Below are 121,896 nucleotides of genomic sequence, written 5' to 3'. Positions count from 1 at the left end.
CCGCACTCTCCCGCCAGGGCTGGCTCGCCCGCGGTGGGATGAGGCACCTCGTCTCCCCATCAATTCCCATGAGCAATGTGGTTACCTGTGCTGGCGTAGTTATTACAGAGCAGAAGGCCGTACCCATGCCTGAAGGCCTTGAACACTTGCCCAAATCCCCGGCCACCTTGTTCGTCTGGGCTTTATGGAGATCTCTTGCTTGCAAACCTGGCCTGTTCCCGCAAGTAAATGGCAGAAAAGCAATCTTCCCAGGGCTGTCCCTGATGTTTTGAATTAGTAACACCTTGTTGTCTCCCATCAGGCAGCGGCATGAGAAACCCTTCATTAGATGGAGGTTGTGTGTCCTGTGTCCTGCGTGGGCTGGGCGGTGTGTGTGTGCCCACGTAGGTTCAGCTGCTCGCGCCTGGTCCACGCGCCGTCTTCGCCTGTCGCTGGCCTCCCTGTGGCTTGGCAAGCATGATGCCCCGTCGTCGCTCCCCTCCCTCCCCAAAGCTCCCAGCGCTGCGGGGAAGAGGGGCTGTGATGTTTGCATCAGTTTCCTCATCTGCCTGCCACGTTTCATGTATTAGCACTTTATGATGATGTTCGTGTCCTGGTGGTGGCGTGAACCTGGCGTCGCTTTCCTGGGAAGGCTCAGGCATGGCGGAGACAAGGAGCTCACTCAGTCGGGGACCCGCAGCCCCGGCGCCCACCGCCCCCATTCCCCACTCACGCTTTTGGTTCTGCCATCACCGCCTGTGTGCTGGTGCTGCGTGTAGGGTGTTGGATGGGTGTATGCCACACGTTTGTCGCTTTGCTGAGCCAGGACTTGTCCCCCCACCATCCGTCCCCGAGCCACTTTGCGACTCTGTCCCTCTGCGATAGCGCCACGTATCAGTGTGTTTCTCTGAGACACGTGCCTGGCCCCATCCAGCTATTTGTTGTTGTAGCCATTTTCTCTTCGAGTATGCAATATCCCATACCATTGCTGCCACAACTAGATAATGTGCCATAATTGATACTGTGGAGCATCAACAGTGCAGCCGAAAGTGTTTTTATATGCAATATTATGAGCAGTGGAAGCTCACTGGGGCTTCTTATAGGTTTTTAATGAAGACTTTTATTAAAGGCTTTAAAAAAAAAAAAGGAAGAAAAACTTGGTCCTTGTATCCCTTCCTATGCATTTTGAATGATATGAAGATGAAATGCATTACTTAAATGTGTATTTTTATCCATATATTAGAGTGTATTCCTTGTAAAGTATTTTTATATGCTAATTTTCTTATGTATCTATGAAAGCACAATATTTAAAGTACAGCATTTCAAAGAATATTTTAGTCCTGTTTTGGACCTATTTGTAAATCTCTGTATTTAAATGGGATTGCAATGACTTTGACTTTTTTTTTTTAAATTAAATAAAAGCAAATGAAATGCATTTGTTTTGGTTTGTGTTTCTGCTGGAGGACGATAGTGAGGCAGCACTCTGCTTCCAGCTCTATTTTAACTTGCCATAGGATCCCCAGTTAAGAGACACCTCGAAGGACAAGGGGGAGGGCATGCAGGGGGTTTTGCTGGGGGGCCACTGCTTGTAGGGCTACTGGTGCGGGGCTGGGGTTGTCCGTTGCCACCGTCTGGCAGCAGCAACTGGGGCCAGTCGCTTCCCTCCCTGTGGACATGGAGGCACTTTGACTGTAGCTCTTCGTGGTAAGAGCTGGAGATGACTGCATGTGGTTACAGCATTGCTTGCAGCTTCACTTGGCCACACTGGAAATCTCATTGGGTTAAACCTTGGCTACTCCATGACAAAACGCCAGTGCAGTGTGGTGGCATGTGGCGACTGTGACGTGGCCGTGGCATTGTTTGCAAAGCTACAGTTAATCCCTGGAGATGGGTTAGGAAAACTGCTGGAGGACAATGTGTGGGCAGGAGGTGGGCCTGTCCGGTGCTCAGCACCCTGCAGCTGTAGTGGGGTGCCTTGGGGAGCCACACTGGGTAGCCAAGTCATCCCACCTCTGAAACCAGATGTCCAAAGAGACAATTGCCACGAACCCAGAACATAGTTCCTTGTGTCCCTTTGTTGAGGATTTCTTCCCTTTGCGCTTACAAAGGGGTTTGGGGCACCTCTGCACTCCCAGCGTGTGCAGTGCAGACTGGGATGCTCCCCAGGTAAGGCCATAGGGAATCTCTGCTCACTGGCAAGGAAAGGGTGAGCTGGGTTTTGCAACCCTTCATGGCCAAGTAGGTAATGCAGGAATTTTTGGAGGTCTGAGCATGGTATAGAAATGCTCCCGGTTAGACCTGGGGAATCATTGCCACATAAACAAGCCTTATCTGCCATCTCTGGCCGCCCTCCTGGGGCGCAGACTTCAGAACAAGGCCCTTCACATGTTTGGCAGCGGGGACTTGCCAAAGCCACGGGGAGCCAACTGAAGTGCTGGGGCGATGGCAGGTTTAATGAGAGCCTGTGCAACATGACTGATGGGGTTTTGGTGCATACACCAGATAAAAGGTTAGCATGGTGCCGCTCCTCTGGTACGCGCTGCCGGTCACCTCAGCGGGCAGCGCATCCTCCCACTAATGTCACCTTGCGTCCCATGGACCTCGGCTGAGGGAGCTGGCCGCAGCCATGGGCAGGTGACAGCCACCCATGGCAGGTACATGAAACCCTCTAGCAGCAGCTGTCATGGTTTTATCCCAGCCAGCAACTAAGCACCACACAGCCACTCACTCACTCCCCCGCAGTAGGATGGGGGAGAGAATCAGAAGAGTACAAGTGACAAAACTCGTGGGTTGAGATAAAGACAGTTTAACAGGTAAAGCAAAAGCCACACATGCAAGCAAAGCAAAACAAGGAATTCATTCACTACTTCCCATCGGCAGGCAGGTGTTCAGCCATCTCCAGGACAGCAGGGCTCCATCACTCATAACAGTCACTTGCGAAGACAAAACACCATCACTCTGAATGTGCCCCCCCTTCCTTCTTCTTCCCCCAGCTTTATATGCTGAGCATGACGCCATATGGTGTGGGATATCCCTTTGGTCAGGGGGGGTCAGCTGTCCCAGCTGTGTCCCCTCCCAACTTCTTGTGCACTCCCAGCCTGCTCGCTGGTGGGGTGGGGTATGAAGCAGAAAAGGCCTTGACTCTGTGTAAGCACTGCTCAGCAGGAACGAAAAACATCTCTCTATTATCAACACTGTTTTCAGCACAAATACTAAACATAGCTTCATACCAGCTACTGTGAAGAAAATTAACTCTATCCCAGCCAAAACCAGCACAGCAGCTCATGGTGCTTAGTGGCTTTCTTAATTATTGGTTTATTTATTTTATTTTAACCTGAGACATGTTGCAGTTGCTGTCTGTGCCGGTATCAGGCTGCTCACCCAGGCATTGCAGGCTTTGCTGACAGAAGGAGAAATCCTGCCAAAGTCCTCAAATCTCACCCAGCAAAATAACCAACCAAGCCAAAAAAACTCCAAATAAAGACAGCTGCGGGGCTAATCCTGGGCATGGGTTGCTGGAGCCTCAGCAGTGATGTACAAATGCTGAGCAACTCTACTTTTCACAAACAGTAGCCACATACATGCTCCCCCCCCCCCCCCCCCCAATCAGGATTTAAGGAAAGGTCTCTCTGGTTTAACCTTTGTCTGCTTGACTGAACAGACCATCAGCGGGCTTTAAATGACCAGTCCCATACACCAGGAAAATGAGTGCTGGTGGGCTTTTCTTTTCTTTTCTTTTCTTTTCTTTTCTTTTCTTTTCTTTTCTTTTCTTTTCTTTTCTTTTCTTTTCTTTTCTTTTCTTTTCTTTTCTTTTCTTTTCTTTTCTTTTCTTTTCTTTTTTCTTCTCTTTTCTTCTCTTTTCTTCTCTTTTTTCTTCTCTTTTTTCTTCTCTTTTCTTCTCTTTTCTTCTTCTCTTCTCTTCTCTCTCTTTTTTCTTTTCTTCTCTTCTCTTTTTCTTCTCTTCTCTTTTTCTTCTCTTTCTCTTCTCTTTCTCTTCCTCTTGTCTTCCTCTTGTCTTCCTCTTGTCTTCCTCTTGTCTTTCTTTTTTTCTTCTTTCTTTCTATTGGGCTTTTATAATGTATTTGAACCCCCACGGGAGTGGTGCCATGCTGCCAAGCTGGTACAGACAGCAGCGGGCAATGCCACGGGATGGGCTGAGCTGGGTGGCTCAGCCCAAGGGCAGGAGCTCCCCAGCAGTAACTCATAAAGCTGCACTCATCTCCCTGTGACGGGGCCAAGGAAAGCTGCCGTCTGCAGGGACCGTCTGTTGAGGACATCAGCGCTCTGTCTTCAAAGAAAGAAAAGAAAAAAAGAGGGAAAATGGAGCAGGGGGGAGGCCACTTTCTTATGGCCTTTTAAGACTCGACACATGCCCAGCTGCACTTGCTGAAGAGTTGGTCTGGGGAAACTAAAGCACCAGTGAAGCAAGGCCATAGGTTGGGCAAGACTGACCCAACATGGGCTGGGACCAGCACTGACCTGTCTTTATGCTCAGCCAAAGTCATTGCCGAGAGGAAAACAAGCCCAGCAAACGAAACCAGTGTTGATGACCCAGGGATGCTTTAGCTCTTGCTGAGCAGTGCTTACACAGCATCAAGGCCTTTCTGCTGCTCACACTGCCCCGCCAGCGAGTAGGCTGGGAATGTGCAAGAAGCTGGGAGGGGACACAGCTGGGACAGCTGACCCCCCTGACCAAAGGGATACCCCACATCCCTCTTGGGGACTGGCTGGGTGTTGGTTGGTCAGTGGTGAGAAATTGTTTTCTTTTGCATTACTTGTTTTTCTTGGGTTTGGTTTTTCCCCTCTTTGCTGTGTTTTTGGTGTTTTTTTCTTTCCTCCTTTTTTTTAATTATTAAACTGTCTGTGTCCCAACCCATGATTTTTTGCACTTTTACCCTGCCAATTCTCTCCCCATCCCACTGGGTGAGGGGGTGAGCAAGCAGCTGTGCAGGGCTGAGCTGCTCACAGCCACGGAGTCAGTGAGCTGGGCCAAGCAGCTTAGTGAGCTAGGCTTATACATGTATAATGGAGTATTTTATAAGGACAAAAAAACCCCAAACCAACAGCGCCACAACAAATAATAGTTTTAAAGGAAGAATTAAGCTACTCAAAGACCAAAAAACAGCATCCAAGAACATAGCTGGTTTATAAAGGAAGGTTTTATTTTCAGTTATAAGATAATTACAAACTCATCTAAAAAAGCAAAGATGACTTAAAAATATCCATATACATTTTATTTATCTAAAAAGCAAAACAGAAACTGCAAAATACAAACATTTACCATATACACAAAGGCTAGGGTTTTTAGGATTAAATTACACTCCAGGATTTTTTTCAAATACAAATATTCCGTTTTGGAACACACAAAAAATGTTTTAAAATGTTTTAAAAATATTTTTAAGTTTTTTTTTTTAAAAAAGTTCAGATGACATTTTTAAGGAGGCCATCATGGATGTCGCCTCCTCGCTGTATGTGCTACTCATCACATTACTGTAGTAACAGTTGCTAGGAATTCAAATAATAAAAAAACCACCACTGTTTTTTAGCCAAATACATCAAACAAGATGGACCACCTCTTATAACGTGAAGTCCCTGGCAATGTTATCAGGTAACAACCACAACATTACACTGGAGAAAAACAACATCCTACTGAACAACGAGCACTTCAGAACAGTACTGGGATGCTGCAACGCTGAGAGACTGTCGCTGGCTTCCAGAACAGGAGCAGATGACAAACTAACTCAACTTGCCCCCAAGGATTTTTTTTTTTTCTTCAGCCTCTCAACATGATTTTGCCACTGTTCTAATTTTTTTCTTTATATATTGAAAACAAAGTTCAAATCTTTTTAACATCTCAACTGCAGAAGCAGATTTAGAAACATGTATCATGCTAACATGTACTATGCTACGGGACTGAAGCCTCCCTGGCATATGCACGCACACAAAAGCACACATGCACAGCTCCTTAGCATAATCAAGTTTCACTTTTTTTTTTTTTTTAAACTGTATTTTTCCCCATTATTTCTTCTGATTTTTCAAGTTGGGCCATGTTTTCCCTGTGCTGCAAATGGGAAAGTGAGCAATACTGTCCCATTGTGCGCCACAGAGCCAAACCATGGGGAGGAAGCCTCCAGAAACTCGCTCCTTTTAAAAATGACTTTAATTTGCTTTACTCCTAAAGCTCAGGGCTGTGTAAAGCTTGTGGCGATTCAGTTCTGACACTGTTACTGATTATTTCAAATTAAGACACAGCAGCAATACAAAAAGGCCACGTCTGCACTGCCAGTCAATATTCCAGCAATACCAGCAGGGTCAGGCTCTTCTCCAGTTGCAAGCGCTGTCACTAACACTTCCCACCTTTGATGGGGATGGGGAAGTGATTAGTTTTCTTAATGTTTTCAATCTGCAAAATTTCGAGCTTGCCTCTTTTTTGGTCAAATGGTGTCTGAAGATTTTTCTGCTCTTGTTTTAGGACATGAGTAAATTGAAATCACCAATTACAATGACAATGGGAAAAAAACACACAAATAACTGTTTCTGTTTGGTTTTTTAATAGAAACAAACAAATTCAGACTTTTTTTTGTTTTAAAAAGCATACAAGCATTATCCATGTACAGGTTTACTTTGGGCTGGCAGAAAAGAGCCATGATCCAGTGGAGTGTGCAGGGCTGGAACAGGCAGTTTTCCAGCCGGGGCTAGTGCTAGTTATGCTCAACTCTTTCTTGATCAAGTTTTCTAGTAAACTCAAATTGACCATTGATACCAATAAAAAATTTTTGTGACCAAGTATGGCGCTCAGGGGGCCTCTTTTGCATTAGTTCATGGGTTTTTTTGGGTTTCAAGTGCCACTGAATTAACTGAATACTTTCTTTCTTAAGCTTATTTGTGATTACAAGAAATAAAATCAGCTACTAGGGTCTGACAGTTCCTGACCTTTGCTCATGCAGATACACAAATACACGACTACACATCAATCCTAACCACAAGGCTTTGGATGCTGATTTTTAGAGAAAACAAGTCCAAGGTAGCTGTCTGAACCTGCACCACACCCAACCTCCCATATCAGGAGCCATGTGGCGCTTACAAGGAACCAGAGAGTTTTCAAGTTCAACCTCGAGGCTTCCTTGGAGGGGCCACAGTCCAGGACTTTGTCATCACATTCCCTCTTTCACCACCCCCAACTTAGGAAAGGCCACTTGGGCACCCTGGCATGTTGGCTCTTTCCAGGCAAGTGGTGCCTAAACCTTCTCAGTCCTCACCCTGAACAGCTCTGCCAGACTTATGCACATGATTTTTGCAGCCTAGCAACAGAAGCAATGCCCCCACTTGTGTGCGTGCATATGAGGGTGAAAGATTTTATCCACTAGTCTACTTAAACACAGATTAATTTTTTTTTTTTTTTTTTTTTTTTTTTTTTACTGAAAGTGAGCAACTTCCATTCAATCTCCTGGAAATGATGTCAGGGTCATCTTTCTTCCAAGTGTACTTGAGCTGCTTAACTAACTTGTCCACTCCATTCAATACACAGCTTATTAACATTTTATATACATTACACCTCCATGAGTGATCTTGCAGTGACCACAAGACATGGAAGCTAATAATTAGTTATTAAAAAAAATGTTCAAATCCTTCTCCCACAGATGGAGACACAATTACCACTGTGTCAATTGTGTCGGCTGCCATTGACACAGGAAGTGGGAGCTTTGAACCCAAGTGTGACAAGCATGACCTCGCCAAAACTGTAAGTCTCCTGAGCAAATAAAAGCAGACTGGGAGGAGACTTGTAAAAGGCCTATGGAATGGAAATGTCCATGTGTCTTCAGATCTACTCAAATTTGTCTAACGCTGAGACAGAGAAGAGGAACCAGGAGTATCTGCAGTTGAGAAAGGAGGATTAACACAGGACTGAAGACAGCTGCAGAAGGTGCTGTCCTGATGGTGACATTAAAGGCTCTGCTGGTGGTTGCTGGGGTTTTTTTTTTGTGTTACAGCAACTGTAAGGCTGCACCTTTTTTTTTTGTTGTTGTTTTCCTCTTTTCCTCCTCTCCCAAAGAACAGCTGCAAAAATCAGTTTTGCTGAGCTGTTTCAGCAGACACTCCTAACTCCCCTCCACTCCAGGAGCTGCACTGCTGCTGCAGGGTGACCACCAGCGTTCTAGATGGCAAGCACAGCTGCTGGGACTTTGTATTTTCACTTCCAACACAAGAACAAATCCATTGTGGACCTACTATCTCACACTTTAAAGAGGACTTTTCTAAGCGTGTGGATCTGTTTGGACCAGATGAAAAGGAAAGCTACAGATGAGAAGGAAAATGAGGACAACAACAACAACAACCAACAACAACAACAACAACAACAACAACAAAAACCAGTTCTATTTTTGAAATCATACTATTTAAATACTGAAATACAGACTACTGGTAAAGTCCCTTACAATAGATGCCCATTCAGTGAGATCATAACTAGTGACAGGTGAACAAAAAAAGTTTGGAAAATTTAGACAAATAGGAAACAGGTTGGAAAATCTTGTGGGGTAAATTTTCCCCTTTACATTTCTACTATCTCTTGATTTCAGTTCAGCTGGAAGTAAATACTGCCGAAAATCTGCCATTTTCAAGCCCGGAAGAACCCATGAAGACAAAGGTACATGGAATATGAAAAGGTGTGGTTTTTTGTCTTGTTTTATTCTGGTTTTAAACTCAGGGATCTGGTTTTAAAGATCTCATGCAAAAACTGCACTAACTTTTCCCTGGATCCAAACCAGTTCAGCTATGACTAGTCATGATTTTTTAACATAGAGTTCCTCATTTACATAAAAAAGGTAAAATAGGTCACAAGTGTTTAAACAAGTAAATTAGGAAAAAAATTAGTTGTATTTGCAGTCAGAAATAGGTACAAAATACAGACTTTTTACAAATAATTCTTTAATAAATTTGGCAGAGGATCATGTTAAAATGCAAGTTTATTACCAAGAAAAGTTCATAAATCTGATAAAAGTGTTAGGAAAAAACCCAAAACTGTAAAAATGTGAGTGTGCTCATTGCAACTCAAACCCCAGATAAAACAAGAATAATTAACTTTTTTTTTTTTTGAAGGGAGAGAAGAGGGGAGAGGGGAACTGTTGTCCAGAAACAATAATTTCTTAGCTCTTCATGAGTCTCCCAGCCCTCCCTTGCAGTCATGCTAAAGAGCACAGCAGGGCCAGAGAAGCTGACATAAAGAACGCTTCAATGAGGTTGTTGCATATGTGCGAGACATTTTCACTTGGTACATGGAAGCGGCTGATTTGAATGGCACAGTTTATATCGAAATGGGGCTGGGTTCTAGTTCTCTAGTAGTTGTACTTTGAAAGGTGTAGTATTAGCCCTCTGGTTCTTGGCGCAAAGATGCTCTCCACAACGTGAGAGATGGCTAAATACCCAGCTGACTCGCTGGAGACATCTTTGATGTAGCCAAACCGTTCTTCCCTAACTAAAGCTTGTCTCAGCTCTATAGCACAAAAGTAATGTGCAAACTGTATCTCAAACGCAGTGGTATGAGAATGTATGTATTAAAAAAACCCCCAAGCATCAGTGTTTCATCTGCACTCACAGAAACCACTAATTTGGGACCCTCCCCCCGCCCTTCCTTGCTACTGCCTCTTCACCCAGGCAGGTGTGCCTGTTTACTGCAGGCACTAATTGCAACTCAGAAATGAGGGTCCAAGCTGAAGCCCACTAAGAGAGTTATCTTTGATTACAATTCCTTGCCGTTGATGGTTAAAGGATATATTAAAAAAATCATAGCTGTATGCATGTTTCTTTATTTTGGGCACATTTGATGACACCCACTGGCTCACAGAATTCCTCCAGTGATCTTTGGATGGCTATTGCCACTGGCCCAGCAGGTGAGATTAGGTATTTGCCATCTCCAGCTGTGGAAAAGTTTCATTTATAACTCTCATAATACAGCAACCAGAAAAAGAAAACAAAAACAATTCTGCCGTGTCTGGTTTTGTTGCTGCAACTCAGCTATCTGATGTAAAAATGTGTACAAATTCAAACTAGAAAGATTTTGAAAGTTACAGATGCAGCCACTTTTTCCTTTTTTTTTTTTTTTTTTTTAATTATTTTGGTCCATCTCTTAAGTTTTAAATCAACTCTTTTCTGTTACAAGAAAACCAACAAGCTAATCAACAAGTGTTTGTGCTGCTGCAGCCAGTTAGCCCACGGGACAAGAAAAAGCTACTGTGTAGGAATGTTAAGAACTGGATATGTTCCTGTTTAAATGACAAACTCTGCCCTGACAGACTAAGCTGACAGCAGAATAAGCAGATACAAACTCTGCTTTTATCAAGCATTTTCTCTAAGTACATTCGGATAGCCTAACTGTGGTATCATAAGAAGAAAAAAACCTGTCCTTCTAATACAATGCCCACAAGAAAAGGCTGACTTTCACCAGAGAACGTGTTCCCAGCAGAACCTGCTCAAGTTTTTTTTAAAAAAAAAAAAAAAAAAAAAGGCATTTTTGTCCATGTTTTGGCCAGTCTTCAGGAAGCAACTCCCCATGGAAACTTCCACCTGGCCCACACGAAGCAGAACCCCCATTCCTATACTCCTCGTAGTGGTTTCTCTTCACTCCCCAGTCTAACCTGGAACGGTACACAATTCCTTCTGACTAAATACCAAATATTTCAGTGTTGTATGTTCCCTTTGCTTTAACTTAAAATCCTGAAAGCCCTGTTTCTTCAGCAGATAAGATTCATAAACCTCATAAATATGTTTTCCACCCTCCAACCCCCCCCTAAAAAAACCATAAAATTACTGTTTAACCCAATGATGGGCAAGGAGACTGGGAGCCCTAGGTCCACTACCGCTATTTAGAAATATGGGACAAGTGACTTAGTCCTTTTGTCTGTTCCCCCAACAGTAACAAATGCCCCACCAAATAAATAAATACACCAAATCCTGGTTACCGAACTTGGCAAAGCATTTTTGAGATACATGGATGAAAAGCACCTGTTTGCTGAGTGATATTATTATCTTAATTTCTATTATTATTAACACAGTGTCTGTTATAAATACTGGTTACACCAGGTGTAGGTGAGCAGTTTTGTTCCTCCTGTCGGGGATGACCTGCTTTGTGTTCACCATTGGACGGTCAGAGTGCAGAAGGGATTCTTTTATTTTTCTGCCCGAAACCAAAGTCCAATAATTAACATGCAAACAAATGAGCAAGCGACCATCTGAAGCACCCAGAGGGCAGGTGCTGCTTTTCCCCTCTCAGCTGCTGCTTTTCCCCTCTCAGCTCCTGGGCACTCGGGCACTCGCCCCTGCTGCCCCAGGGACAGGCTGCCCCTCTCAGTTTGCAGAATTCAAGTTTACACCACTGCCACCATACTAAAATACGCTTTGCTAGAAAACTCAGGAGCAGGTACTCAACCTCCCTGCTCACACACAAACAGCAGGCATTTCATTTAAGTAAAAAAACAACCCAAAACCTAAGAAAAAGAAAAGGAAAAAAAAAAAAAAAGAGCAAACCATGCCAACTCCTGCAAACGCCTTCCTAAAGTCCTCCTCCTGTCTATGTGACAGGGTCCCAGCACCGTGCTTGGGAGGGACAGCCACAAGGCTTTTCACACCCAATTTCTCTGCCTCCCTCGCAAAGTGTCTGCTCCAGCTGCCCAGCTGTATCTTTATTCAGGTATTGTGCTAAACACAACTGTACTCTTCCCCTAACGCGACCCTGAAGCCTGTCGTTTACCACAATTGAACCAGAGGGTGGAAATACTACACCTTTGAAAGGTCTCTTGAAACAGTGTCTGTTTTTTAATCATATCTCCCAACAGAGCTCCTTTTGTGTGTTCTGTAGGTTACCCTGCTCCCAACCATACCAGCACCTAGAATTGCTTTCTGAGACTTGAATGTATTGCTGGCAAGACAATCAATTCAAGTGGTAAGGTGTATAATATTTAGAGATAAAGATACATATATTTAAAAAACCCCAGTAATAGTAAATTCCTGTAATATGTCTAGTCTGATATGAAAGTTCTCCCTCTATAGAGAGACATCTGCTGTGATTACCTTACAAAATATTAAAAAAAAAACACACACAAAAAATAACTTTCTCTGTGAGAAATAAAAATAAATCCTAGTGCAAATATAAAGCTCTGTAAACCTGGTCCTATGAGAATCTATGGTTAGTAAACGGCAGTTAAAGCAGGTTTATCCTCTCACAGAGAGAGCTCACATCATGGTTTCCACAATGATATGAGTTGGCTTGATCAATCCGCCATTCGAAGTTCCATTGGGGCAGAAGGGGGTGCCACTCTCCGTTTCTTTGGACCACCGATTCACTTCCTTGGGGGCAGCCACTGCTTTTATCCTCTGAAAGAAAGAAGAAAAGCAAAGGTGAGGAGACCAAGTGGCCCCTGCGTCTCCATGTGCAGGATGGAGGATGTGGCAATCCGAGGATGGGGATGGTGGCCAGAGAGATGCGTATGCCGTGTGGCTCTGCGAGGATGTGGGGACCTGGGCTGCAGAGCACGATGTTCAACTTGTTCTCAGCTGCAGAGCCTGATTTGACGCAGGCAAGTCAGACGTGAGAGGGCATTCACAGCGTTATCCAGCATCCTGCACGCTGGGATTTCAGTGCTGCAGCTGCTGCTCAAATTATCTGCGTTCTCCTTCCTCATTTAGAAACAGCTCTGCCTTTTAGCCAAGCCGTTCATGCCAAGTGGCAACTTCTCTCCTACATCTCAGTTCACAAAGGAAGAGCTAAATGGCATCTGACCAGTGCTAACTCTCTTTCCTTTCCTAACATGGTCTTTGAGGAGTGTTTTGGCTACTTTTAGACTTGTCTCTCAATAGATGGAGACAATGTAGGCAGGAAAATAAACACTCATGAAAATGCTCTGGCCACAACTGAAAAAGACCATTAGCACTTGGAGGAAAACAAATGCAAGCGTTTCTGCTCTGGGAAATGTTCTTTTTTAATTCTATTCTCTCTTTTTTCCTAATGCGAAGTGTCCCACTTTCTCCTCCAAGAATACCCTGGGCTGCATTTAAGACCATCTCATTAGGCAAAAACAAAACTAATCTGAAACCTTAGAATTGCTAAGTTTCGTGCTCACACAGTCTCTAAAAACTTTCCACTGGAAGAAAAACAAACCAGGGGAACCTGTGCTGAACTGCGAAGGGCAAGAGATTGCCTGCAAATCCAAACTTGAGAGAATCTGCACTGTCAAGTCTGAATCTGACCCAAAGTTTTCCAAAGATCAGGGCAATCTGGATCCAGTGTTTTGATTTGATTCATTAGGAATTTAAAAAAAAAATTTAAAAAGCTAAAAAGCAGAGCCCACTGGCAGGAGGGTTTGACTTTTATTCAGTCCCTCAGTGAAAGCCATGCCTGAGAGCCACACAATCCACAGGTGGATCCAAAATTCCCTGAAATTCAGTGAGCTCTAAGACAGCTAGGTTTGACCCAGGTCTCTCTCTCTCTCTCTCTCTCTCTCTCTCGTTTTCTCAGTAATTTGTAGGATGGTGCTTCCTTGTCCCCGTGGGCTGGAGAAGAGGGATCTGGCACTGGGAAGCACCCCAGTCCTTGAGTACCTGTCTGCACACAGAGGCAATGATTTGCCAAGCCAGAAATTGCAGAAGTGAGATGCAAGTAAAATCACCTGGTGTTTGTCTGAGGACAGAAGGCTTTGTGTTTGTTCTGTTTCTGCTGTTTGCCCAAAGGACAGCTGATCTTTAACACTCTTATTTACATTCACTGCAGGAGAGGCACCCAACTTTGCCCTACCTGGACAAGGTGGCAGTTTTCCAAGCATTGTGCTTATTCTGTATAAAACACAGCAAGTTAAAGCTCCCTTTCTCCTCTAGACAGACCACCAGTTGCTCTTACCTCAATGAGTGACCCATCTGACTGTATGATGCGGATGACCATCACCATAGGGATGCAGATCATGGAGGAAAGGGCAAGAACCCAGCCCAGGCCAATTGCCCAGTCTGGGTATGTGTAGACCTTGTTGTAGGTCAGTGGTTTGTACTTGGCCAAAGAAAAGATAAAGCACCCCTGTGGATGAGAAAGGAAAAACAAAGTGAGGCTCAAAAAATGCTGAAAGCAGTATGGCTCTGGTGCTACCACTGCCACCAGTGGTAGCACTTCCCTACGGAAGACAGGCAGTGACAGGCAGAGTTGATGGATACCATATATATTTTAAATGGATGGGGCAATTATTCTGCCATTTAAATTATTGAAAGAGCATCTGCTTATAGGTAAACTGTTGCTTGACAATACAGTGTTAAGCAATGGTGCTGAACAGCTGCAGTACATCGCCTGTTCTTTTTCAGGGCTCCAATACTTGCTGTACATTGCAAGGAGCTCACTGGGGTGCTCTTCCCAGCAAATTAAATACTTCAAGCTGAGTGTCTGCCTCAGACTGCTCAAGCCTTTTTGTCAAAATGGCCTAGTAGTCCTATCACTTGAAGTAGGGACTGCTCTTTGGAGAGTGAGTTTTCTGTAACATGAATGTAGTATTTTGCCAATCCTAAGAAAACAACCACTCAGATGTAGACAACTGCAATTTGCGCAGGCACAGCAGAGAGCTGTCACATTAACAGCTAACATCTGAGAAGATGATGTCTTTGAGGGGTATGTTCAAGCCTCCAGCAGCTCTTTGCAAATTGGTCTCTGAATGCAACAGCATTCACTTGAAGAGAAGCAGTAAGATGCGGCTCAGAGCTGCTACATGGAAGACGTGAAAGAGCGCAAGCCTGTACTCACCACGCAAAGAACTGGTGTTATCACAATCCAGCTCCATTTCATCCAGGGACCAGGTCTGTATCCGATCATATCCTCAATGGCATCATAAATATTATCAGCGCCTGCATCAGACAGTGAGTGCATTTATCAGAATCGAGCCTATAAAAGCCATGTAAGGACTGTAGGATTGTAGCTGCTTTCCTAGACCTCCACAAGGGGTATTTAAAGGGAAGATGAGGGGAACTGTTTTCCAGAAACAATATTGTAGTGTTCAAATGCTTCCCAGGGCTGTGAAGTTCAAGATGATTTTCTCCTTGAGAAGCTCAAAGGTTGGGGCACTCTCATCCTACACACCCCTCATTATTTCGATGCAGGAGCGAATGCTAATCCCTCCTACCCACTCCTCTCCCCAGACTCTCACTGATCTTGTCAGGGGATCACCATGGGAAGGACACAACAGCAAATGGTACACCCTGCTTCTACAGAGGTTTGACGGATTGAAAATGAAGGCTTTGTTTGTTTTGCTTTTCTAAGGAGATGAATCAAGGGAATGACCAGTCCTAAGCAGCAGACATCTGATCATTCCTCAGCTACTGTCTCAGGCACTGTCAGTGCTACTGACACAGGCTACTGTCAGACCTTGGTACTCAGCATCGCCTAAAAATAATGGGACAGAATACACCTTCTGTCAGCTTTCTTTTTGTATTTCCTATTTGGTTGGCTTGCTCCTTGCAGACATTGCAGCTTTGAAAGGAAATTCTCTGAGAGACAAACAGAAATTTTCACGGCTGGCCAAACTTTCAACTCTCATCTCTAAACTTAACACATGTAAATGCTTAATTGTGTCTTTATTAATTAGCACTGGAAAAATACTCATTTTTGTGTGGAAAAACACTGGAGGTTGGCTTCATCCCAGATGCAAATTTGTCTCCAAGAGGTCAGTGCAAATTTATATTAATGGCATATGTCTGTTGCTGGGAAGAAGATTCTGGGGGTGGCTGATGACTAAAGGTTTGGCTAGCAAAATTGTCACTGACTCATCAAAAGGTATCAGATTAAAGGATTCTCACTTACCATAAACCCAGGCTACAGCAATACATTCAAAGAATGCAACCCACAAAAGGCATACACCACTAGCTGCATAGTAGTCAAAGAGTTGAAAAACATACATGCCACCCTGTAAAAGAGAGACACAATGCATTAAGATCCAACAGGAAAAAACCTGAATACTTCAGGCTCAGCTCCCAGTAACATCTACCAACATATCTTAATGATTGCTGTCTAACAAGAAGAAATATCAAGCAAGTAGGTAAGGTAAATATTTGGCATTACCTTCCCCAGGGAACATGCATGTTTACTACATGCATCCAAACAAGTCAACGATTAAACAAAATTAAGCCACTTAGTATAATCTACTGAGACACTTAAATCTTTCCTTCTTAAAACTATTTTAGGATGGGCATTTATAGAAACAAATGATGTAAAGAAATAACAGGTTGTCTCCTAACATTAATGCCTCCAAAATACTAAAAATGGAAGTCAGTTCATCAGGAGGGCCTTCATTTATGAATTGAGTGGAAGGACTTTTTTAATGAGAACAGTTCATTTTTTCTTTCTAACTCTCTTTATTTATACTGTGCTGTTTGACTCTTTGCTCTCACTACACTGAACTGTATATACTTGCACTTTTACTTGAAAAACTGTTTGTTAGGCACCTCTGTTGCAGGTGCTATTTTAATTCCCACAGTCACGCTCTTCCAGTTGTTTTTAAAATCTGGCTTGGATTTTATTTTGGAGATAGGGATCACAACAGTGCAGCCGCTGGAAAATATTCCCATCTTGTTTATACTAGAATAAATCCAGGAGTATTTAATTGATTCAAATCTGTGTAACTAAGATAAAAATCTCTTTCCCTGCATGTACTGGATGGATTCTTAATCTGCTCTGCTGAAGGTTCCCAATGTGTTTCATCACTTGGAGCCAGATGTTAACATTCATACCCATGTTGATTAGTACCCGAGATCGGATTGAAAAGGGGGGAATATATAGCTCCCTTTCAAAATGCTTTCAGATCTAGGGATGAAAGATGCTCCTCTGAGTGGCTAATTCCATGCAGTCTCACTCATAGCTAAAATTGGTCTAAAAAATGGCTTAAAAAGGTGGCAATTTCCAGTACCACTGCTACTTACCTCAGTCACCATAGTTAGTCCCAGAAGATAGCTAAGGAAACATACTATAGCGATGAAGATTTCCCGTCGGTAACCCTTCCTTAGGAAGGATGGGTGCAGATCAACTAATGACGTGATCTGTCCTTCAACTTCAACAAACTAAAGCGGAAAAACAACAACAAAAAAAGGACTTGAAAATTACCCACCATGCATTTTATCCAGGCTCATACTTGAACAAAGGCTCCACAGCAACACCCTGACTGTAGTCTGTGGCAAAATACTGCTCTGAATAAATAAATTGGAAGCCATTCCTTTGTAACCCAGGGGCTGAAGTGTGGGGGTAGTTTTCAGGTTGGAACAAGCTTTCAGAATTGCCGTTCATTTCCTAGCAGCCTTATGAACTACCAAAGGGGCTCTGTAAATGCAAGCCGCAAGGATAAAGGAACTAATTTGATGACAGGAAGGCACTTATGTGGCTTTTATGTTGTAGCTGTTCCAGATGAATACAAGATGTATGCTAAAAAAGAGGCAGAGAGAGAAAACACTAGCCTAAGCTAGGAGAGTACCTCCCAACCTTTTTTTGATGTGCCAGAAAACCTCACGGATACTAGTTAGGTTAATTCCACAATTGGATATAATTCTACTTTTGGGTCTGCCAGTGAAAATCCAGCCAAGGGAAAGCAGACTTTGATGTGAAATAGCAGCACTCCTTGACTGAACTTGTCTTTTCCGAACTGTGAGCAGAGTACCTCTGACTGAGGCTCTGAGGTACTTCTGCAGCAATAATGGAGCTGTTGATACAGTCCCCATACAAAGATTCGGTAAACTGTTTGCATGTGTAAACCAAAAACGAAGCTCTGAATAGAAGAGCTAAAAATCTTACTTTATCTAGCTTCATAACTGTATTTGTACTTACTTGCCATGGAAAAACTACATACAAGATATGTAACTTGAGCTAACCAAATAACCCAAACTGGATTTGAATAGAAGTTTAAAGTTAATCAAAAACCGGATGCATTTCACCCACGGAGAAAAGCAACTACTGAACTGCACCCAAACAAATCCAAAGAAGGGCTCATTCAGCTGATCTGTGCTTTCAGCCTGGCAAAGTACAAAAGCGCAAAGATCACCGAAGACATGAGGATACCGTGGAGAACCAAGGCTGCCTCTGTAGAAAAGATCTTCACTTTAAGTGGATACATCATCTTGTAAACTAATGAGTTATCACAGGGAGTCTATGAAATAGCATTATTTCAGTAAAAGCTACCTTTTCCTATGCAGTATACATATTGCTCTTACAGTGCCCAGAAGTGCCCTACAACAACTCTACCCTCTTTGACCATGAGCTGAAGCTCCATTTTGGAAATACAGACCGTCCTGCAAACAGTCAACCAGATTTTGTTGCCTCCTGTCTTGTTACTTTGACTGCGGTAAAACTGGTTTTCTTCTTAAATGCAGCCCTTTCCTTTGGGCTGATTTGATCTTAAACTGCTCCAGCATTCCAGAAACCTACTTGACTGCACTCCAAAAAACCAGAAGGGTGGAGGAGAGAAATTAAGCGCTCCAATTAGTTTTAATCATTCTACACAGTGAGGAGCTTTTTAAAATTACTAGACAGCTTCCAATTTGCATAAGCACAGGGCTGTTGAACCATGGCATTGGGCACTTTTACATTTGCTTTGGAATGATTGAAAGTTGCTCACTAGAGTTCAAAGATTAAGCCGTAAAGAGCAATTTAGGGCAAATGGAATATAAAAAATGTAAGAGATTAAGTACACAACAACTGGGTAAAAATCCATTTACAGATCTCTCCTCATAGAAGAGAGCATTTAGGCTAAGTGAACGTTTCATCCTTACCAATTGGGTTTTATAATCTTATTGACTTTCCATTTGAGTGCAGAAAGCTGCCTGCTGCTGTGAAAACTTTGGCAATTTTGAATGTGTACATACTGCATAATCCCTGGTCACCCATGTTTCCTTGTAAGTGGACTATCTAGAAATGATTTATAGGTTCTTTGGCAGTATTTAGTCCAACATTCCTATAAGCAACCTCTGGGAAAAATAACCTAACTTCTTGGACTGAACTTTTTCATTTTTTCATGCTCACTAATTAATAGCAGTGTGTGCTATAAAATTAGTACAGCTGGAACCCGAGACGCTTTTTGGCCTGTTTGGAGGAACTGAATGTGCACTGGTGACGTGAAAGTCAGCAGAATCCCAAGCTGCTCAGCAGTTCCAAGCCTAAGGCCACCGAAAAAGGCTGTGGCTTTGTCCTCTGACTGTTTATGAAGCCACCCTGGATACATTGTACAAAACATTTTGTGCTTTTTGTGCCTCACAATGGCTTCACTTTTCTTTTTTGGCACTTGGCAACTATCAAAGCCTGTATTCCTAGTAGGTACTAATTCTTACAAAGTGTTTTAATGATGGTGTATACACACTGCAGGTGATCGCAATGGCACAAAGTACTCTGTGGAAGAGACTGCTGTAGTCTTTTACGTTTTAAAATGATTAAGCTCTTCTCCAAAGTAGGAAAATACTGCACCATGACCAAAACGGTGGTATTCTGTGGCCACACTGGGACTGATATTTAGGTTAGGGAGTACTGCCCTATTCTTGTGGACTCCATTAACTCCTGATGACAAAGACTTACTGAGCAACATCATACTGACTGTCAACCAAGAGATTCATCAAACTGACTGTCAACCAAGAGATTCATCAAACGCAGCCCCTGCACTAAAAAGCAACCCGGATGAATTCCTCTTAAGCAGCATTAGAGGTACTGTCTTCTTAACTCATGCCTGTAAAACCAGCTTTTCTCAGCCAGCAGCACTGAGACAATAAGCCACACCTCTCTTACCCATGGTACTAACCTGGCTATCCAGTCCAAGCAACAGAAGCATAATAAAAAAAAGGATTGCCCAAAAGGTGGGCAGTGGCATCATGGACACAGCTTTTGGGTAGGCAATGAAGGCCAGGCCTGGACCTAGAGAAAGAGAAAATAGGAAAGGGGGAAGGGAAGGGAAGAGAAATAGTAAGTACCAGCTTTTTGGTAAAGGTAGCCACACTCAAATGCAGGAATGCCTGGTTCCGTTCAGATAAATCCAAACGCGGCTGGAAATACCAGAAGTGAAACAGTTTGGCTCTTTTATCTGAAATCGAAGCACGCATGACTACAGCAGAAACCACAGGCAGACCCCCGAGGCCATTGCTAACAGATCACCAGTTTTAACATCTGTCTCAAACATGCCAATAATGGAGGTGGTCCTACACCTGCCCCGCTCGGACACAGAACAGTATGGGGGCTTGGGGGAGAAGGGGTGACCCAGGGGAATGACAGAATCCCACTGCTAGCCCACATGGTCACGATGAAGATGATGATGATGAAACTCTTTTGCATGCAGGGAAGGGACTCTGCTCCAAACAATCCCCAGGATCTTTTCTAATGCAACCACCGCCTCCCTCTGTATGCAACCTCCAAACCCAGCATGGCTTCTCTAGAGCGGGGTTTGCACTCCAGGAGTCTGCTCCTTTGCTTCTGCAAACCCTCACTGCTGCACTGAAATGATCAGGCTACTCCTAGTTATATCAGCTGTGGTCCCTGAAAAAAAAATGCTTCCTGCTGTTAGGAGTTGCTGGTGTGTAAAATCACCTCCCCACGCTGGCACATCACCTGTCCCTATCCAGCCAGCCTAGGCAGACCTGCCACAGTGACGCTAATATGACCAACATCAGCCCCAACTGCAGGATGGATTGCAACAGTCTGGGAGCACCAGGGGGGCTGGGACTAAGAGCCCGGCTTCTCTACTCTGGAAACCAAAGCCTTGTTTGCAAGGGCTCATCACTAGACTGGGTCTCGTCTACGCCGTGGATCAGACGGCATCTCACTCATACCCACACACCGAGCATACGTGCAGTGCCCTCGCATGCTGATCTCCAAAGGTGCTCTCACCTGGAGCCAGGTGCTATCAGCTATCGCTTATGAGAGCTTTTGTTGAGAGAGAAAGAGCCCTCTCCAAGTGGGAGACAGGAACACTGACAATCCAGCATTTACAGCAGGCTCTCAAAGTGGCCATAGAAATTTTGTGAAGCTGACAAAAAATTCTGAGGGCAGATTTAAATTCAGATTAAACCTGGGAATGCCTGGCTCATCTGCTTGTTTCTTTTTAAGGAGCCTCAAAAATCAGCATTTTCCAGGATTTTGAAGTGGATTCAAGTAATTTGCAATAGGAAAAGGATTTTTTTTTAAACTGCTGCAGTGCAGGGACAGAAATCTTATCTCTGATCTGTACAGAAAAATCTCTAACACTGCTCTTCCTACCTCCCACTTTTCCTTCCCAACAAGAAAGATGGAAAAAGAAGCAAGAGAAAGAGGTAAAAAAAGATTACTTTTTTCAAACTAAAGAAAACTTTAAGTCACTGAAAATATTTGAACACAAATAAATACAAATTAGCCAACAATTGAGCAACTAATTTTATTTAAAATGAAACACAACTAAGATTTTATATGACAAAGATACCAAAAAAATTGGTGAATGTCTCAAATTTTGGGGGGGCTTTGCTTTTTGCCCCCTAATTCAGCAGATATAGTAGAACCTCCCTGAGGGAGAACTGCTACCAGATGGCATTTGCAGCTGATCTGTGCAATTGATGAGACAGATGTAAAACTGCTCTCCTCAAAACTTGCTGCAATTCTGTAAGCTTTGGCTAGTGAAACTGTCCTTGCACTCTGATACAGTCTAATACCAAGTGCCCTAAGCCCTGTGCTAGCTTTGATTTCCCTTTGAAACTAAGTGTTGAAATATAAAGAGAAAAGCCCACGTGGAAGAAAATGTTCCTGGCATACCCTCAGCTGAACATAAATAATCTAAAATCGTATTTAATTTGAAACTCTGTTGCTCTGAAGGGTGTTTTGCAAAAGTGAAGCACTTGTGGCTGCTACTAAGAGCTAATTAGGACTGCCACAATCCCAGCCCACTCGCTGGCCGCTTGCCGGCGAAGTGCTGTGGCGTGGCTGGAGATGTGCCCCGGGAGCAGAGCACTGCTGAGGCAGAGGCCGGGCAGGCATTAGGAAGGACAAGGCACTATAGTCAGGCCTGCTTAATCTGAATTTGTTTGCAATTGGACTTAAAAAAAAAAGGCAGATCTTGTGCTGTTTTAACACTGCTACAAATTGCACAGGCGGTCATGTATTTCTTCCAGCCAGAGATGCAGCACAGATTAGACAGGACTCACTATGGCTTTGTTGAGCCTCCACTGCTTTCCTCTCTCCCTTTAAAAGTATTTCTGAAAAAAAATCAAGTGCCATTTATTAAAAGTCTCCTTTCACTGGGAAGTCAAAGGGGTCTAATGTAACTGCTGCGTAAGTCTAAGCCAGTGAAGGCCGGCAGCGGTGACCAGTGCTCGAAGCGGGAGCCACCCCTCGCTGACAAGGATGTCCCAGGAACACTGCACCACGGCTGAATTTGGCACAGGTAAAAAAATGTGGCCATGACATTCTGCTGTCAGCAAATTTGTTGACGTCCCCCTGGCCTTCACGAGGGCAAACAAGGAAACAAATGGTGTCACGCATAGGTCAGGAGGGACTTAACGCGCTGGGCAGAGACGGGGGGGGGAGCAGGAGGTCTTGGCCCTGTGGACAACATCCTCTCCCTGGTGCTACGGCCAAGCAGCAGCGCCTCTGTCCACCTTCTTCCTGCGCCAGGGGAGCTGTTCTGACCTTGCGTCATAAGGAACCAAAAAAGGCAAGGCCAAAAAAAAAAAAAGGCTCAAGCACCTGCTGAATGCCTCTGTGCTGAGAAGGCAGCAGCAGGGCAGCGGTGGCATCGAGAGCCTCCCCCATGGCTTCATGGGGGTCCTGGGACGCTCATCCCAGGGGGACCAAGCGGTCTCCAGTGGCTCTGTGCTTGATCTCTGCTGAGAAAGGCAGTGAGGAAACCCATGGGAAGTGGTTTGGGTAATTTTAGATAATTTTTGGTAATGTTTACTGTCATGTAAAAATGTCCCTTCGGACGTACCCAAAGACCAGCCAGTGATGACGGGCAACCCACTGAACAGTGAGATGGTTGCAATCTCTGGCCGTTAGTGACTAGGGCTGAATTTAAATAATGTAGGAAACCTGAAGGAATCGACAACAAAATATGCAAGAAACCCAAAAAAACAAGTTTGGAAGCCAATCAGTGCCCTCGTTGTCCCTATAATAAGCTATAAAATTCCTCCTTTAAAAAAATGCTTTTTGAGCTGTTGATGAAAAAATGCTACGTAAACATTAAGCCTGTTAGTTAATTTGTATTTAAACATTACTTAACAATCCAGTGTTACTATAAAATTGTTTAATTCTAAAAAGGTCAAGCAACAGGAATATAGCTGCCTGTTTATCAGAGATTTAATAATAAAAATTAGAATAAATATTGCTAAGATAAAAACCTAATGTGGAAATTCTTAAAAATACTACTCTTGGAACTGATCCACCTACATATTAAAAAAAAAGGGGGCTATTTATGATTCATTCAATGGATTATTCCCTTGCTTCCTGTTTTCAAAGCAAGCAATCAACCTCTGACCAAAACAAGCATTATGGCCAAGACTGTTAACTAATTACACTTGCGACAGACATGCCAATCGCAGCCACCTAAGAATCCCAGTGGTGCCACCAAAGTTGTTAGTTTTTCATTAGCCCTTGTGAAGTGAGAAATTTTTCTTAAAGACTTAACTCCCAGAGCCATGTGATCAGAATATTGACTTTTTCTTTTAATAGCACGTTTGCAGAGGAAAGCTTTCAAATATTGTGCAGCTGAATTAGAATTGCTCAAAAAAATCAAAAAGAAATGCCAAAAGTGCACTCAGGTGACACTGTTATTACTTGAATCTGATCAGCTTTAAGCCTCATGGCTGTTGAGGCCTGACTCATTATTTTTGAATGGTAATTCCCATCTAATCTGTCTGTTCTACGTGAAAACACATGGTTACACCTGTCCTCATGGACAAGACATGCACAGAGGAAAAAAAGGTCATCTGTTTTGTCTGAGATACATTCACATGCTATGAGGATTTAGCCTTCTTCAGCTGCAAGTGCGTAGCTGAACGTTAATGGGAAGAACGTTTCTGAAACAAGGGAGGAACCTAAGTGTATATCCAGTTTCAAAATGGACTTCTCGCAGTTCTGTCAACCTCACCCTGAAGCTACAGAGGACTAACGCAGGACTGCAACACCTACAGTTTCTGTGGATGAAATGGTGCACAGAACCCAGGAGATGGAGTTCTCCAACTCCAACTTGCCTTTCAGTGAGACTTGGGAATATATGCATGTATGTCCCTTCAAAGGCCAAGGTAATATTCCCACTGCAGCACTCCACTGTGAGCAAGCAAAACTAAGCTATGAAAAATACATAAATACTGGCTATTTGCATTTGAATGAAAATAAAGGTAGTCTGAAAAGAAGGATGGAATAAATTTTTGAATCAATGACATTCTGGACCCTAGATAATGGAGTGGTTATCTTAACTCTAATCTCAACTCAAATGGACCAGCACACTCTAGGAAATGTGTTCGCTGCCATGTTAATCAAGACAGAGTAAACAACACAACCCCGGCTAACCCTCACTGCTCTAGATGAAAGCCCAAATCAACAATGTGCTTATTTTTCTGGAGATTATGGGAAATCTTGTTCTGTTTGTATTGCTTAGATGTTAGCTGATTGAGTCTGCAGAACTTTGCTCACACGCTAGGCGGCAGTGCCCACCACCACTGCCACCAATACCATCGTACCTGACTCTGCCACATCAGCAATGTTCACCCCTTGCTCTTGTGCCATGAAGCCCAGGACGGAAAAAATTGCGAAGCCAGACACAAAACTGGTACCACTGTTCAGGCATCCCAGCAGCAAACAGTCCCTAAGTCACACATATGTCATGGAGCAAGTTAATTAAAAAAAAATTAACCCATTGTCCCTACTTTATTTACATCATTTAGCTAAAACACTAAACCCCCTTGGATGGAAACTTGCCTATAGCAGTTGTATTTGTACTTGTTGTAGCTCCCCAGGGAAGTCATTGCTCCTAAGCAGATTGCATATGAGAAGAAGATTTGTGTTCCTGCATCTATCCAGACCTAAAGGGAAAGACAGAAAGACTGTTATTACCGGCATCGTTGCATTGCAACACTCAATGCAAACACACAGTTCAAACTATGCAAAATCAACAAAATAATTGCTTCCATTGAGGGTGATAGCTAAAGGATCTGGGAAGGAGGGAAAGAGTACATCACATTTGCAAGTCTGGGTTTTATAGGGAAAAGAAAATTGTTAGCGACAGAGCCTACAAGAACATCATCTCTTCAACAGTTCCTGTATCCTCTCCTCAGAGATGCTCAATATTTCTAGTTTCTTAGTCATTCAGCTGATCCTTCCTGTTGGCGCAACAATAAATGTGTTTCAGTGCAGTAGGAGATGCAGAAATATTTATAACATTGCTCATTTCTGTTGTAACTCATTTCAGGTAGATTCAGCCTACAGAGCCGCTAAACTGAGGATGTGAAAAGCTTGAGAAACAGGTTTGTGTATTTGGTTTGCTTATTTTTCTAGCTTTCTGGTTGTTTTTGTATCTGTTCAAATGCAAGATAAAAAGCCATAAGGGTGGGGGGAAAACAAGCAAAATACAATGCACTTTTTAAGATATGGATCTGATCTCGGTCTCGTGATTCTTTCTCCTGATTACATTAAAAAAACGTATACAGAGTGAAATAACAGTACGCTATCAACTTCTCAGTTAGTAAATACATAGCAATCTATCAAAATGCATCCATTGAGTCCCACCTGTTCACTTCTTTCTGCTAATGCAAGTCTGCTAACACCAGCAGAAACCACCAAGGAGTCTGAGTGAGAAGTAAGACTGTAGACTGGTTACCTCCTCCCTCCCACCATCGTTTTCCAGCACCTTGCTGACGGGTGTCTCCTTGGAGATGACGCTTTTGCTAGACCATGGGAGGGGGCCTGCCAGCTTGCATGAATCTCTTCTACATTACTGGCTGATGCTCTGGGCTTAGGGCTAATAGTAGATCATAAAAATGATAAGACTCCCATTAAAGAAGATTAATTCATAAAATATAATGTCTCCTGTCAAGAGGGTGTCTTGGATAAAGAGGGCAAAACTAGAGAATGAACCAAATTTCCAAAATGTTTCTTTCAATTACACCTTTCCTACTTCAGTTATTTAGCTATCATTGGAGGGTTTTTTTTAACCGAATACTCATTAGAAAGAAATAGCAAAGACAGACATTATTCCCTTTCACTGTGACCAACATGTTGCTATTTTCAAAGATTCCTTGTTTTATTTTTTCTGGGGGGGTATTGCATTTTTTTTGCATTTCTCACGTGATCACTATTGACTGAAACGATGCTGGTCTGCTCAAGTGTCACATATTTGCACTCTGTGAGCACAGGCAGGAATCTTTGTCTAATCACAGCCTATACAGAAAGAGCAAGCCTAGCTCCCCTAGCCACGGCTAAGTGAATGGTAGTTCCTGGGCTTCAGAAAGCATTTTTCTCCACCTTTGCATTGGGTTTTCATTCTTCTATTATTTCATTCACCTCTCTCCCAATCGCCTCCTATTGAGCAGTGGGAGCTTAGTGACACTGGTACTCACAGTTGTCGCTTGTTGTTCCATCTGTGAAGCTCACGTGTCTCTCCTTTGAAACTAAAGACTATCCTCATAAAAAAAATGCATCTCCCTTACCTTACCAACAAGAAAGCTGAGATTCTATAACGGGACAGAGTCTACAGCCTCAGAGTCCTTTGACACAAAAAAAATACACACGCATACACGCACATACATACACATGGAAAGATGCATTAACACATGTAACAGTGACCTTCTCAAGCAGATCTCTGGAAAATATAACCCAGTATTAATGTTCATACTACATTTGGACCTCTAAAGACCATGGGAAAAAAATCTATTGCCATTACATCACCACCATCACCCTCCACCATCCCCCTTTGTGTAGGAAACCGTCCCGCTCCCCACTCTGTTCTGTACCTGTGGGTCAGCTAACCGTGAGATATCAGGATAAAGATAAAACTTGATGCCTTCTGCAGCTCCAGGCAGGGTCACACCACGGATGAGCAGAACAAGGAGCATGATGAATGGGAATGTGGCAGTGATGTACACTACCTGGCAACAAAAAAAAAAAAAAAAAAAAAAGTACGTCAAGAGAAATCTAACGAATTCAAAGCCCCCTCATACCTAAAAAGGACCCGACTGCAGTTTCTGTGTCTACTTGTAGCTTAACGGTCTTTACCACCTTATTGCTTTAGGCCTGGAGGCAATGCAGGTTCATTAAGCCCTCCAGAGCGCCCAGACAGTGGTCACGTCACTCAGGCAGAGAACACGCAGGATTTTACACAGCTCATGACTTTTGTTAGAAATTCTGCCTTTGCCCTGTTTATCCTCATCACATGACAAGCACACCTTCGCCAGGGAAGCCGAAAAGATTCCCTTGCTGAGGGCGCCTAAAGCATTACCTCATTCTTTATTTGAACTTAAAACTGCAAACTGTTTTGCAAGCTGTGCTACTACCTCTAACTTCGCTGTGCAGCCTCACTACTGCTCCTACAGGCAATTTCACAAGGCACTTTTTTCAGAGATTAAGATAATTTGGTCCATGCTCCTGTGTCTCCCTTCCCATCACCTTGAACGCATGAAGCCCTTCAGGTTGGCATCAGCCTCAACAGTGGTCATTTCCAGTCCCATAACTTCATTCTTGCCCTTGCTGCCTATTCAGCAACATCATTATTGGAAACTAAGGCTCTATTCAACCATTTCTGAGAATACGTCTTCATTATCTTTAACCTCTATTCCCAGTCTCTTTGAATAACAGCCCACTTCTTCTCGTTATCTTCTCATTCATTTGATGAAAGAGCCCTTTGCTTTAATCTCCAGCACGAGGGTTAATTGAGCTTGCATTTGGACAGTTCTATCTTTAGACCCACACTTTTTGACCTCTAATATTTTGTTTTCTTTGCTCATCAGTGCTTTCTCTCATTTTTTATATAACTGCTGTGTTACAGTCAAGAATCACTACTGTCCAAGTGTCCTGGTTTCGGCTGGGATAGAGTTAATTTTCTTCCTAGTAGCAGGCATAGTGCTGTGTTTTGGATTTAGTAGGAGAAGAATGTTGATAACACACTGATGTTTTTAGTTGTTGCTGAGTACTGCTTATGCTAGTCAAGGACTTCTCAGCTTCCCATGCTCTGCCAGGTGCACAAGAAGCTGGGAGGGGGCACAGCCAGAATAGTTGATCCAAACTGACCAAAGGGCTATTCCATACCATATGATGTCATGCTCAGTATATAAACTGGGGGGGTTGGCCGGGGAGCAGCGATTGCTGCTCGGGAACTGTCTGGGTATCGGTCAGCGGGTGGTGAGCAATTGCATTGTGCATCACTTGCTTTGTATATTATTATTGTTATTCTCATTATTATATTGTTATTTATCATTACTATTTTACTTTATTTCAATTATTAAACTGTTCTTATCTCAACCCAGGAGTGTTTCTCACTCTTACTCCTCTGATTCTCTCCCCCATCCCATCGGGGTAGGGGGAGTGAGCGAGCAGCTGCGTGGTGCTTAGTTGCTGGCTGGGGCTAAACCACACCACCAAGAAAGGGCGTTTTTCATGGAGTCACATGATCCCCCCCAGGTAATTACAGTTTGCTGCCATGAGTTAAAATATATTTTTGTTTTCCAGAATTTGTTTAACTACAGCAAAGCTCCCGGGATGCACCATTTTTCTTCTTAAGTGTGTCCTCTGAGAATAACGAGCAAAACTCAAAGCCTGCATTGCCATAATAACTCATGGAGCTGGACTGATTTCATAAAATGAAAGGAAACCTTTCCATACACGTCCTTTTTAATTCTCTCCTTGAATTTTATGTATATTTTCCACTGACGATATATATTACGTATTAGCCTGTTTCACCAAAACTTGAAGGATAAAAGGGGGGTTTCTGTGCTTTCTAATTTTTTTTAATATAAGCCAGGCCTATGAAAAATCAAAGTGGCCTTTGCGCTGCAGGTAAGGATTCTCTCGTAACCCTGGAGGAATTTTTAAGATCAAGCACATTATCCAAAGCATAAGCACAACTATTATTTTTCCTCATGATTTCATGTTTATTTGTCCAATACGCTACTATGAGATTTAAAAACTTTTTTTCCCCCGCCTCTCTCCGAAGAGCTATTAACACGCTGGAAAGCAGAGAAGTGCTATAAACAACCATCTACTAAAGTAAACTAGACTTCTCAAACAATTCAAGTCCTCCATTAGAGCTTACAGTTTACTTTTGTTTGACCCCAAAGTTAATGGAGTCAACCAGAGACTTTCCAATGGTTTTGTTGAGCTTTGGCTCCACACCCGCATGAGCTCAAATGCTGCAGAGAGGAAGCAGCAAATTCCTACCAACTGCCTTGTCTTAGAAATGAGACCATTTTGCTGGATTTCTAGAAAACACAAATTTTTAGATAACTGATTTTAACAGACCTGTTTTCAACCTGTTACCTTCACAGGGGCTTGAAATAGTATACCATAGGGAGCTTGGAAAAATCTCTCAGCTACTGTAACCTTTACCGAGCAGACACCAGGCTTGCCAAAGGTACTGCAGAAAAGTGCGCTTCCACTCAGCTACTGCGGGAGATTTATTACGTTCACCTTTACTATAAAACTTACACAATCACCTCATCGGGTCACATCAATCAGAGGGAACAGAGATGCAAACATTTTTGTCAAGGTATGCTCTAGAGGTGTGGAAGCTATTCTTTGGGGCAAAGCTGGCAGAAATCCAGGGTAAGGCACCAGCATGATTTTAATGAGGCTCCATGATAAATATCACAGCAAGCAAGACAGAAACAACAGTAAAGCAAGTAGTTTAGTCAACAGTGGAACTAATGAGGCCTGGGCTCCTATGGAGTTTTGTCTCCTGGTTGATTCTGCAGTGTGTAACAAGGTAAAACTGCTAAATGATGCTTTTTCTAGAGCTGAGGCATTTGCAATTGCTCACTCCTCCTGACTTCTCTTGGGGCTGATAAAAGGTGGGTTCACATTGTGGCCTTTCTCTCAGGTGGGATGCTAACAGGGTCGCTCCCTTCCACCTAGTTGACAAGAAATGTGTGGGAACTGACTATCTCAGGACCTCTGTTAGATTTATTTGAAATGCTGCCTCAACCAACAGGTTTGAAAGCCAAGAGCCACACATATGCAATGGCTTCAAAAGCCTTTTCTCATGAAACTAGGTTTAAAACCACAACTGTATGCAAGGGGCAAAAATATCATGCTTCATGTTGTTACGTGATTCACCAAGATTTGCTGTAATTTGTTTCTTGCACTGGAGTAGGATGAGGTTGAGGAATGATTTAACTGTTATCCTTTAGAGAAAAACATGATTCTAAAAAGCACACGATGAGACTAAAAACACAAACTATCAAGGATCTCTGTTAAGGAGAACGCTTCTAAATGAGTACCTAGAGTTTAGTCTCCTATGTCTGCACAGAGCTCTTCTGTAAGTGAGTGGCATTTCAAAAATGCTACGCATCCAGCCGTTTCCACTGACTTAAAACATCCCTACCACAGTTATGTTAACATCCACCCCGTGGCACTGAGAGTGAACTTGGCTGGTGCAAAAGCACGGACAGAGAGTGCAAGGCACCACACATCGCAAGCTTAAGGCCTTCCATGCTCATGACATGCATCAGTGGGACGCTCGTCCTCAGAGAGGCAAAGTGGTACTCGAACCGTGCTTGTATCTGCATCTTGATGCCATTCCAGTAATGGCTACTTGACTCACAGGTATTTTGGGCACTGGCAATGACTTTCCGAAGTCAGTTGAACCCAAGTCCCTCTTTTATTCAGTGCAAAAATATGTATTTTTCAAGGAAATGGTGAATATCTTTAAAAACAGCATTACGTAATATTCCTAACATCTACTAACTGCACCGATTATCAAAAGGGTCAAAGAGCACTTACTTTCCCAGTGGATTTGACTCCTTTCCAAATGCAGAAGAAACATATCACCCAGACGAGCAGAAGACACAGTGCTAGATCCCACTTGATAATACCAATGTCTTCAATTCCCGATGACAAGCTCAGTACATTCCGCCTGAATATTTGAAAGGAAACAAAAGGAGAGAGATGCAGGAGCTCAGTTGATGCAGGGTCTGGTTGTGATGGCTGAGAGCATACAATGGCGTGCAGGGCAGCAGATGCATCGGCAGATCCCTGTCCTTTGAACACTGCTTGCTAAGTCACCATGGCTTACGTGAGCAATGCTGAACTTTGCAGCCCTACATCTTCCCTAGGTTTGTGGGACTCTTTTGTTCAATATATTGCACAGCTGTTTTTAGCAGCCCGTGACCACCTCAGAATGAGATAAGAAAGTATGCTCAAAGCACTGCGGCTTCCACATTTGCTCCCTTGAAGATGCAAGACCAGCTCACCCTGGCATTGCCACGAACCCCGGCTTTGAAGCCACGTGGCATCATTGCACGTCATGGCTCCATCGTGGACACTTGCAACTGGCCTGCATCCATGTCTTTCTCCTCCTTTTCAGTTCATTAGCAAGACTGCCGCAAAGAGGACAGGGCAAAAGCAATGCAGGAAAGCAGCATGCCGTGCAGCTTTGCAGGACGAAGGCTGGAGCCATTATCTGTTCCCCCCCCGCAGCCCCCCCCACACAAACACTGCCCGGACGCACCGCCGCCCGCCCTCAGCACTGCCGCCACCAGGGTCTTGTTTAGCTAACTCCAGATATTTGGTAAACTTTATTCTGTCACTTAGGTTAATAAATAAAAAGAGATTCCTATCGTAAGCTGTGTCTTAAGGGAGCAATATCCGACCATCAAAATATTCTGTTCCTGAGGAGAAAAATTCATTAAGGTTTCTCTCTTTTGGTAATTGCCATGGGTCATTGTTAAATACCAATTTAAAACTACGATGTCTTCGCACATTGGACAGACCTCGTCATACCTGATACTTACTTCATTTGTCAAATATGTATGAAAGAACAAACGGCTTCTTACTGTTCACTTAGCTAAAACTCCTCTACAAATGAACCTACTAAACTCTGAAGAGCTTCTGCAAGGTTTTTTTAAGTCAAGGAGAATTTTGACCTCAATCACAACAGAAATGCCTTGCCCCAAGACTAGAGAAACAACCTTGCTACCTAACAAATTGTTAATTAAATTTTATTTTCAGATAACTATAATAATCAGGCACTTTCCTTCACCTAAGTCATGGAGAGCCAAGACCACAGGAGTCTGGGGTGCTGGACCAGGGTCAGGCCCACAAGTGTGCGTGCGCAGCTTTGTGTGTGGATCCAGTGCAAGACAAACTACTGTGGTTTGTTTTCCCCCGAATTAATTAAAACTTTTTTTTTTTTTTAAATTGCTACTACCAAGGAAATAATAGCGAATGAAGTCACCAATGGAAAATTTGCAATTAGTTTTTGGATAAAAACCCTGGATTGACCAGTTTAATAGGACTCAAACCCTCATCCATCTGTTTTTGTGTCTCTGTTTGCCAAATTCACTTGGATTACCTGTGTGAATGTGTTCTCACACCAAATGCTTTATTCTCTCTGAACGTGTGTGTATTTTGTTATGGAAAAGGAGTAACGGCGCCAGACAGGGTAAGTCTGCCCTAATCAGCACAGCTATTCAGCAGTTACAAGAAACCCCTCGGTAATGAATATTTGGCATAAAGTTGCAGTCCTGGTTCACCTGAGCCTAAATAAACCAGGGAAAAACCCGCTGTGCGTATACAAAAGAAGAAAATACATTTATAAGACAACAAACTTCAGCCACTACCTTCTGTGGCTTTTTTAAAAATAAATGGCAATTTTCTAATCTAAGGGGCAGTTCATATTTAAAAGGCAACCTATAGAGCTAGCTCTCAGGAAGCCATGAATAATTAACTGTAAATGCGTTTTGGAGTAGGGAGCTCTATGAATGCATTCAGCTAAGGCTTCTTCGCTTTTTATTAGGGAACTAAAAGCAAATGGTCATCTCACCTACAGTTTGCCCCAGCAACCCTTTCAAGCATTGCTGGAGGACAACCCAGTAGGTTACTGAGAGCCAGGTACGTTACTTTTCTATGGTGAGGCAGCAAGCGCCGCAAGCGATGTGCTGGCTTTCTCCGTCCTGAGTTATCTCGTCTGACAAAGACTGACTACCTCAAGGAATCCACTCAGAATTACCAGGGGAGCCACAGCATTAAAATTGTTTCATGACATCTAACCCCACATATTTTTGCAGCAGAAGCACTCAACCTGGATTTGCGATACCCTGAAAATTCAAGTTCAGGAAGGAGCACAAGTCGGGCTGTGCTGATAGCTCTTCAGTTTTGTTACACAACCCACTGCTGCTTAGATTCAGCCAAGCCCACTCAACTAACTTCATGCCACTTATGCAGGAATTACTAATTCTAATTTACAGTCTTGATGCTGTCATTAACTGTCACTCATATATAATCAATGGGACAACAGGCTGAGGCTGAGTTTGTTGTAAACACGAGTTCTTGAACCTTGTTCGTGCACTAGTATGTCCTAGTGATGTGCAGTATGGAAATGTAACAGGAGCTGTAACTGACTCTAGAACATAAACAAAAATAAAATGAGGAGAGTTATGCAATCCTTGCAGAATATTCCAACTCGTTAATCAACTGAATGCAGACAGGACCTTTCATACCAGCAAAGCATGCTTTCATGTTGGATGGACAAGAATAACTAACACTGAAGCAGTTGTACCAGAAAACTTAGAAGGAGATATGAAACAATTTTTAAAACTCTCAAGTTTGCCCCCAAAGGCAGAGACAGCTGCCCTAGATTTTGTTTAGTTTTTGTGTTGCTCCCTTCAGGATTACATGCCATTAGCATGTGATGGTCTTTCTTGGGATTTGGACGAATAAAGTCTGCTGATTACCAAATATTTATAGACACTTGGCCAGCACCAGACAATCGGAGGTTTTGTTCAACCGTAATTACCCCATAACACTTATCCCTTATGTATTAATACGTGTGTAAGCCTTTAAGGTTTTGGAATTTAAAATAAAATCTTCAGAAATAAGACCTGAAGCATGTGATATCAAGAGGTAAGTCTCCTGATACAAAGCCAGATTTGCTTAACCCCCTTTTATTGCTGCTCAAGCAAGCATGTGATTTGCACAGAACATTAATTCAAATGAACTGAAATGTCAGGCTGTACTATACGTCCAGCCAGGCTGAGAAGGACACGTGTTATTTAACGCGAAGAGGTTAATGCATCAATGTGGTCAATTATATCTGGGCAGCGTTAGTTTTACAAAGCAATACGGATGAGGACACTACATAAATGTCCCACAATAAAAATGGCATTGGGTTTCAGAAACCAAATACTCACAAACCCCTGAATTAAATCAGAATTAATTGTGCCTCAAAGCAGATGGATGTCTTCAGTTAAAGACTATTTATTGACTTGTCCTTTTGATACGGGTAGCTGGCTGCCTGGCAGCTGGCATTGTCTATGATGGCAAAGTACCTGAAAGTTCTTTTTAATTTCAGAACTATAAAGAACAGTAGCATGGCTGGGAAAAAAACTGGGGATACTAAATGCTTGCACCATGTGAAAGCTATGTGACTTTAATAACAACAGTGTTGTGTGATCTCTGTCCTTACTTTAAGACACCAATAGTTGTTTATGCAGAGAGAACAGCTATTTTTAATACTTCTGTAAGTGCCATGAGTCCCGAAGGCAGCTTGGTCTGTTAAGGGCAGTTTTGCTCATGATGAAACAGTAAGCTATGGACAGTAGGCCTGTATTAGTAGGATTACGGAGCCAAACTCCTCCCTAGCATGACTCCAGGGAAGAGTTCAGTTCACAATGTTTAAAACTGTTATTTGAGGACAAAAGTTAAAGTGGCTGCAAAGTGCAAGGAGAGTCGCCTCCGTGAGCGCTAATCACTGAGCAACCTTTGCTCCGGCTGTGCTACAGAAACAGTGACGGGAGGACGGAGGGAAGGGGAAAGTGCTGTGAGGATCAGGGATTTGTCCTCCAGCCTCGGGCACCTCCAGCCCGACTACATCTGTTAGGCTGTGTCTACAACAGGATTTGGTTCAGCTTGCAGGGGAGTTTTGAGGACAGAAACTTGGTCTCTTTTAGAGGAAACTTAACTAAAAGCTCCACCCCTAATTTACTCCCATGGGGACATCATTCCCCCAACCCACGGAGACGCTGGCCCTTCACCTATGGAAAGCTCTTGTGTCCCCTGAGGTCCTGGACCCCCCACTCTTTCTTTTACAACCCATTTTTAACTCCCAGCCCTATTTCCTTCTGCTACAGTATCTTTAGTCTCCTGCAGCCGACATGCCACCTGGGGCCCCAGGGAGAAAGCCTGGCCGGTAAATCTGTGCATTACAGGAGTAGAAGCTTCTGGAGCAGCAGGATAACCCCATGGCCACATCAGGAGACTGCTAAGCTCATGGTTGCCCTCAGGTACAAGAGGACCTGCAAGCAAATTACTGCATAAAACTGGAGGTGAACACAGTGCTTTTGAAGTCCTGGGAGAGTAACTTTATTTCAGGGGCAGCACTGTGGACCTGTGCTTCTTAGGGAGGCCTTGAGGAGACCTTTGAACATCCTACCAAGTCAGCCACTCATTTGGATTCAAGGCCCTCAGTCCCAAAGTCATTGTGGGAGAGTCCAAAGGAACGGACTCCTCTTCTACTGCAACTTGCCCCTGAGTTCCCCCTAAAATATCCAAAGGTATCATTTAACAAACCTTTTTCCAACTCCCTCCAAATTTACAAGGGAGGAAGTCACCTCACAAGGGAGGTAAGTATCTGTTGCTCAACATGGAAATGCAGTGCTCATGGCACGATGAAAATGACTGCCCTTACAGCCTGCACCCCAACTCTCACACCGGTCACTGTTGCCTCTTGACAAACGGTTCATCCAAGATCCAATCTGCCCTTTGTATTTTGGCTCTTGTGTTACAAATTTTAGCACAGTTCATAAGAGTATTTTTTTCTAAGCCTAACACATGCCAAATATCTTTGGCATGAACATCATTACTGCTGGGCCTATTGGCTGACACTTCTTTTTAAAAATAGAGAAGTAGGTACAAGTTGATCAGGGACTGAACAGGACTTTAAACATACTGAAAAAGCCAAGCTGGATCAGAAATGAATTCTACTCTTAATTGATCATCTGAGCAAGCCAAGAAAAAAAAATTTTCTCCTAAGCTATTTGTAGATCCTTTGGATTTAAGTTTCCCTACAGGTGTCTTCCTCTGCTGCTACGTTTTGACGTCTGTATAAACACCCACAGATTTGAGGTCATGCCTGTTCAGAAATCAGGTTATGCGATATAATTTAAAACTTGAAAAATAAGGGAGAAGTGGGAATAAGAAGCTTAGGCGTGATGAAATCCAGGCATCTGGCAAAACAGAGTCTCCTCAGAGACTACAGAGAAAAATGATGTAGCAAAGATGACCTCAGAAAGCTACAAACAGGGCAATGTTCGCCACCTCTGTCAATTTTATTGGTGAGGTCAATGCCCTACTTCGTTGTCAGACTGATAAGAGATGTGTTATAGCTTCACAAAGTGTACTGCAAATGCTAACAGCTGGGGAAGAGGGAAGGGCAACCACGATGGGGGTGATTTGTCACTGTTTCCATCGTAAATCCATGCTATCAGGGCATCTGAAGTGACTTGTTTCTGTTCTCATGCTGCATTTAAAGAATCCCAACCAAGAAGAGAACAAGTTTTCTTCTAAACCAGAAATTACACTGGGTTTTTAGGGCTCCCTGTACACTCTAGGATGAATGCAATTATACATCTAATGCCTTCCTCCACTGCTCCCAGACTGACCAGTCTGTCTCAGGATGGGTGAGAACCAGTAGCAAACATTGGTCAAACAACTGACATCCAGAGCAGTTTTCTTTTCCTATCTAACATTTCCCATGGGGCTTCCATAAAATCTGAGGCCAGACCTCTGGTATGCTACCTGAAGCACCCCAAAGGCACCACGAAGAGGGGGTACTTACTCCCAAAACTCCGTGACAGGAGAGGTGAAGTTAGTGGCATTCAGTGATATCCAGAGTGTTTTGTTCTTCCTGAGAGTGTCTTCCACACAGGTCGGCGTGTTCCACTTCTGGTGGCAGTGCGCCCATGGCAGGACGCTCTGGAATGATTGGAACAGGTAGTAGAGTCCCCAGGCCAGGATCACGATGTAGTACACATTCAGAAGGGACACAATCACTATGGAAGCATAACCAATTCCTGGTGAGAGAGGGAGAGAAAAAAAAATATGTGCAGACGTGACAGCCGTTTCTTGCCAGGGCGCCTTGTGATCTCGTGGAGCTGGTGCTATTCCCGCTGCGTTGTGGACTTGTATCCCGCTCTACCACACCACCATTCGAAGCTCAACTCAACTTGACCACATGTAAGTACAGACCTGCCACCATCTCTGACTAGCATGGGCACTCAGGGTTGACTTTCTGGCTGTGGTTTGCTGACATTGGACGGGAGGTCTGCAGGACACCTACCAATTTAACACTAACCTGGCTATTTCAAGTTTTATTAAAAGAAAATCAGGGCATCACGCTTTGCTTATTTGGGAGCTATGCCATCTTGCATCTTAGGTACCTACTTGGACAACATCATCCTCACCACACTGTCCCTCAAGCCAGCTTCCTTGGAGGCAGCTCAGCTGGGCAGCCCCTGCACCACTCATACTTATCGACTGTCTCAGCTCAGCCTGTGAGTACAAGAAAAAAAGACAGTTCTTGAATGAGTTAAAAAGGAAAATTCCAGAGCTATCAGTGTGAAAGCTGCTGTTTCTGCCTCAATTTCACTTGTACAAAGGAAGCATGATATTTGTAGCTGTTATGGTTAATTAGATCAATGTTTAACTCTGCTATCAATATTTGACGATAAAAAATGTTCCCTGTTAGTTTTTATAAGCAGGGTCATGGGCCGATAAGGGCGAGTCCTACACAACTTCAGGAGGTGGCGGAATGCTGTTCCGGTGAAGGCTTTAATTAAATACCACAACTGTTCTCCTGAGTCTGGTATCTCTCGGCAGTTTGGCTCAACCAGCAGATGCATACTATGTCTTAAGTCAGAAGCAGTCACTATTTTTTTAAATACAAAATGAAAGGACTGTGAAAAGTCCTCTTTACTGAAAATCTTATAGCTCCAAAAAGCTTACAAAGTTTGCCATTTAGGAATAACAGGGGGAAAAGAGATTTCCTTTAAAAACTTAGAGCAGTCTCTCACAAGAGGACAAAAAGCCTAAGAGGTTCCCTTTAACATCGCTCTGATGGCTACCCCAGCACCTGGGATATCTGCCTCATATTTTACGTTTTCAAACCTTATTGCAACAGGACTCTTTACCACCAGAGATTATTTTTATGCAGCTGAAAACAACCAGAGCAAGTGCTATTTATTCTGTACAGCTGCACTTCATTCTGGATATACAGCTAGTCACATTATTAGAGCTACAATTTCTCTTTATGGATGCCTGGGAGATTGTTATTTAAACAAGGAACATTCCTTCCTTCTCCTCAAAGAAAAAAAAAAAAGGGCTTCATAAAAGTGGGAGGAGGAGGAAGAAAATGGAGCTAAAGCAGCACAACTATATCAACTTCAGCAGCATTCTGAGTATTAGGTGGGAGTGTGAGCCATGGAGAAAGCCCTCACTGCTGCCTGAGGTGACACAAGGGGAGAGAGGTACCTGGACCAGCGCCAGTGGCAGAGCTAGAGGCATGTCACCATGAAGTACCCACTCTTTCCAAATGGGATTTGAAGAGTATCCCTTTGTTTAGTGTCATTATTCCAAATGATTCTGCCTGTGCTGTCCGGCTGTAAAGGGTAATCTATAGATAAGACAGACATCCTCAGTAATTTTTCTAACCTGTCTTTCATTTTTCATTCTAGTTAACTTCCATAGCGGCATTCGCATAGTTCCTGTGAGTGGTGAGTGATTCTTCATTCACTGGCAAAGGCCCTTGAATAACACCAGACCAACATGCCTGTTTGCCAGGACCTGCTCAGTTATGACAAAAGTCCCATTCCTGAATCCTACCACAAAATGCTGTCTGGGTGGATTGGGTTTGTATGGCAAAGTTAGGGTAGCAGGGGGGGCTACAGGGGTGGCTTCTGTGAGAGGCTACTAGAAGCTTCCCCTATGTTGGACAGAGCCAATGCCAGCTGGCTCCAAGATGGACCCACCACTGACCAAGGCTGAGCCCATCAGCGACGGTGGTAGCACCTCTGGGATAACATAATTAAGAACGGGGAAAAAAACCCAGCAGGAACACAAACTGCAGCTGGACTGAGGAGTGAGAATATGTGGGAGGAATGACTCTGCAGACACCAAGGCCAGTGAAGAAGGAGGGGAGGAGGTGCTCCAGGCACGGGAGCAGAGATTCCCCGGCAGCCCGTGGTGAAGACCATGGTGAGGCAGGCTGTCAGCAGTTCTGCCAGTTAACAAGATCATAGCATCAAAATCAATACCTCAGTTTGTCCTTCAGACTCTCTGACTTCTACCTTTCCAGGAACCAATATCAGTCCCTTAATTACTACAGCAAATAGCTGAATTAACGGACATGAGGGGAACAGTGTTGCTGCATATGGTTTACAGAGGCGTCTTCAAGCAGTAAAGCACAACAAGATGTACTAACCAGTGAAAATAGGGCAGATCTTTTCCCAGCATGTAATTCCACCTTCAGAGGTATACTGTCCTAGCACCACCTCCAGGAAAAACACGGGAAGACCTCCCCCAAACAGGAAAATGAAATAAGGTATAAGAAATGCACCTGTTGAGAAAATATAATAGTACAAAATTGAGATGGAGTGACTTTACACAAGATACTCTAAAAAGTGTTAACATATATAAACAAAGAAACATATTTGATACTTTAATATCAGTATAGAATAATGTTATTCTGGGGTATTTTTGCTCATATTCGAACTCTGTAAGTGGAATGGGTACATGAAGCTGGAAAGGGCATCTTCTTACCTTTTTCAGGTAAAAATCTGCAATAACAATAGTGTTAGGCACACAACAGTTTCACATGGCTCAGAATGCTCTTATTCTGAAATCCACTGGTCTGAAACCCTACTGATCTATATCAATAGTATGCCTTTTGGTTAAAACTCAGACTCAGTTGTAGTAGAAGAGCAGAAAAGGTTCAACAGTATAAAATTTTAAATTGCTGTTGTTTTTCGCTAATTAAGTTTCAACAAAAACTATTAAACAATAAAACAATCTCTCCCAAAGACTGATGAAGCAACCAGAAAACAGATGGTTGATTATTCTTTTTAAAAATTGGATGAAGGCACTGAAAAACACTAAGCGTGAGGCAGACAGATTGATTCATGAGAATGAAATAAATACTCACCTCCGCCATTTTTGTAGCAGAGATACGGAAACCGCCAGACATTGCCTAAACCAATAAATCCACCAGCCACGGACAGCAGAAAGTCAATCTTGCTCGCCCACTTCTCCCGCTGGGGCGGCTTTCCTTCTGCCTCATCCTCAGGCCGCGTCCCCGGGCTCTTGCCGGGGGAAGGTTTGAGGATGTCCTTGTGGAAATCTTTCAAGCACTGAAGCTTCTCCTTTGTTGCCATATTTCTGCTTTCTACATAGGGAAAAAAAAAATACCCTGGGTTTATTAAACAGCCTTTACTGGTAGAGCTCTCTAACATGCAAGAACCGTTTAACCAAACTCAGTTCCATAAAAACCAGTGCTGTTTACCAAGCCAAGATATGAAAATACATCTGCTGCCTTTACTGACGAGGAGAGACAAACCCCCCCGGCCTCTGCCGTCACCTCTTTGCAGCCAAAGCAGTGCAAGGGACAGCAAAGGTTTGACACTGCTGCCTACCTGCTGGCTGCAGACAAAAGGTGTGTAAAGACTGCACACTGCATCAGCATCAGCAAATGGTGTTACTGAGCAAGCGTCTCATGCTGTTTTCATGCTCATAATAAGGTACAAATCACTGCATCTGATTCCTTCTCAAACATTTAAGTGAAATACAGCAGAACAGTAAATCTCACCTTTCCAGATAAAACCCATTCCTCTATTTCCCAATAACCTGAACCATCCTGTATCATTTATTGCCTGCAATTTCCTTTCCCTGAAGTATTATAAAGCTTTCAGAAAACTATACATTCATAAAAACTGGAATGGAAAGTCATTTGTTCTAGTCAACCTGCAGGAACTGAAGGAATCTTTTCAGTTTATTCCATTTTCATAACTGCACTGTTTTCCCTTGACATCAATAAAGGGACAAAAATAAACCTTTATATTCAATTATTGTCTTATACACACCTATGCAATTGAACAGTTTGCCAAGAATGATGGGTCCTTAGTTAATAAAAAAAGTCAGTGGCATGAGTCACCTGATGCAAAACCCAAAGCATATTAAATCATAGCTGGTCTTACAATTTATGTATATAATTTATGATGTTGAAAAATCATAGATTGTGTAAAAATAATAACAGAGAATTACTCTAACAAATGCCCTTTTATCCAGGATTTCCTAAGGAAAACAATTTAGGAATAACTTGTAGCTTTTATGTTAACTCACATCTCAGGCATATGGGGCCAAGTCATTCCCCACATAACTTAAGTGACTTTAGCTGGATCTGACCAGTTATTTTTGCATAGTGTTTTGATACTGAAAGCACGTGAAATTTTCACCAGAACCAGGCAAACCGGCAAGTTTATTCCAGATTACAGCCATTCCCTGCTTATACATGTCATGAGTGCACGGTCATAAAAAAATCATGCTACAGATTATCCCATTTGATAGCTGCAAGCCTCCCTTGTACATGCTTGCTGGTTTTGATCTCTAACCTGATTTAGCCTGTGGCAGTGACCTGAAACTGAGTTGACATTAGCTCTGCAGGAAGTTTTTAATCCGAACATGATTTTGAGATAGATATGCATCACTGTACCTGTAAATCTTTCCATCCACTACGGAAAGTTTCAGAAGGCTAACATTTTTGCAAACCACAGCTGTTCGATATTCACCCCACTGACATATTGGTGGCCTTTGCAATACAGTTATGTGACAGCAGTTGCCTATCAGGCCATAATCTAAAAAGGGACTTTAATCTTCACAGTGCTAACCATTATGACTTTCTACTGTTTTTTAAAAAAGGCCGCTGCTGACCGCACAGAGGTGGTATGAGCAACTGCAATACCTCCTTGTCAACAGCAGAGAGAGCTCATAGAAGGAGAAAGTTAATCACAAGGTGATAGATCATCACCACCCACTGTAGGGGCATGAGGGCAGGACACATATTACTCTAAAATATCTCCTATTGGTTGCTGTTAGAGACATGGTATGAGATAAAGTAGTGTGGTAACTGAATAAAAATGGTAGGGCCAGCTCTACGACAGCCTTTAGGCACCTAGTTGCTTCAGGGAATTAATTCAAAATAGCTAACTCGAGTTCCTAGTATTGTGCATGGAGATTAATGGAGGTGCCTCCAAGAGGGATTCACAGTAACCTTAACCTCCCTGGGACATCCGCATCTCACTCCAAGCCCCAAACAGGTACCACCCTGTGTCATCCCCTGGAGTCATCTCTTGGGGCAGAAAGAGAAATAAGTAGGTACAACTGCTTTTCTTCAAAGAGATTACCTACAAGGTGGCTGATGTCCTGCTCTCACTGCAACAGCAACTGGGCATGGAGAAAGCCCAATTTCACTTTCTTTTGCTATCTGTGTTGCTTGAATCCCTATCTTTCGTCTTGCAGGAGAATGTCATAACCATCAGGCAACAGGCTATTCTGGGCTGAGGAATGGAGGGCATTCGGACTGTCTCTCATGGAAGCTGTTCTTCACAGGGGTGACTGAAATACCCATCAACAGAGGAAGAAAGCATGCAAAAGAGAGAGTAACTCACACCTAGTGTTTAGGGTACGCTCTTGTTTTTCTGACAGTTTTTCGATGAACTTCTGGGACAGCCATAAACCTGCTTAACAGGGCACAGAGATAAACACATTTATAGATCCTTACAGGAGTAGGGTTTGAAATAGGAGCTTAACTGCTCCCCATGGGGACTGATACTGGAAATACCCCGAAACAGAACACTGGGCATGTGGGGAACATTTATGTAAAAAAAATGAGGGGACCTACGGACATTAGCCACCTCTGAAATTAAAAACTCCTCCAGGATTGCAATTTTTTGCAATCTACTTTTATCTTGCGACACAGAGTTCTTTATTTTTCTGCCAGCTCTAATCTTCTTGCCTGTGGATTTACGTTGACCCAGGTGTTACTCAGTTCTACCCAGAATTTGCAAGCCTGACCAATTGATTGCATTCTGTAAACCCTAACTCTCCCTGGGACAAGGTGATCACCCTGTGGTTTGTCCTAATTACCCCCACACACAGTGTGAAATGGTGCTTTTTCAGAGTCCTACTTCGTAACTGTGTGGGACTGCATTTTAAAAAGGGATTTCTACTTTGTCTTAAGACACCCCAAATGTAAATTTTGTTTCAGCCTCAGCTGGAGCGTGAAGTTGGATGGTGATCTTTCCCTTAGCCCACAAATGACAAATCCTCAAGGTCACGCTTGCTTTTGGGGTGGCTGTCTCACCGTATGGGTGCCAGGAGATGGACCACCACAACTTTGTTGCAAGTCACCAGCTCTAGCTAGTGGGGCACGGTACAGTGCCTATCCAATGCTTGCACAAAATTAGTAACAGCCCAGTTTTACTGTGTATCTCTTATCTAGTCTTGCTAAAATCCCGATGGTGTTTCGAGGGCCGGCAGCTGTGGCTGGCAGGCACGTACCGTTGACCAATACCATAGGAATTGACGCTAAGCGGCCACCTGGGACTGCGGTCCCAGCCCATGTCACGTTCAAGGGATGTCGGATTTATCCCCCTTTGCTGCCAACCATTGGTGTCCACCCAGCCATTCCCAATTACAGGAACTGTCTACAAAGGCTGCAAGGGTGGGGGGTACGGGCGATTCTCCTTGGCAAAGAAAAGCCAAGAAAATCAAGTTTGTTTAGTGAAAGGCATTGTCTTTTTCCTTAATGGGGTTGGAGTTTCATTTCCTTTAGTTATGTCCCACTGGGTGAGGTTAAAATGGCTCTTAAGGGAAATAGTCTGACAGAGATGCTGAAACAATATGTTGTCACCGCCCAGGTCAGAACCAGAGAATAATAGGTTATTTTTACTGTATCACTTAGTGGGGATGGTATCCGAGATCTAAGTCCATCTGATTCCCCCAAGGAAATATATTGTAAGAAAATGCTCTTAGAACCACATAGTCCAAAAGGAGCCATCCAAGTCTGAGACGCATGTCTGCCTCCCGGAGACACACGTCTGCCTTCCAGGAGCCACATCTGCCCACGAGAGTACCCCCTCCAGGAAGCTTCGGATGGCCCCAGGAAGCTCTGGCTTCATCTGATGAACTTGATATGGATAAATAAAAAGCAGTGGAGAAGCCTGCTGTTTACAGTGTGCTACTAGGCTGAGTCCAGCCAAACAGCTACAGCCTGACCCAAAAGCAAAGGGAGAAAGGATCCAGAGTGGGCCAGGCCCGGGGTCTGCTCTCACATACACTGGTACAAACCCTAGTTAACTGTGGCTGAAGTTATCGATTGTCAGATCGATGCTGGTAAAATGTGGAAAAACAGAACAAGGGAGCAAGCGTGGGCTCTTTGCACTTCTCAAGCATCTGCTCCCTGGTATGGCCAGGAGCACCTCAAGGGCTCTTCTCCTGCAGGAGAATCACGCACCTGTCCCTTGTGCCTGGTGCACAAATTTCCTCATTTGAAATAGCCCCTGCGATAATCCAAACTCTCTTGATGCCCCCCGTGACTGATTAGTCTTTGGTGCACAGCTGAAAATACCAAAAGATTAACCATAAGCAGAGAGCTTTTGCAGCCAACCCTGCTTGGGCCATCTACTGTGCTACAGTTATCATATCTTTGCACGTACAGCCTGCACCTCAGATAACCCATACCCTTTAAAAAACACTGGCATTGAAATGTAATCCTTCATAACATGCAAAAAATGAGGGGTAGGAGAAGGGGGGAGGCACTGGGCAGAGGGATCAGATGGTGAGAGATGCAGTTGGGGGACGGCCACCAGCGTGGACAGGACCTGCTGGTTGTCAGAGCAGACACAACTCACATTACTGCTGAGCTTTTTTTGACAGACAACCCACAGATTACACATCTGAAAATACACTATTCAATTTCTACTTTGGGATTACAGTAATGATCTGCTCCAAGCTTCTTATAGCCAGAGGCAGGCGACCAATGCAGGGTAACACCTTCCAGGAGGAGCCCAGAGGACAAGTTCATCGTGGATGCTACCTCACTTCATAATCTTTAAAAATCAAGTCTTCAAAACAATGGTCTTCCAAATGCTGATGGAAACACCAAAATCAAAGTCTGCCTGTACACACAGATATGCATTTGTAAATATTTACACATGCTAAAATGCATGCCCTGTCTTGCATCTGAAGATCAGAAACCACAGTAAAGGAACTACTTCTGTTTTGGTCAACACATATAAACTTTGAACAGGGATTCAGCATACTGATTGGCGACTAGAATTGTAACTGAACATTTGTTTTCAAAGCAAAGTACATAGGCAGACTGTCTCTGACCTTGATGGGCATGCTGCACGAGGAATGACTGTACGGCTGTACTGCTGATTTTATGGACTATTTTTGCAGCATGATGTGTACCACCACTACTTTTGCTTTCAAGGACCCTTTTCTACCAAGTTCAGCCTGTGCAGGCTGTATGTCTTGAGCTTCTCAGTGCTCTCTTCTCCTCTGCTGTCTCAATGGCTTTTGAAAGACATCTGTTTATCACATTATAATTAATTTTTCTAATCCTACTTAAGCTCACTGCCTCTTTAGACATTACCATCTCTCTTATTTTTCTGTCATTGTTTTCTTTTGTATCTTGGAAATCAAAGTCAACCTCCCTTAAAAAATTGAGCTTTCCTAGATCTGCCAATCTATTTGTGGGTTGGTTCTTTTTTAAATTATTATTATTTTATATTCATATTAATGAATATTGCAAAATTAGCTGGATTGCTGGATCAAATAAGCAGCTTGTTCTCCCATTGAGAGCAATGGAAAAGCTGCTATTGATTTCAACAGTAGTAGGATCGGGTCCCGAATAAAACTGCATTTATTATGTTTGGCTCATTTCCTAGGATTACTTGGAACTTTGAAAGCTGTAATTCTTGATGTTGACAGCTTCCCTTCCCTCCTGGAGCAGTGTGGTTAAGCCAATCAATACATGATTAAAATAAACAGCCCCTTGATCAAACTTATGGCTTTAGTGCAAGTCTTTCTGATCTGGAGAAGAAAAAGCCTTTATGTTTGGCAGCCCTTGAGGCCACACCAGTATCCAAAGAGCACCTGACTTCATTTATTGTCCTTAACTCATATCCAAGTTCTTTCTGCTTCATTGAACAAGATACCTACGTTTTCTTCAAAATAATACCGCTCCCTTTATTGCACACATAGCCTCTCCTCTTCTTAAAAATGCCTCTAAGAATTCCCTGAACTACATCTCACTGTTCTCTTTGTCTTTAATGGACTCCTCTTTTTCTGATTACTTTTCCCTGGGTATGGGTAGTTATCTAAACATCTATCCACTTGTCCTTTCTTCTTTCTCAGTTTTCCCTCCAACATTCACCATCTCCCTTCTCACTTAGTTTCCTTTTCTTTCACTACTATGGTTTTTTTAGTCTTCTACGATTGACTGGAAAATCTGCTACTGAAAATTTTCTAGGAGCAAAATGCACTCCTTTATAAAGCTGAAGTCTATTCTGAAAGGAAGGCCCAGGGCTTAATGCAATTACTTTTTCTTTTGTGGTCTGGACAAAAGGTATCTTTTTTTCCCCACATGCTTGTTTCTCGCTGGTGTTTCCATTCATGGTCTTCAAATGCTTCAAACAGGTACCATGTCACAGCACAGAGCTGTTATAAAATCCTGCGTCTTTGCTCAGATTTCAGCAGCAGAAAATCTGCAGTCACGTAACACTCTAGATGCTCGTTTTGTTCTACTTATTTATGTGAAAGAACAAAGCAGTTACAACTAAACCCTGAAAGGGAGGAAATTAAAAACTCCCTCCCTGTTGTGTGGGGTGGAAAGGAGGAGAATAAATATCCACAAACTCCAATGGGGTTTCAGAGGGAAAATGACCCTGACTCTATACACAGGGGCTGAAGCGAAGATGATGCTTCCCAGCCTCAGAGGGATGGAGCCTGATTCCCCAGGGAGATGGCCCAGGGCAGCCCTGGCCTCTGCAGCAGTCAGCAAGGAAGAGCATGGGATGCAGTGAAGCAGAGAACTGGCACACTGCGTCACCCTGGTTACGACTCCGTCCTACTGAAGTCCTCTGTGGGCATAGTGTCTCCTGTATCCCAGTGAGAAACCAAGCCACCGTCTTCCTGTTCTGCCCCGTCCTTGAAGAAAGCCCAAGGGTGACTCTTGCAAAGAGGACCACAGGGAAGGAGAGCATGAAAACAAGGGTTGGCGAAGGCAGGGAGAACGAAGGGAAACTGCTCATCCCTTTTACACCGCACTGGTAATTATGTGCAAGAGAACATCCAGTTAACACTTGGTTTTGTCCACGTGAAGCCAACCGCTGACCTAATTTAATGCCTCCGGGTGTGCCAGCTAACAGCCTCCTGACTGTTAATAGGCTGGAAAGAAGCACCAGTTCCCTACTGCTTTCCCTGCATATTCCCTCCACTGTACCACCTCTCCTACTGTGAAAGTAAAAAAAGATTAATTCACTGGACGACACCACCTCCTGAGGCCCTCGTCTTTAAGAGAGGGCCCTTAACAAAATGCAGGAGTATATCCAAGTGGTGTGGCAAGGTGATGGCTTTCCAAGTGAGATCGGCATTGTTGAAGAAGATTCAATGAGCTGTGCACATACTCGACTCTTCAACCACCTTGTATACTGCAGTTATACAACTTTTGACTAAAAGAATGAGCATTTTCATATTTTTTGATTCTGAAGGCCTGCTGTTGAGTGGATTGCAATTCTCTAGTAAGTCTTGGTGTCCATTAAACTAGTTCTGCTGCCACAAATAAACCACATCAAAATCTGTAAGTGATGTCCCTCATCCTGCTATAAAAAAGCAAAAACCTTAAAGCCCACAAAGCTTATGAACTTGAATAGTCAGTGGTGTGCACTGTGCCTATTGAATTTTTTGCATGTGATTAATAACGTATTGATTCTGTGTGACACATCTGCAAGGCACTTACAACACGTGTTAATGTCAGACAGCAATCTCTGTGCTACGATAACCGAGCAGTGCTCCAGTGCAGGGAAGAGAAACAATAAAGGAGCCATTTAGTGAAGCAAATGTGCAATAAAAGGTATTAATTCATTATTTCAAAGTAATTTTTTCCTGGGGATAAATCATTCCACCCTCACCTGTTCAACTAATTCTAAATTTAGCCTTAAATTTACTGAGTTTACTAATGCTAGTGTTCAGGGCTTTCCCTTAATTGAAGATTACTGTACTTTTTCAGTATGTTTTCCAACTAGGTAAAAACCAGATATATGTGTAAGATTGCATGTTTTTGGAAAAACAAGCAAAGTTTTCCATACCCACTAATGGCTTTGATCAGCTTTGTAACCAGGCTGTTGCCACACCTGCCTAGGCCACCTCCACACAAAGATGGAGTTGTGTTTTTATTGCTTCTATCCATTCATCTTAATTTAAACAATAAGTGAGGACAGATTTCTATCCCACCTGTGGCAGCTGTTTAAACATGTCATACAATATCTTATTCCCACAAACCTAGATCCCAACACCACTGGTGGAGGAGAACAATCCTCTTTCTTCTTCTTTGTTCCTGTGCCCCATCTGCGTAACACCTGAATTTTTTGCTAGAATAAACTAATGGATGGAAGAGCTGTGCAACATGGTACCACGGGTGGAAAACGGCCAACCAACTTGTACCAGGACAACAGCTATTACATGCACGTGATCAGCAGTGTTAGCCCCATTACTACAGGGCTATAAAGTCTGAGAAGGTTACAAAGCCCTGAGGACAGAGCCATGAGCTCTAAAACTTAATAAGATTAAGCTACTTTTGATTTCAGTCTTGACTTCTCCTTCGTGCTGGCAGTAATTATCAGCAAAAATATGAATCAGTGATGGAAATGAGCTGTAGACTTTTAAGATGTGGAGCTAAGGTGGAGCAACGACCCTTGCTGCTGCACCGCGGTACTCGGGTGACTACAGTGCTCGTCCACGGCACCACTGCTCACAGGCCTTCAGCCATCAGAGATTTCCTAAGCACCCTGAGGTTTAATCTACTGTTGCTGTTTTCCTTCCTTCAAGAAAAAAAATGGAACCGAAACCTCAAGTGTATTAAGTTTCACACAGGAAATAAAATTGAAACTACTGATACGGCAGAGCGTGGGGGGTTTCTGCAGAGGATATGCTAAAAGAAGAAGTGGCAAACTTGATGAACAAGCTCACAGAGAGTGCAACTTTGCAAAACAGGTCGGTGAACTGTAGACTTTCACACACACACAAAAAAAGCGAAGCTGTGTAGACACTATGGTATTTATTTGCTTTCATGCAGCTGGTGCCAGGTGCTGGCTTGCACGGCTGGACACTGGCATTTTTTGTTTAATCCCAGAACAGCCTTGGCTCGATCTCCAGCTGCAGCTTCGTCCTCTGAGCTTCCATGACTGGCCGGAGCCACTCGCCGTGCTCCCGGAGGGCATTTCAGAAGGAATACCACTATGTCCTACAGGCCTCTCAATGGGCATTATTTGATCAAAAATCACAAATTTTTGATCGCTACCCATCTGTTTTGAAGGTCCGAGTTCGAAGTAAAACCTTTGGTCCTGACCACTAAACCAACATGCTTTTAAACATCACATGATTCAGGCTGATTCCCAGTCAGAGGTGTATTTTCAGTTCACTTTTGCCACGGACCTCTGACATATACAGAGAGGTGCGCTCATTTTTATGTCAAGATATGAAAACCAAATAGCGCCAGAACAAATACTTCACTTTTCCAAGGAAACTAACATACAAACCACTTCTGCATACCATGGTCTGCAAAGTGCAGAGCATACACCAAGCACAAACAAAACCCTGATCCCACACACTACTTGGACAAAAGCCCCACCGAATTCACTCTGGAATCACCGCCTCCAAAGGGAATTTTGTAAGAGCAAGGCTGACTCCAATAGAAGAGACAAGTATCTGCAGTCCTACCTTTATACCAGTGTCAATCCCGCAGGCTACAGGTACTTGCTTTTCTGTTGGCTTTTGCAGGTAAGCATCCCCAAACATAGCATGACAATATATAAACAGCCTGAGTATTTTTCTCCATCCTTATCTTTTCAAACAAATACCAGCTGATGGCTGCTTGACTACTAGTCCTAGCTTGACTACTGTAAACTTAACCTGCTCCTGTTGACTGGTTCAGAGATGCAGTTCATAAAGCTGAACAGTTGAGGATCTTTCTTAGTGCAATTTCATCTAAGCGAACACGCTTACACTAGATACCAATGTGGCACATTAACCTTTAATATCCAAAGCTCTTTTCATCATGACTACGACTGTTTTTCATAGGGATTTTTTTTGTGTGTGCAAAAGCTAATTACAGACAGGTGGGAAACTGTTTGCAGTTCCACCATAAATGATGGGTACGTGACAAACAGCTGAGATAGCCGTAAAAACAACTCCATATGTAAACTAATGGTAGAAAGCAAGAGAACTTCCTTTGGTTTACTTTTCTGGATTTTTGTAAGGAAGTAACATGCGTACAAGAGCTACATAAACTTCTGATAGTTTAGCAGAAGCAGAAACCTAGGTGATTCAAAGGCAGATGTATTGCTTTAAATTCCTCATGTGAATATTATCTGTCTATTAAATTTGACTGTAATCTATAGCTTGTGTACTGCAGGAAGAGTGGAGGAGAAGGGACCTTCAACCCTACTAAGCAACAGTATCTTCTGCTACTATATTCCCTCTAGCTGGCACAACACCTTTTTCACATTTGAAAGAGCAACCCTCTACATCATTTAAGGAGGATCTGTAGGAGGAGAGAGAATGGACGTGGTTATAGAAGAGGGAGGGCAGCAATCATTAGAAGTATATGAAAGCAAGTCTGTCCTGTTAAATCTGGATTTTAGAATCCTGCCTTGCATAACAAGGGACAAAAAAGACTTTTGGTTGCTCATATTTAGTCTTTCCTCAATCCACTACGGTAGCCCCACTTGTAAACTTTACTTTTGACAGAGCCTGATGGGAAATAACATGTTTGCATAAGCAATATACTTCTTGCTGATAAAGGAGAGACATGAAGAAAAATCACCTTATCTTGGCAGACTTGAAAGAGCAACCATATAAAACTATTCCTGTATTTCTTTTTCCTGGCAATTGGGAGTGTCTTTTTTTTTTTTCTGCAATAGCTAGATCATTGTTGAAAATCCCCTAGACTGATACGGTGAATCTGAGTGTGGGTTTGCTTTCTTTCGCCACAATTCAAATAGCATTATTCTGACAAAGGGCATTTTTTGGCTAGCATATGGGCCAACGCATGAAAATTTGCTACCCTATAGAGCTCGCAGATGCCCCTCTGCATGTCCGAAGCTCTTTGGCAGACAGCTGCAGGGCTGGGAAGGCATTTGGCTGAGGAGCAGATGCTCTGTGCAGCATTAACTCCCTCACGTGGTTACAGCCGCATGAGGAAACCAGCGCGTAACGGCAGAGCCAGGGCAGTTGGTGACTCACTAAATCCTAAATACCCCAAAGCTCTCTTCAAGGCTGCTGGAGAATGGGATTTGTAACTGAAAGGGAAAAAAGGTGATCTTTACTTTTTAAATACTTATTGTCCTGACATAATTACGCATCAAACTCTTCAACTGATAACTTCATTTGGCACTTAATGAAGTTTTGAAGAGATCTCAAGTGAAATCCTGGTAAAAATTCCAACTAATTTCAGAGATACCCAAATTTCACCTACTAATCTCATCTGAGGTTACCATTTATATCTTGATTTCAATCCCACATGAGTAAAACCCCTGTAACTTCATTGACCTTCAGGAGGTCGCTCCTGTTCTGTGCTGGTATGAATGAGAGTGACTCCAATGGGGAGCAAGGAGTTAACTGTACAATCTCTGAGCAACCCGTCCTACTGCTTCACTCCTCTCAGGTTGAACAATTTCTCCTTATAACCAATCTGAATTTCCCTATCAGACAAAGAAAGAAGATGAGGAGGAAAAGGGAGAAGAGGATTAACACCAAATGACAAGACAATACCAAATGGAAGGCTCAATCTTCATATTCTGAAACTGCACGCATACAATACAAGCAGTTGGAAAGGAAAAAGATACAGAGGGTGTGTGCGGTGAGTGACAAATGGGTAAGCTCCAGGTTAAGTACAAAATAAGCAACAGTCACTGGTGGCAGCGTATCAGATGATACTCATTTTATTGTCAGAGTAAAAACATATTCCTTTAAGAAAACCAAACAAAAAACCCTACTGAATGTTACAATGCATGCCAAGCAATTATTGCTTTCCACAATGTGTCCTGTGATGCACTGTGCCACAACAAATTGGCATATGGTGCTCATTCAGGGTATGTAACTCACACATTTGCAATAGCTCTACAGAGCTAATAGTTACTTGGACTGTAGTTAATTTGGGGGGGGGGGGGGGGGGCTTAATTTCCCCATTGCAATGCAATAAACATCATGCTTATTATTGTATTATTATTATTTTTAAAAATAATAAAATAACGTTTTTAGTGGCAGGCAAGTCCCATTTAGACCTGAAATCCCTTGTATGCTAGGGAAATTAATTCAGACAACCTCTGGCATGCAAAATCACATAAATAATTGGTAAATACTACCTGTGGTCTTCTGGGTCCAGATTTGCCTGATGCCAAGAGCAATCAACTCCTTTTTGGCTGCAAAGGACAGGAGGGCACTCAATACCTTGCAGAAACCACTCAGTACCTGGCAAAAATCAAGCTTTCTGTGTGCCAGCACCCCATGAAAGAGCAAACCCTGAAGCGCATATGACAGAAATGGTTCGCTTCTGTTATGAGGGAAGGCAACCTCCTAGAAAGACACAGAGCCAGCTCTATATAAGGTGCTGAATACTCTCCCGGCCTGGGAAAGGTGCACTTCCTACGTTTACCCCACTTAAAAACCAGCTCTAACTCTCTTATCGAAGGAGGAAAAAAAATAACAAAGCATCTGTCTTTCAGTGAGTCTGCCCCAGAGCAGGAGTAGACTGGAAATCCATTTTTTGTCATTAATAAGACATCAGAGATGCTTAAAAGCAGGGATCGAGCAGTGGCAGAAGAAACCGTGTGCGATTACAAGAAATTTCTTCTCCCGTAATCAAGATTACTCAAATGAGCCTGGGCTACACCACGACTTGTGAGTACCACCAAGAGAATATGGCTTCAGAGTGCTAATGGAGCTTTCCATCATACCGAGATGATTTAATGGGGGGGAAAATCCTATATAGACAAGGTCTACATAACACTTGTATACATTTTAAATAGCACTGAAGCCAGTGCTATTCATTAGTAAAAGTGGATCAGTAAGATAGAAGTGGACCATTGGGATTTTGCCCACATAGGGACCCAGAGCTACAGCAGAAGTGCCATGGGTTTCAAAGTCAGCAGGACTGATTCCTGAAAAAGGGGGTCTGACTTTGATCCTGTTTATACCATGATAAAGCAATAGCAATGCTACTGGAATCAGCAAAGCTGTGCTGGAGTAAATCGCTTGAGAATTAGATCCTGAATTTGTATGTCTTTGCAGCTAATTTCACAGGTATAAACAGCACTAATGTCTCAAAATGTGACTTGGAAGGAAAAACATAAATAAACGTCTCACCCTACAGCTCTATTGCTCTCTGATCCCCGAGGAGGCAATTATTCCCTTGGTGATGTTCTATACAGGCCAAATACAATGATAGCCAATACGAATATTTTATTCACGGGTTCTTGCTTTATAAAATGTTAATTTGGACTGTGTGGCCTCAAGTGTTCTCTTCAGTGCTTAACACAACAGGTTCCAAATGGTGACCGGGGAATACGGCCATGACCTTAGCATGAACAGCAATGCTGCTCTGCCTACTTCCTCACCTTGATTCTCCTGAGCTGTTTAACGTCAACTGTGGAAGACAGCTGAAATTGTGCCTGAATTAAGACTGCCAGGGTCTGACTTGCACTCTTTTACTGTTATTCTCTGGAGTCTTTGCTACTGCTCACAAAATATTCTCCATTTCTTCAGAAATATCTTTGATTTATTAACATTTGTTGCACTTCACTTACCTACCTTCCTCAAGGAATGTACTCGAGAAAGTGCGGAAGTACATAAAAACTAAGTATAGCTCAGACCTTTTTCCAATCAAAAGTGGCATTCATCTATGCAGAAATGTCAAAGTCTTCATTTCACCCAAGGAGATAAAACCAGCATTTAGGTAATAACCACCTTCTCCTCAACGCAAAGACCCTCCCTCCAGAGAAGGAAATGCTGCCTTTGTCCAGATCCCATACGCTCGTTCTCTTGTCAGTTAATTCATGACAGTGTTAGCTAGATTTTCATTATAGGGTATTATTTGTAGCTGCTGTTTTCATGAAGCAGCTGTAATAAACAAGCAAGATTTATGTTCCTTTTTAAATTGCTTGAAATAATTAGGGTTATTAAATTTAGGCTCTGAAAGAACCTACTGATTTCTCCATTTTTTTTAATAAATATGGAAGCTACAAAGCGATCTACCACCACCACTCAGGCTTGGGCCAGAACAGTATGCACTCCATATACTATCCAAAATGTGTTTTGGATGAGGAAATAATCTAAATTCTCCAAACAATCTTTTAAAAGTAAATTATGGTTGTGCTGAATTGTTTTAACAACTGCACTGTGTGCTATTCTTCTCCAGCCTAAACTCAGAAAGGACTTCTTTTTATTCCTATTCTGGTCTATACAGATGCAAATGGGCACCCTGGATCTGGATCATGCTGGTAGGCCTAATGGAAAGCAGGACCAAAACTGAGACCCAGACCCAGATCAGATTTTTGGAACTGACTTCCTAGCTTGATGATTTATACTGCATCCAACTATTATAAAAGCCCTGACCCATGTCAGGCATTCAAATACCAAACTCGGAGCTTGTGGTTTGCTCTCATCTCTGCATCATTTACTTTTTCCACTCATTCACCCTCAACCACATCTTGCTGTATTGACAGTCCAGATACTTGAAATAAGTAAACATGATGCCCTCCCCAACCCAATTTGGCCACTTCACAGCTACTTCTGCATTTCAGAGCCTGATCCAACAAACCTGCTTCATGACAGCACTGGACAAACATCCTCTAAAAAGCTTTTCACTCATAGGTTGGGGGTTTTTCTTGTTGTTTGGTCAGTTTTGTGATTCATCAGCTCTACAGTATTTTTCTTGGAACAGGTACCACCATCCTGGCAGTCCAGGTTTCCTTAGTGCAATGGGAAAGACAAGTTGAAATACCAGGGGCCATGACAAAACTTAGCCTTAGGGGTTCTACAAGAGGGGACTGATGTCGAGCAGACGTTCAGCTGACTACAGCCCCAGAAGAGGTGAGGAAAAGATCATCTGCTGTGGGAAAGACCACATAGTGCCATGCATAGAAGAGATAGAGCGACAATATATTAATTGTGTAACAAGAAACGGTACAAAATGAAGACAAGGAGAAGGCTAAACCTGTCAGTTTGTACATTGTGAACTTTTATAACTAGAGGAAGGAAAAGTCAGGGAAGGTAGGCAAACAAGAACGGTGGAGCTGGGAAAGGAGTCTGGAGTAATGTGCAGAAGACAGTTGTAATAGGTATCAAAATATAAAATTGTAAATACTTCTTTGCTCTATACAATAAAACAGTAACAACTTCTATGTAAATGATAAAATCCCAGGGCATTTAAATAAGTACAGAGGCATACAGTCTTAAATCATTCCTGGCTAAAATAAGCAAGTGGTATGCAATGGGATGGGGATTTAGTGCTGGAAGTATAAAGCCCTACATTCTCAGGACAGCAGTGACATTGCCTGAGGAGCAGCTAGCTGCAAAGCTGTGAATCCAAGAAAGACCTAAAGGTGACTGCAGGTAAGATTAGCCAAGTTACAGAGTTTCTCTTGTGATGCTACTGGGTGATGCAGGAGAAGGGTCAAAGGCTAAGCTATTTCTGGATGTGTACATATGAAGGGATGATATGGAAATCTAAAGCATAATGCTATGTCAAAACCACAGTGGATACAGTATGAGCTGTTCAAGTCTCCACAGATTAGAAAGGAGATAGAAAAATTAAAGGAAACACAAATAAGGACAATAAAAATGATCTAAGGAGAGAGTAAGAGAGCTAAATTAATATGGTCTATAAATGAGAAGACTCCTGGGCTGAGATCCAGCTATAAATACCTTCAAGGTACTGTGTGTAGAGGAAGGTAATTAATCTAGCTCAAAAGATAGTAGGACAAGAAGCAATTGCTTGAATTTAGGAATGGAAAAATTCAGGATATATAATAAGAAAAAGTTATTTGAAGAGACACATCTGCTCAACAGGGCAGGCTCCCAAGATGGTAGCCAAGGCACACTTACTGTATGCAACCAAGAACAGGCTGAATAAGGAAGGGGCTCTGGGAAATGCTGCAGTCACAGCTTTCTACAGTCCAAAGAGATCACCACAGTCCAACTTACTGATCTCTTAGTCTCTTTCTTTATGTTATCTGAAAGTTATCTGAAAGACTGCTCCTCTATTTAAAAACCCCAACACCCAAACCTATATATCCATGTAGTGACAATACATCCACAACAGAGCTCAGAAATCGGGGTGCGCAGCACTCTGATGTGCAACGCAGGTAACAACAAAAACTGCTGACCCAACCCGCAGATTATTCTGAGTACCTCAACATGAAGGTCAAAGGCTGAAATGGGAACTACCTCATGTGATACTCATGGTCTTCCCCAGCCTTGTGTTAAGAGATCTTGCACGGAAGCTTTTAATATCACTGCATAAATTATGTACTTGGATTTATGATTAGCTGAAAACCAACACTAGCAGTATTTAACAATCCTCAGGAGCTCTAAAATACACTTGCATTAAGAAAATAAAATAAAAATCCCAAAACATTTGCAACAGCCCTTACAATTTTCAATGACAAATGGGTATACACAAATGTGAGGAATATAAAACCCAAGTACTGTTATACCCCCCCTTAAACATATCCCATCCCAACTGCACTCACCAGTCGGGACTTCTGTCCCCTCCTCAATGTAGATGGGCAGTGGTGATTCCTCCATAGGATGAGGCACTGATGGAAAGTAATGAATTGTGGTAGTATTTGTCGCAAAGTGACTACAATAAGACGGTCCCTTTCTTATCATTAAAGCTACGTATGGCTGGTTACTGTCACAAAGAGTCCTTTCCCAAAGTGGTCACCTCCTGTCGCTGTGACCAGTCCGAGTCACAGTCCTGAGGAGTTAATCCCCATGGAGCATTTACCACCACAGGAGTCAACCCCCTCTGAACAGGGCCTGGGAGAGGTCCCTGTCCTGGGGGCTTCACGATCCTGCCATTTTGCTATAGCCTCGCTATTCCCATCCCTGGAGTTCAACTCTCGTTTGGAAACTCACACAGTTGAAGAAGCCGAAGGGAGCCAATGCACAGACAGGCACAAATAGAGTTATCGAGTCAAAGTCGTAATATTTCATGCACAGAACCAGAAGAGAGAGGCTCTGATGCTCAAAGCTTGCTGTTAGCTGTTGAAAAGCCACAGCAGGTGATGGAAGGCTGCACCGCAAATGGCCTCCGGACCACAAACTTTTCATTACTCATTCATTTTGGAGTATATGTATTGGACTTAGGAAGCTCCCGATTATTTGTTTGTGGTACTGAAATCTCCAGGCAAAACTCTTCAGATCTGCACTACACGCTTATTCTGCAGCTTCCAGACACCATATAGTCACTGCTGTAGGGTTCATCTGTTTGGGTTCTTCTCTATTTGGAAGCTTCTTCCTTTAGAGGTGGTTTTGTTGCACTATTTTGCATTTAAAATCCCTGGGACGCATATGCTTCACAGGCTTTTCAAGAGGGTTGAATTTCCTACACTAGGATGAAATAATAATGAGCTACAAATGTTGAAAATGGTCATAATCAAAAGCCTTCTGGAATTTTTCCTTCTCCGTTACCTTTTAAAAACGATGATTTACCTTCTCAAAGATACAAACTCTTAAGCTAGTCTCAGCTAGGATTCCAGCTGCAGGGAAGGAGGTTTCTTTAATCCTTTGTGGGGTGTCTTTCACTAACTACCGGCTTTTTTTTTTTTTGAAAGATTGTCTTATCATATCCATAAAACCAGCCAAAGAACACTTGTGGTTTAAAGCTATTAATAAAGCGTCTTACAACGTTTCTGCTAGAAACACAACCAGAATAAAGAGTGTTTTCAACAGATGCTTGACTAGCAACAGACTTAATATAAACCCCACACTGGTCCTTTGTGGGATGCAAAGGGCTGCCAGTTCCCTGCCCTTACTTAAGCCCACCCGTTGCTCATGTGGAAGATGAAGGGAAGCACAAGGGGAGAGGAAGAGCAGAACACGGTTGCCTACAGAACTACAGTACAAGCCACAGAAATCATGGTCTACCGGGGTGCCTTGCGCAAGCCACTTTTATCTAGAAGCTGAACTAACATTCCAGCTCAACAATGGCAAAAAAACATTTGTTACCACACGGCGTTTTGCTACATATTAACCAGCAGTTGCTACGCAAGCATAATGGAGTGCTGCAATTCCGAGATATATGTTATTTTTCAAAAAAAGACAAAATGCTGACTTATGGGAAATCAGCCTGAGGTGAGCGCTCGCAGGATTGCCATGCCACTGGACGCAGTACATGCTTGGAAGTTATGCAAAGCAGGCCCTGCATTGGCAACAATGCAGTCGTTTTCCTTGCTAAGCTAATTTTGCATTAAGGCAATGAGTCTTCATCTATGCAGCCCCTTAAAACATTTAATCAGATTTATTTACTAGGAAGAAATACCACAGCAGAGCTTCCTATACTACTCAAGAGTTTTCAAATCTGAGATCTGCAAACCAGGTCACTAGGTGGTGTGGAAAGAAACTGTTGTATTTTTATGACATGCAGCTTTCTTGGTCCCATGAAGAATACTGTACCGGGCTCATCCAGACCAAGCAGTCAGTCTGGAGCCAAATGCTTTCAACAAAACATTTGCAACAGTATTCACCAATGGCTGGTAGCATTTACATTTATTTTAATGGGTATCACCATAGGTTGTAGAAAAGGCCTGAAATACCTATATGCTATTTGAGGCCAAATACACGTATACACACTCTCTCTTACCCACACGTATACATGCACACACTAGTACACACGCACGCAAACAAATGGCTCTATAGGCAGAACTTGGATTTTGTAGGATCCAAGGCAGAGAAGCTGACTCGTCACAGGGTCTGGGATTCAGGGACTCTGGGGTGCTAAAATGAGCTCTCACTTATGGGTCTCTTCTGTTTTGGGCAAACCACTTCAGTGTCATCCCTTGAGGATTTACACACCAACTTTACGGGTACACTGCTTAAATGTCTGCAAAGTGCTTTGCAATGGTTTCTAAATTCTGCAGTGATAGGCACAGAAGAACTGCAAGGTAGGTTTAAGATAACAGTTGCTGAGCATTATTACTGTATAACTACAGCCTATTTTTACATGCTCTAAACTTGGTCTCTAGGAACAGATGGTAAATGTTCAGTATTGAACATTTTAATGAGCTTTATAACCCTTTTGTAATTTCATAAACAAGAACAAATAACACTTACGTGAAGAAGAGTCTCTCCTGAATGGATTTTCTCTTCCTGTTTGGAAAAAAAAGAAAAAGAAAAGGCAAAAAAGATATTTTAAAGGAAAAAAAACGGGTCTAGCAAGCTAAGTCAGACATGTTTCAATGTTATCATGCATAGTGTTTTCTGAATTTCATCAGTATGAACTCATATTTTGAAGAACATCAAGACACTGAATGTACTACTAATGCCAGAACAGAAAATTTCTCACCTGTTACATTCTATGTAAAACATCACAGAAAATTTTACTATATCTGTCTCAAGAGCAAGGAAATTACACTGCAGCAGTGAAACGAAATGCAAATGCCAAGTGATCTGAAGCAAAAAAGGAAGAACTTTTAACTACATTCCAGCTCACTGATAACCCTGTGGCTTGACGTATGGGTTGCTCTCCTACCTATGGGCAGCCTACCTACACCGACACCCTAAAGCAGGGCACTCCTGCTGCATTTTGGCGCAGTATGATTGTTTTTCCACGCCAATGCTCAAGCACCAACCGCATTCAAATCCAGGTCAGGCAGCCACGGCAGTGAAGGCGTTCTTCAAGGCTGTGACCATTCTGGGTGACGGAGAACCACAACAGGAAACCCAGTAACTGCTAAAATGCACGAGCCTTCCCAACAGCCCATGGGTCTCAACAGCCACCCTCCTGCAGCCGCATGCCACCCGCCCTGCTGCCTCCCACCTAAAGCTCCCTGGCTGGACGTGGACTTGATTCATGCGCCCCCTCCACCAACCCAGCTGGTGGGTCTGGTGGATGCTCTTGGAGCAGGGTTTAAGGTCAACCCCGAGTGGCTTTTTGCTGGTGTAAATCTAGACACATTGGAAAAAAAAAAAAAAAGAGAGAGACTGATGTAAATACAGATGCTGTAGAACACCAGCCACAGTTTCAGAGTCACAGACTGGCAGCATGGTAGCCCTTCCAATGGCAGTTTTAGGGGGGAAAAAAAGACAGTGAAGAGTAGCAGTTTCACTCAATTTCTACCACATTATCTTATATCAATATTAGCTACTCTGTAAGCAATTTAAAGGGTATTGCCTCGAGTTTACATGCCTTGGCATGACACTCAGCTAGCACAAATCAATTAAATCCATGGCACTACAACAGCTGAGGATTCAAGTAAATATGCATGTATCGAAGAAATTCAGCAAATATTAAATCACTGCATTTTCATCCTCACGCTTGTCTTCCAAATGCCAAGGACCCAATCCTACAAGCAGCCCCCTCCCAGAGTGGCATTAGAATAAACTTGAGTTCTGTGTATGGAGCACTTTACGAGGACTGGACTCAGGATTACTCTAAAAAACATAACCCAGATCCATTCTGATCACGTAAATTAAGTTAGTGATGAGAAGAAGTCAAAGGCACTAATCCTATTGGATAATCTATTCCAAGCTTCACTTCTTAAATGATCTACTATTTATTAGTGTGACCAATCAAATAAGCATTACTTGCAAAAGGTTTTAACTACCATGGCTTTCCCATCCATTTTTATGTGTTGTAATATGGTTAAATTTAAAAGAAACAAATCAGCATAATCTTTTCAGAGTCATTTGTCAGCATGATTCAAAGCCTGGGTAGGGCACCAATGTAGAGACCTCCCTTACTGGTGGAACTGGCAACGTTGCTGTAGGGGCATTGGGGCAACATTGCCCTATTGCCCATTGGGGCAAAACTATCGGGCACTGGAAAACCTAGAGGGGGCAAAATTAAAATAATAGGGGGTTGCTGCTGGGTCTTGAGGTGCATTGATGATAATCCTGGGAGCATCGCTGCCTGGGAAACATGGCAGCCTGCTAAAGGCCTTGAGTCTGAGAGTCTCTTTGGAAACTCCCAGCCCACAGGCCTTGGCTAGAAGCCACTAAGATGTAGCTCAGTCTTGGTTAGGCAGAGTATCGATTTAAGGACAACTCATTGAAATATTTGCAACAACTAGCTGTAAGACAAGATCCTCCCCGAGGCTTTACAAACAGAACCGCGCTCAGGCATGGGAGGTTTCCCACGCACCGTGCAGCAAGAGTAAGCCAAGCTAAAGTGTCCTCATATTTTTCCATGACAATGTTGCACCTCTTTTCATAGAGCACTTCACACAGACTGAAGCCTCCTGTCACAGCCCAAACATTTTACCCCTGGAGTTTAAGAAAACTCTAGGCAACTCACCCAAAAGCTACAAATTAGTGACTACCAACAGAGTAGTATGCCAAATTGTGCTCCTGGTTACAGCGAAGTAAAATAAAATACATATTGGTAGCATTTGGAGCATTCCAAATTTCTACTGGATTCTGCAGCAGTATCCCTAAACAAACAAACAAACAGAAACCCCCAGGATTTTGATCTAGCACCCCCAAGCATGCAACCACCTTCTTGGTACTCGCAAACGTCCCAGTGCCACCTGCAATCTCCTGCTTATTGCAAAGCATGACAGCAAATAACCCTGACACCGCACAGTATAAGATGCGGGTTAATAAATTACAGCAAGACGCGGCCTTTCCTCTCTCGGCCCCCCCGCAGGCTGGGGGTCTGGCTCCCGCCCCACCCGCGGCGCAGCGCTGGGACCCCACGGGGAGGGAAAGGCGGCTGTCGCCCTCCAGTGGGTGCAGCCTCAAAGCAGCCCAAAACGTGAGAGAGGTGCGAAGGGGAAGGAATGGAGAAGGTGAGACGCAGGCAAATAAAGAGAGAAGACAGAAAAAAAAAAATATATATATATGCAAAGCAGACAAGAGACAGCTGAAGAGGAAACATAAAGATGCTATCTCTGAAAGTGCCAAAAATAAAGTTTCCAGTGTCAGTCTAACCAGGGCAACAAAGACATCCTCCCGCCACACTCGTGCTTCAGCCTCGACGTACTCCGGGAGAAGGACACTGTCACGCTGCTGGCTGCCTCGACCGCTCACACATTTTGCTTTAAACAAATCCAACAACCTTCAGCGGAATCTTTCCGTAACACTCGAGCAAAGGTAGGCAATGCCAAAAAGCAGTCAGCTTGCCCAAACGCAGACCCAGAGGTAAACACCCGGCTGTCAAAAACCATCAGGGTTTTCACCAAAGCCTCTCCCCTCCAAATTCCACAGCAGCAGGTGTTAATGGGCTGATTTACCCTCAAACCCAAAGCCATAAAATCTAAACCGGTAGCAACTGTCATCCAAGCCCCAAATTACACAGCCGATGACATGCCCCCCGATCAGGGCTGCCGCACTTTTTTGCTAGTCCAAAACTCGAAACATTTTGACATGCAAGCAATAAAAAAAAAAAAAAAAAAAATTGCAGTTACCAAAATAGCACTATCAACGTAACCAGCTCCTCTCGGCACATTTTCTTAATGCCTTTCCCAATACGGTTAAAAAAACGGTAACTAACCAAAAAACTCCATCTTTACACCTTGGCACAAACTGCGCTGGAATACGTGTGGGGTTGTATTTCTTTGTGTTTATCTGGATCCTCTCGCACTACTTTTTTTTTTTTTTCCCCATCGGTGCTTTCCTTTAAACGTAGCTCTCATTAAACAGCAGAAATCAGCTTTTACAATTTCTAAATACAAAGTTTTGCCACTCTCGGAGCTGCCTAAGGAAAACACAGCCTGCCTTCCGTTCATAAATAATACATACTCTGCACATTTCTTCGCCTGTGTGAAATAAATGCTCCCATGTTCTTATATGGAAACCTTGCAAGTCCTCCCACACGCCGCCTGTTAGAATATCAGGCAGAGATGGGCATTCATTATCTTAAAGCCAGTGGGTGAAATTTGGGTCCAAGTTACCCTGGGACGAACCCAGAATTATCGCCCCTTCGCACCACGCTGAGCTCGGTAACCTGCCCCGTGCAAGTGCCCGTGTTTTTCTTCCAAGCCCCAATCACAACTTTGATTTCAGCATGCCAAGGATCAACAAAATACAAGGAAAACGAGGGGGGGGGGGGGGGGGGGAGAATGGAAGAAGCAGCCAGTGGTATTACCCTCCAGGTAGGCCCATTAGCATCAGATGTAGCACTGCCTGTACCAGCCTCTTCATTCGAGGTTAGCGCACGGCAGCCAGAAAAAATACAGCAGGGAGAGGTGGGAAGGCGAGGGAAAAAGGGCACAAATAGCCCGGGAGAGAAGCGTGCTCCGTAGATGCGCTGGAGGCCCGCCAGCGAGTGGGTAATTGCCGCAAAGTGTTATCGCGAAAAAAAGTTAACGCAAGGTGGGGGGGGGGGGGGTGTGTGAAAATAACCGCTGGAGGAGGAAAAAACCCGCGGGGGGTAATGAGACAGCTGGGGGGGGAATGAATAAATAAATAAAGGGGAGGGGGGGGAGCGCGCCCGGGGGCACCCCGAGGCGGCGCGGACAAAGGGAGGCCGCCGCCGCCCCCGGCCCGCTTCGGTTCGGCTCGGCTCGGCTCCGCTGGGCGCGGAGCGGCGCGGAGCAGCCGCCCTTTGTTCGCCGCGGCGGCGGGGGGCGACCCGCGCCGCTCCGCGCCAGCCCCGCCGCCGCCGCCGCAGCAGCAGCACCAGTACCCGCAGCAGCACCAGTACCCGCAGCAGCACCAGCACCAGCACCAGCAGCACCAGCACCAGCAGCCGCAGCAGCCCCGCCGCCCGCCCGCCCGCCCTCCCGGGAGGCGCCGGTACCTGCGTCCGCTGGCCGCGGTGCCTGCGCGCCGCTGCGCCCCTGCGGCGGTGCGGCGCGTCCGGCGGAGCGGTGCGGCGCGACTAGCAGCGCCGAGCGGGAGGAAACGGTAATTTATAAGCGCTTTCTTCCTGACCTCTCGTGTCTGTTGTCTAATGAGGGAGCTTTGAGCATCACCCATCCTGCTGAGTGGAAAAACACCGGCACGGCCTCTTCTTTGCTGGGGAGGGGGGAGCCTAAAGGAAGGGGTGTGGGGGAGGAGGGGCCATGCCGCAGACACGGCGGCGGAGCTGGGGCTGGCTGGCGGCCGCGGAACGGCAGGGAGGGGCGGGCGGGTGCGGGGCAGCGGCCGCCGCCGCCGGGGGGGCCGCCCGGGGCCGCCCGCCCTCCCCCGCCCTCCCCCGCGGGCAGCGGGGCCGGCCCCGGGCCGGCCGGGGCGGGGAGCGGAGCGGAGCGGAGCGGAGCGGGGCGGGGGGCTGCCCGCCCGCCGCGGCTCTCCTCTCCTTAGTTTTTAGTTCCGTAAATGTAATTATTATTTTTATCTCTACACAAAGAGCGCCCTGCTGGCGGACAAAGCATCCGGCGGCGCTGCCCGTCCCTGCGCCCGGGCCCCGGCTTCGCCCCTCCGCGGCCGCTTCCCCCCCCCCGGGAAGGTGGCGAGGGCTCGGCTCTGGACACGGTGTCGCTCAGCCAGGCTTTTGGGGCATTGGGTCTCGGCAGCCGTCTCCCGCTGGAGGAGGAGACGCCAGGGATCGCGGCCTGGCAGGTGCCTGGGAGACCGGGAGCTCTCGGCTCTTCGGTCGCCTCCCAAAAGAGCAGCCCCCGGCCCCGGTCAGCCGCGCTCACAGCTCGGGAGCAAAGTACGGCCGGGGCCAGCAGCAGCAGCAATGAGCAGGGCAACGTTTTGTCCTGCGTTGGGTTTCATTGCACCGAAAGCCGGTGCTTTTCTCCTGCGGGCGAACGGGTATATGACTCAAATATGCCTTTGCTCTCCTGCCTGCATCTCCTCTGGTTCTGTTCCTGAAAGGATCCAGCAGCATACAGACTCGCTAGGCATTTCACATAGCCCCTGCGGAAGACTTACTAAGATCCTCTGTACTGCAAAATGCCGTTGGCATTGTTGGGGCAGAGTAGCAGGGAAAAGGAGATTCTGGGCCATCTGTGTTTCGCAGACGTCCCACGGTGCTAACTTTGTACTGGGAACAGTGGAGATGGACCAAAGACAAGCAAACAGTCCCCACCGCCCTGCGCTCCCAGGCTTTCCCAGTACAAGACCCAACCTTCCTACACCACAAACTATGACGGCAATCGCTGGGTGACACACCTTTGGAGCCCATCATCTATGCATAGCCTGCCAGGGGATCAAATTCCATCACAGCAGCCTCCGGGGAGGTCTCTAGAAAAGGCTGATTTCCTTGGCTGGTTCATGCAAAAGCACAGAGCGCTGCACCCTCCGCGCTGGCGGTACCGTATGCCAAATACAGTGTGCCACAGTCCCACAAGCGATTTTCCCTGACTCCAGCACACTCTGATTTTCCAGTATCCAAGCTGATTTGCAAAGCAAATAGGTTTTTAACTGAAAAATAGATACAGGTATAGGATATATGCGGCTAATTGATGATATATCTCCACTAAACAGCCTGGTTTGAACTAATAGCATGATGTAGTGCATGCTGCCACCTACATCTTCTGGTTCAGGTTTCTTGTGTACTGCAGCTTTGGATTCGTAGCCATCCTTTGCTGAAGGCAACTAGCATTTTGTGAGACTACACGAGGGACCACAAACACAGGCGGCTCTGGCCGCACTAGAGAATGAAGCAAAACATTTCTCACCGGTGCGGCGACGTGTTCAACTGCAGTGAGGATGCCTCGATGCAGAGTAGGAACCGGCAGTCACATCGGTGAAATGTAAGTAGCGGCTGGAGCCTCATCTGTGCTAAGGATCCTGCCAGCACAGCTGTACCACTGACAGCAGTGGAATATTTTGCTCAAGTTCTCTAGAGGAATCAAAGCCTGTATTTTCTGTCTCTGGCTCTCTCTCGTTCTGTTGCTCCTCACTCATTAAAAGAAAAGTCAGCCACACAAAGCACATGGTTGCTCTCTGTGTTTAGGAAAAAAAAAAAATGTTTGGGGTAAAAAACCAAACAGCCGAAGCTGTTCTGAAGTCAGAGGCATGTAAACAGTACCTGGAACTAAGTGGAATAATAATAATAATTAGTCCTTTTGTGTCATCGCTCTCTGCTGTTTCATTATGAGACAGCACAACTTCTGAGAATGTGCCTGATGAATATTTGGGGGAACTCTGCCTTCAGCTGCAGCAGCGTATGGCAGCACTAATGCCTCTGGCTCCTCCGGCTCTCTTATGTAACTGAAATCACAAGTTAGAGCCCAAATTACAAAGCATAAGCATGTGTATAATATTAAGCATATAAATGGTGCCTGAAATTACTACCCTTTTCCTGTAGGTCTGGCTTTAATCTATTAGTATTTTTACTTCTGCAGTTCTGATTTCAGTGTGTGCTGGTGCCATTCATAACGTAATCAAGCCTAACCCTTAAAAACCCAACCATGAAGGCAGTAACCCAAACTTAAATAAGACAGGTCAAAATCACTCCAGTTACAGGTACGTGTAGTTCAAATGACTTGTATACCAGATCTTGAGTGTATGCAGTATTAAGATACTATAGAAAGCAGAATATAATATCCCTGTGGCTGCTTTGCAGACCAGGCAGCGCGGCAGGTTTTTGCACCCCAGCCCAAGGCATGGGTTAGCAATCACCTTCCTTTGCGTTTTCGCTCTTTCTTGGAGACTATTTTCGCCATTAACATGCTGAGCTGCTTTCTGGAGTTTTAAGGTGTTGGGCGTTGATACAATGAGCGCCTCTTGTATCTGTTTAATCCAATAACATAACTCTCTTAATCTCCACGTCTGGGTCACAGGGTTTAAAAAAGACACTGGGCCAAATCTCCAGCTTGGCTATAATGTGTGGAAATCTACCGAGAAGGCACGGAAGTCAGAAGAGATTCACTGTATTTGCACCCTGTAAAAGAGGTTTTGAGGGGCAGGGATGCGAGTGCCTAATTTCGCAGATGGATGCATATTCACACAAGTGTATGGCAGAGTTAGATCAGATTTCTATCAGGTGAGGTGGATAGAGGGAGGGATATCACACCAGGATCTAAAATAAGCTCATTGGCAAATTCTCATTCATTTTAAAATCAAAATGGATTTAATATTTCTTGCTTTTTTCAGGAGGAAAAACTCGCTGCTTTTCAGCGTGTGTCTGCTAAAGGGAACATGGTGTTTCATGGACTCAGGACCAAGGCAGGGCAAGAGCAAGGAGGTTTTGCAGGGATTGGGAAGATTTTACAGAAAAACATTAAAATAAAAAAGGCAAAATTTATCCAGGCATAAAGTCCAGCAGAAATCTAGGGGACAAGTGGACAGCACTGTCTCTAAAGAAGGGTATAAGCAAGAATGGCTAAAAGATGGTCTGAGTAAGTCCATTGCATTAACGATTCTCCAAACACAAATTTCCTATACGAAGCTACAGGGAGGCAACCTTTGGGGTTCCCCTGTATCGCAAAGGATCCTGAGCTTGAAAAAGGGAGGCAGATTTTCTAAGGGATTTGCACATCATGCAGTGACTCTGGATTGCAGATTTTAAGCATTACTAAATCAGGGAATAGAATTGTTGCTATTACATACCAGGATATCTCATTAATCCACACAATCCACTAAGTTGCTGTAGTTTTAGTCTGTGTTTACTTTAGATGAAATTATGGCCTGGACAGTTAATTTTTCTTGGTTTATCCATTTAAATAATATATAAATAGGATATCAAACAGAAATCAAAACATGACCTGTGTTTTTGGCACACTCCCCATCATGTGAATATGCCGGTGATGGAGCCCCGCACCCAGTTTACAAGTCAAACACAAAGGTAACTAAAAACCACAGGTCTTCTTGAAAAGTAGCCCCATTGGCATTAAATTTTCTGATTTTAATGCTACAGGTGGCCTATTTTGCTTATATTTGATTCTGCCTGGCCGTTACGGGATTGCCTCTACTGGTCCTTTCCTTACATCAAGCTAATTACATATTAACTTGAGGCACTCAGCAAGACTGAAAGGCTGGAGCGGGTCCTTTCTGAACACCAGTTGAGTTTAGAAATGCCAGTTCCTTTACAGGGGCTGTTTCCTAAAGTGAGGGGGAAACCCAGAGGAACCAAACAGCCTCGAACCAAAGTGGTCACGCTGGCTTTTGGAAAGAGTAAAGCGTCTCAAGTTAATTGACAGTCAGCTACCTGGAAGTAAAAAACTCTCATATATCCAAAGGTTTTCACCAGGATTTTCAAGAGCTCCTGAGCAATTTAAAGTCCTTGAAAGGAATGCACTATAGAATGAAAAATATAGGTATTACCAAAGAATGTCTCCAAACTGAAAGCCAGCCAGTTTCATAAAAATGAGCTAAAACCCAATAACAGGTACTCTGTCTCCTGCTGGATGCTGTATGAACCGTATGTTTTGCATTTTTGAAGTCACTTCTAAACCAATGTTTTTTTCTTCACTGTTGCTGTTGGGAAAAACAGTTAAAGAACTATGCATAAATGAGGTTAAAGTAATCTAATTAAAAAAATAAACAGCATGCTTTCCTCTTCAGTTCATATCCAGTCATTTGGGATCGAACTTTAAAAAAAATAGATAAAAATTCAGAACGATTTTGAAGGCCGACTGTTTCCCTTTAAGATTAATGATAAACATACTTGTGTGTTCAAGGGAGAATAGATCCAGTGTTATGTAACAGGATAAAGAAACAAAATCCTTTTTCCTTAAATTAAAATAACCAGTATGTGTGTGGATTTTAGTCAATCACCGAAAATTCAGGAAACCCATTTTCTTTCACAATTGCATTCCACATGCTAAAATTGACATCTTGTAACTTTTAAACACAATCACAACAATTAAAGACAAAAAAGATTTGTTTTTTCTGTTCAACCACGCTTTGCCCATAGAGGATTGTTCCCCAAGGAAAATTCTGCAGCACTTGCCCTGTGCAAAACTTGCGCTCATTTTCTTATTTTATGTGGCATTAGTAAATCCAGTTATTGCACTTCCCAGTTTTTTTTTTCTTTTTAATCTGCTTACCTAGTACTAGATATATGGTAACTTACCTCTTTTAATTATTTTTTGCCTGAACTATTACATAACATTTCTTACCAAATCTTCCGATGCCTGCCTAAATTTGCCAAAAATGGGACAAGATCAACAGGTAATGGATTTTTTTTTTAATGTTGGCATTGTTCTTTGCTGGCTCAATCATACAAAATTTGCAAAAAAAACACAAAAGAAAATAATTTTCTACCATATAACCTGCATTTTCCACTGCTGTATTTTACAAAAGCACTCGTACCAGAACTACTGCATCAGAATTTGATACATAAAGTTCCTCTTTATCACATGAATTCAATTTTCCAAAAGGAGGCAAATGATACTATTAATAACCAAGATACAAGCCCTGAAAAGGCTAAGTCTCTGAATGTACTTGCTGCAGAAAAAAATGTCATCTTGTTGGATCTAATTCTGGAGTCATTATTTGACACAATGCAGAACAATTTGAGATTTGCATAGAAAGGCACTGCTGAGTTAAGGTGATACTCTTGCATGAAAGAAGCATGTATGTGCTTCACTGAGCTACTCAGAGCCTTGTCTGCAGACTAAAGTACATCCTGCTTACATTGGCATGTCCTTGCACATGTCCACACTTAACATTTTCAGTACTGAAAGTAAAGCTTCAAGTCTGGGCAGTTTAAGTGACATTGCCTCAGTGGAGTAAGTCCTCTGTTAGTGCTACACCCGTAGCACAAGGTGTGCTTGGAGAAGATGCACATTCTGAACATGCCTCTTTCCCTGCTAATAACATACCCATGGTGCTGCAGCTAAATATTCTGCTGCTGCGTGGCCTGCAGAGAGACTTCCTTGGCCTCATGAGCAGAACAGCTCCTGCAGAGCCGAGATGGTTGCACGGGTGGTGCAAAGGCGATATGAAAGGTGAGAAACCATAGGAGGACATAGGCTAGGAGATGGGGAGGAAGTTGTGGCACACCAACTCTGAAAGCAATAAAAAGTCAGCAGGGTCTGAGGCTGCCATGCAGAACCACGTCCATTTCCATTTGGAGCTGGTCACCGAGCTGGGCAGGCTTGGCCTGACCACATCCCAGGTGACAGTGGGCATCGCAGTGGAAAACAGTCCAGAAATTTATGGTGGTGAGCTCACTGATGCAGTCTAGCCCTCTCAACTTATATGACTGATCCAGACAAGCCAATGGATTAAACTCACCGAAGAGGAAGAAGAGCGATCACTCGAGTGAATTCATACATGCTTAGATTTCTTTTTATTTGCTTATGGGTCCCTCTGCTCCCTTCCCTCTCAAAGTGATGGTGAAACACTTATGAAGAGTGTATAAAAATGATTTTAAAATACCTAGTTTATTCTGACAAATTACATTGGCAGGTGTAGGCAAACACTAAGAGAAAAGACTGTAAGAAACAAAACCATTCCCAAATGCATGCTTTTACCAGTTCAGACAGATCGAGTTTCTAGCTAGGTGAATTAATGCACTGCAAGCAGAGAGGGAAAGAGCATCAAATGCTTGAACGTCCAGAAAAAATAGAAAATTTCAAATAAACCCTGCAAGCCATCCAGTAACTGCTCATCCAGTTACATGATTTTAATTAACAAAACTGGAAAGCAAACATGTAATATAAACTTAAAAACACAGCGCTTCGGTTTTCCGGACTACCAGTCCAAATGCAAAACGAATTGCTTGCATCTGGTGGCAGGGGAGGCAGAGCCGGCTTTGGGAGCTCCGCTTTTAACTGGCAGAGCGACGTAGCAGCATCCACGGTGCTACCCACTCACGGTGGGTCAGACAGCTCCCGGCAGGTCCATGCCCGCTGTCCTCTGGCACAGCCTGGGCACAAACGCTTGGAGCATTGCCTGCATGCTCCGAAGGGGATGCCTCTGCCTTCACCTCCATGGCAGCACGTCGCTCCGTAGGGCAGCAATGTCACTGAGGAGAGGCCAGCAGCTTGCAGTGACTTGAGCTTGGGTGACCTTGAGCCTCCCTAAGCAGTTACCTTTTCTGGGCCCTTGGCATACTCTCAAGTGATCTTTCAGCCAGAATCTCTGCTGCCTAAAATAAATTCAGCAATATTCACTGCGGCATCCCTGCACTTCTCTTTTGGGATACCTGAATCTTATCTCCCAACCTTGGCAGATGCAGGTTTTGGAAAGTTTACCTGGGTGCTTCCTGGGCAATGAGCTCCTGTCACCTGGAGGCCAGGGTGACTCACTTGGTGTTGTTATGAGGAAAGGCAGAATTTTAAGGAGTTTTCTTGCCTGTCCCTATATGCTGACAGCGTGCGTATCTGCTGTGTTGTTTAGAAGCAGCCTTGACAATGGTATTTTTACAAGGCGTTTCCTCCCCACCTCCTGAAAGAGTGACCCGTTTAGGAAGAAGAGAAGCTGGACTGAGGGGGATTTCTTCTCTGACCTTTTTCAAATCTTCATTGTAGGGCCTGCGGGAGAAGGGGCTAGCAGCGAGGGACAGAGCCTGGGAGCCACACAGCTCCAGAGCAAGCAAACACAAATGCTAAGGAGAAAAGAAATGACCAAAATCCCATGCGCTGGCAGCCTCACCCTGCCTGGCCAATGCACATACATGCATGTTGCATTCCCAGCCTTCATCTTGTAGGCCCTGCATATCACCATTGAGTCTCTCCTCTGTATAAGCCCAGCCAGAAATAAGGAGAGTTGACAGGACTGATGGACACAACCCAGGATTCAGGAGCAACCACCACTTTGTATTTGGCTACTTACTGGTTTTAGAAATAGTTCTCTCTCTGAAAATTGTGAGTTATTTACTGTTCCTTAACAAAATGACATCTGATCTTCCCTTCATGTGTGGTTAATGAAGTTTGCTAACAGTTTATTTAAAATGCCCATCTAAGCAAAGTAGCATGTAATCACAAGGCTGCATTAACATAAAGCAATACACAACATGAGCTTGTAAGGCCTCCCTCAAGCTGCCCAGGACTCCTTCAGTTACCTCAGGCTCAGGTTTGTGGGGTGCACAGGAGCCCCTTTGCCCCACTGGGCCCTGCAGCTATTATGTCAAACACAACGCGAACCAGTAATGACGGGGGTCTTTGCCTCCCCGAGAGACCCCTGACACAGGAGATCACATCAGAATCCTTCCAGTCTGGACTATGCATTCAGCTAGGACTGCCCTGTAACGGGCATGTTTTCGCTGCCAGGTAGCCACTGCTGGTCCCATGAATCAAGAAAGTGAAGCACTGGATGGGTCCAGTGTATGGCCGGGTAGCCTTACCCTGCCCAACCTGGTGTTGCATCCTTGCAGGGAGCAGCTGCTACCTGTCTCTCCCAGCCAGAGCAATCCCGCTTGGTTTCCTCTACACAGGAGGATGTGAAGAAGCAGGGGGGTGGGGGAATGGGCTCAGCATGAAGCACTAGAAATCCAGCTTTGCACCTCTAAATCTCTTTGGCCAGTGCTAGTCACCTCTGATCTGTATCCATGCTCCATCTTATCATTTGCTGATTGTTAAATGGGCTACAAACAGTTAATATTTTGTACATGGTTGGTCAGAGGATGCCTGTAGCACTGTGCAATTTTCTCTTACTCTCTGTGTCAGCCAAAGACCTGAAGTTTTCTTATTTTCACTCCTTCATATTTGCCTGTCAGGCTCATTAAGTTCATGGAGGGAAGTGTGAAAACTTGTCCCCAGGCTCCCGCATTTTCTTGGGAAGCACATCCCAGCGACCTGTGGAGCAGCCACAGCAGGCTTGGGATGCCCTCAGTGCTCACTGACACCCTTCATCCATGTTGCCCTGCAGTGAGTGCCGGACGGGGGGACATCAGCTGTGTGGCTGGGGGAGCTGGTGGAGGAGCTGCATGGCCAGGCTGGGTTGTAGCAGCAACTGGGCGTCATCCGGAGCAGCGAGGCCCTGGGATTGCCTGATGACAGAGCTGAACAAATTCACTGAGCAGAGCCACACAGTGGAGGGTGTGGTGGACCCCTGGGAGCTTTTCCGTCCAATTCTGCCGGAGGTCCTATGAAGCCATGTGGAGGGGGGGTATGGTGTTTATGGATGCACATCCACTGGCCTGCTGGAGCTCAGGGCACAGACACCATCTCCAGCTGGAGCAGCGGACTCTGCCACGTGCCCATTCCACCTGGCTTAAACTCAGATTTTCCCCTCAAGCTGAAGTCATGCCACCCCGGAGCTCTTGGCAAGTTTGCAAATGTTGCTGCCTGAATTTCACTCCTCTGCTGGGAGACTAAGCTCCCAGTTCTCCCAGTAAGAAACAGACTGGAATCCAGGACTTATTTCTGCTGTTCTCCACCAGCATCACAGCTGTTTTCTCCAAACATGAAGATATTTTTGTAAGGGCAAAAGCATGAATTATCTCAAACTTGCCTCAGGATGAATTTTCAAGGGTACTGCAGAGACTGTTTCCACAACAAAACGGGAGCTCTTCTCTGGCTGAATTGTTCATGTTACTTTCATGAATGCTATAAAAGAGGCTGGATTTTTTAAAATGTCAGCAGATACCTGGAATGGGAATTTGTTTCCATTAAATCCTTTGGAAGCTATTGTTGTTGTTGATGTTGTTGTCTAATCTGACCGAGAGTTCAATTTGGCAATTTTTATTAGACCTTGCTTTTAGGTATAGGCAATTAGCTTAACAAAATATCAGATAGGATCTCTACTGTGTTTTCAATGCCTGTTGCTCTGATTCTTACCTGGTGGGAAATGGCTTTGGAGGAGCACAGCCACGTCTTTGTAGCTGTTTACATCACATTTCTGATGGAGCTCCACCCTGCTTTCCCCATTTCTACTTTGTTTTTCATGAATAAAGGTCATGGCATTGGCATCACAAAAAATATTGTTGCTGTAGAAGGAATTCATCTGTCCCCTCTGGGTTATAAAACAAATCACATGACAGGACAGTAATGCACTCAAACGTTGGCAGGGCAGAAATCAGAAGGAAGAGAAGCCTAAGACCCATGGAGATCTCTGCAGACCTCCAACATCCCACAAGTCAGCTGTCTCCCAGCCTATGCTGGGCCGCTGCATACTGCATAGTCTCTAAGATTTTGCACAACCTAGTTTTAAATGCACCCCAGCTGTTAGCAGTGGGTCTGTTGTGGGTACCTGCCTCCCAGCCTAACAGGTCATAGAATCATAGAATGCTTTGGGTTGGAAGGGACCTTGCGAGATCATCGAGCCCAACCCCCCTGCAGTAAGCAGGGATTGAACCTGTGAACTTGGCGTTATTAGCACCATGTTCTAACCAACTGAGCTAACCCAGCTGGTCACGCTGCTGGAATTTGTTTTCTAATAGTCAAAGGGCACTTTCTTTGCATCGATGTCATACCATTAGTCCAACACCTTCCTGCACCTGTTGCTGGGCCAGGGGACGTGGTTACAGGAGATCTGCCCGCCCTGTGGTGTGCTGTACAAGGAAGTGCTGTGGCAAGGGCACCTTGGTGCCAGCAGCTGAAGTCACTGGCTTGTGTGGGACTCTGACCTGGTCATATCCCAGCTACACAATACATCCTTTTGGCCATGTTGTATCTAGATCAGGGGATAAATGTAGAGTAACTACATCCCTTGACTCAGCTATAAAGCAGATGAGATCTTTCCCATGTTTCTGTATAAACATCCACACTCACCTTCGTGTTTGTGCTCCTGCCAAATTCACCACTTGTCTTTTTGTTCAAAAGCTGTTCTTCCAATCTTTTGTTACGGGTGAGTCTCTCAAGCTCTCTGATGTTCTCTTCCTTTCAGTCTGCTGATACTTTCTAGCAAGGTGATATTTTAACTAGCTGCAATATTCCAGGAGTAATTTCATCAGCAGTGCTTGCAGAAACAAGGCCCCAAACTTATGGTCCTTTGCTTTATGATTGTCTTGGCATATAACAAAATCGGAATTGTTCTGAGAATATGAGGGGAAGCCAGTGGAAGTTGCTGTATTATTGTTACAGCCAAGGACACGTGACAGCCAACAAGCAAAAGCTCAACATCAAAAGCACTGGGAACACTTTTAGCAGGAACACTACTCAAGCCATCCCCAATTCACAGAATTCAGTAGGAAGTGTATTGGAAAAGAAACTCGAGGTTAAGCGGATCTTAAACTTTCCTTCCCAGGATCGCACCAATACAATTGAGTAGTAAATCAAATTCTACAGGAGTAGTTGGGGATTTTATTAGTAAAGAGCCTAGACGTGTATTCCTTGTTTTTTCTCAGCTAAAGTCTCATGGAAGATATGTTTGAAACTGAGAAATGCCTGAATAATAATGAATACTAGTTTTTACACAGCATTTTAGCATAATCCCAGAAATTATAATTTAAGGAGTGCAGATCTTCCTTGTTGCAAAGCCCTCAGGATTCATGTGGCAATAGCCAGTAATCAGATAAAATAGAAGCAATTAATAAAGTATTTCATCATTAGAAAAATTTCCAACACCGGAAGACTTTGCAAATCGTCCAGCAGGTTTTGCACATCCTCTGGCATTTGAGATTTTGTCAGTAATGAAAGCTAAATGAATGGTGAATACAAGTATAAGGCTTAAAACGATGTCATGCAGGCTTGTTGTGCACAGAAATACTGTTTTAAGGGAGTTGTTAAAATAAAAAAAAAAAATGTTTCTTTTCTTAATAAAGCAGTCTCCTCTTGATTATTAACAGAATAAAAGTTGCCCCAGAAATAAAGAGGTTTTTAAATGTAAGACCATCACACTCCTATTTTCCCTTGGCATTGACTAAGAAGTGGTTGAAGTTACATCCCCGTTTAAGGTTTCCACATCTCTTAGTAGTTTGCATTGTATTTCCTCCATGAAGTTTCATAACTTCTGCTAACCTTGGAGGCCTGGGAGGCCTGCAGAGCACATCTACAGTCTATAGGAAGTGGTTTTGGTGTTGCTGTAGCAACCTTAAATCAGTACTGAGAAAGCAGAGGTGCTGCTCAGCAGAGAAATAACATCAAACCCTTGTCGGTACATCCTCATAATTATTAAGAATGGAGGCACCAGTTATGATGATGAAGCGTAATACCCTTCAAGGAAATTGCAATTCTGTGTCTTTTATTCCTCCCCTACATTTTAATTTGATATAATTTCTAGTCCTGGTGCTGCTTGTTGCACTGCAGTCTCGATGACTGCGGAACTGTTCTTTCCTTTGCTCACAGGGTCCCCAGATATGAACTAAGAGTGGATAACAAATCCTTCCTTTGTGACTCTGTGGTAATGTAAAGGGAGAAGGATCTCACCCACCGGAGAATCCAGGTCCTCTTTTACTTTACTCCAGAGCTGACTGCATTTTGGGAGAAAGAAATTAATCCTCCTTATTTTTTTTAGGTTTTTAACGTGAAGGTCCTTTAATTCACCCTTGTAAAGCATTTGGGTACCATCCGATGAAAAGTCCTAAAGAAACATAAGGTATCCCTGCTGCTTGGGTTGCAAAGCTAAGGCTCAAGCTCTGAAAAGAGAAGTGTGCTTACAACAAAGAGGTTTTGAAGACAAAAACAAATCACGGCAATACACGCTGACAAACACTTCACCTGCCTGCTGCCATTTACATTTTTCAGATACACATGGAGTATTGTCGAGGACCTTGGCTACCTTTGTCTGTCACTGAGCCAAGTCTATTTAAGCTTCAAAACTAGTCCCTGCCGCCACCCAGGTATTTCTTGCTGTTGCTCTTGTTGCCATTCATCTTTGAATTGTTTCCAGTCTGCAAGCATCTTTATGGTACTAAAACTGAACAGAGTATTTCAGGCAGTCATCTAAGGGCATTGGAAGAAAGTCTAAAACTCTGTCCTCCATGACTTGTACATAGTCAACCCATATTTCAGACCTTGTTTTAGGTCTACACAAGAAAGGCTTTGCCATCTCTGATCGGGTTTGGTTGGTTTTTTCCCTTTTGATTTTGATTTTTTCCAGTTTTCTGGATAGATTTCACACAGCTTGCCACCACAGCTCTAGTGGACAATAAAAAAATGTATGGGAACTCCTCCAAAGTACGTGTTTGCAAGGAGTGCTATGCCAGGAACATCATTACCGAAGTCCCAGTAACTAATCCAGAACTGATGCCATAACTTTTATGTGTACCAGGGGCACTGAAACCCATGCTGAAATACTTGGCAAGTCTGCCCTTAAATTAGGATATATTCTATTGATATTGGCTACGACTGATCACAACATTCCTTGGTTTTGAGGTAGTATTTCTGAAGGGGGAGGGTTTGTGATGCCAGTTCTTGTCATATGTTTTCCTGTCTCACCCTATCTCCAAGCCCAGCTAATCTGATGATATCCAACTGTCCTAATGAGCTGCATCTACTTCTAGACTGAAGTGTTGACAGCTGCCTGTCCTATTGCCAACAAAAACTTTTGAGACAACTGTATCTCATTCCTGCAAGTACGCAAATTGCTTAGTTTCCAGCCCAAATATGAGACATAATGATACTTCTTTTCATTGATCCAGGTCTAAAAAAAGGTGTGTCAAGAATGTACTCAGTCATTTCCTCACGTGCAGTTTAATCCCTCAGCTGGAAATGAGGTTTCTGTCTACTGGTTACAGAGGAGAAATCAAGGGCTCATGTCCCTTACAGCAGAGGTACAGTCACACAGGCTAAGGTCAGTGAGAAGGACATGTTTCTCCAATTAATATTGGCATGCGTTTACTTATTTTCTTACACATTGGTAATTCTTCCATTTGCTGCTCTTGGATTCAGAGCACATGGCAAGAGCTTCAGCTTTTTTATATTCAGGTAGGATTTAACACCCTTAAATCTTCAACAAGACTGAGCCTATCTCATGCACATGGGATTTGCTTTCTTCCCTGCAGATAAGGCCCAAAGCTGATGGACCTGAAGGCTCATCAACCTTTCCTTCCCCTGGACTGCAGGTCCAGAGCACTGAAACTGGGTAATAGGTGAGCAGATGAGACCAGGCTCCCAACAAGCCATTAAAAACTAGTCACAGCCTTCTAGAGAGAAAGCTATCTAAAACAGAGACTAAATTTGCAGGATAAATTTTGTCTTGGGTGACTTCAGTGTCCACAGGAACAGTATACAACAATCCCCAGAAAAAGATGGAAAAGAGACACTGAGAAACACTGATCTTGATGCAAATGTGGTCAGAATAAATAGAAGCAACACCTCCACTGACAGCCGATAGGGGCAACTTGTCTCCAGGCAGAAATAATAGTTTTCCTCGTCAAAAGAAAAACCCACATCTACCCTCTGCCCCTCATAACTTTTACGACTTGCCAGATTCCAGGAATCATGGAAAACACTACTGAGCCAGGGGCCAAGGAGCAGAAAAAGTAGGGGAAGCGCATGTAGTCCTGGCAGACTCCTGTAGCAGCCCAGGTCACTGGTGTGGCCTCTCCCATGCCAGCCTTTCCCACTCTGTTTTCACAACTGAAGGTAGGACCCATTTCTTCAATTCAGCTTTTCCTCAGTAAGTTCCTCACACACATACAAGCACAAAACCTCAAGACTCTTATTAAGATCAGGCTGGGAAGGAAGAAAGAGAGAGTTTGTTATTGTTCTAGGGGTTTTCTTTCTTTTTTTTTTTTTAATTCTTGGGATGTGCTCAAACATTATGATGGTGGAGACCATATAAGTAGCTAGATTAGAGCAACAGACATAACAGTGGTATTGGATACAGAAATAGCAGCCATTGCCAGTTCCGTGGAAAGAGAGGACAAATGAATAAACATTGATCATAACATCTGAAACCACCAGGCTTGGAAAAGCCTCTTTACTTTAGGAATAATCCACTGAAAGATGCCAAGGCTAGATCTCACCAGCTCTGACTTTTTCTCAGGAGTATAATTGCCATTGAGGAAGAAAAGGATGCTTGAGGATGAATAAATCCAGGAACCTTCTATGCCGTCATCTTTTAGTCACTAAGCTCTAGGGACAAATACAAGGGTTTGTTTGTTTGGTAGGGCTTATTTTTGTTTTTATTTTAGATCTGTAGTTTTTCCTAAGCATTTTTTCCAGATGTTGTTCACACTGAAGAATTGCATGCAGCCCCAGGATGATGTACAAATTGAATGCAAAGGCAAGCAAAAAATCCAAATAGGTCTACCTCTCAATATCTCTTGAGTAGAAGATGGTCTCACCTCTACAGGACCTCCTCCTCTGTTAGCAGATCTAACACACCATCAAAAATAAAGAAAGGAAGAATCCAGAAGGAAATGGCAAGCATGCTGACTGTCAGTGCAACCATACTATAAGTCCTATCCCAGCCTATGGGGCTGGAAAGGTATTTTCAGTGTCTGGTGTTATTTAGGAAGATGTTTCTGAAGGAATGCAGGCTGTGCCATTCTGGGAAGGAAGGAATTGGCTTCTTTAGGATTACTGAAAACTTACTAAATAAGAAGCTTTCTGTATTTCCTCACAGCTGGAGACCAATCATTGCAACACAATTAGAAAAGCTGGAGGCTGAAAGAAGAGAAATTCTCTGATTTGACCTGAGTTCCTTACATTATAGCTGGTGTGTACAAAACGGGTTCTGTGAAGTGCAAGATACTGAATATCTCTCTCTGCCTCAGCAATAATTTGAGATTTATATTGAGCTGAGTGCTCAAATCCTGGAAGGTGGCATGGGGAAGCCAATCCCTTGGGACATCCTTGGCGCCAAATTCTTTGAGGATACTTGAGTAGGCTACGCAAAGGCATCACTTAACGTGTCACAGGGAGGTGACCTTTACCTTCTACAGGGCACCAAGAAGCCCATACATTATAAAACTGTGCCCAGTTTTGGTTTCCTCAGCAAAAGACAAGTACTAAAAAATAAATCCAAGCATAACTACAGTGCAGTTTTAAGAGGCTTGAGATACTGATTCAAGATGGGGATGCCTAAAATACACATTAAAGGTGAAATGCCAGCACCACGAAAATAAGCAAGAAAATCTCCTAGTGACTGCGTTGGGACTGTATCCATACAGTTTATCCAGACAAAGACAGTATAAACACCAGAGGCTCAATTGTCCCTGAGCTAACAGTGCTCAGTTGTTTAAGGGCAGGAAACGGCCCACCCTTTTCCCACCTTTGTACACCCAGGCAGGGGTCAGGCACAGTGTAGCTGCCATAAGGGCAAGGCTGGTCCAAGTTAATGTCTGGCATAGGGTGACTGAGGCAGGGAGATGGCAGAACCACTGTCCTGGAGCTCTGGGAATGATTGCAGAGGCAGCCACAAATGCGGCAAATGTACACAATCTGTGAAAATGCCCTGTGGCTGAGCAGATACACTCCACCAGTTGTCTTGGAGAAACTGGCTTAAACCACTGCTCAAGACACAGTTTTCTTTCTTAGAGTATAAAGTCAATACTCAGGTGAAAGAAAGGTTTCAACAATTGCCCTTATAAGGGGAAGAAGTCCAAGGAAGCAAAAGTACCACTGCCATTGACACAACACATCCTACCTCCTTCCAGTATCTTTTGCCACCATAACGGGATCCTCAAATAGTTGTTTTTAATTCAGGATTGAGGTGATTTCATCCTTCACGTTCATTATCTGAGTAAGTGAGTACATACTTTGCTCGTTCTTCATATTTGTCTTGATTATTCACCTTTGGTAATGGAACATATAAGAGGAGAGGGAAGGCGTCAGTGCACTGCCAGGGAGTGACTCCCCAGGCAAAATGAAATGCAGGTACAAAAATCAAAAACCGTGATGGAAGAGAAAACTATCTTTTCATTTTTTCTTAACTTAAAAACTTAAGGCAAAATAGTTGCCCAGTCCTCTACAGGAGCTCTCCACAGATTAAGTGTTTTGAAGACCTCATCATGGGAGTAGCAGGAGGAGGCATCAGAGCTGAATTTCCATGCTATATAGACATGCACACATTTAATCCAGTTGTGGTTTTCTTAATACGCAAAGATCTTAAAGTCAGCTCTGATTCGACTCATCAGTTCCAGCTAATTTTCAGGCTAAGGGCTCTAATAAGCAGACTCAAGAGCATCTGAGCAAATTTAGCTCCAACCGATTTGCCTCTAGAACATCCTTTGAATACATTTGCATAGCCTGTGTTCACAACGCTACATAAAACATGCCTTGCCAGTTGCTGGCTGGGCCTCAGCCTGGCATGCTGCTGTCACTGCTGAATATCCGCTAAAGCCTTGACAAAGTGCTTACAGTCATTCACCTTTTTTTTCAGTTGATATTAAGTGTACCCCTGTATAATGGTGTGTGACAAATGTCTGGAATAACAATGATTTAACCGCTGGACAGGCAACGTGCAGGCAGGGGGGTGTCATTGCCCCATGTCACTGTGCCACAACCTTGACCTAATGATAGGATATCTGAGAGTAAAAACGTAGAGCAATCACTACCGCCCGGACTTGGCTTTCCCACTGCAGCACAGTGCCAAATTTGATAGTTTCTTTGGTGATCCAGGCACATGCCCATTAAGACAAGTTTATTTTAAAGAAGTCAGGTAGCAGCTGATGGGTGGTGGGAATCTTTTAGCATTCCCAAAACAGGCAGCATTTGAATGAACAATCTACAGATGGAAACGTCAGCAAATGAATTGGCAATACCCCGTGCTAGCATCTTCATGAACTTTGAGTACTTGCTGTTTGGTGCCTAATTACAGTCCCTATAGCAGTTCATTACTTACAGCACGTTGGGATCTAGGGATCCTGGTCAGATTCGAAGTCCCTTTGTGTCAGGTGCTGCACAAACACAAATGCCAGTTCTGGGAGATCATACAAGCTAAGGCCCTGCAAACTCTTACCCATGTGCTGAACTTTCTGTACAGCTGTAACTTCACTTGGTTCAGTCTGATCTGTGCAGATATGCAGTTCTATTGTGTTCTAGTTCATTATCTATTTAACACCTATTGAACTCTCTGCAACTGCTTAAAAGCATAAAGTAAATCATGCGCATAAATGTTTGTAGAATGTGGGGCTTAATAAAGACCATCAGCGAAATAGGCAGGGGAAAGCTTGAGAGAGAGAGGGAAGATAAAAGTAACCATAAAGGGAACCTGTGATTACATAGACTAGCTACGTACCTAATTTGTGGGCTTCGTGGTTTGGGAATTATGTTTGTTTGCTTAATGTAAATGAGCAAGAGAATTTAAAGAATCTCTGCCACCTACTGAAGCCAAGAACTGAAATGTTGTAGGCCTCACCCAGTGCATTTATAAGTCCTTCCTTGTTCAGCAAAACTCTTGGCCACGTTTTGCACTCTAAGAGGAGAATACCAAATAGCGTTTTTTCTGCAAGAACTGGAGGCCGCTTGCCCACAAAGTGCAAACCCAAATAAACATGCTGTCCCCCAAATACTCCTGCACAATGAACATAAGGAGGGAGGACTCCTGTGAGGTTTGGGGGTGTTTTTTCTTTCAATATTTGTGGACTCTTTTCTGCGTTACTTGACTAGCTCTAACCAAAAGCCACCTTTGGGAATGTTCTGTATTCAGAGTCTAATTTAGATGTACCCAATTTAGATGCAAGTTCTCACCATGCATCACTTTCAGAACAAGTTTCTTTGTAAGCTGTTGACAGAAAATGTTTATAGTCCTATTATACTCGAGTAAAAAATGCGAACTGAGTAATGGATGTAATATCTTTTCCTTCGGTTTACTGGAGTTTATTTCCCTGTTGTGCAAAGTTTTGTCCAGATTTTTTAAACAAATTCACTTTGTCTTGACTCATGCTTTTCATTCTCCATGAACAGTTTAACGAGCTGAAGTTTGGAGAGTTTGCAGAGTGCGTCTGTTTTGGAGTGACAGTATTTCCAGGGAACCAGGATTCCTAAAACCAATTATGTTAATCAGCAATGTGTTGTAACTCCTCTGCTTTGGGAACACTGAGATAACAGGTCACCTTTAACTTACTGACACACTTTGAATTTTGACTACTGAATACTTGCAACAATCTACACATTGAGTATCAGCTATTTGTAGCGCTCAGCAAACAGAATAAAAAAGGTGAAACTCTGAATGATTTTTTATCAGCTCTCTGCAGGTCTAAAAGTCTTATTTAACAAAGAGTTTCTATACTTGCTGAAGTTAAGCATACACTGAAGATAAGCATAAGCCTGAAAGCTTTGCTAAATTCATATTAGGTTAGGTACCTTTTTGCAGTTTTTGCTTAATCTGGGCCATAGCTAACAGCTCAGTAGTGATACTGAGTGTAACAACTGGGACTCCAGGGAGGGTGTGGATGCTATTTTTGACCCACTTAAATTGATTACTATTCAAGTTTTGTGTCAGTTACAACATGTTACAAAGATAGAAAGACTCTACAAACAGGCCCAAGTTATCTTCTTGGTTTAATGACACCTCACTTTCTCATAGGTCTCCAGAGCACTTTAGCTTTTTACCTTGCCTGGTAGCTTTCTTTTCATCCCAGCATGCCAAGTCGGCTGATCTCATTGAATATCTCATATCAATATATGTGAAAGGAACAAGCCTTCCCTTTATTTAACATGGGTCTTGTTTGCTCTTCCTGGCATTGGATCATTATTACATCTGCAGGGAGGGCTAGCTTTTAATCTACATGTTATTGTAATGTGTATCCATCAAGATATAGGCATGCCCCAGCAGGACAACGTGCTGTGAAAGTTCAGGTTGTGCTGTTAGCTTCCAGCAAAGGAAATTATTTTTCAGCCACCCATGTTGAATTGCCAGTGGCCAACACGGAAACCTTTTATCGAACAAAAGCTACCAGACCATTGATATTTACAACGCCTAAGATGCAGCCCAGCCAGACCAGTAAATCAAAGGCCAAATCTTGAATTTCCTACTGAAGGCTTGATCTTGTTAAGCTTGACTTGCCTAAGAAATCTTCCTTTGTGATATTAATCCTATTGAGTTGAACACGAACCCAATCCTTTTTCTACTGAAATTCCCCCTGAATAGAGTGAGGAGAAGCCAAAACTTGTGGATTACACCGGTGAAAGGATATGCTATGAGCGGGCATTACAGGCTTTGGGAGGAACAGAACAGAACACAGTACCTGATTATAAATCACAGGATCATGCTCTTAAACCAAACACAGGGTCCTTACAGGCTTTCCTCTGAAGTGAGTGGGAGAGAGGCTGCCAAGGCTAAGTCAATGCCGTATTGCAACACACCTTTGCCATAACTTTGGTTGATGTTGTCCCAGCATACCTGCCTGTGGACAAACTACACTTTCTGAAGGCTTTTATGACCTTCACATACAGATCTTGCTCTTTGCAACAAAAGCAAATGAAGCTCCCAGCTCATGAGGAAAGACACTTAGATTATGACAACCTGCTGACACACATGATAAAAGTGGGTTTTTTCAACTCCAAATAGCCAGAATACCCCTATGAAATATTCTTTCTCACACAACATGCTGTTTTCTCATTATGTGTGTTGACATTTTTCAGACTGACCTCAGCTAGATATTTTGTTCCGGAGTCCCCATTTAGTGGAACATTTAAACAATAACACTTTGAAGCATGCTCAGTCTCTCTTTTGAAGTCCATTCAGGCTCTGCCCTAGGGTCAGCAGGCGCATTCCAGCAATGATGCACGGACCATCTGCTGTACAAGTTTAAATCCCACTGGTCCTATACCTAGAGGTACTAACATGTTGCATAACTTGCACTGAAAAACAGCCTGTCAGTTCAGATGAGGTTTGGATTTATTCCTATAGTTCTCTTATCCTCCCGCTGGAGGGCCTGTGCACAGTAACCTTTGAGTGTGGTTTCTGGGGACTACAAATTAATGAGATAAACAATAAGAAATGACATTAAGTTTTAGCATTCAAAACCTTTATTTTCCTTTGCCTATCTACACCCTGGCTCTGTGATTCCCAGAGCTCACTGCCTGGCATCTCATTTAGGTGCCTTCCTATTCCAGACCTCTCACTTAGGTGGGCTCTGGCTAAGTTACCCTAAATAGTGGTCCATGGCTTAGTGTCAATTGCTGAACAAGGGAAAACCAGGATGGTGCAATATGAAGGGTGAATTTTCCAAGACAATGTCGATGATTCAGATGACCAATGACCATTTACTTGGGTAGGAATCTGGCTTCAAAAACACAACAAAAATCTCTGCCAAAATATGTCTTTGTCTATATATTTTATCCTTTGTGCTTTAATGTTAACTAGTCATTATTAAACTTAACAATGCATTGGCTAAGGTTAACGTATTTCAGACCCAAGCACTGTTGGTCTTATCGATGCTATGTAAACATAGAGGAAGGAGTGGTCCCTGCCCTTGGGAGTTTAAAATCTAAACTTGGACAATACACTTCAAACATATGGTATATCCTGCAGGCTGAATTACCAAACTTCAATCAGTATTAGCCTTAACAATTAATTTATGTTGCACATATGTTCTGTACTTGGGGGCATTAGCCCTGATGGGCCCCTTGAAGGAAATGTGAGTGTATGTACATGCTGACCTTTTAATGATGGCAGAAGGACAGAGCAACAGGCAGGAGGAGGCCAGCTGAGACCTGTGGGATGGAGCATGGCACATGGGTAAGCATGGCAGAGGGACATAAACAGGGTACAAAAGAGGGAGGTTTGAAAGTCTTGTAGCATAAGTGAAGAAGAACAGCCATAGCAGAGCAAGTTTTTCAAAGCAGCTCTAGCACTAGTTGAGCACCAAAATAAGTGGGCACGTTTCCACTTTTGAGTATCTGTCACTTATTTAGATGCCTCCTTGGAAACTGAGCTCTCCGGAAAATCTGTCCTCAACAGTGGGTGCTGAGCACTAGACAATCTGGCCTGTTCATTTTCTCAGTATGTGGTTCATCTGTTCTAAGGAACAAGTCCTTCTGGAAACGTAAAAAAAAAAGGCTGAAAGAAGCGTTGGATACAGAAAAGCACGCAAGCTGCCTCGTGGGCTAATGATCAAGAAAGGCAGAACAAGCAAAATTTCATAAACCAGATGAAGTCAAATGTCTAGCCACCAGGACCCCCTATAAACATTGCAGTAGTCCAGGGAAGATAGTGGACATGGGTTAAAGCACTGAGTAAGAGTCAGAAGATATGAACTGGCTGATTTGCTTCATCTCCCTGCTCAAAATGTTCTTAACTGTCCAAAAAAAGAAGTGGAACGGGAATATCTGCCCCACTACCCTACAGGAGAAAACTGTAAACATTAGTTAGGATCAAAATATGGCCTCAGATGGAAGAAGCAGCCTATGGCGTTGAAGGGAGATCCTCTGAGGCTTTCTGCCTCCACAAAACAGAGTTGAAAACAGCATAGTGGAGCATGTAGGGACACAAAGCTGAAGAGCATAATGTGGGACACGCTCCCATGTATGCAGAAATCCAGCCCCCAGCTGTGGAGGGACATAAATCCCCCGTTCGTTAGCCATGCCTCACGATGGAGTGTGACATAGCACTAGTGGTGGCCAGTCAACCTTTCAGTTAGACCTCCTCAGACCTTGCTGTCGCCTCTGATCCCCGTGAACCAAAGTGGTTGCCTTTTGCATAATGCACCTCTCTCTTTGCGTCACCTCCGAACTTGTCCTTGAGTCTCCCTGGTGGGATCCTGTAAGAGGATTGCGTGGGCCAGGAGGGAGCAACTCCATTGTCTGAGCACAAAAAGCCACGTTCATTAGTAGGCAGGCATCTTAGGACCAGTCATGGAAAAAAAAGAGTGGATTTGCCATTAAATCGGATATTCTTGGAGGTTTTCCTCAGCACAACTCCCTCTTTTAAGTTAACCGAAGCAATTGAGAGACCTGCCCAGTAATTCCTGAGTTCCATTCCCAGCTCTGACATTAACTCTGAAGCCAGTATAATCCTCTTGCTCCCTACAATAAGGCCTCAATCCTCCACTGCCATAAATCAGCCTAACTCATTTCCCATAAGTTAGTGTTACCCATTTGAAGATTTGGTTTAGAAATTAGGGCACCATGGGGCGGGGTCCTGCAGAAATACCCAGGAAAATCTGGTCCCCAGAGAAGTTTAGACTCCACACCAGCAAGACATGTACTTGTGAGCTGTTCTCATGACATTTTAGGCCCACAGAGCAGTTACCTCCTGACAGGACATGTTCCTCTGAGATCCAGGCTTACGAGTGATGAATATCTCTCAGGATAATTAACCATGTTCAGTTGCTGCTGCCAGAGACGGAAGGGAGCTTTGCAGTGCCCACTGCATAGCCATAGGTTAACTCTACAGAGGACCTGCCAGAGACTAGCTTGGTTCTTGATCCAGTTCAAAGGGGCCAGGTCAGGAGCTGGTAATTACCCAAAATTTAAACAAGGTTCCTAGTTCACATCCATTGCCATTTTCTAGTTACATTTGCCCTCCTCTTGGTAAACAGCAAACGTTTTCTTGGAAACAGTCTCATTTCTTATGCCAGTGGCAAAATAAACCCCAGCTCATCATGGATGTGTCCTTTCCAAAGAATTACCACAAAAATGTCTGAAACCCTATAAAGGCTGTTAATGACTCTAAATCTCCATAGGGCTTTTTTCCCCCTTCCTCTTCCCTCTTTTCTCCTTGCTCTGACGAGCTGGTGAGTTGGGAATGGTTTAAAATACCACAATAGCCATGGCAGGACATCAAGAAAGAAAAAGGAACAGGGTTTTGAAATACTTTGTGTAAGGCTCCAAGCACTTGAGTTGGTGCTTAACTGGCTGGACTTTACCACACAGCAGTCAGATGATCTCTGCAGCTTTGGGAAATAGGAGAAACTCTGGAGAAGGGTGGGGGGGAAACGGTCTCTGCCACATTGGTCTTTATTGTCTTATGGATTTTATCACAGTATTGTTCTTTATTTCCTGCTATTTATAGGCTCTCATGTTTTGTGCTGCTTTCATGTTTGTGTTATCTGCCTTCCCACGACATGTTTCACCCCAGCCCTTGCCTACAGCTGGATCCATAAAGGCCAGACCAATGGTTTTGAATGGCACATCAGGGCTCATCTTCTCTCTCTGGGCGATGCATGCAAACTGCCCTTTTCTGAAGCACTAAGCAACCCAAGATGGGTGATTTAAACAATGGTAGTTGCTCTCCACACTCTTGCATAAAGGAGCCAAGGAGTTTGCCACTGGGCTTTTGGGTATCAAGCGATGACATTCTTTAAGAGCCCTAGCCGGTGATGCTGGGGCTGTTTCCTCTGAAGTCCATGCTTTACAATGGATTTAAACCGTCAGCCCATCCGTGCATGACTTGATGATAACCACTCCAGAAACTTCACCTGAATTATTTTATAACTCTTGTCTTTGTGCAAGGTACTGCAGAGAGAATGTGCTACAGGGCCTATTCGTGCCCTAATTGCCCATGATTTAGGGATGTTACTCCACTGAGCTGAATTAGCAGAAGTGAAGTTAGTTCTGGTTTGAAACAAATGATTAGGTGTAAAAGTCAGGTCCATGTCCTAGTAAACTTACTGCCTAAAAGGTGGCTCCAATAGGCCGTGGGGCTTGAAATAAAAATGGGAGAGGTGCAAAATAATGCTGAAATCACGGAAGTCAGTGATTTAATCCTATTAGCATCCTTGTACGTTACCTCAGAGCAGTTTCCAGGCAGCCAAAACACCAACTCCAGGCACAAAGCAGAAATCAGGCTGCTGGAACTGAGGGATTTACCCCCAACAACAGTCCCTTTCCTGCACTTAGCAAGTGACAGCAAGCTTCGTGCATTGATCCACAGCTTGCATCACTTCTCGTGTACGGAGCAGCCTGCCTTGGAAGCGACCACACAGCTCAATGCCAGTAACAACAGGGAAAAACCCTTCACCTAAACAGAGAGGAACAGCAAGCCCTGCTTTGGGACCCTTTCACAATACATATCCAGCAGCAGTGTCTGCTATGGGCTGCTGGAGAATTACGAAGAAAATGAAACACTTGCTTAGAGATAGAGGCAGTCTTGGCCAGCTTTTCTTATGTGATTTCTGGGCAAGTTACTCCCACTGTTTTACCTGCGAGTGCATGCAAAAGGACCGCAGAACACTGTTCTTCAGTGCTGCAGAGCAGCACAAAGGCACCTGTTTGTCAATGAAAGTCATTCTGGTTTGCCTCAAATTGTGCCTATTCTGGGAACACCCCTTGAAAAAAGAAGCAGAATTTTTCTGTAAGCAGTGTGAAGTGCAGGTTTCTTATTCAGACAGTTTGACACAGGTTTCTGTAGTTATTCTTCACTCCCTATAGCAGCCAGACTAAAAGAGGACATGGTGGAAACAGAAAGCACCTATGATGCACCAGACTAAGCAAATATAAAGCGCACTGCAAGGAGAATTAAGAGGTGACAAAGCACTTGCTCACATTGGTGAGTCCTGAGATTCTTTTTAAGGTGATGCTAAGAAGCTAATTTATGTCAAGCCATGAACATCGCTAAAGCAAATGCCTTGTCTCCCAGGCACCAGTGAGTCCTGAAAGCTGCCATTTAAGATTTTTAGTGGCCATTACAGTGAAATCATCCATTTCGCTACATGCAAACAATGTGGGGAAAGCTATGTGGCAATCCTTTTTCAGGGTGGGAGAAAAAAATTCACCACTAGGAACTCCACAACACTGGAAACCAAAGACGGGACCAACTCTCATCCTGTGTGAGAAACAATTAAAAGTGTGAAACCAAAGGTTTCCAGCAGAGACTGCTGCAGAGGCTTAAAAGATAGTGGCTCTGGAGCAACTGCTGTAAAAACGTAGCCCCAGCCCTCCCAAAAAGTGCAGAGTGCCTTGGTGTCCATGGCGATCAGCGTGGATGGGAGGTGTCGCCTCTCCCAAGCCCAGCAGTTTCATTCTCCTTCTGCCCTTTGTTTCAGCTGATGAAAATCCGACTGTTTTCAGCTTGGTGGCTGGTACGAGCCAACTCCTGTTTATCTCCTGAGACACGCTTTTCAGTGTGTCATCAGATGCCCTCTCAGCCACCATCTAAGGCGCATTGACAGGTTGTGGTAGTTTTCCAGTCAGACTCTGAAATGGTTATTCACACTTTTATCGTGGCAAGATTAGATTATTGTAATTCTTTATTGGCCAGCTTCCCAAAGTGGGCTCTGCACAAACTCCAGATGGTGTGAAATGTGGCCGGCAGGATTTGAGTTAAGAAGGGACAGTATCATCCATTCTGTTAAAACGTCTACCTTGGCAACTGGTTAGACAGCAAATTGATTTCAAAACCGTCCTTTTTCCCTCTGTGCACAGCTGAGGTCAGGTCTCTGTCAGCAATCTTATGATTCGTTATGGTCCAGAGTACATTACCCAGGCTCATGCTACCTGGTAAATAATTCTCTGAGGAGTGATTTCAAGGAGGTGAGGGTAGTTGAAACCTGATTTCCATCTGCTTGCTCTCCTCTAAAGCCTGTGCAAAAGCTGGGCGGGATACTGCAATTACACCCTTTGCAAACATTAGGCAAGGGTGTCAGGGAGCAACGGGCTCTCCTGCTCTTATTGCAGCAAAACTGCAGCCTGAAGACCCCCCCCTTCCACAAGCAAGTGCCTCCAGGCTTATGCCTTATGGCAGCAAACCATAGCCCTCCTCTGGGCGTGGCTGGGGAGAAATGGTGATGCCAGCCTGATCCCACAGAGGCAACCATCTAAATGCAGCACATCCCTAAAGCTCTTCTAAATTGCAGGTGGCTAGTCTTGTCCCTTCCAACCTTAGTGTGAGCCTCCAAGGGGACACCCAGACGGTGTCCAGGCTCCCCACCTCCTGCTTTTAGCGCTGCAGGGCCTCATCAGAAAACACAGGCTGCTGGTACGTGTTCTTATGTGCCATCTTTCACTTGTGTAAACAGTGGCTACACAAACAATTGATAGGATAATAACTGGCTTCATACAGACCAGTACAAATAAAACCTTCCGGTGCTTTGGCCTTTTGTCTTCTTAGAACTTTCTTTTTCTGGAAGAGCACAATACAAAAAGTGTATTCCTTCGTATTTGATTTATTTTTATGTTGAGCTGAAGAGTTAAGACCTTCCCTGATTTAGCTCATGGTGGCTAAATTCCTACAGTCCTTTTGTGCAAGGGAGAAGTCTTGGGCAGGCTGTAATAAGAGTCTAGTAAAGAGCTGTCATTTAGCTTGTTTTTATTAACTGCTATTTACAAAGCAGTATGTGATTTGCTGCCTAAGAGGGAGAAAGGCTGGGACAGCTTTTGCTGTGCAGTGGAATGGCATGGCAAACACAGTGTGCTCTGAGCTGTTTACCTTCCCCGTCACTTCTGCAGGGAACCTGTGACCTGCCACTCATGGACGTGGATATAAAAGCTCATGTTGTTTTGGTTGTGGGTTTGTTTTTTTTTTTTTTGTTAGTGTGAGACAGCTGACACAGACTGTTTGCTTTGGGACAACAACCAAACCCTTTTGTTTTGCATGAAGGGGGTGAAAAAAACCTGTATATAAAGAATTGCACTGACTCTGCAAACAGCTGCTGCATAAGGAAGAGAGAGTGGTGGTCAGCTCTCAGGTCACACTGACTGTCATTTTAAACCTACAGTGCCACCATCATTTTAGAAATTCAGAAGCCTGGGGAAGCTGTGGAAGATGCAAAATATTTACCTATATGGATAAAAATACATTATTAAGGAAAAACAGCCATGTGAGAGAACAGGAAAAGTCAGAATGGTTTACCTGAAAGCATGAGAATTTGGAGTTCAGATAAAATGAGATACAGGTTGGTCTCTGATCCTTAAGCTTAGCTGATCTGCACTTGCCATGGGACTGGGAAGTATACAGGGACCTTTTTGTATCCCTTTTATATGCCCACCATGTCATGCTGGACCAGATGTCTGGCCATTGTAACACAAGAGAGCTACTGGCAATGGCTTCAGGATTACTGCAGCTTATAGCACCCCCAGAACAGCTTCTAGGGCAGGAGTTACCGCAATCTAAAACCAGCACTTTAATACAGATCTGCCTCAGTGCTGTCTCGAGCACAACGCTTCCTACGAGAGGTGCTGACACACACCTGTCAGTCGCGGGTATCCATTCATCCCATTCCCAGGTTTCCCCAAACCAGGACACCACTCAGCTGCTGAGTGAAGGTGCCAGCCCATCTCCCACGGGTGTTGAGGGTACAGCCTGAGCTTTAATCTGGAATGAAAATGCTAGTAATTTTACAAAGGGTCTTTTAATTTTCCAACATCTCATTTTAAAGACAAATTTTGTCAGTGTTTGTTCAGCTGAATCACTTCACCAGTGGGTGGGCTTGAGGTGTCTGAATATAGGCATCTAGAGATATTTTAAAAGCCTGTGATCACCTAAGGCACCTGCATGGGGCTGGCAGGTAAAACACAGGAGCTACAGGAGACCCACATCCTCTTTTAGGGACAGACGGAGCTCATGTGGGACACATAGAGGCACTGTAGTATATCACAGTATCTTATATAGTGCCAGATGCATATGGGTATGCAACTCGACTGCCTCCTATGTGAATCAACCAGATGTTTGTGGAGAATCTGCTCCCAGCTTCTGCTGCTGCTGAGAACTGAGCCATGAATGCATTTTGTGCATTTCAGAAAACTGCCCCACAGGAGCACTGGGAAAGGTAATGCCTGCTTATTTTACATACAAAGTCACAGACAGCCTACTCGTATCTCTGCACGTGGGCCTTATTCTAGTGGGAGGTCACTAGAAAGGTCTCCATGACTCCAGCTACCATGGCCTTGAGCAGCTGAGCAACCTGAGCCGTGATCTGCTCAAGTGCCCGTGCACACAAACATCAATCCATTCAGCACATGCATGGGATGGTGATAACCATCTGATGGGCCACATGATAGACTGGAGAATCAGACAGCAAACCTCACTCCACTGTGTGTCCCACAGCCCACCAGCCCAAACACGTGCCATTTCAAGCCAAGTTCTTTACCAGATGAAAGGAAGGCTCTCTTGATCCGATAAACAGCGTAATAAGTGCTGTGGCCCTCAGCTGTGAACATTAATGCTCAATATGCCAGGTGGCTTAAGCTGCAAGCATGTAATCTCCTGTCACTGTGTAGCTTTCAGGCATCCTTCCATGTTCTTAATTCTCCTGATAAATTTAGAGAGATTTGTTTCCAAAGAACACATTTTCCAGCAATTCATAACATAAAATATCACACATTATGAACTCTATCTACCCGACAACAGCCAAGAGCTCAGATTTCCCTATAGAGCTGTTTTTGAATAGCTGGGGAAAAGCACATTTAAAAGCTGCGTGCTATATTCTCTATATATGGTGGTCACCACTGTGACCATAAGTGTAAATGACTACTTGAACCTCAGGTTATTTGCAAACCTAGCTGAAGAGCGAGTAGAAAAATAAATAGATCATGAGCATTCATGCAGAGCCTTTAATTAGAGAGAAGAACGTGGCTGTCTGCGTAGGAAGGCCATATCTTCACATGGTGCAAATCAACACAGCTCCATTACATAATTACATCAGTTTGTGCCAATGAGAATTCGGTCCAGGTATGCATACGAGGATGTCTGCCTTTACCATGGAAACACAACACCTAAGCGAGGGACCACACGAGCAGCTTAGCAGCAACTGTATTAATACTTGACAGGGCAGGAAAGAAAAATGAAAACAATTGCTTTAATTGAAACTACGGGGGGTGTATAAGTAGGGCAGAATGCACAGTAATTACCTGAGTTGGAGTTGAGCCAGAACACCAACACTAACGTTCCTGCTCTATGGGACTGCAAAGGAGCCTAAGTAAACAGGATTTTGGTTTTCCATCTTTGGCTAAAATGGTTGTTTACATAGAAACAGAGAACTGTGTAAAAAGACATGGTGCATGCTCAAGTCTGAGGAGTGAAGCAGGGCTGCAAGCTAAGGAGCTGAATTTCCACCCACACTTGCACCGAATAGCAAAGAGATGTGGTGTTCCCTAGGAGAAATGCTTCCTGCCTGGATGGTGGATCTGTGCATGGGCACAGATTTGTCCAGCTACGGGAAGGAAACGCCAGGTTACTGCAAATGAAATCAAGGCTCTGTTTACCTGAGTGTTAACATGAACCTTCTGGATATTCTCAGGCTGGAGGTGCTACCAGCTCCCAGCTCCCTCTCCCACAGCTCTGCAGAACTCCTGGCCCCAACCACATCTGCCTTGCTCAACTCCCTGCAGTCCACTTGCCACGTGCCCACCCCTACACCTTCCTCACAGACATCACCAGCAGCCCCTGGGCCCTGCTCCTCACTCCCCACCGCATCCTCTCCATACCGCCTGCAAAGAGAGGCAAACCTGCATGGAAAGCTGTCCAGAGACCAGTTCCTAGAAAGTTCACTTCCCACACTGTGGTGGATTCCCAGCCATGGGGTGCATGAAATGCACGAAGGCAATGGTTAACAACAAAATAAAGCTCCACTGGTAGCAGGGGTAGGGGATAACCAGGCCTGGTGTGACCTAGGAGTCAGCTTGAAGTATCAGTTGAGAAGCACCTATAGTGTCTACGGGAAAGACCAGATGGAGTCCTGGAGGAATGAAGCTCCTTTTCTGAGGAAAAGCCAATGGGCAATGGCTTACCCAGTGATCCCCATTTGTGGTCCAACAGGCATGTCTTAGTCATACAACAGAGGAACAACTTCAAGCATCTGCCCCATCATCAGTCATTCCTTCATGACTGTGCCAGCTCTGCCAGCAAGGAGCAACCGCAGCCAGCTGCCGAGCTGGCATTACCGGCTACAAGTCCCGCACGCTACCAATGCACATGTCTGAACCTGTGACCCATAGGTTCTGCAGACCATCACAAATCCCGAGACATACAGTTCCCCACAGCCTTGCAGGTTGTTTTTAGTTAGACAAATTCAAATGGCTGCCACAAAAGCTTAATCTCTTTCCAGCCACACTCATGCTGAGTGTCAATAGGAAAAAGTCCCATGAATACGCTTGATAATGACAGAGCCGTGGCTGTAGCAAAGAACAAAGTATAATGCAGGCTTGAATACTCAGGAAATTGACTGCTGATATGTTTCCATTCATTGTTTTGTTCTCTGTTCTCAGTGTTATATTAAAATCTCCTACTAAGAATGAGCTTTCTTGTTTAATGGAACTTGTCAGTTAGAGGAAATCTGCTTGAGCTGTTTGATCTATTCTTTAAAATAATATTAATTGCAAATTTAGCACACGTCCCTATCTTAGTTAGCAAATCATTTGAAAACTAAAGCTGATATTTTTCAAACTTTATTTGTTAGCCACAAAAAATCATGGCCCATCACTTTCTAACTCTAAGGCATTCTCCATCCCTTTGCTCTGACTAGTCAGTCCTGGCTATTCATTAGATATGTTGATCGATCGCACCAGTCACCTGATGTTTTTTTCCTGACTCTATTAGTGAAAAGCAATAGTACTGAGTAGCAAATAGTAAACACAGTGTGAATCTCTGGTCATGAGAAAATTCATGAAACTTCGCAGTTTGTGGGCATTTTCATAAATTCCTGACAAGCATATCGACTTATTCAAGTGTGACCTCACATCTATAGGAAATCACGCTCAGTGCTTCTGTCTGCGTCTTCATTAATGGAACTAGCTGTCTATTTTGGTTCCATGTGACTCGTAATTAAATACTGAATTTGCATGTTTGCTATTCATCCTGATTCCCAGCATGTGCACTCACAATAACAAATCTTAAATTTGGGCTCTGAAGCTGAGGTACAGCTGAATCTGGATTTCCAAAGTCCTACAGTTCAATGATATTTAAATCTGGAGGTTTCACTTAGTTCCTTGCAGACATAAAAGAACCATTTAGAAAAATCAGATGCAGTAGTCAGTTTAGACTCTATGTAAATCTGTAGGATTATTTCCATTTGCTGGTTCTGAACCTTCAGCGAAAATCTGCAAAATGGGTTGCATTGGGTGGCTCACGGAAACAATATTTCTTTTGTGAATGTCTTCCTGCTTCCAGTTATATCAGAATGACGGAAGAAAGGGGAAATAGCCGATTCCAGAGTTCATATAATTAGATATAATACACTCTATCATCATCAGTACTCGATGCTTTTCTTCAGGCAATCTCAAAGACTTTGAGAAATGCTCAGAAACCACTGCTCATGCCAGCATCATCACAAGTGCCGTCACTTTTAGGAATCTGACTTTACAGAGAAGCGGTGGCGTGAGCCCCCTCCCCAAGAGGCAGCAGAATCAGCTCTGCACACAGACCCCGAGCATCCTTCCTTCCCCTCCATCTTAACATCTCTGGCAGGCGCCGGGAGATGCCTCCCTTCTCTGGCGACAGCAGGTTTGATTATACTTGTGCTCATTCATGTAATCTGCTTCACCTTGGCCTTGCTAAAAACACTGCCCTGGCACTGCGCACCTCCGTCAGTCCTGCAACACTGTCTGCTGACGCAGAATAGCCGACTGTGGATTAGGGGCAGCGAGACACCCCTACAAAGGTACCTCAGTGACGGGACGTGCCTCAGCCACAACTGCATGCTGTCGGGGGAGCCTGAGCTCCCTGCCTACGTACCTTTTCTGGACAGGTACCATCCTCCTCTGCTCCATATCTCCTCCGCTCCTGACTAATTCAGGCAACTCAAGTCACAGGGAATTCCTCTAAAATAAAACCATTCTTCCCCCGCCCCAATCCTTTCTTAAAACAAGGGCAGAATTGTTCAAAACAACCCGAGGGAAGAAATCCAAATAGGAGGTGACCTCCTTCCAACCCTTGGTGCTGGGGGCCGAGGTGTGGCCCCCCCCCAAGCTCCCAGGGTCATTCCAGCACCTTTGTCTCATTCCCTCCTGGAGCGACGCCCTCCCGCGCCGCCTCCCACGCAGCTCGTGTTTTCCTGCGGCCCATGAAGAGCCCTCTGTTCCCCCGCGTAAGCCCCCCTTGGCGAGGCCGAGCATGCCGGCTGCCCCTCGGCATTTGTTTGGAGCTTTGTGCGGAGTATAACGGCTGGGACTGTTCGTCACAGAGAGCGAGGAGCCGCGAGCACGGCTCAGCACAGGCCGACAGCTACAGCAAGTCATCTGTTGTGGGGGATGCCATCCAGTGAGCCGGAGGAGGAGCAGCCGCAGCAGCCCTGCTTTTCACACCAGCTAGTAGGCAACCCCTCTCCCGGCATCCCCAGAGTGGTGCCGCACGCTAAAGCCTTGCCGGCTGTTGCTACCTGCGCCAGCCACCCGGCACATGCTGCAAACACCTCTCTATTTGATGGTGTTGGCACTTCATCTGAGAGCGGGACAGAGAGGGTGCGGCTGGTTTTCAGGACTGCTTTAAGACTAAAATAAGAGCTCTTTATGGGCATAAACTTACCATTCTGCAAGACCTGCAAACCATTCCCTTTTCCAGGAAAGCTGCTTTGTAGTACCACAGGAAAGTTATCCCTCTGGTGTCACAAGCTACACTGGCAGCAGTGCAGTCCTGTAGCTTTGACCAGAGGCTACTACAGGTATTTCGGGCAAGGGATGAATGACTTTATGACCTTGATGGATGCAGAGTCAGCTCAAGAGTGCTCAGCTGTGCAAATAAAACGTTGCCACCTCAGTGATAAGAGGGGAGGGTGCCCATGCCAGGGCAGAGGAGGGGAGACGGAAGGATGCAGCAGATAATGATGACTCGGGGAGACTGCTCCAGCTCTGGGCTTGCCGTTTTGAGGAGATAGGCACCCCACGTGCTTCAAGCCAGTCCTCTCTCTGCTGTGGCAAGAGCAGCCAGCCTGGTTTGCCAGGGCTTTGCTATAAGCAAAATGTGTAATGAAGCATTTTCTACCCATTTGCTTCTGCTAGTGTTGCTGGAGATTAGAGCTGTCCCAGAGTGGTTTGCTTGCCTACGGACTTGGTTTAAGCTACACCCGCAAAGTCCTCTCCATGTCTACTGGGGAAGGGTGCTGGGGGAGCTCCCCCGGTCTAACATATTACTCTACCCTTAATTGGTTTCGTGGTGGACTTGGTAGTGTTAGGTTAATGGTTGGACTTGATGATCTTAAAGGTCTTTTCCAACCTAAGAGATTCTATGATTCTGTGATTCTATTGCTCTAAAATGTCAATAAGGCAATTGCATATAGAGAGGCACAAACCAGACTTCTCCATTCCAGTGCAAGGAAACTTCTGCTTTTGCTCTGAATCATTGATCTGAGCTGACTATTTCGGTCCTGTTTGAGCATTAGACTACAACTCTGACCTGCAGTTCTGCTTTAGATTTGACTAAACCTCCATGAAAAGGTCAAATACGTTTATGAGATTCCAGCACGAGAGATGGGAAACACCTGATGGCTGCTATTGCTTTCTGAGGCCTTTTTTGTCCATGAGACTTCAGTACCCTGCACCCAAATCCTTCCCCCAGTTTGTCCTCCAACCCTGATGAAAACACACTCTGTAGCCAAACAACATCCCCCCCCCCCCCCCTTTTTTTTTCTCCTTCTGGAGGCACAGCAGCTGTTCTGTTTTGCTGCTGAATGAGGCAATGTTTTATCAGCTACGGTTTACTGATTTGCAGATTTTGGTGGCAACACTGTCACAGAGTTCCCACCATCAGCCCCTACCAGCATTTCTCTTCTGCCACGCACTTGGGCCTTTCAGCTGGGCCAATGCAGTTGTTCCTGGGGGCTGTGCTGGGCAGGGAACTGATGCAGCTGAAATAAACTGCAAAACAAAAAAAAAACAAAACAAAAAAAAAAAAGGAAGAAAACAAAATCCTTCCTATTTTACAGGGCATTTTGTTCATGGTTTTTAACCCCCATCAGTTCCCAATGCAGCTTGCTGCAGAGTCACACAAGGAGCTATTTGGGCACAAATGGGAGAGAGCTGAGCTGGAGCAAAATGGTGGGAAAAAAGTCTGGGATGGGACTACCTCAAGGTAGTATTTCTACTAAAGCTTCCTTGTCCTCAAACCATGGCTGGGGTTTCTTATCTCAGACTGACATTATCCACGAGATCACCATAACTTTCCAGTAAACAGCCAATTCATTTCACAATTTATACATCGTTACACATCCCCCACATACCAGAGAATTAGCTCTACAGACTCCTTTAGGGCCTTAGAAGGATCCCTAGGCATCAGTTTTCATTTTTAAATGAATGCAAGCATTCAACTGAGCTGAAGACTATTAAAAGCGAGACACCACTTCAGTGATAAACAAAATATTTTCCTAATAATTCACTTAACTGTCCCATTCATGGACCTATGCCTTTGGAATGGGACATGCTTTGGGATTCCAAATAATAAATAATAACAACAATAACAACAGCACATTCCATTTTACTGAACGAAACGGTGCTATACCAAAAGGCTCGTGATACATTATCACCGTCTGTGCAGGAGTGTGGGTGGGAAGCAAGAGGCTGCAAGAAGAGACAGATAGAACAGCTCCTACATGAGACTTTTTCCTCTGTGCTGCTATTTGCCTTTTGCTTAAGAAGTGCAGCAAATATATTAACACACGCATGAAAAATGAGCTGAGGTAATTCCATCTATGAGCATGTGATTGGTCCCGCTGCCACAAATGTTTTCCCTCTAGGTCTGTATCTGAATCTCACATAGACTGACTCATGCTGCAGCCGCATACGTCACTACTACCCGGCAGCATCAGACTGTCATTTGTTTCCTTTTGGAACGGGATGTTCTATAATAGCTCCAACTCCCACTCAACAGTTTAAGAAATTGCAGTTCTTTCACATATCTCCGTTGTTCCTGAGAAGCAAGTTTTCAATTTGTTTCTAAGGTGCTAAAACAGGAGCAGAGAGTGGCCTAAGCTCAGGGATGCCTCACCTGAAACTCTAACGGGATGTGTCTTTTAATAGGATGGAGGTGCGATGGTTCTCAGTGTGCTGTAGAGTTTGTTCTTCAGGGAGACAAACAAGGCACAGTGCAGAACTGTTGCTTCCAGGGTCGCTGTTTGAAGTACAGCCCCGCGTCTCATTCACAAGGCTCCTTCTCCCGCAGCCAGGGAGAGACTGTCACATAAATGGAAGGTTGAAGCTCTGGACATGCTGATGGAGCCATCAAAGCAGAACCAGCTGTGCTTCAGAGTGCCTCACCAGGATGGTCAAATATGCAACACTCGCTTTTCAGCACTGGCTAGTTGGATCCTCTGCTCCTAAAATGCTAATCTACATCTGTGTCTTAATCTGGATCAGGAGCGTGCTTCAGAAGTGAATCCCTGACTTACTGGGCTCTGGTTCATGCTGCGGCACAGTTTCAGAGCTCAGTCTATAAGACTAAGCTAGTGCTAGTCTCAGGTTAAAACCCCCAAGTGTCAATAGTATAGAGCTGGAGTCCTTAGCACCAGCTGGTTTGTTCTGCTGGTTTGGTACTCCTGTTACACCAAACTACCAGCTACTACTGCTTCCTACTTGTCTTTTGGAGCCAGAAGTCCTGGAGTTGTTGGATCCTAGTACACAATTCCAAAAGGAGGAACGTGATGTGGTTACAGGGGTGGAGCAGAAGGGAGGAGGCTACAGTCCCCCAGGGATCCCTGCCCATGTAAAGGCCAAGTTCATCAGGATACACTCGTAATGCTGCCAAGTTTCCTACTGGGAACATCCTGACAGGTAGATGATACAAAAGGACAGAACCAAGGGAGCAGAGAGCCAAAGAACGAAAGAGTGCAAAAGATGATGGCATTTCTCCTGCTTACTTTTGGGATGCTGCTATGATCCAAGGCAGCCTAAAATGGATTTGTCTTCACACTGGGTGCACAGTAAAATGGATGCATTGCTATGCAGAATCCAGTGTCCCCTGCTCCAACTGCTGCTCGCCTATTTATTGAAGACCTTTAACTGAGTGGAGATCTTAAATGACTTCCTACAGGTGCAGCCATTCCTAATGAGGAAGTCAATGCCAGCTTCAAGTGTGGTAAAACCAGTATTCCTAGCATTCTTCAGAGAAAAATTAACACTTGTTATCTGCCACTTGGAATAAAATGGGAAGCTTAAAGATGATCTGGAGAGAATTTGGAAAAGTGAGGTTTATATTTGCAAACTGCACATAGCCTTTCTCTGAGAAACAGAAAAGTTCCTGAGGCTAGTCTCTGCAAGAGGATGTCCTAAGAGCCTCTGAAGATGTTTATTCTGATCTCCTGGACCCTTGTCCAATGTACATTCATTGGAGTTAAATAAATAAGCATTAGCAAACCCAAAGCTCCAGACCTTCCACTGTCCTGCATTTAGCCAAGACCTTAAGTAAAGAGGCTTAAGTCACATTTATATTTCCTTTGACCTAAAGACCAAGCACAACTCAGTCCATCCCAATTACTGAGTGAAGAGACCTTTATGGCTGCACTACCTTGCATTCAGCTGCCTGAGAAATCTTTAGAAATCACTGCAAAGGCAGATCATCACAGCCTGGCGTTCCCTGCTTGCTGCAGACACCTTCACATGCAGCACAGGCTGGGGAGAACAGTCAGCACCCCAGCCCCGACTTATTTTCATGACAGCCCTCAGGAATCCTCCTGGTACTGTCTGGCCAGCTATAGGTAATGCTGCACTGCAGGAATAACGTTGCTCAGGCTCTCAGTCCCGGCCCTCAAGCTTTGACAGCCATCAGGACAAAAGACAATCTATAAATGCAAGCCACCATAATCTTACAGACATCACCTATACCTTTACCTGGACTTACCTGGATTGACGTGGAGGGCAGTGTTTCTCTTGACATTCAAAATGAACGCGTGCACTAAAGAATACGAGGTTTCTTGTACACAGGGTATTGTTCTGGATTTCGTATTTCTTCGGGGTTGTCTTGGCAACGAAGAGGGTTTGCCGCTAGAGGTGTGTGAAACACTGGGCAACAAAAAGCAAAACAACTCCCACTTGTTTCATTCCATCACCCAGTTAAACCACACTCTTTATCAATCTGCTGGGATGTTATTAGTGTGCTGTGTGTCGGGAGGGGCAGCACTAATCAGCACTGACTCCTTCACTCCCCTGAAACACCGTGATTTTGAAAATTGCAAAAAATGATATTTTTCATTGGGAAATGATGTCTATCCAGACATGCTGACCTGCTCTGTTCACTTTCTCCCTTCAACTACCTCTTTAAGGATTAGCTCCCTGGAAGGCAATGGAACTGATTATGGATGGTTTTAAGCAAAACTAGGTTTGGGGTTGATTTTTTTTTTTTTTTTTAGTTTCAGTTATGGGAATTTTAAGTGACTTCAGTGAAGTCAATGGGATTACCGTGGACTGATTCCAATACAAATGAGTTTGCCAATTTGCCCTGATGTGAGTCTTTCCTACATGAAGAGTAGAGATGCTGGACAGCTAAGGCTACACCTGGTCAGCAAGTGAGTGGAAATGCCCCACTTGCCCTTCTAGCTCAGCTTCTTCCATGGGCAACAGAACTTTATTTGCTGTGGATGAGGTCCAGGAATTATTGTGGAAAGTTTTTAAAGCATCTTTGGAGGCAGTTTCACATTGCTTATTCATGTCATTTGCCTTTATTTTTACTTACTGAAGACATTAAAAAAATTAACCCAAACAGCTGTTCAGATTCCTCTATTTTTTATGTAGCAAAGGGAAAAAAAAGCCTGAACAGCTGTGTCAGTAAAACACAAGCCAGGTGGCCTCCCCAAGGCAAAGTTTGTAAGAAATCTATAAGATAATGTTTTTATTATCTGAGTTATTGTATTTCTTTTTTATTACTTTGCTCTTGTGGATTCTTAAAGAGGTATTGGCCACTTACTTCTTATCTTCATCCTCTTCCCTCAGTGTTTGAGCTGTACCATAACTCAACACAGATGTTACAGTGATTCAGCCATCAAGGGTGAAAATCGTCCTTTCAGCACAATCCTCCTGAAATTTGAATGGGATTTAAGGCTGGGTAAGGAGCGATTTTACAGATCTGGCCTTTCTATGGGGAGAAACTCAGGCCATGGCACCAAACAGCTCCCTAGGGATGTGCAAAGGACTGCCCACAATATGCTGGCAGAGGGAATTTGTTTTCCATGTCATATAACTAAGTCACCTGAGATGCTCAGTTTTGTTCCAGTTCCTTGACAAGGTAGCTGAGTTGTCCTCAAGCAGAGGCTAAGGATTCACAATTACACAATAGTCTGAAAGAACAGTTGTTTTGTACTCCAGTGTGTGAAACATTGGGGATTTGTAAGCTGCTAGCCAAATTCTCCGCCGGGTGGTGCTGAAATCTATATAGCTAGATAGATTTACACCACAGTTGCCCCACTGCTGTCATCTCAGAGCATATCCCTGCTGACAAAGGCTCATGAAGATCTCCCCCTATTGAGGTTTTGAACTCCTCAACCAGCCTCCCATCCTTCATGGAGCAAATTTTAGCCTTCAAAGCTCTGGTGCTCCTTCTGTGCACTCGCTGCCACAGTCTTGCCTTGAGAGGCTTCCAGCTGCCTGCTCCGAGACCCATGTTTCATGGCACCACGCTCCATCTGTGCTCCAGGCCATCACACCATGGTCCAAACCCTAAGCCCTGTCCAGCCACCCAGGCCTCATCTGCTAAGTCCCTTCTATATAAACCTTCCTAAGAGCATGCTTCTATTGCTATAAGGGACCTTGCTGGTTTATGGACACATTTTTCATTAATTGCTTGTTAATATTTTCTTCCCCAACTTCTGTCCTTGGATTATGAACTCTGTAGAACAAAGGGAAAGCACTGAAGTGTCTGAAAATTGCCAGCCACATCGCAGGTGTTACAGCAAATGATATTCATAGTAAGAACAGCAATGATAATTGTAGTAATAATTAAACCATTTATTGCCGTTATTATTCCTTCTCCTATTCCTATAATATTTGACAAATATGGGCTCCAAAGAGTTCCTGAGCTTGAAGAAACATTTTCAGGTGACACAGAGTGCAAAGAAAAGAGAAAACAGTTTTATACTATTACAAATACATATATAGCTAACATTGTTACATATTATTATATAGTGATTTTATATTAAATTATTTTGCTGAACTTTCTAATTGTTAAAGTGGCTTTTCAGCTTATAGCATAATGATAATATATAGCTAAATACCTGAAATTTGTTTATGTACCAGTAGGATTTTTTTCTTCTTTTTCTTTTGGCTCGAGAAAGAAAACGTAAAAATGTCTATTCATGAGAAGGACCATCTTCCAGGGGAAGACACAGCTGAATCATCACTGAGTCTAAAGGAGAATTTCATTCTCCCCTAAATCATTCCCTTTTGGTACATTTTCTTCATAGCTGCATAGCTGGATGCAATTCCGTCTATATGTACTAAGCCTGTATTATTACAATTCCAGCATGATATATATTTATTTGGAGTGGAACAAGATCATGAATCAGGAAATAGCATCGCACTTTATATTATGTATTTATTTATTGTGTTAGGATGAAATTTACCTGGGTCCAGAGAACAAAATTAGGCTGTTACAGCCCTTGGTTTCATAGAAGTTATTTTCCTCTCAATGCCTATGCCCTGTGGACAGAAATTTATTTCACTGGTACTGAATGAGAATTCTCCCATTCTCTCACTGCCTCCAGGTATAATTTCTATACCTTTTCTCCTGCTTCCAATTTTGTATCCATTACTCGAATACTTGAACACATGAAATATAATACCAACAATCACAGAGCAAGAAAGTCTGCAGTGTGTAGGGAATATTTTTTGTTCCTATTCAATCCTTTTGTAATTAAAGAAATCCTACTCAGTAATTTGATGTCTTCAGTGACATTATCATGCTTCTGATCTTAACCTTTCAGCTGAATTTTAGGGGCTGGTTGGCCATTAGAAAGAAGGACTATTTTGCAGACAGTTTATGGGATGCAGATTTGGAAGATCTCAGTTCTCTGAAGTATGTCACACATTGAGCAATGAAATATGACTTTAAACGGAATGTGTACTAATAAATGTAAATATGAAAGTGGAAAATTACATTACAGAATATAAGAAAGCTCAATGTATTTAATGATACAACAGTAATTATCTTTAATAATACTAAAAATATAAGTGAAAAACATTATGAGAACTTTGTTAAGTGTCCAAACGTGTTCCGATTGCTGTATTTGATAACTTTGCAAGAACTTAAGTCTCAAAGACTTGTAGTCTCTGTGAGATTCGGTAGTATTCATACATAAAATGCAGGAGAGAAGTTAAATGAACAAATGGCAAGTTTATCTCACATAGAAGAGTTATAAAATCATTAAGCAAGTAAAAGTTTATTCAGTTAATTGGCTAAGGCCCAGCAAGGATTTCACAACACTATCAGCAGGGTGTTGAAATATTAAAAAAAATACAAACAACCCAGTAACCAAATGCTCAGTTTCAGAGAAGCACTCTCATTTAAGAAACACTCTCTTAAGTATTTTTCAGATAAGGAGCTGTGTATCAGCACGTGTCTATGTTCTTCCTGGAATCAAGGCCCATGCAAGTTTTTTCACATACACCAGCATTCTCTACATGTTTTGTGATTTCTCCTCACTCAAGCACCAGGAAAGTAAAAGTAACAAGCATATACAGTTACAAAGAGGTATGACATATAAATGTTATTTATATTTACTTAGTGATTTGATCTAAGATAGAGAGCATCAGAGTGTAATGAGATAACCAACAGTAAATTCTGTCACTTTTTCTTGTGCACAGAGAAAAAAATCTTTTAAGAACATGGAAGGATAGGAATATGTCAAAGCAGGAGCTCAAGGAAAGGTAGCTCATGCAACTGCTGATACAATAGAAAATTAGAAAGCTCTGAAATAAAACATAAACAAAATTGAGGTGTAACCTATGTAAAGACAATGAAAGATGTGCTCTCGACATCCAGTAAAACCCTAGCGTAATTGTATTGATCATGTAGCATCATTTGAAACAGAATGTTTCTGCATTTTTACTCTGTGATACATCTTTTCTTAGGAACAGTCTGGCCATGTAGGAAATAATTCAGCCTACTTTCTAGCACACACAGAATTTTAAAAACAATGCAAATGTAGATACTTGCTGATGCCAAACACTTCATTTGCCAAAAAGAAGTTATGCATTTGTATCAGGATTACATTATAACCAGGATTATTTTTTGTATTATCTCTGGCAATTCTTTAACTAAAACACCTCCTGATGAAACACAACGTGTAACTCACAGGTTTTGTATGTTCACGGAAACTTCTCTCAGCAGCTGGCTTACAAATGTTCATACAAAACAAGTTGCGCTGTAACCTGCTTTTAATCTAACTGCCAGATACTACAGAGGTAATGCCTTGGGAGATGGCACTAGGTTTTTGATGAAAGAGCTACCCAGTGATAAAGAACTTGGGGAAAACCAGAACTATTTAACAAAACCAATCAATGAATATACCCCAGATTCTCTTAGGAGAAGGGAAACATCTCACCATTGTAATGTTAGGCAACCATCATCCCGTAAGAACTCAGGCCAAGCCTCAAGTGGTGCATCACAGCATGAAATATAAGGTCGCTTGGTGCAACTGCACAGATTGACTGATCACAAACATGCCTGCAACTTCAGTATCCAGGTTTGCTCTCTTGTTTAGTAAAATAAATCAACCCAGATAAAAAAGCAACCATTTATGTATCTACATTTGTATACATAGATTCATGAATATTCAAAACCATCTACTATAAATTCAGGGATTAGTCCTGGGAACAAAACAGGCATCATCAAAACACAAAACCAAGAAGAAATAAAAGGGAATAGATGAAAAGAAGGGATAGCTGACAAGTGGTAAAGAAATAATGAGAAAATATTTGTGAATATATTGGATCATTATCAGATGGATCTTCCCTTGCATTCAATTTCAGTTGCTTTTGACAATAGCCATGTGACTAAAAATTTACTTATGGCTGTCATTCTCAAAAAAAATACACTTAATGCAAGATTCAGCCCTGGAAAGCAAACGAGCACAAGTACAAGGAACTGTTTGAGTCTTGTTGAATCCTACCATGACAAAACTTTTTGATTAGATGTAACTTTCACTGACTTTGAGTAATGCGGCACTCTCCTTCCAACAACCAAATGATACCTTTCTGAGTCAAATGTAGTTTATAAGGCTTAAGTCATTAAGCATGACTGAGCTGACCAATCATGCCATGTGAACACGGACTCATCGCCACTAAGTGATGTCAAAAAAATAACCACATGAAGAAAACAAAAAGCTTAAAATTTGGAACAGCGCAGAGACTGAAAACCTTCCATTTCTACACAAGCAATTTGTCAAAAGAAAAAAATACTAAACTTGACAAGGAAAATCTTTTGCTGAAAATGACATGCTCAGTTATACAATTACATTGCTGGTGTTCCCCTGCTCTTCTTCTTCCTCCTGAGTTTCTATCTAGGAAATATTTCCAGAACTTGCTGGTTCAGTTACCTCTTTCAGATTCTTGGCATTCAGAGGTTCCAGCAACAAAGCCTTATTATTATAAATACTTCAGCTATAACATTTCTAAGGAATCCCCTACGTTGGGAGAAGGCTCTGAGGTCAAAAAGCTAATTTTGTTATTTCATTAAAAGCAAAAGAGGAAAATTAGGATAAAAATCCCAAAGCCTGGGAAGGGAAGTCAGGAAACAGCAAGACAAGAAATGATGAAAACCAGCACTACGTCGATGACTCTGGAAAATCCCAAGTCGAAGTACATCACAAATTTTGTTTTGGTACAATAAGATGATAAACAGTACACTTGGGTTGCACAGACTTTTTAAAAGATTTTTTTAATCCTTCTCATTCATCCTTGCACTTGAATAACAGCCTACTCCTGAGCTTACAGTCATGCAAATACTCCTCGCTCACACATAAAGTTACAGTGGCTTCCGGAAGATTACTTTTTGAGCACAGACATCACCCCTGAACATTACCTTCTGGCCTTCAAACTTGTCATGTAATATCTAGTATTTAGATATTAGCTGCTATCTAGAAATGAGCACAGTTTTGACGTGACTGAGGTATTTCATCACCTCACAGAAGTACGTGTGATGAATCAGGAGTAGCACATGAGAGATGTTCTGTCACTCACTCTTGCACTCAGTGTTGCTTTACAGAATGATGTAGTATCAAAGACAGTATCTAGCCTCTGGAGCAAGCAAATCACAGACTAAACTAATACAGAAAATTAAAGCCAAAAGTAATTTTCACTGCACCCCCAGCGAATTGCAACCAACACTGTAGAAAATGCTGAACGAAATCTTGCTGAGTCCTGTGTGGAGCCCAGTTGCAAACCAACGGTGATGTAAGATTTGCCTGGAGTTCAAACTCAGCCCTCTACACTGTTCTGAGAGCTCACCATGAAAAGTAGAATAACTGTTAGCAATAAAAAGTCCAAGAGGATGAACATCTGAGAGCCTAGTCTAAAGATCTGCAAGGGGTCTCATAAATATATAGCAAAAATCCTCACTCATGGATTCCCCAGAGGAGAAAAATTCTACATTACTCACAAAGCACATTTTTTACAAACTGCTTCTTTCTGTCTGGATACAAAGAACCGAAGCAGAGCATTTAACATATAACTTGTAAAATTCAATGTTTAAAACCAAGGAAAACAACCAAGATTAGAGCTGATCAGGAAAATCGTATGTCCCTTCACATAGTTTCTTTGTATTCTTATAATTTGTCAGTGAACCAGCAAATGAGACTATCAGGACTGTCAGATATCATGGATTTGGGTGCATAAAGATAAATTAAACAGTATGGGCTCGAAGCACATCACCACTACAGGCAACCGCTCTGGGTTTTGCCACCCAATATGATGGTAAGGCATTAGGGTGTTTGCTGTCCCTAAGCTTTGAAGAATGCAGTAGGTCCTGGCAATTTTTGTTGCCTCAGGTCCCTCCTACATGGCCTGTGTGTGACCAAAAGTAGCTTCTCATGAAGAATACAGCAGGAAGTCGAGTGCACTCTGCCAAAAAGCTCCTGGGAAGTAGGGTTTGTTGACACATCCCTACCTTCAAGCAAGCAGCCAGCGGGGGTGCATCTTAGAGTTATTCAGCTCCAGGCAAAAATGGCATAGGTCTCCTCTAAGGCAGACTCTGAAAGCAAAATTACAGAGCATATGACCAGTAAATACAAAAAGGGAAGACAGGAGAAACACGTACCAAAGAATATGCACAGACAGACGGGGAATTTCGGTCTGTTACCAACAGCATTCACACATAAAGGCTACACACATATAGGATTCTGTTTCTCCTCCTGGCATTCAGCCCTGGGTGGTGAAACAGCTGATGCTCTAGGCTACAGTGGTCCATCCTTTTTCCAGCTGGTCACATACCAGCTGAGGGACCCCGTAAGTACCACGTAGCTCTGGCAACAGGGACTTGCAAATCGAGATGCCTGCCGGAGCAGAGGTGCTCAAGGAGGCCTTTAGCTGCCGAAATTCCTACTGCCCTCACATCTATTCCTTGTCCTCTCCTAGGCCACAGCAGAAAAGGACATGCATGAAACACAGCTAGCCTGGTCATGGACTACCTCTTAACAGCCTATATTCTGGAGCTCAAGTGAGATATCTCAGAAAAGGAAAAGAAAACATGCAGTTAAGAGAAAAAATCTGGTGTAAAACACATAGAACAGCTAAAGAAAAAGAAGTGACAACAAACAAGCTCTGCAGTCAAGGAAAGGGTAAACTCTTGGCCCTACTGAAGTCAGTGGGATGTTTGCCAGAAAGCTGTAGGCAGCTTGTTTTATCCAGGATTTTTAATTAGTGATTAAATGATTCAATGGCAAGCTGGCTGTTTTAAGAAGGAAAAAATCATAGAATAGCTCCAGCATGCCTCTCCCTGCCCCGCCTACCCCTTGGGAGGTACAGATCATACACAGCTTTTTATGGGAGACTTGACAGGTATTTCGCTGAACCCTAGTTGAAATCTGTAGTTTCCCAGGCCCTGCCTCCTTCCCCAGTTTGGGGATGAAGATAGGAAACACCTGCTAATGACACCAGAGACATAGCAAACAGCAAAAGTCATGTGTCAGCAGAAAGCACGCTGGAAGCCTGGCCTCTCTAGTGCAGAGACAGTCCATCTGATGGTGGATAGTATATATGAAGAAACAGGATGCCGCATTCATTTAATTGACATACATTTGAATGGATTTGAATTATTCTGGAGTGACCAATAAATAAGGCATCTCGCCACCTTAAGGCGTAAGCCCCACAACCCAAATGATCTATTCACACCACACACTTCTCTTATTCTGCTTGATTTTTCTGCTTTTCTCCATCTCCTTCTGCTTTTCCCTCTCCAAAGTACATTGGTTTCTATGGAAATAAAACACGTCATCAGAATGGACAGAACTTGGTGACGTCCCCAAGTGCAGACAGAAAATGCAATTTAAATACGCACTTTGCAATTTCTAACATGAGCCGAGGAAGGCGATGGGCGATTACCCTGTGCACGTGTGTGTACATGTGTTTGCGTGGGCGGCTGCCCGTGCACGCACGCACTCCCTCTCACCACGCGATTTGCACACATGTAATACCACCGGCTTCCCGGGACAGCGCTCAGCAGAATCCGTCCCATCCTATTCTGTTTCAATATAGCTGAAAATTGCTTTGACAGCTGAATAGCTTCTTTGTTTATAACTCATTCTTAGCTGACTCTGCCGCATTATGTAGCTTTGTAAAGAGATTACTTTGTCAAGAACTGAACATATATGGTCTGTGCATGAACGATTCAGCACGATGAACTGCATTCATTTTATATGACGTACAGGGCTGCAATGCTGCTGCCTTTAATGTGTCTTCTTTTTTCTGTGGGTTTCATTTTCTGATCTTAAGTGTTTTTTAAATTTTCTTGGGGTCTTTGGGATTATCTTCTTTACACTTTCCTGGACAGATCTACAGATCTACAGAATTTTCAGTATGTCAAATCTCAATACGTTGTATCTTGCCCTAAATCCTGTACCAAACCAAGTTTTTGGCTGCATATAACAGGAGATCATCATTATCCAGTTAGCTAATTATCCACCTGCAAATATCCTATTCTGCCCTAAACTGCCACAGTTTTCTTAGTATTTAAATTAGTATTTCAACACAGTGGTGCCCCAGCAAAGGCTTAGAAAATAGACCCCACTATAGGAAACACCATAGGGAACACAGACAGCCTCTTACCTTGTCCCTTCACCCCCAGCCTTAAAAGCAGTCCCAAGTAGGCAGATCTCCTGCAATGCTTCAGTACAGCTGCACGTGAGCCAGTCCCTTATCTTTACAAAGCCTTATCAAAAATATTAAAGCAAAACTAGCTTGCGCAGCATTATTGGCACTATCAGGGCCTTGCACCATGCACTGAACGAGCTTTGCAGGCTCTGCTGGCTATCACCTTTAATGGTGCTTGAGTTGACTGCACTGGTGGGCTCTTATCACCCAGATAGAAACCCAGAAGTTTCTACTTCTACCCATGGCTTGTTTAGAAATGACATTATTTCAGATTCACTTTGTGCCCTGCCCAGAGGCTCAACACAGGCTCGGGGCATTTTACTCTGGTTTCTCCTGTCTTTTTCCTCTCTCCCTCCCTCAATTTTTTAAACAAACACCATTAATTCTGATGGGCAGATGATATGGACCAGTATAAAGATGACTAAGAACATTAGTTGTCCTAACAGCAAAATTCCTATTGACTTTGTAGTAGGAATTACATTGATCTTTTGTGGGCTGGAGACTGAGAGCTTTCTTAGTGACATCACTGGAGGCTTTTCTTGTGTGGGGAACAGAGCTGGGCCTTGAAGCATCTTGCATTTCAACAGTTTTTGCTCAGCCCATGAACTGGCAGAACTCCAATTTACACTACGCCCTGCATTTTGCACTCTGTGGTATTTTATCACTTCTGAAAATACCAACCTTCTCTAAAAACAAAGGGGAAGTTTGTCAGACAGACAAATCCCTCCTTATCTCTTAGTCATAACCACGATGCACTTCAGATGATTTAAAGGGCTTCGCACATATTTACCTTTGGAAAAAAGAGACAAGAAAAAGACTTCTTTGCAAATCACTGTTTGAAAACAGAAGGTACAGAAAGATTCCTCACAACCTTATTTGCTCCCACTCATACTCCTAACATGCACATATTTCACAAGAGTTGGCACACTACATACTAATTTGTTGAATATACATATTTTTTTAAATTCACCATCTGTGTGGAAGTTCTTTGTGCTAGAAACTAGTGTTTTGACTAATGAATACCTTATCTTCCATCCCTTCGGCAAATGATGGACTGTTGTCTATCACTGACAAAAAAAATGCCACTGACCATGCAATATTCAGGTAAATGATGAAAGGCCACACAGGCAGTTTAGAAACAATTATTCTTGTTGTACCAGGAATTTTCAGATTTAGCAAGAAGTCATGAGATCTTCAGAGAGTCAGTAAATTTCCACAGACGGTTTCTGTTCTTCGCCCCCCCTTGTGGCAACCCTGGCTGAACCACCAAACATGTCTCAATCAGTCTGCAACCTGTTCTGCCGCAGGAGCCCTCGGAAAATCCCAGGCCAGCAGACAACAGCTGTACTGGGTTACGGTTAGTGGCAATAAAGGCAGCTGTGATTTGCACTGTCACTGATTGTGTGTATTAGTGGGAGAGGGTTGAAGTCAACAGGACGAAATGCACCAAAAGCATTGTGCAAAAAAAGAGCATGAGAGAGAGAAAAGGATAGTCATGTTTTGCAGGTAAATAATTTCCAAGATCAGAGGGCCTTGATACAGAGAGAAAATGAGAAGTAGAGAGAGGAAGGAAGATTTGTCATCGGCTCGCAGCATGATCTTTCTGGAGTAAATAACAGAGCTTTGTGTATGCTAAGCGTGGTTCACAGTTTCCTTCAGGGAGAGCTCCATGTTGTTAATATTCTAGACACTGTATTTCCATGTTCATATATCTTCTCATTTCAGTGCTGCTGGCACCTAGAATTCTGAATTTAAGTCTCCAAAAACATCTAAAATCCCTGCCTCCAACTCCAGTCTTAGTTGTTCCCTGCCAGTGTATGAATATGACTATCCTTCTATAAGGTAATAGTTGATAACGAGCTAAATACATCCCACCTAGAGGGGCATCCGTGGGTCATTGAGTCTCAGGCTACAATCATATAAGAAAACATGAGAGCTTATTAAAGGCCACTTTTCCAAAAAGCGCCTTAAATTTTGGGCCCTGACAATGGGTCAGCGCATAACTGCTTTTTGACTAAAGGCATGTAACTCAGATTAGGTGCCTCAATTTGGAGAAACACAAACGTTTTGAAACGATGAATAAAATTAGAGCAATATTTGCAATTTAAGGAGGCAAGTAACAACACAGCAGAATCAGGCAATCCAACCATCAGTGAAATGATGAACTTACTCCATTGGGTGTATGGCCTTTTCATATTTTCTCTCCAGGACTGTGCCAGGGAATACATTAGAAAGTGGACTCAAGGCTCATGCCACTTCTGACTCCCCACTGGTCACCAAGGCTCAGATGGTTGACTTGCATCAAGCTCCTCACATGAGAATACATTTACCCAGAAAGGAGATCTTGTACGTTCTGGTTTCCAGAAAGATGACTGAAAATACGAGGGCTGATACTATTAGCAGCTGGATACATTGCTTGTTCAGAGTGCTTTCAGCCTTTCATACTTCTTGGAAAGTGGGCACAGTGGGAGCAGAACCACAGGCTTACCTCTCAGTGCCCATACACTGATAAAGGCAACAACGCTGGACATGAGCATATAATTGGGGTTAGCAGGTCAGACCACTATGGATCAAAACATTTAAGACTGCATCTGCAGAGCTGAATAACTCAAGGAAGCCCAGGGCTATTTCAAATGGATCTTTACTGTCAATGACAGATTTTTTATAAGGATTGGTAAACTTTCTGTGGATCTCAGCCAAACAGTTTCTAAAAGAAACTTTGGAAATCCCAAAACAGAAAGAATCACCCCAAAGGAACTCTGATGTGGTTTCCTTTGGTGAGAAGGGATAGGGGTAGGTGCAAGAATTTCCTCATTCTCTCATCTCAGAGACAGGCTGTGTGACTTTGCACAACTGCAACAGCCCGGCTCAGCCATCCACAAAGCATTTCAACTTCTCCCTCAGCAGGGCAAAAGTCCACCTGAAAAAGAAGCGATACAGAAGGAATCCCCGGCAGCCGCTGCCCTGGCCTGAATGCTACGAGGCTCTTCCAGTCCTTCTCTGTAAGCAGGAATTGCCTTTGGACCCTTAAAAAACACGCACTATATCATTCTGGAATGGCGTTAATCTCTGTTGTGGAGGTCAAAGCAAGCTTTCTATTATAAGCTCTGTGAAACACACCTCCTTCCCAGCCACTCACTTGCAGGGAACAAAATCCAGTCGGCCGAGATGGTCCGTGTGTAACAGGACGCCGGAGCAGGCACCGGAGGCAACGTGGGCGAAGCATTTTGGAGCTGTGAGACCTCCAAGCTGGAGGCCAAGCCCTTGGTGAGGCAATACTGGCTCAGTGCCACGGTCAAGGAGGCAGAAGCAGCAGATTTCTCTTTGCTTCCTTGCAAAGGACAATGGACTGTTCACAGACGATACCAGCTGGACAGGCCGCTGCCTCGCCTCCTAGCCAAGGTCCAGCAGGGCCTTGCCGCAGTACTCCGCAGCAGCAACCACGCTCCTTGCCTGCCCCTGCCATGCCTTCATGTTCCCTAGCAACAGTCCTTTTTCATCCATCCTCATAGCACTTAGAGGACAGCTAGAGCCCGAGTAAGATTGGGCCTTGTGGTTACAGATGACAACATCCCAACCCTGGGGTCACATTGGCTGGAGCAATGATTGACATGGCCCAAAGCACCAACACCGATACCCAGGGCGTGGTAAGCTGGGGGTTAGCTGAGGACCCTCAGCTTCTCCTTCTTTAACACATTTTCTGTGTGTTTTTCTAGGGGTCCAGAGTGCATGTTGGCTTTGCTGATAAACTTATCAGTAGCAGAGTGAAACATCCATTTCATTTGTACTGTTTACACAGAGCCTGTTTTCTCCACTTGGTAAGTTGGGATTGGGAGAACAGGGTGACCCTGTGTGTTCTTCCTTCCCCCAAGAACACTGCTCCTAGCAGTGTGTCTTACGCGTCAGAAGATGGGAGAGATGCTGTGTCAGGAGCCAGCCCTTCCCCGCCCCTACGCTGGAGGTCTTCTACCCCTATGCATCATTCCCAGCCCCAAACCAACCCCTAGAGATGAGGAAAGGCTGTGTGTGGCACAGTATGTGGACTCTGATTACATCTCCAAACAGGAGGAACACACAATCGGTGGGATCCGCCTGCTTTCTAGCCCCTTTGTGCTCAGGGACAGAAATACAAATAAGCCTCAATGTCTTTTTCCTGCTTACGTGAACTGAGATCCGTTTTTCAATAGCAGGCCCTGGCAGATAAGTATTCCCTTTGCTTGGTATTTATTTTTTGGGAGAGAAGGCCTTTCACTGGCTCCCATGACACTGCCCCCTCCAGCACTCTGGAGGTGCAATGGGGCGGCAGGTAGAGCTGTGATTCAGGGATGCTCCTACAGCTGCTGGAAGCTGGTGTTGCCATGCCAACCCTGTGTAGCCTGTGCATAGGCAGCCCAGGGCACAGCAGGCTGCGACAGGGTCTGTGCTTTTGCAGATGGATTAGTCCCAGGACCCTCTAGAGGAGGATTTGGTTGAAACTTCGTGCCATGACCGTAGGCCAAGTGATGGTGTCCCTGTGCATTCTCAGCTCAGCTGCTCATCTCCCCCCATCCGGCCCATTTGTTTGGGCTGCCTCAGAGAGAATAGGACCATAAACTTTATGAGTGAGTTTTCCTCCTAAATGAATTACATAACACAACCATTGCTAATAGCTCGTGTTGTTTCAGAAGGACCACAGAGACAGAAGCGCGTAGGAATGGCAACAATCCTCTCAACAAGCCCAGGCACCCCTTGGCAGCAGCTGCACCCACCCTTCACCCGCTCAGCATGTAACGTCATGCGCCGAGTGAGACAGCAACCCAGCGCCCATCTAAAGCAGAACACACAGGACACAAACAATTACCTTTCCTCTGCTTAAGCTCACCAAAAGGAATACTTTAAAGCTGTTCTTTCTGAAAAGCACGAAGTGACAAATCAGCTCTGTGCAAAGCCAACAGAGGTGGAGGGCCCTGCAGACAGCTCGCAGGATGAAGACTCAGGTTTGAACTTTATTGTCTGATTGCACTTGGAGAATTCCCTGGGTAATTTCCTGGATATTTTCTCGGTTACTTCCTTATTGCTCTCTGGGTAAACTAGGTCAAAATGCTTGCCTTGTTTAAGCCTCAGTTTGCCAATATATAAAATGAAAGCAATGGGACAAGCTGTCCCCTGCTTTTTCTGCATGGAATTCAACCTTAAGGAAAGGCCATAAAATGCCCCACTCTTTTGTTAGAGCCAGGAAGGCCTTTGAAATCCCCAAATTCACAACAGCTGAGAATTGCTGCATGTTTCTATAGGCAGCTCAAGAGGAGTGCATGTAAAGTATGAACTAGACTGATTAAAACAGATGGGCTCAAGGTTGGGTAGCTTTTTGTCTCTAAGGGCAAAAAAAAAAAGGTGCATAATCTATAACTGTTCTTTCTTGGTGAGCTTGCCATCTAAAATAGGAATACCTTTACAAATGACAATATCTGAAATCTCAAGAAGTTCTATAGGAACAAAGAGATTCTACCATCCACTCTCTGGCTGTTTCCTCCTGAGATACTGCAGTACATCCCAGCCTCATTGGCTGCCACCCTACACACACTGTTCGTTCACCGGTGCCAACCTCCTCAATCAAAAGCTTAGCATTTAAAACCACTGTAACATTTGTGAGTCCTGCAGCATGCACAGTTGGATCCAATAAAGGGAAAGCTACTGTGAACAGGCAACGCAGACAGATGTAGAGGTTGTCTGTCTTTGAGTCTGAATTGATACACATGGCAATCAGGTTTCCCTCAGCAAAAAGGGGTAGTCTACAGCACCATAGACAGGAAATAGGAAGTTTTTTGAAGGTAGGCATTATTTTAATAAGATGTCTGCCAGCAACAATGCTTTACTGCATTGTTAACTGCAGGGTAAAATATACTAACTAACAGCACCCAAGACACGAGGCTATTCTTCACAGAGTTGCTATATATCAGTGTCTGCATTAAATATGGCAATAAACCTGGACCAATTTCAGTGTATGTTACACTGCATCAGCACTCTCATACTATCTGTGGTTTTCCATCCTTTCTCATATAATAAGAACCAGCAATCTGGACAGATTTTTTACTTGAGAGAGTCCTTACTCCTTTAGTGTTGCAGAATTTGGGGGTAATTTTGTCATCAGGTCTTTAAAAACATATTCACAGTCTTTTCAGGGGCAGAGATAACCACATTAAAAGTTGTAACTTAGCAAGCCACCACAGGGAGACAGAGGAGGAAAGCTGTTGTCACAGCAGTATTGCTGAGACCGTTGTTTCCTACAGCATCTTTTGGCTGCTTTACACTCTCTAAGTGCCCCTTGCCTGGCTCCTCCTCCTCAGTTGTCCCACATATGAGCTACGTATCTTCTGTTTCATGGCCCTGCATGGGCTGTCTCCATTTTATGGTATCTTCACAAGTCATTACTATGACTTACGTAGCCAGGCTTGGTACACAGGTTCAATAGTGCAAGTCCTTTGAACTGCATTCCTCAAGTTCACTTTTCATCCCATTATCAGATTGGTACTGAATAAAGGCCAAGTGGAAAATCCCAGTATGAAATGCACTCTTGTGGCTGACATTCACATAATGGCTATGTACAGAAAAGGTCTGGTAAGAGACCTCACCATATACTGGACTATTTGAATTGTCTGTGTTTAATCTAGTTTGAATGATTTCTGGTATCTCAGGGTCGAAGTCTCACTTTTCATAGGTAAACATTTTAGAGAACTCCTATATTAATGATGTATCACTATGCAGAATCAGAACTAGTTCTGCTTAGGCAGGTACCTTGGACAGAAAAACATTCAGCCAGTGACTGTGAGACACGAACTGGCTCCAGGCCTTAAACTGATGAACATTTGCTACACTGCCTAACTATAGCAATTATACAGCCGAGGCTGGAGATTCTGGACAGCAAAGCTTGAAGATGTTAGCAAGGTCCCTCACTGCCTGTTGAGGAAAAAAAAACCCAACAAACCCCCCAAAACCCAGCTAATTTTTGTCAGTGTTAAAGATTCTTTGCTTGCTATAGTAGAATAAAAGAAAGTATCACAGTGATGGCTGTAGTCATTTGACGATAATGACCTTCGGCCATACCAGGTCCTTTAATGCACATGTGTGCCTTGTGCTGCACTGAACAGAGCCTATAGATGCATGCATCCAGGAGCACCCCTGCACATATGGTCCCCAGAGGGCTTTTGCAAACTGCTCATGTGAACTGTTGCATTAAATTACATTTAGCTTGAGTGATCAGCCGCTCATCGGTGGACCTCTGGCTCTGATTCTCAATACTTAGAAGCATCTGACATAAAGAAAGCCCTTAAAGAAGGCACATGGAAACAAATAACTGCACTAATTAAGCTATGCAAAGTGTCTTGGAGAAGAGCGCTTCACTTCAAGGATACCCTGACATTGCTGACCCGTTACAAGTAGCAGCAGAAAGATTTCAGGAATTTAATGTGGAGTGTTTAACTGAGACATAGAGGAAAAGAAATCAGTAGAATTTAAAATTGATTTCTCCCTTACAGCTAAAACATGTCAGCTTGGAAGACTTAGTAAATATTCTTAGCCACTAATGTGTCTTTATTTTGATTACATAGGAGGTAAATCATACTCATAAACGTGGTGGAAAACCACGTTGGCCTGGCCCATTTATGATGAATTCTTTGCTCATAGTGCAAATGTAAATGCAATAGTCCTATTGCCAGAACCTGCTTAGCACTTAAATACCATTTTTCTAATTTATTTCCATCATTTGAACTTAAGGGCACAGAGGAATATTTTGAATTTTCCATATGATAAATATTTCTTTCTGAGAGTGAACCTGTAAAAATGCAGCCCATTTAATACTACAGTAAGCATCTTTCACATCTAAAAACCCTAACTTCTACAGTATCCTCACAGGAAACATGTACTGGTTTATCCATTTTAAAAATGTGGTTAAATTGAGGCCTGCGAAAAAAGAAAGTGACTTATCAAGGTCAAAATGCATGTTAGGTACAGAGCTGGGGCGAGAAATCCTGATTCAGATTCTTAGTTGTCTGCTCTACCAGTTTGATGGTATTCTTTTCCTTGCCTACATTCAGGAACAGATTATCTGGATGTCCCATTCAAATAAAAGGTGTTGAATGGGAGACGCCTCTTCTTCCTAGGATGATTTGGAGTCCTCCAGAAGAATTTCTACTTGTTCTTCAAATGAAAATGTGTGAATTATTACCTAATTTGGGTAATAATTTCACTAGCAGACAAAATTCAAGTCTCTTGTATTGTAAATAGTTCTCATTTTTAATTTGCCTTATAATCTGCTATCTGGTATCTGTGACTTCATCCAGATTCACCACATCACTGAAAAGAACCTGTTAGAGTCCTCCTTTTTATAGCTATAAAGATGAGCTCAGAGCACAGCCCAACCTCTGAATATTTGAGAATTTGGAGTTTAGTTCATACTTATCACAGGTGTCAAACCGGGATAATCTTTCTGTACTTCTCCACGTTGCTGAAGATAAAATGAATTGGTTGTGATTAATATAGGAGGGTCGCAACTAATAAAAACTAATAAAATCCCTTTCCATTCAGGTGTTTTTATTCAGTGTCTGGAAGAAGATGTGAATACTTGGATCGAGCCTCTCTAGACACATTTCTCAGTTTTTCCTGTTAGTGGGAACACAGAGGACTGGATGTGCAATCTCCTAATGCTCTGGTTTGTACCTCCAGCTATATTTAATCCATATACTAGGGCAACAGCTTGCTACTACTACTAGCTGAAAGAATTACAGTGGAAGTGACTGATGAACCTGAGAAAAATCAGAATAAAGACAGCCTATGGTTACAGCATTTTCTCCCTCTGACCTCCGAACCAGAGCAGTATCCTGCAGAGAGGGAAATCTAGATCCCATTGAATGGGAGAAAGTTGACCGGAAAAGGCAGCAGCATCCCTTTGATGGCAGAGCCAAGGAAGAAAACTATCTAACTCTTGCATCGCAAACTTTCCACTGGACCAAAAGCAAAACAAGCATTCAGTTTGGTTACGCTTGAGACTGGCTTTTTAAATACTTATCTGGGCCTCCTATTCTTTCTCCAGTTCCGGACACTGCATACAGCACCCTCGTGCCTTCACTCCTCTCCTGCGGCCATGCAGCCTGGCTTGGGGAAATCCCTGTGCTCTGACTTGTGCTGCTCTGCATTTCCTAATGGTCTCGTGCTAGCCTAAGCTGCCTTGTCGGGTAATAAGCTATTTGCAGGTTTAATACAATAAAGAACAAGAAAGAATATATTTCTGTTGGTTTATTTCTGTTGTTTTATTTACATAAAGAGCAATGTAACTGGCTCTCCCTGTCTCAGTCTTGTGCTATTAATAAAGTTCATGTGAGGAATATACAAATTTACACCACGTGTGGAACCTGTCAACATAACTAGTCTCTAGCTAGCATACTTTCCATGCAGTGTATCTCCATATAGCCCATCTTTCTGGGACATGTGACCCAGAAATGTGTCATCAGGACACATGTAGTCATTGGACCGATGAAAGGAATTCAAGGGAAACAGAAGGAACAATGCTACTTCTTCCAACCTCCACTCAGCTTGTTGCTACTGCTCTTTGAAAAAGTGAGATGTGAAAAAGATGTCATCCCAAACTTGGCCCTGGTTTTACCTTTCATACAACAGGCTTTTATGCAATGCCATATTTTTCCAGATATTATTAAGAAAAAGGAACTGAAAACACACAGATGTCAGTTTTTAAAAGCAAATAATCACTCCCACGCAATGGCTGAAAGGCAAACTTGTACCTAAAGACTTGCAACTGGCATCACTGACATTTTTCATTGTCTAATCAAAAAGTTAAAAATAAAAATAAACAGAGCCCACAAAGGGGAAAATACACAGGACTTTAACATTCTTTCACAATTCATAACCAAAGCTGTGGTCAGCAACATGGAGCGAGAAAGATGTTTGGTTATAAGTCATGACTTTAATCAGACAGTCTCACTGGCGTCTCATGGAAATCTTCCAAATGAAATGGATGTCCAAATTAGAGACATTCAGACTAAAGATGAAACATCACAAATAAGCTCTTTTGTCTAGAATAAATAGAACCAAACCAGTCAAATGCTCAGGAAGATAACTGATACAACATTGTTCCCTTGGGCATATTTGTTAGTGATTAACCCAGTGTGTTTTAAATGCCTAAAACAATGAAACTAGTGGACAAGCTATTCTAGTCCTCTGGGCATGAACTGTCCTCCTAATCTCTGCTCACCAGGTCTCCCCACAGCCACATCCTTCTAACGCCCCGCTTCTTCCTTCCAGCCTCCAGCTGGTGACTCACTTTATTTAATCAGAGCAGCCATCAGGATATTCACCTACCAAATCAGTGCAACCCTTGATCTCGCTGCCGTGACCTCTGCCGTGCCTATTCCCAACTTTTGTTTATTACTTCTACTCATTGAGCCAAATCTAAACTTAAACTGTCAGCACTCTGGGGCAAAGCTCCTATCATGCATGGCACGAAGGGCCCCC

At 43.6% G+C, this 121,896-nt stretch overlaps 1 protein-coding gene across 10 annotated transcripts; it reads right to left on the bottom strand.

Annotated features, from left to right (window-relative positions):
• Positions 1–11,248: 11,248 nt before the first annotated feature.
• On the bottom strand, positions 11,249–111,495 carry SLC6A6 (solute carrier family 6 member 6). Of its 10 annotated transcripts, none has more exons than XM_075713429.1 (18): positions 111,349–111,495; positions 109,193–109,276; positions 59,789–59,824; positions 57,205–57,270; positions 52,819–52,875; positions 40,320–40,559; positions 39,600–39,734; positions 36,960–37,194; positions 30,908–31,040; positions 26,929–27,063; positions 24,899–25,002; positions 24,661–24,785; positions 19,767–19,879; positions 16,915–17,052; positions 15,800–15,902; positions 14,747–14,847; positions 13,865–14,035; positions 11,249–12,345 (listed from the first exon to the last, which is right to left on the bottom strand). In XM_075713429.1, exons 4-18 carry the CDS (start codon positions 57,257–57,259, stop codon positions 12,205–12,207), a joined length of 1,986 nt encoding a protein of 661 aa, XP_075569544.1. In that variant the 5' UTR covers positions 57,260–57,270; positions 59,789–59,824; positions 109,193–109,276; positions 111,349–111,495; the 3' UTR covers positions 11,249–12,204. The 10 variants fall into 10 exon arrangements, with proteins under 10 accessions (XP_075569544.1, XP_075569550.1, XP_075569551.1 ...); XM_075713435.1 differs by lacking the exons at positions 109,193–109,276; positions 111,349–111,495 and adding exons at positions 101,939–102,099; positions 104,652–104,712; XM_075713436.1 differs by lacking the exons at positions 109,193–109,276; positions 111,349–111,495 and adding exons at positions 101,939–102,099; positions 103,001–103,050.
• Between the last annotated feature and the right edge of the window lie 10,401 nt (positions 111,496–121,896).

The sequence above is a fragment of the Pelecanus crispus genome, chromosome 7, assembly GCF_030463565.1.
Source record: "Pelecanus crispus isolate bPelCri1 chromosome 7, bPelCri1.pri, whole genome shotgun sequence".
Lineage (NCBI taxonomy): Eukaryota > Metazoa > Chordata > Aves > Pelecaniformes > Pelecanidae > Pelecanus > Pelecanus crispus.
Note: the sequence above shows the minus strand (reverse complement) of the source record. Positions and strands in the feature narration are given on the sequence as shown.

Excerpts from the sequence above, each read along its gene's own strand:
- SLC6A6 (XM_075713429.1), bottom strand. The coding sequence starts at position 57,259 with ATGGAGGAATCACCACTGCCCATCTACATTGAGGAGGGGACAGAAGTC. Across the intron at positions 40,560-52,818 it reads CTGGACCCAGAAGACCACAG|AAAGCAGAAATATGGCAACA; the intron begins GTAGTATTTACC and ends TTCCCTATGTAG. Across the intron at positions 12,346-13,864 it reads CAGATGGGTCACTCATTGAG|AGGATAAAAGCAGTGGCTGC; the intron begins GTAAGAGCAACT and ends TCTTTCTTTCAG.